The following is a 139,955-nucleotide window of genomic DNA, read 5'->3' on the forward strand; positions in this document are numbered from 1 at the left end:
ATTAAAAGTCTTGCAAATAATAAGAAATACCATCATCTCAACATAATCATAATTCAAACTCAACATCGATTAAACAAGGGCAAAACATCAACAAAAATCTAGACATGCATGGAGACTCCTGAAAGGTACAAGGAGAATAGAACCAGGTGTTCCAGAAGAGTAAGCGTTCTCTGCTTCATCGACGACACTCGCCATACAAATGTAGGTAAAATCCGGGTAAAATACCCAAGTAAGTTTAACCGCACCATACACTTAGGACTCCTCAGTGGTGCTAAATTTGATTGACATGTTAAACTTCAATTATACCGAAATCCGATGTTGTAATTTTTATAATAAGTACTATGTAAATTACAGATCCATATATTTCACATGCATCACTTGCAAACGACAATTTCAAACTACAACACGACCGCACAGTAGCAAAAAATGGGAGTCTGACTTACTCATGTCTTTTCACCCAGACAAATGTAATGTACATCACACCCAAACATAACAAGATAACCCACCAATACACACTTTACAATCCCATTCTACAGTCAGTTGACTCCAGCAGATATCTAGGCATTACACTGCAAAACACAAGCCTATCAATAACATTACATGTAACGCGAACAGGTCACTAGGTTTTCTTAAACGCAACTGAAACATAAATTCAGCACACATAGATAAACATGCATTCAAAGCCATAGAAAGACCCAAACTGGAGTACTGTGCCTCCATCTGGGACCCACGCACTAAATTGAAACACAACAAATGGAAACAAGAGGCCCACAGGGCCTGTATCGCTCACCTGGATATTTCAGTAAATATTGGAAAGATCTGCTACAATAGTACTGCTGTATATTATTATAGGTTAAGTGACCCCTTTTGACCCCGCGCTTCAGACCACTCAGGGAGGTCAGCCCCACCATTTGTACAATTATGAATTGCCAACCCATAAGGATGCTACCAGCCAAATATGAGTCAGATCCATTACTTACTTTCACAGAGGAAGTCGTTTATATCATTATAGACAAATTGATCCCTTTAGGCTCCGCCCATCAGGCCCCGGGGGGTAGCCCCACCATTTGTACAATTTTGAATTCCTATCTCATATGGATGTTTCCAGTCAAATTTGGTTAGATTATGATCAGCGGTTATGAAGAAGAAGTCATTTGAAGAAATTGTTGACGGACGGCCGGACCAGGTGAGCTAAAACACAACGCGGAGCAGCATGATACGTACAAATCAGATACCACAACACTAGTTTAGTCTCTGACATTTTACATACACTACAGTACCCAGCACTACAAGCAAGACGCATGCAAACCTGTCTCATACTACTCTACAGAATTGTACTCCACACTAATACCAACTAACCCAGGAACCAGACTCACACACTCACTCACACTCAAACCTATCACTTCAAACAAAGGACACATATAAATGTTCATTCTTTCATTCAATAATACAATGGAACCTCCTGCCACAAGCAGCAGTAAAATGCACACAACGTGAGGGTTACTATGCACATCTCTCTATATTAACCCATGAAACCCTCACATCCACAAAGTTAAAAAACATTTTAAAAAAAAACCTCTTTTAACTTTCCCACATCCTGCGACTAAAGAGATGTGGGAATCGGTTGCAGCAGGGTTTTTGTCAGCTAATTTGGGAAAGAGCCCCTGAGAAAAAAGTTTGACATTTCATTAGTTAATAACTCGTATTTACAAAAGCCTGAACTGTTAATGTCAACAATCCGTGGCCAATGCTTAGTTTCTAGTCATGACAAGTAATTCTTAAAATTATATCAATTTTGTGAACTTCTTGGAGATTTTTATTTAAAACAGCCCTCATGGCATTTTTTCCAGTTATCATTAAATTATACTAAGCACTAGGCTTTCATTACCTTTACTTGTGCATCCATATTTCTGAATTCTGTAGTTGTCTTTGATTATAGATTTTAGAACGGGTATTGAGAAGGCTTGTTGTAAACATCTTGCTGAGTAAATATACTGCTTTATCAGGGGTAAAATAAAATTATCAGTTTTAAAATACACATTTTTGTTGTTTCTCATACCAAAGATGAAAGTTTCTTTATTGATAGTAAATGGTATAAATAAAGAATCTAACAAAAACACAAACTCCTCAAAAAAAGTCTGCACTTCCTTACACTCCCACAGTAAATGCACTATTGTTTCTTGTTCTGTTTTGCAAAAGAAACATTGCGGATGATCAGATAATCCAATTTTGAATAAATATGAGTTGGTAGTTAATATATGCTGGTTTATTCTATATTGAAGCCAGTGTTATTTTGAACTTTTAGTGACAATAAAAGGAGTCAGATAAATAATTTTCCAAGTTTGCTCATCAAATTGAAATATGTTATTCCATTTTCTTTTCCCAGTAGAAACACAGTTATTTAAAGAAAGTCTATTATAGAAATCTTTTGAGTCTCTTGTTATACAAAATTTCAAGGTTAGGGGGTATTATCGAATAAGATGGAAGTTTGTTATCTAATTCCTTATGTGCAATGTAATTTTTCACAGAACTTATTATACCATGGAATATAAGAAAGTTGGTATTGATGTCATATTTTTTCTTTAAATTCTTGAAATTGGTAATATAAACAGGTCATTAATTAAACTTGCGCCCTTACTGTACCAGTTCCTGTAAAATACCGTTTTCTATTTACTTTTATATTTTCATTAAACCAAATAGGAGTTTTCAGTATGGAAGCATTCTTACTAGTTAAAAGGTTTTCGTGATCTTTAAGATATCTCCAAGCTTTGCATACATCTTTCCAAAAACTATTTTTACACTTCCTTTAACATTCTTTGATGTATTCTGGACCCCAGTTAGCCAAAAGTCCTGTATCAATGGTATTTTATCAATGGTATTTCTTAGTGAACACCGAAAAAGGCGATCTAAAGCATCAAGTCGATGTTCGTGATATCGACGTAATTTAGTTTTCACGACAAGTCGCAACACATTTCAACATTTTAATTTGTTTATACGACTTAAATACGACGGTAAGTTGTGTTGTTACGAAAAAGTCGACTTTCATATATCGACATCATAACTAAATCGACTTGATGCATCTTGATATTTTTGTTTCGCGACTTAAATATTACGACAAATTGTGATGTTATTTTAACATGTCGACATCTCAATGACGACATGTCTTGTTAGAAGTGAACAAATCGACATAAATTATGTCGAGAAAGTGACATATATCACAACAAGTAGAGGCCCTAAAACGTTTCCATAGAAATAAGACTCCAGGTTGTCACCTTTTGCCCAGTTGCAGAAATTTACATGTAGCAACCAACGCCAATGTTCGAATTCGCCGGACAGGGATATTGCGCATAACGTGCCTACATTTATATATATATATCAGACAATGAAAACCTTTGATCGTGTTTTAGAAACAACGAACTGCTGATATTTGGTAACCATAAACTGGATGTCCTGCACATATGGATAGATCTCCAACATTTTAGACCGATACCATGTAATGCAGTTGTGTTTCCCTTACAGTTATTTTGAACAAACACTTTTTTTCTTCTTTTTTTTTTTTTTTTTTTGGCAAAAAGTATTACCATTTGTTCATTTCTGTATGTAATTTTTGTTGCGAGATATCCTAAATTTTTCGACCGCATTCTTTGAAACTTTGTTATGGTGGCATATTTCTGTCATCGAGTTGCCGACTTACGACTTAAATAGGTCGACATATTTCTAACTAGATGTCGACATCATAAAAAATATGCCGTCATAAACCGAAAAATATGTCGACTTAATAGTTTACTTACCGAGATAATATTGCCGTGATAATTATCTAGGAAGTCAATGGCAGAAATATGCCACCGTGCAATATGAAGCCGAGTTTCAGACTTCCTAGATAATTATCATTGCGTTTATATCTCGGCAATTAAGCTAATAAGTCGGCATATTTTTCGGTTTATGTCGACGTAATTGTTTATGATGCTGACATCTTCTCAGAAATATGTCGACATATTTATGTCGTAAGTCGGCAACCCGAGGACAGAAATGTGCAACCATACTTTGTGTTCCTTATACTGAATATACTATAAAGTTGTAATCCCTGAACAGCAATTTACGATTTTTGAGTTTTACCGCCATTAAAGGTTGCACCTTAATCTCTGACTATCTTACATGTTATTTAACAAGATCATAACGAGTCATCCAGCATAACAATACTTTAATATCGCTTATTTCCTATCTATTTAGACTGCGACTTCAAGCCTATTATATTAGGGAAGTCGACTTGGTAAAGCCGTAGACACTGAGTCCGAAGTCCGGTCAGGACACAATTCGAAATTGTCCCATTAATGGTTTTGCTTTTGGCTCTTTATTACAGTGCGAAACTCCTAATTTGTTAATATCTTGTCTTGTGTACAATCTATCAGGGTCGACGATGATAGACACTGCTTGTATTTCATTTAAACACGTATTAATTCATTTATATAGTGGCACAGCTCAGAATATACACATAAGCTTGATTTTTTTTTTTAATCTTTCTTTGATCGTGTAAGGTGGGGCCGCGGTGGCCTAGTGGTTAAAGTGTCCCGGCACTTTATTACTAGCCCTCAATCTCCGGGTTGCGAGTTCGAAACCTACGTGGGGCAGTTGCCAGGTACTGAGGTTTTTACTCCACCTCCAAAACCTTGCACGTCCTTAAATTACCATGGCTGTTAGGACGTTAAACAAAAACAAACAAACAAATTGATCATGAGCCCCACAAAATAAAGCCACGAAACGTGAGTACTCACTGCACTGCTGGGTTTTGGGATACGGGAGCACTAAACAAATACAGACTTTGATTGAGGGCAATCCATGGTTTTACGAACCTGACCTGAAACCGCGGAAGCCGAGGGGGGTAAAGTTCAGGCAGGATCGTAAAACCATGGATCGCCCGAAACTAAAGTCTGCATTTACTTTATTAAATGATTTATATTATTTTTGAACCAAAACAAACAAAAAACGAAGAAAGTTCCTTTAAAATACTTCATCACATCACCGGCAGGTTAATACGTGTTGTAATATGGCTGGAGCGTTTGCTTAATTTTCATTGGCCTATTTTCGGTTTTCCTCACAAAGACCTATCACTGAGTAGACCTGTTCGTGCTAAAAATAACTCAGATTAGGAATTCCTAGGTACTGCTATTTTTAGCACGAAAAGGTCGGCAATCTTTGCTTTCAATCACGCCACGTGTTTCTTTGGAAAACGATTGTTCGGCATCACTTTGTTTACAATGTGATAGACGAGATACCCCAACAACGTTTCGCTACAATAAACGAAAACGAAAGATATTTTCAAGAAAAAAGACCTTTTTGAACACCCGGAAAAATATTTCAGATGCAACAAAATTGTTGCGGTCATATTTAAGTTTCAAAATTCAGTCTGCTTGCCGACTTTGAAAACTTAATTAAGTTAACATACTTTGGACAGAAGCGTTGGGATTTTGAATATATTTATTTAAGTTAGTCATATTAGAAAACAGTTATTGCCTTTTGTGGGGGTGTACACGAGACTGTACTAACCTGGTTAATAGTTTGTTCATCTCGGCCTGCGGTTTTGATAAACAAACTCTTGATCAGGCTGGTATAGTATCGTGTACACATCCACAAAAGTCAATAATTGTATACTATTAACCTCTAATAAAAATACATCTTATCACAGATAACATCATTTCTGTTTTTAACATGAGTCAATATAAGATTCAACGGACCTGACAAAAAATTATATATACCGTTGTGACGTCATGAGGTATTTCCAAGAAAATAATTGATTCATTAGGACCAATGCGCGATAGTGTTACATACCAATCATATAATTACATCTATAAATAGAACCTTCTTATACAAACAGCTGATTTATCCTGTCCTTGCCAATAACCTCTATTGTACTATCATATGTATTATAAAGAAAAAAATGTGACTATTCCTTTGGCCGTTGATCGGATGATCAAAAAAATATACCCTTTAGATTAGCTGAAATTACTGACATTCTCAAATCCTTACAAACAAATAAAGCAGTTGGCAATGATAAAATAAGTCATCATATGTTAAAGAACACCGTTGTGTAACAGACTCTCGAGAAGAAAAATTAAATTATTTTATAAAATTAAAAATCACCTGGTTCCAAAGTACTTATCGTCACTATTACCTCTTCCTGTTTCAGAAAACTCTCAATACAATCTGCGTGATTCACACAACTTTTCTCTTCCAAACTTCCGTTTACAATTAACTAACTCCTCTTTCTTCCCATCCTCCATTCGACAGTGGAACCAACTTGATCTTGAAATCAGAAATAGTGTCTTATCCATCCTTTAAAAAATCTCTCACAAACAGTTCTGTGGTTCCAAATTATTATTCTTTCGGTGATAGAAAATTAAATATATTGCATGCTAGACTAAGAAACAAATCCAGCACACTTAACAATGACCTATATAGAGTAAATTTGATTAATTACCATCAGTGCCAATGTGGACATCCAATTGAAGATGCATATCACTTTTTCTTTGCGTGTAATAATTATGTGAACCAGATAATAGCATTGTTTCGTGATCTGAATGACTATATTCCACTAGATCTGCAGTTACTTTTACACGGAAGAAATGATTTATTGCAAGATGAAAATTTAAGAATTTGTCAAGTCACTCAGATATACATCGCTAACTCAAATAGATTCTGATTTCTCTCCTACACCCATTTTAGACTTATATTTCATGTATATATTTACATATGGTATGTTATGTTTTTGTGTATGTATACATAAGTATGTGTGTATATATATATTATCAATTGATTATACTTATTCTTTTCCGTTGCCGACAACAAAAGAGAAACGGATATTCAAGGAAGTAAGGAGTGAAAGGAGAACGAAACATTGGCATGGGAAGTGATGAACATTAGTACCAGCAGCAAGCTTTGGAAAGCGTTTTGTGTATACTTCTGTTGTCGGCATCGGATTAGCTCTTGTCTAAATTACTTGGGTGGATATATATAGATATATATCTCTCTCTCTCTCTCTCTCTCTCTCTCTCTCTCTCTCAATTTAAATATGTAAATATGTAAATATGCCATCTTGTTGTAATGATTATGTATAATTATATCGGGAAAGGGCTTTATATAAGTTGTATAACTTGTGCCCAATTCCTTTGTAAAGTTCAGTTACAAATAAAAATATGTTTAAATCAAAAAATAAATCAAAAAAATATATCGAGTTACCCCCCTTTATACCTGTTACAGATTTCTTCAAGTCATGACGTTTTTAAATCGTATAGATATGAATATCTCTTCACGCGCGTAGCTGTCTTTACGCAATTACGCAGTTACAATGTAGGTACCCATCTCTTTTTAACGATGGTCGATATCGGGCGGGCAAAATATTGTTACTATAGAAGTACGTTTTTCCAGCGAAAAATGTACGTACATATTGTGTGTCAAAATATTTACTGCTAGTAGTAGAAACATTTGTACACAAAAAGTGTACGTACAAATCCTGCGACAAAAACCTGTTTCACATTTTTGACACAAAAGTTGTACGTACATATTTTATGTAAAAAATTATCTACTACTTCTAAATATCCATTAACATCCGTTCCTTTCTTGGTTGATCGCCTTGTGGTCGTATGTTGACTGCATCAGATAAAAATATTTTTATTTTTCTAGTGATACCAAACTTAACATTTATTATGAGCCAATTTTTTCGGCATTGGTCAATGTAGCGGTAGATGCAAAATGCAGATATGCAGTTAAAAACGAAACAAAGTTAAGATTGAATGCAAGCTAAATAAGTGCATGCATATTTTCAAATGACACATTAATAAAATTATATTCCTGATTCAAATGCAGTCTTATTATCACCAAAAATGATTCAAAACTGATATATTTACCATTGCATGGCACTGCCACTATATAACCCTACCAATTCAGTTGCGAGTTCACTAGCTTATGAACTGCCAACTGAAATTTGAATTTGAAAATTTCAAAAAAAAAAATCGCACGACAAATAAAAAATCGCAGATGGTAAATATAAGCATTGAACGGCTTTCAGTTGGCATTCATAGTCAATAATGCGCTTCATGTTGAATTTGCCTCTGTCCAGTTGGCATTCATATTGACTATGAATGCCAACTGAAAGCTGTTCAATGCTTAAATAATGTTTTTTTCATGGTAAATACTTAAATGTGATTGGTCGAAAAATTCTTTTCATTCTTCTATGAAAGAAATTCCGAGAACGGCGCGAAAAATGTGACGTCACAATACGAAAATTGACGTTACGTATTGATTTGAGAAAAAGAATCCCATTTAAAACCAGTAAAATTGTACATAAAACATATTTTAAATTAGAAAATCATTTTCAAAAATCAATTATAAGCGTTGATGTCAATTTTTTTTAGTTTCATCGGGGTATGAAACAAATTTTGTTTGCAAACTTCTGTAAGATCCGCTACGCTACGCTACAGAAGTTTGCAAACAAAATTTGTTTCATACCCCGATGAAACTAAAAAAAAATGACATCAATGCTTAAATAATTTTGTTATCCGTGCTAAAACGCATTAGTTTGTTGATTTATTTCACCAGTAGTTTTATATTTTAACTACTAGCATTAAAACTATGCCGTTTATCTCTTTTAAAGATATTTCTTGTTTAAAGTTACCATCAGCGGGAGTAGGTGTAATGCTTGAGAGATGCTAGATAGGATTTAGATACCATGGGTCACCTGTGTTCGCACTTTTTCTCAGAAAATCAAGTTTAACCACCTGGCGTGTAGAGATTTATTTATAACATGTTAATTGGTTGCCGGGTGGCACAGTGGTAACACACTTGCATTTCACCTAGGCGGCCGGGGTACGATTTCCCGATCGGACGTGAAAAGGTATGGGGTCACCTGCCCGACCACGTGGGTTTTCCCCGGGTACTCCGGTTTCCTCCCACAGTAAGACCCCTCGCGAGCGGCCAACAAGCGTGATTAATATAAGTTAATATAGCTTGTTTCGCACTTGCTGTAAAATAAATAAAGTTTACAATTGGTTGTTGTCGGGGGTAAGTGTATGGGTCACTGAATATTCAGCAACACAGCCTCAATGTTTTAACTGTCCGTCCCTGATGGTACGTCACCCTTATATTACAAATGCCCTTTAGACCGAAGGCCCAATAGTCCGAAGGTCCGACAGTCCGAAAATAGGTTAATAGGTTGATATTGATACAGATTGTATAGTAATGTTGATACATAGTTTTATGTCAGCATAACTCGAAAATGTGTGGGTTTTTTTTTGTTTTTTGGGGGTTTTTTTTTTTTGCCTTATTTTTAAATATCAGAAATTAGTTTATTACATATTCAAATGGTTCATAGGAAACTTTCATAGTTAAAGACTTGGCGCGAAAAATCAATCCATTCCGGGAAATACTGATGGCCATAGTTTTATAATACACCTGATCGGCCGTTAATTTAACAATATCATGTTAATAACTGCTTCTGTAGCTCGACAACGCGAAAACGCGACATTCACATCACTCCTTAATTCAACGCGCCTCAAAAATGGCCCTAATCAAGATACAAGTTAAAAGAATGACAACTCTGTGTAGAGATGGGCTATCTTTTATCGAAGCGATGATAGAAAATGTGGTTGTTTTGCTTTAAAACAATACACGTTTAGACCTTAAGTCGAAAACGCGAGAATGCGAAAATGCGACGGCGAGGGAGCAAAAACGCGAGAATGCGAAAGAGCGAAAACGCGAGATTGCGAAAACTCGAACGAGCGAGGGCGGCCGTTAAGGTCTAATCTCGCGTTCTCGCACTCTCGACCTTAGGTCGAAAACGCGAGAATGCGAAAACTCGACGTCGAGAAAGCGAAATCGTGACGGCGAGAGTGCGAGATTAATCTCGCCTTTTCGCCGTCGCGTTTTCGCTCCCTCGCCGTCGCGTCTTCGCATTCTCGCATTTCGACCTAAGGTCGAGAGTGCGAGAACGCGAGATTTCATACTTGGCCCTAACGAGCCACCATACGTCAACTTTATGATTACAAGTGTTTGTAGCATACAATACAGGTTCTTTACTGCATGATAGCCTGCCGCTATGTATGCAACCTGTAAGGAACATCATAGGTGTAAGTAGCCTGCAAGTTGTGCGTCAATAAACCTTAAAGGTCTAAAGAGTATCGAAATTACCAATGACACGGCAGTGTTAATTCACACATCCTATATTGCCTGATAACCGCCTTTTACCAACACCTAGGTCTGTTTTAATTGGTGGAAGACATCTCTGTCAGCCAAAAGGACAATGGATGGTTCATTGATATCGGCGTTTCAGCTGCATTGGCAAATAGCTAGCTTTTGTGGCTGTGCGGTTGAGTGTCGTGTCTGTATACCAAAGTTAAGCAACGTCGAGCGTGGTCAGCTCTTGGATGGGTGACCGCTTCGTTGTTTCCCCGGTGCAACATGAATTATATTCTGCTGAAATGATTTAAAACCGTTGATATTGAAATTTTTAAACACGGTTTAGAGATCACTCGCCACCATTGTTAATGATATGCAGCTTTTTGGTCTATAAAGCGTATGTTACCTTCAATCTCATTGGCTGGAATTCCGGTAGAAAAACGTGACGGAGCAAATCAGTCAATCTCTATTGAAATTCTTATTAAGTGTAGCGTGTAGTGTAGTGAGAATCGGATGCTTCGTGGAATCAACTTTATATACGCAATATTCAGGTTTAAACATTTTTAAGATTAAGAAAAAAAATAGCACAATTTGTCGGATAGAAATGTTTGATACAATTTACAGCTATGGGGATGCTATTGGGTTGCACACGCTAACATATCAATCATGTACCGAATATAGTTCAATACCACTTCTAATACGTTATCACTTGTGTGTTTTAAGAAATATACGGTTAAAATTTGACGCAAAATATTGTCACCATATAATTTTTTTCGGCAATTTCTGTGTGAGACTTATGCATAACACTTTCTAAAGATGTAAGTATCTTGTTTCTGTTTTTATATAACCATGCTCTGTTGTCTTCGTTCTTGTCTCCGAATTTCAATGTGTTTGTCGTATTTTCACTATCTGCAGAACAACATTTTTTTATCTTGTTTAGCATTGCGTTAATATGCAAAATTCTGTATACGGTATATACTGATATATAGATTTTCTTGTTGAAATCTACTCTCGATAGGGTGCTGAATTTGTACATGTATTAATGTATTATCGGTTTCTTTGTGTTTTACACAGGAATGGTCCACTTTCAAATCCAAGGCTTTCCAGCCTTACACAGGAATGGTCCACTTTCAAATCCAAGGGTTTCCAGCCTTAACGCAGGAATGGTCCACTTTCAAATCCAAGGGTTTCCAGCCTTACACAGGAATGGTCTACTTTCAAATCCAATGGTTTCCAGCCTTAACGCAGGAATGGTCCACTTTAAAATCCAAGGGTTTCCAGCCTTAACGCAGGAATGGTTCACTTTCAAATCCAAGGGTTTCCAGCCTTAACGCAGGAATGGTCCACTTTCAAATCCAAGGGTTTCCAGCCTTACACAGGAACGGTCTACTTTCAAATCCAAGGGTTTCCAGCCTTAACGCAGGAATGGTCCACTTTCAAATCCAAGGGTTTCCAGCCTTACACAGGAACGGTCTACTTTCAAATCCAAGGGTTTCCAGCCTTAACGCAGGAATGGTCTACTGTCAAATCAGAGGGTTTCCAGCCTAACACATGAACGATCTTCTTTCAAATCAAAGGGTTTCAGCCTTTATTTTTGCTTCAGTTTCGTGTTCAGCATACACATATTATATATATATATATATATACATTCACAGTTATGCAGATCACCCATTCCATTAATGGAATGACCCTTTTCAGCTCTATACAATGTCCATGTTGCTGCCTGTACATCTATTAAACTATAATACTAAGCTAGCACTAATCTTCTTAATTATCCGTGCCTTCCTTTATCGTGTTCGTACCACTTGTACCGGCTCGATTCTGTTGTACTCATAATGGGACGCGCTGTACTGGCAGAACCGAACCGATTCTCGTGGATTGTTTTTTTAAACGAACTTTGATTTTTGTTAAAAACGAGATGGCAACTCTTTATTTGCGATGATACTTTGTGTATAATATATGTCAATGTTTGTTAGAACAATTTAGGTATTTTATTTTACATATGTTACGTTTTTAAAACAGGACTTTTTTTTATGTTTGAAGCGAGCGACGGCCGCCATTTTGGATTCTCACTAGAGATTCAATTGCATTCCATTTAACAATATTATGCATATTTGGTACAACTGGTACGACTCCGATAAAGGAACACACGCTATCATTCACCGGTAATATCGGCGTCAAATATTACTTGATAATCGACACAGAAGTCTTTATAAATTCTAAGTAATACATTGCAGAGATCCCGATCAAAACTTATCATCAACGTACTTTAAGTCATTTGAAAAAACTTAAAGATAAGCCAATAAAATCGGCAAGAGCGCATTGGTTAATTTAAATTCTTGACTAATATAAAAAAAAATCCATTTGGACATTTGGTGTTTTTCAAGAAGAACTAATATTGTAGAATAAATAAAGGAGCAATAACCTGATAGGTTTAAATGATTTGTGTATAAGTGTCTAGATTGTAACAACGAGGTTTTAAAACGGATAGGTAAATTGGCTATAACGCTGACTTTAAAAATAAAAAAAAATAAAATTACAAGTAACATTTTAAATGATAAATGCGATTTATTGAATAAAAATATATTCTGCAGAAAATTTTGCTGTATTATCTTTATCGGGTGACAAAACAAGGTCAGACCTACAGAACTACAGTAACGTAAGATGACAGGTGCGCACTATACCACAATTAATGTACAGTATATCATACTGCGGACTTGGTGGTCGTTGAAATCATTTCTGACAAAAATAGATCATATCCCGAAAAACAATTTACACGTTACTTTATAGATAATCTTAGAATGTAAAATAAAAGAATAAATAGATAAATAAAATGTTACAATTCCAACATTGGCTAAAGATTCCCGCTCAGCCTTTTAAACTCAACAGACACTATCTAACTGCCCAACGACGCATATTAATTCATATTCCCCTGAATCAAGTTAAAATCCGTCTCCAAGTTGCACATGCGCACATCACATCATGCTCTGTTCTGTCTCGTTTGTATGTGTAGGTCTCGTGTTTCTGCGTGATTTATGCAGTTTGCCGTTGAGTTGAAGAGTTTCCCGCCCATTCAGCATCACAGTACTTCCCCGGTTGATGGCACTGTCGTCGGAATACTCTCCAAGCTCACTCTCTTTTTCAGATCGGCGACAGGCACAAACGCGAAACAGCAGTCTGAACTCTCTCTTGAACTTCTCCTGTGAACACAAAAAATAAAAGTACGCTTTACACCTGGAATTGTCCTGTTAACCAAAACAAAACAGTAGACTTTACACGTGAACTTCTATAAACAACTTTTTCTTCTTTCCTCTTCGGCATAGCCGTATAATTTTCTTTTGGCCCCGGATATGACGCGACAGGTGGCGTTACTGGTCAAGATGAAGTATGTGATTGGTCAATGTAGCGGTAAATGCAACATGCAGGTACATGTATGCAATTAAAAACGAAACAAAGTTAAGATTAAATTCAAGCTGAATACGTGGATGCATATTTTCAAAAGACACATTAATAAAATCATATTCCTGATTCAAATGCAGTCTTATTATCACCAAATATGATTCAAACCGATATAATTCTGTTATCCGTACTGAAACGTATTAGTTGGTTAATTTAGTTCACCAGCAGATTTACATTATAATCACCAGCATTAAAACTATGCCGTTTATCTTTTTTAAAGATATTTCTTGCTTGTTTTTGCTTGTTTGTTTGTTGTTGTTTTTTTTTTTTTTTTTGTTTTTTTTTGTTTGTTTTTTTGTTTTTTTTTGTGCAATATATTCTTATCTCTAATTTGACTGGGTATTATTTATTCTGATGCTGATTTGTAATTTGACTGGCTGAAAGATATTCTAATTTGTTACTTGCTTGTGTGTTAAATAACTTGACCCGGATGTGATACATTATTGTATATCCTAGTTTGTAATTTGATTGATTGCAATGTATCCTAGTTTGTAATTTGATTAATTGCAATGTATCCTAGTTTGTAATTTGATTGGCTGAAATACATTCTCATTTGTAATTTGACTGGGTGTTACCTGTTTTATTTTGTTATTCCATTGGGTGTTATCTACTTTATAACCTGATTGGTATTATCTTTTCCATGCAAAATTTGTTACCTATACTGCATGATTGATCCTTAAAACTAGAATCCCACTGGAATGTCAATATGCTGGTGTCATTAGCATCAACATTCCTCAATTCTCATTTCACATAGCTGTGCCAGTTAAAAGGAAATTGACGCGGATGAAATGAACATTAATAAATTGACACACGTCTTACTACATATCTACCCTGTACCATCAAAGTAGTCATCAATGGGGTTTTCCTTTTAGTATGTACCAAATGGTGCCGCCCTGAGCCCCATTAGGAAATCGACACCAGGAAACGATATACTTATCGCAATTGATTCTTGTCCGTTACAAAAAAGAAATCTATTACAAATCCAGATTTCGTATTATCTAATAGATTACCAGTACATTCAAACTGCATCAATGGCGGGAAGACAATGAAATTGATTCATCACCTTCAATACGTCATGCCCCACTCTCTTGTCTAGGTCAAACAAATCCATTTTACGATTGCTTGTGAGCGTGACACATTTTCCATTTCATCGTCTCTTACTCTCACAGCTGTCAATTTCAGCAGAATTTAATCAATGGAAGCTTCTGAAAGACTCAGTGGGGATAGTAAGCCTGAACACGTGTGGGGTCGGGGACGTTTAAAAGCATTTCTTTCTCTGTACGTTATCATCATTTCTGCAATTACTGACACCGTTGTGATGTTATGATATGTAAGTTTAACGAGTAAACATAACGGAAACAGCGTCACCAGGCTTCTGTGGGGTTTGACTATATAAATCAGTGCTTTATCTCTACAAATGGAGTCTTTAAAATTCACCAAACGTAAAATTCATTTTTCTGTTAACGGTTTTTTGGGGTTTTTTTTCTTTTTTTTTTAGACTACATATTAATACCACCTCGAATGGCGTTTCCATTAAAATGTTAAGCAACTTACAACAATTATTCTCGAGGTATACATTATCTTTCAATCATTTCCATTTTAAACGGGATGAAATGTTGTCATTAGTAGAACGATTTGCAGTTTGAAATATCATCGCAGTATCTTATTTAAAAATCCGATTTCACTTCTCAAAACTGTTTTTAACTTTGATTACGATGAAGCATTTTCTTCAACTCCATGCATATCATAAGTCCACGAAATCAAATAGAAAGTTCTAAGAGGAAAAGAACATGTTACAAAAACCACGAAATTCGAGCCTCACCAAAATATTTGATTTTACAGTAAGTACATGTAGTAAAAATTGTATGCATACTCATAACTTTAACCATATACCGGTAGTTTTCTTAAAGACGACTGGCACAATCTATTTGAAATTCATCAACGAATTTACCTCCGGATTGAGTTATCCATTCCGACAATCTTTTTTCAAGTTTCCTGTCAAAAGTTTGAATGGCGTTTCGCAATTATTGCTTCTGTACCAATATCTTGGATTGTATTTCTTGGTCATCGTGAATTGTGGTCAAGGGAAGGGGTGAGTGCCGGTGTCCGGCAATGATTGACGTATTCAATTACCGATACTACCGGTCAATATCTCATAAACGGACATGTCAGATTTGAAGGCCAAACACGATAGAAAACGGCCGAGGTTGCTATCAATTTTCTTTGCCATCTTGTCGGAAGACATACTGTCACACAGGAGTTAAACAAGTTGTAAAGCGAGGTTAACATTTACATGTCAACCATATATTTGGCGAGTGGTGGATCTCCCTAGCTAACGTCTTGCACGTGCGGCTGTTCTAAAGAGCCATTGGAAGGAGTATGGAGTCGTTAAATCGTGTTATTAGCACATATGTAACGCCATGTGCACCAACTGCAATGATTGAGAGACGAAGTGTTTACTCATGCGGCAGACGACAGTCAACAGGGTGTTTATCTAGGCTTCGTTTTTGTAATCTGTTTCATACGAAAATAAAAACACAACATCGTCAAGGTTCGGCCATCCGGTTCATGTCACCGTTCTAAATCACCATAAAAGTGACACAGGTTTAGAACAAAGACAAGAATGAATGCTTTATAAAAGGGTTGGACTAAATGCAAACTGAGAGTTAGATAGCATTTGGAATATGTTCTGTTTTGAGAAAAATAAAAAAAATATATATGAATATATAAAGGGTTCCGCTATATTTTTTGTCGTTATTATTATATCTCAAAACAGAATAATTATTACAACTTAAGACGGAATGTAGTTATTTTCATAAATATTAATAAATATAAACCTCGCCTCAATGACTTCCGTAAGTTTACGCTCAAAAGAATTACTATTTTAATTTGGTTACCTAATTTAGAAAACTCAAGAGTGCAGCGGACACTAATTGCTAAAAACAAGTAATTTACCCAGATTTGTATAATCTTAGGAAGGTTCTTCGGTGCTTTTTTGCGAATCATTTTGAATTACTTTTAAACCCTCAAATCCCATTTTCGTCAAATTCGACTATTCCCGTAGTCTTAATGTTCGCCAATGATACCATCCTAAGTCTAAATGTTCAATTTAGAGTCTGATTTCTGCGAGGAGAAATCACAGAAGGCGCGCTCACACAGGAATTAGAATACCGCAAAGATCAGATGTACCATTGTATTAGTCTTAAGTTGTTGTTCACAGAGGAAGATCCAACACTTGTGATGTTGAGGCCCAAAAGATTAAATTTCAAAATTGTGTTGTTGTTTTTTTTTTTTTTTTTTTTCTGTTTTGAGTTTGTTTTTGTTTTGTTGTTGTTGTTGTTTTAAATGCTTTACATTGGTTTTACAAATGGGACCTTGGAATGGTAAATAACAAAAATTGCCCAATATTTAATTAATGCTTCAGAAAAATAAGACAGAGGATGATCAAATACGCTATTGGTGACCTTTTTGTACTTTTAACATCGCATTTTACGTACAAAATATAAAGGAGTAAGTTTTTATGTATGAATTCAATTATTAATTTATTAATTCATCTATTAAATCTGTGTAATTATTTTTCTTTATAATTTGTATTGTTTGTCACAACCAGAGAGAGAATTATTCTACAAATTCAATTTGCCGTATCAAACATAGCGATAAAGATGGAACCCACACTCAACCCAGAACAATTCTCGCACTAAACACAAAACAACTCCAGGAATACCAACGCTATCTACTCATAACTACGACTATGTTACTTAGGATTATTTATATGTCTCGCCCGACTAAATATTTAACTTATTGTTATTACTAATGAGTACACTCATTTAACCCCTCATTTGAAGTGCAAGTGATATGTAATGCATATCAAATTAACATTTAAAGTTTTCACTACCCGAGCAACGCTGTTATTGCATAGGTTTAATAGCATTTAAATGCTCACCAGTACCCTAAAGACAGTATTTCCTATATTTACAGTTGATCTCACTTGGGAAATTCCCGCCTTTTTTACACCTGACATACTACGTCATTATTATTTTCCCCCCTTTTTTTAGGAAATTGTTTATCTTATTTTCAAATCTCAAGACCCTACTCTTTGGTATATAGCAGTTGCCCATTCCATACGTTATTTTCTCAGGAGAATAGCTACGAATGTTTGAATCGCATTTTCTTTTTGATGTTTGCTGAGTCACATGCAGTTTTGTGTGACCTGATATACATACTTACATTAAGGAGGCCGTAGATGAATGGGTTGTAGCAGGAATTGGACATAGCTAACCAGTTGGAACAAAACCATATAATGTTGATGTACTTGTATCTGGAAAAGAAATATAAACAATGAAATATCTCCAAAAGTATCGAATAGATTTAGAACTTGATTTCACCATGCAATCGCGTGATGTCTGTGTTTGTGCTGTGAATGTACATTTTTTGGCGTAATAAAATTTTAGCGCAAAACCGAATTAAAACAGGGCAATTAAATTATAAATTAGCGCGCCGACATTGCTTTACATAGCAAACAACGTATAGAAACTTTCATTCGAAAAATAATAATTTAACGGAATGAACCCAACTCGAAAATGGCTAAAATAAGATTTCCGCTAAAACATGTAAGTTTGCAGTATTAACATTTCTTTTTGCTTTAGTAATAAAATTTAATGCAAATCTTTCATGTTTAATGTAAAATGTTGTTGCTGGATGGATCCCTTTATTTTACCATGTATTGTGTTGGTAAATGTTTTCGGGTTCTTTTTAACAAATAATTGTGCTTTTTCTGTTAACATTGTGAAAAACCCTGCAACAAATGGTTAATAAACTACTGCTACTGCATATGATTTGGAAGAAGAAGAAGAAGAAGAAGAAGAAGAAGAAGACCGAATGCTTGCTATGATTTCTTCCGCTGAATCATGTATTACAGTTTGTAGGTAATTTATATATATATATATATTACATTCGTTTCCCTATAACCAAGCCTCTTGCGAGTTCAAATGTAAACTTTATGACAATTCTATAAATTTTCAGACTCCGGGACCACCCAAAACTCGGAACAATGAAAACAAAACCTATCAGGTCAACAAATCCTCACTTTCACGGTACACAACTTTGTAGTATCACATTCTAGATTTGACAATGATTATTGCTTACTTGTATTTAACACAATAAAGATTTCAGATATGTCGTTTTATATACACAAGAGGTTTAAATAAAAACCGAAGAAAATGTAATAAATCTTAACCGTATGCATTACTTCCCGACAAGTTATTGCACTTTCTGATACATGTACATCTTGTAGTGATAAATGATGGATTGACGGAATGGCAAATCGACGAATCTGTACTTTACGTTCCGTACACCACAGGCGATGGTTAGACAGGACAGCCGAATGCATCAATCAATCCATACTCAAAGCGCATGGAATGGGCAAACTTGTGACCAGGAGACACGTGATTAAGTGTGAAAAAACCGTACCATCAATTCACAAGGGAGAACCCTCGTTGTGCTTTTGACAATCAATGGTCATTAGTCAGGAAAACATCTTTCCGACATCGTTAGAATTCCCAGTCGTTACCGCTAAGAACAGACCCGCAGAATAAAGTATGAAGGTGTAATTGCTTGCATAGATAGCTAGATCTTTTGTAGACTTTTTCAGATATGTCATTTTAGTTTGCGGCGAAAAGGGGGGCTTTTTATGTTCTTTATGTATATCATTGGATATTATCTTCATTAGAAACTGATCATAATAAAGCTGTAAATGAAATAAATTCCATCTCAATCACATTATGTATAGTATCACCAGGATATTAAATCTCTCTTTCTCGTCTTTTATTTCGCTGGATGTTCAAAAGCAATCAGCGATTTTTATCATTGTCGATTTTATCTCGTAAATCACTGTAATACGATATCTCGGCTTTATCGCCTTCACAGGAACTCAATTTCAATAACCATTCCGTAGATTTACTTGAAGCCCAACGTCTATTTCTGATTTCAATGACAACATTAAAAGTCCAGTATTAATAATTAAAAAAAAAAATGTTTTAAAAGCCGGGAGTATCGGCATGGTCTCCGGTTGTGTATGTATTCCCTGAGGTCAAAGGTCACAGATAAATATTTCATAACGGGCGACATTCTATTTTTCTGTCACCCAAATTATATTCATATCGACTGTATACTACCATTTGACGGGCGACATGAAATATTTATCCGTCACCCAAATTGTATTCATATCGACCGTATACTACCATTTGGTAACAGTTCAATGCTTAAGTATACTTGTTTCTGTTTTAAGCAATTGAAATAGAATAAATCGGAGAGAAACATTTAATTTTCTCAATAGTGTTGAAATCAGTGTGCATACCGCCAGCTCAATCTTAACCTTTGACTTGCACAGCTCTACAGCACTTTAACAAATTAACTAGCGATGATCCAGAACTAACTAACCAGACAAGACACACGTTACAGAAAGCCATTAGCAGTGCTACAAGAGAACGTCAGAGAATCCGGATTTGAAATATCTGGTAGTAAGGTTCCTTCATTATAGCTATTTTGTTTCGTGTAAGCGTGGCATAAAACAAGTAGAAAACGTCTCAGTTGTCCCTGTAGCGTTGTTTCAGCCTTTACCTCCCAGATACCTTTTTCTTAACAGTGAGAGATGGCCACCTAAGGGATAGCTGGCATCCAGAATCTGCTTATAAAATTCCCCATAATCCTAACACTGAAGTATTTGACATTAACCAGGATGGCAAATGGCCATCAAAGCAACATCTTCGTCGGCGAAAGTATCAACACAAACATACGGGAACGATGAGCTATCAGAATATTCAGACACAAAACAGGAGACGTTCTGGTGCACTTGAACCCTTCCACTGGGACACAAGAGGTTTCTGAGGTTTCTGGGTAGTCTCATCTGTTTGTGTATTTAATACATATATATACAAGACAAATAGACTGTGCTTTTTTTGACGCTTTGAAATAATATCAAGGGGTCATTTACGAATTCGTATAGCACATGCGATATCGCCTTTCATATCATAGACCTTTCACCATGAAATGGTTATCTTTTTTTTTTGTTCTGTCATTTTACAAGAAGCGTCAATTTTAGTATAAATTGAGAGTTAAAGTAGAGCCAAACAAAATCAAACTGCTTTATATAACTGTTTTGAAATTGTAGGCCTCGACCGTTATGCTAGGGGCCTAAAGTGTTAATAAAAACCTATGTTTGAAGGATTATTGATTGCCAATTTGTCGTGAAGTGAGAAACCTTAGTTTTTAAGATCTGAGACCACTCCAAAGAAAGTAAAACCCAGACTCAAACATTTCCTAAGTCTTTTCGGCTAGCTGTTCAAACGACAACAGTAGCAGCTGGCAGACTAATATCCATGTTTGGAGACACTGATGATTTCAGCTCTGACCTCAGTAATCGCAATGGCTAATAGAGGGCATTTAAGCTGATTTAAATACCGCGAGGGACCGATCTATATATTGATTCATATGTAGTCGTTAGAGGATCGTAACCTACATATGTACGTTAACATTACCGATGGCACAGTTTCGAATGATTTATAAATTATTTGCCTACCGAACTTGTATCAAATACTGATGACTTATTATCCTTAACCCCTTCAAGGCATTAACGGTATGCATATTTTAACTGGCTTTCTACTTCATGCTTCAGCCTATTTATTTTAGATGAATAGACATCAGTCTTTTTTATTTGGGGTTGTCTGACATTGGTTGAGAAAGTTGTGAAAACAGTCTTATGATTATATATAGCTAGACAACGGCCATTTTATTTTGGGTGGGCCGACAATAATGGCGAAAGTTGTGAAAACAGCTAAGTCAAATTGAGCACTGCAAGAACTCACTATTGTATTTACTCAATATAGAATTATTAATAATTAAAATATAAAATAGTTTTACAGAAATGCATTATTGTGCTAAGAAAAAAATGAATTGGCTGAAAACATTTAAAAATAACAAAGGCCATTTGAATCTCTTCCTGAATTTCTAAGTATGAAGATGCTGTTGTTATTTTTTACAATAGGCAACACGTTGTTAATTCTTTTTATCTAATACAAGGCCCACTTCAACAATATTCAGTGTTATATGTATGACGAATAAGTATGTTGATTACACTCTAGAAATGTTATGCCATATTTATGTAATTGTGATATACCTTTACTTATATATATATATTGTTTCATGCTTTATACCTTTGTAATAGTTCGACTAGAGAAAAGGCTTGATTGCCCGTGATGTCACTATTATGCCTAATCTGACATCTTTCATCTTGAAGTAAGACAACATTTCTTGATTAAGTAGACTATTGTAATAATCGTCAAGTCTCAAACTTAGTTTTAAATGATATATTTTATTTTTCAAGTTATTTGTTACAAAAATACTTTTTTACAGACTATTGACACCAATTAAGGTACTGTCACAAATGCTTAGTTATGCCTTGATAATCATAACATATGAGAACCATGGTTTATAAAGAAGGCAATACAAACATCAAATTTTGGTTTGTATGATAATGTCTGCCGGGATGGATAGCATCCCTTTTTGAAATTCCAACACTAATCGTTATTATTATCAGGGCTGGCCGTCCAACTTATAAGACACTATTGAGTGGTCTATAATAGGATTCAATAGAGAACATCGCTGGTAAATCCTTCAAATCCTTCAAATCCTTCAAATTATCAGACATGTTAAAACTGATATGATTGTGGCATGTATGTGTAGTGTTGTCTTGTACAAGATAGGAACTCTCCTGTGTGAGTTATGACTTCGGCATGCCACCAATCAAATTGTACAGAGGTGCTCTCACAGCGCTTCAATCGAGTTTCTATTTTTTTTATAAGCGTAACTTCTGTTTCAAAAATAATAATGATAGACATACACAAAAGATATTTCAATCCAACAGGGAGATCTTTGATCTAATTTAAAATCGACGTAAGGCTATCAACTAAAAGATTTTCAATCGAACGTCTGACGTTTGAGTTCAGTTCGTAAAGGTTATCTCTCGTGTGAGCGCTAATACATATGCTTATGTATTTAGGGGCCATGTTGATCTGTGACAATAGGAAAATGACAGAACAAAGTGATGGAATGAAAAGGAGAAATACAATTTCTTTACGTGATAAAAAGAAGAAAAAACAACAATTTGTGTTGTATTATTTAATCTTCAAAATAGGTTGGGTTTTTTTGTTCCTCCAAAATCTAATGTTAATCGTGTTGGATCACTGAAAGAAAGGATGTATGATTTCCTTTATGGCGAAATTGTTAATTAGGAAAAGCATAGTAATTTCCCGCAAAAATGGCAGTTGGCGGTGCAAAGATCACTGGTGTCAGTTTCTATGCCGATCATTTCATTATTTCCTGACCGTGATGGGAGAGTTAACATATGAGAAATACTAAGATGTATGAGACAGGTGTGAGGAGACATGTGAGATCAACGATCTGCCCAACAGGTGTGGAGACGTATTGCAGATCCTCTACCTAACAGGTGTGAGAGACGTGTGACAGATCATCTACCTTATAGGTGTGAGGAGACGTGATACAGATCCTCTACCTTACAGGTGTGAGGAGACGTCAGACAGATCAACCTTACATGTGTGAGGAGACGTGAGATAGATCATCTACCTTACAGGTGTGAGGAGACGTGAGATAGATCACCTACCTTACAAGTGTGAGGAGACGTGAGACAGATCATCTACCTTACATGTGTGAGGAGACGTGAGATAGATCATCTACCTTACATGTGTGAGGAGATGTGAGACAGATCATCTACCTTACAGGTGTGAGGAGACGTGTAACAGATCATCTACCTTACAGGTGTGAGGAGACGTGAGACAGATCATCTAACTTACAGGTGTGAGGAGACGTATGACAGATCATCTACCTTACAGGTGTGAGGAGATGTGAGACAGACCATCTACCTTACAGGTGTGAGGAGACGTGAGACAAATCATCTACCTTATAGGTGTGAGGAGGTGTGAGACAGATCATCTGCCTAATAGGTGTGAGGAGATGTGAGACAGATCATCTACCTTACAGGTGTGAGGAGACGTGAGATAGATCATCTACCTTACAGGTGTGAGGAGACGTGAGATAGATCATCTACCTTACATGTGTGAGGAGTCGTGAGACAGATCATTTACCTTACAGGTGTGAGGAGACATGAGACGAATCATCTACCTTACAGGTGTGAGGAGACATGAGACGGATCATCTACCATATAGGTGTGAGGAGACAATTGAGATAGACGCGATCCTCTACCATGTTCATTTCAGAAGTTGTCGCTTACAAACAGACGCAGATGACAAACACTGATAAACACTTGTAGGGTTTCGCTCCGGTAGCGAGATGTCTCTAATGTGAGTATCAACACATCCCTCCTTTTTACCCGTATAACTGCACTGGAGATCAACCCGAGCTTAACTCTATCTGCCTCCACCCTAAATCTAATTCTCGCTTGCAAGCGTCTCTAATTTCCATTCTCCATTAAATCATCCCTACCTGCATCTTTGGCTCCCCACACTCCCCCTGATGTTCACATAATTATTTACTTTGGTATTTTGTTCTGGAAAAAACGTTCTGGAAAAAACATGATAGAGGAAATACGACATAATTGCAATGTAAATATAGCAGGGACGTATGTACACGTCAACTATAATCGTATGTTTACTGAAAGATAAAGAAACGCAACATCTTTATTGTGTAAAATAGTTTGTATTCAATATACATAGTCATATAAAAAGTAAGGGAATAGTATGTAGCTTTACCTAATACCCAATTAAATATTTAAAATCAGTCATCCGTGTCAAAATAAAAAAAATACCAATATACCGTGATTGTACAACTGTATGCGCTCTTTTTCATTTAAACTACTGTCAATTTATAACTATCACCAGGACGCATGATTCAATTCAATTTAAATTTAAAGTTGTTTTTATAAATATGCCACAGCTATCCAGAGTTGATAGAGGACGATCTCTCGAAATGGGCGGCAGTACTTAACAACAGGTTGCTTCTCAGTTTAGAGTTCCCCAATCGAATTGGTTAGATATATATGTCTCAATACCACAAAAGAGTTGGTGACTGACTGAGATCCCGACGTCCACTTGTAACGTTGTGACGTCAAGATAGGTCCATTACTTTTGTTCATATGCGTGAGCGCAGATTAACTGCATCCGAAAGGTACGAGAGATCATTGGTAATGCAACCTGTCGGATTCACCCCAAAACCTTTGAGAAATATACTACAAGAGTCATATAAACACTTCTATTGCCAGCACATTGATGGTTTGCCACTGATATCTCAACGCCGAGTGCGTCGTTTGCAAATTTTTGGGGCCTAGACGTTTCCGATGAGACGTTGGAGGTCTATGCTCTTCACATATGAGTCTCGATTCACGTCATTTAGATCAGATGACCACCAACGTTAACGTGTGTACCAGTATCGAGGGGAGTGTTTTGCAGACGCTTTTGACCTTGAACGCGACAGATTTGTGGATAGATTGGTCATGGTTTTGGGAGGAATTTCTCATGGAATTTAACAGCTGAACGCTATCGAGATGAACTCCTAAGGTTGTGACATTATTAGGAGGCACCATTTGATCTTTCAGCAGGATAACGCTAGACCACACATTGACAGAGTTTGTAGGGATTCACTTGCAACCCAAAATTGTATCCCTATTGAATGGCCTCCATGTAGCCCCGATTTATCCCCAATTAAATACTTGTAGGGTGAATTTGACAGCAGAGTTCGGAATCGGTCTAACATCCCAATTAACCTCTCCCAAATGCCTAACACTCTTACTGAGGCATGGGATAACATTCCTCTACAGACAGACAATGGCCTTTTGAACTCCATGCCCCGCAGATATCAGAGACGCTAAAGCTGTTTAGGGAGGACACACATGATGTTAGGGATCGGTCTGACAACAGCCGTTATGTTACCATTGCGTATAGAAGAGTACCTTTATTCAACACGGCCTAATGAAGTCCGCAACCCTTTTGGACGGCTTCGCAGTGCCGTGGGCTCATTGAAATTGTTGCTGTTGAGCAAATGTTCAAATCAGATGTGTTCCTCTATCTGGGGAAAGATCGTTACATTTTCTTCTCCTTAAAAGAATGTAAACCTGAGGTTTATTGGAGAAATTTCTATTACTTCTTAAGGGAATGATTATGAGCTTGATAGGAACAGATTGACTCTGAAGTATCTCTTTTAAGCGTTTATTGAATGTTTTATAGCTGTGTTTAGACAGGTGAGCATAAAAATCAGTCGCAGAGAGACATTTCTTTGAGTTTTTTGTTTAAATATAAAAAAAGATGTACATACGACGCTACTTCGATTCGTACCTATATAACTCACAATGTAGCCTATGATAATAGTGTCACCAACTGAGGGATGGAAGGGTCAAAAACCAATTCTACGTTTATGGTCTTTCATCGGCAATGGTAAAATGCCACCGAAATAAGAATGGGTTATTTAAACATTAAACTGCCGTCTTTGGAAAATTGATGGTACAATAGTTCTCACGGGATTACAGATAAATTGAATAATGCTCGTTAATTTGTCGGTAATCCTGTGAGAGTTTTTGGACCATAACTTTCCAAAGAAGGCAGATTTATACTTTTATTTCCGTTTAAAATCTCATTTTTTTTGTATGTGTATATATATATATACAGTCTGTAATAGTGGTTTTATATTCCAACGTCAAATTTCGCGCTCTGTCAATTAGAGCTATTCTTGTGACGTCATGACAAAAGGCGACTGTTCACGGTCAAAATGATAATATAGTTCGTTGACATTAACACAAACTCGTCGATTTTATTGCATTGGTTTAATCAGTATATCCCACCATGAAGATAGTCACCTTTTATACAACATAACTACATTTATACTTGCATGTTAATTAATCAATTGGTTTTTAACTCTGAAAGCACGATTTTTTTTTAAATTTTGCAGTGAATATATAAGATTTTCGTCTTTGACCAATCAAAGCGAACATTTGTCACCACATTAAAAATTGTCAAATTTTCCAATGGAAGCGAATATATATTAATTGGTTATTTTGCCGTATTTCTGAATGTTCAGACCAGTTTTTGACAGAATACTCACTTGATGTTAGTTATTCATGCACATCTTCTCCGATCACAGCAGAAGACACCGTCAAGTTGACGTAGTGTAACGTCACAAAGAGTTGACGTCATGAATTATGTTACTGATACAATGTACCCGCACTTTTTGACACTATTATTTTTTTCGAAATTTTCAATTTTGCTTGTAAGTATATAAAATGCAATAAAATTGAAAATTGAACGGTTTTCCCGTTAATTTAACATATATTTCACGAGTATGCACGAATATTTCGATATTTTTCGTTCGTGCGAATATCGATATTCTGTCATACTCGTGAAATATATGTTATATTAAACGGTAAATCATTCAATATCCTGTCTCTCTAGATCTCTTTAGCTGTGTCGAGAAAATATCTGAACTTGATGTTTAAAAATATATACATTTCATTCACAAAACAACTTTATTACATCCCTATCTCGATTCTTGCCCCCAACGTTCATGTATATCAATCAATTATGCGAAATGTGCTGTTGTTTTTTTTTTTTTTTTTTATCTCCCTTTAAAAAACCACAAACATATTGCGTATGTCTTCCATGCTTCTTAAAAGCCTTCGAAATGAGGTGACATGAGCTCGAGATATAAAACAAAATATGGAATACAAGCTACAAATTAATTTCTTCGCGACCTCTGATACTTGTGGCATCCTTGAAAAGCGTCCCTTCAATACTCGTAATATGTATGTGATGAGCTAATCTGATATGGTATGCCGGTGTTCCATCGTCAAAATCCTTATTGATGTTGACTATACCCTACGCATAGCTGAAAACTGACTCAGCTTTTCGTCTTCGAGCTCTTTACATATTATATTAACCATCGCAAAACCACGTCATCCACGCCATGGGTCAACGGCAACACTGAAACAATGCCAATCTCAACTGACTTAACCGACAAATGGTTGTGTTTCAAAGATCATGTAATTCATACCCTGTCCTAGCGATGGTTTTACATGTTGGCGTTTACTCCCTTGACTGAACTCTTTACACTTAAACAAAATTGTCCCTGTTACACGGAAATAGAAAAGGTAACACTTTACACTATATTTTCCATTTGAAAAAGGATAACGGAAAACAATTGCTAATGCTTATTGTCAAAACATGACTGTTAAAAACCTGATAATTAAAAAGATATAAAATATCTGTGCTGTTTTAGAAAATAAGCGGCTGATGAATTTCACTCCCCGAGAATAGATGAATTGATAGACATTGATTTGGCTGTTGTGTTCTGTTAGGCCCATAAGCAGATAAGTAAGTCGGCTGATTTGTACCATTTTGTCCTTTCGTCTTTTCGCCCAGAAGATGGAGACAAAATCTTGGTTCATAGCTAAGAGTGTTGGGATTTTTACTAATTTGCCTGGAATTTTTTTTTTTTTTTTTTTTTTTTTGCAGTTTTGAAATCTTTTTTAATCATCCTTTTACATATAGTATACATACAGGTACATTATATTACATGGTATAATAATACAGACATATCAAATTTGCCTGGAATTTTAGCCATCAATAAATCCTTAAAAAGTCATTAATTAGCGAAATCATCATATTTGATTAGTTATGTAATGTGATTCATTCAATTAATGATCAATTTATTAATTAGTTCGGCTTATTATATATCATTTCGTAGATAGATACTAGAGCATTTTGTCTATGTATTGTCTCGTCATTGTGATTATAAAAAATCAAATTAACGCAAAAATCGTTCAGAAATGCCAGACAAATTAATGACGCCATTGTCATATTAAACCTCGGTCATTTCTCAAGGCATGTCTGCCTTTAAATGCTCTAAGTACTTTGATTTCAACTCTATCCTGGAGATAAAACAATTTTTTTATACAAATCTGTTTTTTTATATAAATGTCGCCTTCTCATCTGTCGAGCAATGCGTGGTACCATGGTAAGGATCACAAGTAAATAAATTTCGTCTGACACGAAATGTTTCCCAAGATATCAGCCGTACACAAGCCTTGGAATGCCAGCATTTGTCGTGCCAGTACCAATAAAATGTTGGAACAAAAACACTCAACATCGGTAAAAAAAATCTTTGTAATCAACTTACGATTAAATTCAATAAAGAATTATGTCGAACAAAAAGAAAACTCATTAGACCTGACACAACTCCGGAAACACCTACGACAGCTGCGTAACTTATCTCACAGGGACTTGTTTTCACCCCACATGCCATAATTCATTTATATTGCGCCAAGATCCTATATTTACATTTGCAAAGTTTTGTCACTATATAACAATACCAGACCGATTTGTTTACCATTCTTGCATGGAAACATTGACCTTTGAACTTGCGTATGAAAATATGACAGGGTACGGGAACTACTTTCGCCAAGCACATGGCTTTGTTTACATTTACAATTTAAGTTACAAAGGGCTATTTTTTTATTTGAAATCTAACATGTTTGACAATATTAAACATGATAATCTATCAAAATGTTTTGATTAGTTATGTTAATATCATAATAAAAAACAGAACTATTTTTTACCGCGGAAAAAAAGTCTCAATTTGTTGTGAAGCGTCACCCTTGGCTGTTCTAATAATTGACTCCTCCCACTGTGTACGACTTTTATATGATTTTTTTTATTTACAAAGAAAAAATATTGTAATCACAAAGACTTATAGAAACAACATCCGTAAGTGTAAATATAGGGATTGGATTTCACTTCTATGTTAACCATGCTTTTATGGAGCAATTCCTCTAAGAATATATTCTAAATGGGGCGCTAGTGAAATCCAATCCCTATATAACTGAAAGCATCAGTTGTTGGACCTAGAAATAGGCTAAGACTATACGTTATATATTTAAGCAATTTCTGATAAATGCTCAAAAAAGAAGTAGAAGAACAAGAGGAAGAAGAAGAAATTAATAAAAGAAAGTTGTGAAATACATTTTCAATGCAAATATTCATTAGTATCACAAAAAAATTAAATCCTCAAAATGTTGACCCAGGTATGTGAGGATGATGACCTGGGAAGATGAGGATGATTACCCTTGTAAGTGAGGACAATGACCCGTGTAGATGAGGATGGTATGTGATAACGAGAATTATTAATGATACATTTTTGGCCAAAAAGGATGTTGTTTTGCCGATACCACGCAACGAAACCAAACCCCGTTTAGCCCTCAAAACATGTTGAGTAATACATCGGGAAATACCTTTTTTACGGAAGAAGTCAATAATGTTAATGTTGATCTTACTTGTTAACTTCCACGTAAAGTTCAGACAGGACTTGATACACCTGTAGCGGCATCCAGCACAGGACGAACAGACAGACAACGATGATCAGCATTTTCACTACCTGTAAAATGAAAATGAACAGTGAATACATTTCGTGGCCATTGATCAAAAATATAATAAGCTAGTTTATTATCAACCAAACAAAAAACATATGCAATGTCTCCACCAGCAATGTAGCTTGTCCTGTTTTATTTCAGCATTATATTATATATGTTAGGCTATGTACCACTTTTGCTATTTATGGTAACAAAATATGTTTAGACTAAACCGCTTGTCATAAGGTGCTTCATATCAGAAGCGATTCACCTGTATATTTCATCAATAATAAGGCCAGTGATTTTTTTTTCTTCATCTTCTTTTCCTCCTTATACAGTTATAAGTTTTTTTTAAAAAGATTTAATCAAAAGCGACATACATCGTTCAACAATAACTTTCACCTTTTCTTCAATTCCGTGTAGCCATTCACATTAAGCGGCGTTTTACGGGGGAGTTTGTTTTATTTCAGAAATCAAATTGACGGTAATCTTGTTCTTAATTAACGTTCATCAAAATCCCTGTTTCAATTTAAGATAAAACACTAAAAATGAATTAGAAAGAAATTTTAGTGGTTAAGCTGACCAGACTTTAACACAAATGCATTGTTAGCTTGTCATTAATTCAAAATTATCTCTTAGAGTCTCTTAACAACACAACTTCAGCAGCGTTCAGCGCCCTCTACTGAGCACGCAGCAACACAACTTCAACAGCGTTCAGCGCCCTCTACTGAGCACGCAGCAACACAACTTCAACAGCAATCAGCGCCCTCTACTGAGCAGTCATCTGCCTTCATCTGATTCCGTACCTCTCGACTCTAATGTAGATTTCGTCCCGTTTTACTATCTACTGCGACGCAGCTCGTAATAATGGCGAAATGATTGGTCTCGTTGTAATCAGCGCTTCTTCTAAACTATTGTCCCCTCATTACAGCCTTGAGAAATAACCAACCTACTGATGGATATCCACTTTACAGTGATGAAGACAAATGACCACTGGTCAGGGTTAAGGTCATAATACTCTACGATAGGAGGTCTTACTAAAATACTCCATTGAGAAAATATCCTGAAAGCTGGAAACTTAAAAGACGTGGCCTATATTCGTTATGATAATAATGCTATGATTCATATATTGGCTTATTTGCAATGTTTTTCGCTGCAGGTCGAGAGTGGCGCATTTAAGAAAATTTGTTTTCACAATAGAGTGATCTGTTTTACAACTAAATAAATATTCGGTTTTCTAATATAACGGGATTTTTTTTCCAGCGCTTCAAATATCAATTCATGACACACAAGTTATTACCTATAATCACAATATTATGGTATTTTTTAACGCCGTGGTTTGGTAAAACTTGAATTTATTCAGTTTTACATTTTCTTAATGTCAAGATACGTTTTTATTTGAGGTTTATTCTTGTTTTGTTTTGTTTTGTTTTCTTTGTTTGTTTGTTTATAATTTTTTTTTTTGGTTTTGGTTTTTTGTTTGTTTGTTTTTTGTTTTTGTTGTTGTTTTTTTAGGCGGACATTTAAGTTATTCATTTGAACATGTTCACCTGATTCTTTGATAAAGTCATCTTAAACGTTTACTGGTAAATGGAATTTGGCGCCATTATATTCTTGTGCAGTTTATTTTACCACGTTTTGCTGTTCATTTACCGTCCTGTTTCATGCATTTTTACCCAAAAGATAAAAAAAAAAAACATTAAAATACTTTTCCGGTGTTACACGCTAAAGATTTCTGTCAAATAACATGTTCATACTCTATATTAGTCTATTTTCTATAAATCACTTTAGACTGACTAATTATATAACCAGACCACAATCTATGAATACGTCTTGTGTATTCCAACCTATAGGTATTCAATCATCCCATCAATTCAGACCGATTTATACACTGTACAGTAGATATATAGAAATTGCAAAAGATCAATGTTTTCCGACATCTTGCTGCATAGTTGTGGACCAATTTTGTTGAACCTGATTAAACCTACGGCGTCATGTATTCAGAAAAAATACCTAAATCTAAATTATACCAATACTTCTTCCCTTCTTAAGAAATTATTCCCAACGCACCATTATTGACCAGCGCCCTTAACTAATCATTTGTTCTGTATCAAAATGTATTATCATAATGCCAGGAAAGGGTCAAAAGGCTAGTGATCAAAAGATGACTAGATCACAACACGTGTAATATCTCAATTTCATGTACATGCATGTCAAAATTCCGCCTACTGAGTCGGTTTCCAAAAAAAATCTATCAAAGATTTTGTTTTCTATTGTTTTTAATCACGCATTTGACTATTTGTTCGCATGGAATATAACAAAAACGTAGGAAATATAACAAAAAATATCAATATTATTTCAATGATGTAGATATAAGTTACATGCTTATATAAGTAACATGCTTATACCGCTGTGCCACATCGGCCTACAGCTGTACACGATGTAGGTATTTCTGGATAGGCGATTGTGTGCCGTATATCGTGAGTTCGAGGCCCGGTCAGGGCACTTGTCATAAAGTTGTCTTCCTTCGTCATTTGTGTTACCATGTTATACAGTATATCTAATAATTTAGCACAATGTATCATATGCACAATGTGTCGTTGATCCGAAGGTAAAGGTTTAAATTTCCTATCGTATTTGTACTGTGATGAATATATTTATATAATTAGTGATGTCGTAATTTAGACAGTACAGACAAGTAAATTGTCGAATTTTCGAGGCAATCCGTGACTGTTTTATGTTCTAAGTCTGTTTGTAAACGTTTGTTATTTACCTGTATCTTGATAAAGGGGCAAATTACCTCGAAAATTCGACAATTTACTTATCTGTATTGTACAGACAATTATGTATATATACTATAGATTGAAATAGCTCACTAGAGGTATGCATACATTACATATACACCTACATCATAATCGTCACAGTTTTCTCATCGCCCTACACATTATGTTTGATTGATGCCCAATGACTCTTAATCTGACGTCGTAAACCACCGGAAGTAGAGTTATATTACCACAGTCCTGATGACACCTCGCTATTAATATTGGATTGATGGTTTTTCATAGCAGAAGTTTCGCCGTAAAGATACACCCAGACACTGATTGGTTGTACTTGTCTGATATCCAGGTCAGAAGATAACCAGACCTACCAATGTATTATCGAATTCCGCTGCACATCGACTTCCGCCCAATCACCATTACGCGATATTCATACGCCATAAGTATTATCGCCATATCAGATGTCTGCACCTTCACCCCTTCACGTCGAAAGTACTTTGTGGTCAACTTTGTGGTTCGAACGATGATTAACTTAATCATTTGACTAGAGAATATCACATTTTTCCTTTCTTAAACATCTGTGTATGTATATTTCTAAAAATTGCCAGATAGGGAGAGACTAAAAAGAGCTACAGTTTTCGAAAAAGTCAGTCAAGTTTGTTTTACCAGAAATGATTTTTTTCAGGATTTTAAAATTGTTGTTTTGAACTGTGATTGGCCTAATAACTGTATGAACAATTCGGCCCTGGATGTATGACCTTTAAGATCGCCTTTTTTCGTCTCTATTACAGAGAAGTCTTTAAATCGCAAAAAGCTGTACGCACTTTTGCAGATAAATAAATCATTTGTAAACCATGAAGCATGGAACATCAATTACGAAGTACAGCGAATTGTGTTTTACAAGCCCACGAAGAAATTGGAAAATGAAAAAATACCCATAGAAAATGCTTTAACTTCCAATAAAAACACTAAATGTGCAATTGGCTTTAGAAATTGAAATATGCCTAATCCTAAGGCGCTACAAATGCTTTTAAATTTCTTTAACATCAAACACCAAATGCTCGGGTTAGTAACCTCTTTAATCAGGTTTGGTAAGATATAGATGGCTGTTATCATTTGAGATGCTTTGTCTGACAAAAAAATTACATTTCAACTGGAATATCTATTACACAGAGGACGTACATATAGGTATGTATCCCCGAGATGATTCCTGTTACAGTAGTCTCTGTCATCATGCAGACGTATATTGATTCAAAGTCAGCTCGCTTATTCATCAAACATCATAAAATACGTCTAATATGTAGTAAATGCTCTGTATTGACTTTTATTTCTTGTGAAATACTATCTGTCATCTTCAGATTTAACAAATATCAACGTGTTACATTAAAAATGAAAATGTCCAACTTCAAAAAAAATGCAAACCGCAAACAGGATTGAGCTTTAAACAAACAAAACCTTGAAATGAACTACAGCAGGTTGTACGAACGCGCTCGACCATCAAAGCTTAGCTTTATGAAATGGTAACATCGTTCATCATTCTTAAAAACGAAATCTCTAAACAGAAATCGGGGGTATTCCTGATGTCTGGGTGGGGATATGGTAGTGTAGATAATGAAAATTGGGATTATTTAAATAAACGATTAAAGGAGCGGACGTTCTTGATTTGTCAAAATGCTTTTTGGAAATGTTTGTTCTAAATATGGAATTTAGAATCTTATTGCGGCTGCATCGTTGACTTATAGTAATACTATTGGTAATAGGGGATTTGAATATACATTGTATCTTAGCATTGTGACTGTTGACAATTAATGATATATACATGTAGATGTATAATAGCTGTACCTTATTCTAATTCTGCATTCGTATTGCACATTAATTAAATGTTTTTCATAGCGCTAAATATAACGGATCATCCTAGTTACTTACCATAAGCAACATAAATGTAAGTGTATTCAGATATTGTTTTCAATTCCAATAGTGGTCTGCCCGTTGGCAGTGTAATGCGACCTGGTGAGGTGTCATACTAGTGTCTCTAGATGTGACATTTCAGTGTGATTGTACTATAAAAACGTCCGTCAGTTGCCCAATTCTTCGTGTACACCGATCATCAATTACTTTATTGTGTTAAACCAATTACAAACGAACAATTCCTTCACTCCAAGGTCAACAGCACCGCACGCACACAGATGACCTTCTCATTCACACGCGAACGGGCTATGTGAACAAGCAATTTCATTATATTTGCACGCACTAGTATTGCCTTAGCACGCACTAGTTTTTTCATATACCCTGCCGATGTCCTTTTCCAGCTTCTACAGCAGTTTGTCGCAATAAAACATATGTTTTGAAGTCTTGATTAGGCTAGGTTGAATCAGGTCTCATGTATCTTTGGAAAGCTGTTTATTTTCCTAGTTCGATCCTAAACTAAAAGTATTCTCAAAAAAGGGAAAAGATGTTATGCTTCACAGAGATTGTGTTGAAATATTTGTGTGGAATATTTCAGCAACGTTGTTGATAACTTAGTCATCCTCATCCTCATCTGATAACGTCCAGCGTGAACCTCCGAAATTGGAAACATTTGATAGTGTTTGATATAACAATGGACTTCATTATATTTGACCACCGAACTCAAGTGTCTAATAGTGTGGATTATTAAGTAATTGTTAAGATTTTTTTTTTCTGTTATAATCCAGAACCATGAACTACACTTCTTAATAAATCAATAATTCTGATCAATTATATTGCAAAAATACTTTATCATCATAAGCGTCTTAACGATGATCTTGCAAATTACCTGTTAGAAAACAGTGATAGACAAAAACAACCACATTCATCATCTGGAATCCCGCAGTTCTCCCGTCACATCCGATATATAGGGATCGATACGGACAACATGAATAATGTGTCCATTCTTTGGATTCTCTACTAATGGCTGATTCGATCTTGGAAAGTTCCAGATCAATGCCGGATGTCAATTTGAAATTCTTGTTTTGATTCCCGATATAGTACAGGACAGTCCGGATATTTCTCACAGATTGTCTTGTTTGTTAGATCTACTGACATCTAAAATATGGTGTTTTACCTATCTCCTGAACTGGTGAATTCGGTAGACCAAAACCACCTACCACTTCATCTCAATAATGCCATGTCCGCTAGTGTGTCCATCCCTCAGTGACATATGTTCTTGTTTATATTCATTGTTTAAGGGTAAACAAACTTCATTGTTATCTGCTGGTTGGTATATATCCTTGATTATAATTGCCTTTTTTTAGGTTGCTGTGAATTACCACTGGTTGATTTTTATCCAAAGAGTAGGAGTGATATAACTTCATCGACTTTTTCTCAATTGATTGATTGATTGATGGAATGATTTATCGATTGATTGATTGATTTGTCCTTCCTTCCTTCCTTCCTTCCTTCCTTCCTTCCTTCCTTCCTTCCTTCCTTCCTTCCTTCCTTCCTCGCTGGTTCGTTCGTTCGTTCTTTCGTTAGTTCGTTCGTTGATTCATTCATTCAGTGGTTCCTTCCTTCCTTCCTTCCTTCCTTCCTTCCTTCCTTCCTTCCTTCCTTCCTTCGCTCGTTCGTTCATTCGTTCGTTGATAGATTGATTGATTCTCATTCCGACACTAGTAAATAAAAAGGACGCCAAAAGCAGCCCGCATAAGCTGTCACGTCCATCACCGCTGTCATTAAATATTACATTAACATCAATATTGCTGTTTCGTCTTGTTCATAACACGTGTAGCCATGTCATTAGAAAGTCGGCTCCCTGTAATACGGGGTCGTCGGGTCCAATATATGTCACACAGGACTAATTCAATACAACGTGTCATTTCCACTAGGCTTCCTGATCCATACCCTATTCGGTTTCCCACTGGAAATGAGATCGGTAATGAGGTTTGCTACTACACTTAACTGTGTATACGTGACACAAGGACTCAAGCATTATACACAATCCACATCGTTATAGGAATACTATTCATTATTCTAAATATGGATATGTATATATATTATACAAATATAGCATGGGTGTCTGTGCAATAGTCCAGAATATTTGACACGAGGTACTTGTAATCGACCAATGTTCTATTGCATGAGGCTGAAGGCCGATTGCCAGTACCGAGGGTCAAATATTCTGGACTATTGCACAGACACCCATGATATACTAGTTTTATAACATAATCACTAAACACATTCAGAATCACTGAAATCCCGACTTTTCTGTAAGTCTAGAAGACACCATGGCTGTCAGTCAATGGCAGTGTTGACATCTGAGTGACATAGACGCTTGAAAGGGTAGGACGAAATTCCGAAACGTCACCGTGTTCAATAGTTCACACGTGACCGTGCAGTAGTCATTATAGCCGTGAAATAGTTCAAAATAATGTTTTGTTTATAGTTTAGGAAAATCAAACGCATTATGTAATAAATAAAGATATCACAAACATGTATAAGCTGTATCCTTTGTCTACTATAAGAATGGGATAGTATTGAAAATATCAAAAATCCAAAAACAATATATTCCTTTTTTTTTTTTTTTTTTTTGTTACACCAAGTTTGAGTAAGACGATCCAATTAAAAGAATGGAAAACTAGTAACAGCCTGTAAATTATTACAAAATTGTTACAGAGGACGAATTACAGGGTCTGCGCCTAGACTTTTGTCCAATTGCTTTACATGTACATGTATCATCATTTGACAGTCAACTGACAGTTCCTGGCAGACGTTCTGTAAGTGTACGGCGCTCTCTATATTGTCAGTATTCACCTGAGAAAGACAGAATACATTTTCTTCCTTCCGGGCGATTTACGACACAAACACATTTCATCATGGGACCTCTGTTTTATAACGAGGGTGGATCGGAAACAGATGTTGTCGGAATGCAAAAGTAGTCTCACATTCAGAAGAAGACAAATTGCGTACTTTAAATACATTTTACTCGCTTGTCGAAATGTTTTCTGTTCGATTCAGTTACATAATCCAAGCACGACGCATAGCAATATAAATTCTAAACAGTTTAGATTGTCTCTGCGTCATTGGAACAAGGATGCCCGCGAGGAATTCTGGGACATGTTTACGTCCTTGACGAAGATTGCATTTCCCTCATTTCTAAAGCTCTGCCGGCTATTGTTTTAAAAAGCAATTTCACAGTGTTCTAGAAAATGATGGATATACTCATCAATATTTGATGGTAAATTGCAAATGATACAAAAAGCAATTGAGAATTGAGGGGCTGACAGTCGTTTGCTAAGATTTATGGTTTTTGGAGAATCTTTAATTCCGTTTTCAAACTGATGCAACCCGCATTTATTCATGGAGATGTGAAATGTTAACGTGTCAGAAGTTTAACTGTTTCTGCTTAAGTTCGAAATATGTCGAATATTGTACTTTAGTTACAATGTCACAGATATGACAATTTAACGAACATACCCTAGAACTATTAATCCTAAATCACATGATCCATACAATGTCGGTCGAGGACGTCATTTATAGATCACTGGAACACCTATATTAATGTGGGAGGTTTGCCTCGAGGATGTGTTCCGAACGCATACGGATTTTTTTCTCCAAATTGAACATTTTGGTTTGCTTGGTTTGGTTTGTTTTTGTTTAACGTCCTATTAACAGCCATGGTCATTTAAGGACGTGCCAGGTTTTGGAGGTGGAGGAAAGCCGGAATACCGGGAGAAAAACCACCGACCTACAGTCAGTAGCCTGGCAACTGCCCCACGCAGGTTTCGAACTCGCTACACAGAGGTGAAGGGCTAGTGATAAAGTGTCGGGACACCTTAACCACTCGACCACCGAACATTTCGTAAGTTCTAAATCTGGATGTGATGTAATTTGTTTTTGACTGGTTGGACATTTTCATGTGTTTGAACAATGTGTATGTAACACTTAACACGAAGAAATTGGATGCAATAGATATATTGCCCAAACCACTGTGAAGCATTGGCTACAAATCTGCTTGTTATTACTTGTCATTCTCCTGATTAGATTTAACTCGTAATAATACAAACTGTTTACTGGACACTTATCTTCACGGTTTTCATGGCTAGAAATGTAGAACGGTTCTAGCCATGCTCGACCTGTCTGCTGTACTCGTAGTCAATGACCATGTCAAACGTCTAGGGTATGTTAATTGGGTGATTGGTGATGAACTCAACCGGATCCAATCCTATTTAAGTAAACGACAAGAGTGTGTTGCTATATGTTTAATGTTTCAGATAAAAAAAAAATTCAGACTTAAGGGTTCATCAGGGAGAGCTCTTCAGATCATATTGTCTTCATTGAAATTTGCTTGGAGATTGCCGTCGCAGTAATCTTAATACGCCTATGGCCTTAAATGACTGTAGATGTTGATAGTGTGTTACACAATACAAAACAAATCAGTCTCCCCCGTTTTAAAATGACCGTAGCTTTTAATATGACCAAAAACAATAATAAACCAATCTATTGTTCACTCGTCCTTAAATGGCCGTATATGTTAAAAGGACGTTAAGCAATACTCAACAATAAAACAATTCAACAATTAAACAAAAGTCTCCCTGTCCTTACTTGACCGTAGCTTTTGATAGGACCAAAAACAATATTAAACCAATCTAGTCTTCCCTCGTCCTTAAATGACCCAACCTGTTGATAGGGCGTTTAACAATACAAAACCAAGGGCCAATGACACACAGACCTACACAGATCCCATAAGTGTCAGCAAACTGACTAACCTATCGCGGCTCCCGGATGCGTTGCAAAACCAGAGGTGTGCGATTTTGCGTTTGAACAAGGAAAGAACAACGAACAGAGTGAATTGCAATGGTAGGAACACTCTGATGAATAATGAAGAAAAATAATAAAATGTACATTCCTTTATAATGATATAAATTCCATGAAAAAATTGGTCGCAAGCACAGGATATTGCTTTTAAATTGGCTATTTTCAAGACATGCATTTTCCGTAATATTATCATCGATCATTAAGCGGACTAATCAGAATGATAATCAATTAAAATCTCTATTTGGATGGCAAGAATCAAGTTAAAACAGACATGTATTTCTAATTGACCAATAATGTGAAGAATGATTCGCTGTGATACTACTAACACTTTAGGGAGGTCTGAGATCAAGTTCAGTCTGAATCAATACAGATGAGATGCCCGCAGATTCATTGACAAGGTGAACCGGCAAGGTCATCTTCTATTGTTGAATTATTCAAAGTTTGGCTTTAAATAACAATAGCAATGAGAGTGGGATTACAAAACAAATCCTTTGTGAATTGCTAAATATTTGCAAACATGCTTCTGTAGCTATGAAATTGTTTACTCATTACTGAAATTGCAAACATTTTGTTGCGTATGAACAAGCATCACAATGAACCACTGTCATTCAGTCGCTCGGGACATTCTAGAATCAGAATATCTACAAGTGTATATTCAGTTGGTTTATTTTGGTTTTTTTTCAAGGTTCAATAAATATTTATTTTCCAATACTTCAACAAATGCAACAATGTCCTCATGAGGGCTAGCGTTCGCCGTACTTCATTCATTCATTCATTCATTCATTCGTTCATTGATTCATTGATTCATTCATTCATTCTTTCATTCATTCATTTTATCTATCTGTTACATGCATTAATTCAATTCATTCACACATTCATTTATTCCCTGCTAATTACTTCTCAAAAGTTTTATCGTTTGTGTCTAAATATATATATAGGCCTACATATATAATTATTTTTCCTCTCGCAGAAGGACATTCCCACATCGTTTTTATAAATATAGACATATGGGCCATATCGATCAACAACGCAGACCTATTATATTTTTGTACATGCATATATGGTGTTGTGCAGGGGAGCTAACTCTAATCAAGTACTCCTTGCCGGATGCAGACTACCCCAAAGTAAGCACGTATACACAACATGCCCTGTCTATAACACATGTCTCTGGTTGTCTCTTGACTTATTCAGTTATTTAGATTTTCAGAAGTTTCTAAATAACTGAATGTACTATCAAGCCTGTCTTACCTGACCTTCAAAGGGAAGCAATGAAAAGGTCACATTTGACAGAAAATGGCATGAAAATGAAAGTTGAATGTATTATAATTAAAACACATTCATAAAACACAGATAAATGTTTCAACGGCATCTCAAACAGACATTCATTAAATTGATTATTACGTAGATAGAGCGTCCTTTTCCCGTGGGATCACTTTCCATTTGCGATATAGGCATGTTTCCATCAGGAAATGACACCTACCCCCAAAAAATAAAACCTGGCGTTGATACCAACCCCCTTAAACCCCCACCCCTACCCCCTACAGAGAGATAATTACCTTTAATAAACTTTTGTTTAATTTGATCAATCTTTGAGGAATAAAGTTATTTAGCACGACCAAATAAAAGGGATTTTAGTATTTGGCAAAGCCTTTTTTTTAATATACCCCAGAAGTATATCCGAGCTTCAAGTTAGAATTATTAGTGAAAAGTTTTGTTAGGTTGATTTTTTTCCCTTTTTATTATGTTTTGTGAATACTTATATAGAAAAAACTATTGTTAGCAATTAAAAATAATAAAAGACTAATAGCAAACTATTCTATTTTAATATTTTCGCTAATACATTGCAATGATGTACAAAAAACATTCATAAGGGGTCTTATCCCTAAGCTAACAATTCGTTTCTGAATTGAATGAAATAGGTTTATACGGTGAGCCGACAGCTTAGATCATGATAGTACGGGGAAAGGAATTTAAACCTCGAATTCTATATCATTTATACCCACATCTGTGAGCTGAGAAAAGTAATTTCCTGAATAGACCTTCTCTCTGCACTTTACAAGTACCTTCGCCAACATATTACTGAATGTTTCAAGATAACCGTCAATTGGAAATAATGACAGTTTATCAAATGAAAAAGTCCATAAATCTACCTCTCTGAAGCTAGGGTAGCGAATGAGAAAAAAGAAGGATTAACATGGATACCATATGAACTCTTTCTAAAGCAGTAAATCCATTCTCTTGCTATTGGTGTTTTCTTTTCCAGGAAAGGCGAACAGCCATGCAAGCTTTTGGCTGTGGAATTCATTAGAGGTAGTGTTTAATTAGACACGGGATTGAGAAGGTAAGATATACCGATGATTCTACCATGTTTGCTATGCAACGCCAGTTTTGATTGGTTTAAAACCATGTATTATTTTCCAATAACCCACGATCGTGCCAATAATACACGCTCGTGCCAATAATACACGGTCGGGAGTCACGGCTGTAATAATTTTATATATCTAATATTCACCCATTTTTATAAAAGGTTACCATAGCCGAGTGGGCTAATGGGTTAGTCTTTCAATACATTTTTATCACGAAGCGAGTTCGAATCCTACGGAGGCCCCCCTTTTTTTCTTTTCTTTTTTATCTTTTTTTTTTAATTTTCAAAATCAATGCCATCTGATAGATGCTCTTGATCGTAGTACTGTATTGCCTGCATATTTCATCAACAAATAATGCAATACTCAAGAAATAAATTACAAGGTTTTCTCGGGGTTTCTTTGCTGTTTTTCTATTAGAAAGAGGTCGATCTTAGAACCAAACAGTACATGGTAGAATAGTGCGGCCTTCGTTATTAATTCAATTGCAAAATATCCTCGTCCTCGTTGTATATCCTGCAATAATACACGAATCATCGTTAATTATTTCTTAATTAAATCATGAGAATTGTTGAATCTTTGTTGGATGATATCATTGTGGAGTTTTGTGTTAGCCGACCTATTTTAGTTTTTTGTACAGTACCACGACTGAATAACATTACCAGAACATATTGCAGCATAGGCTTTAAATCATTTAATTAAGCATTCGAATATTTTTGATAAATAAACAAATGAATATATTAATAACTTCGATCTATTCTTACAAGGTAACAATAGTTTATTTCAGTAATCCTGTGTAGAACACCGGATAAGCATCTGCTATGCATGCACGTGCATACAGTGGACGTAATTCTACAAGAGCTCGTTATTTCTATCAAAACACTGAAATAAAAGAAATAAAAACTTATTCCGGATTTGAATTTTATATGACAAAATTAAAATCATCGAAAGTCTCTTTTGAAAAATAATACAGAATACCTATATATCAATGAAACTAAAAAAACTTGAAAACTAAACTTGTATTTTGAAATTAAATTGATCAAGGAAAAATAAAAGAATTTTCTATTCATTTTTTATGTGTTTGTCGGTATTGGCGCTGATGTTTTGATAGTTTTATGTTTAGTTGAAGTAGTTTGATGTCTGACACAGATTGTCTTTTACAGCCAGACCTGCATCCCGGAAGAACGAGTGAACTTTCGATTTTATTTGAGCTGTACATTGCGTACTATCACTGGAACACGATGCGAAACTTATGCAAAGTGACATTCCGGAAAAAAATAAGTTATGATGATATTTTTTTAATGAAACAACGAGTACGTGCATTTTATTTCCAAAAGGGGAACCATAGACCAATCACAAAATCCGCTCCGTAAAAAACATTTACACAGATGTACTAAATTCTACTCCATAGTTTCTTCATTAGGGTTATAACAAATCTTGCTTCATGCTTAATAAATGGAGATTTCTTACGTCTCTAATTTGTAATTACTTGCCATTTACATATACAACAACTTTACATTAACTACAAACATTTGACAGGTTTACCACGTCATAATCATGTATTAACTGCACAGCATTAGGACAGGCCGGTCTTATTTAATTTTCATAATCATGCATTAACTACATAACAAGCACATACCTGCCTTATGTACATCATAACCATGTATTAACTACATAACTAGCACATATCTGCCTTATTTACATCATAACCATGTATTAACTACATAACTAGCAAATGCCTCCCTTATTTATATCATAACCATGTATTAACTACATAACTAACACATACCTGCCTTATTTACATCATAACCATGTATTAACTATATATAACTAGCACATACCTGCCTTATTTATATCATAACCATGTATTAACTATATATAACTAGCACATACCTGCCTTATTTATATCATAACCATGTATTAACTATATATAACTAGCACATACCTGCCTTATTTACATCATAACCATATATTGACTTCATAACTAGAACAGACATGCCTCCTGTACATCATAACCATATATTTACTACATAACGAGGTTAGATAAAGGTTACACACATAAACCTGTCCTTATTTATCGGCGACCGTGACAGTCTATAATGATCAAGACTAGTAGTAATTTCCTTGTAGCTAGTATTCTGTCAAAAACAATGCGATGACATTCTACCTAACGTAGTAAAAGTGCATTTTAAATTAAATCTCAAGGTCGGTAACAAAATGAAAAAGGGATTTCTAGAACAGGCCAGACAGTGTCGTTTCAATGTGATACCACTTTATCTCGGCTTACCCAAAGTCTGTAATAATTCTTTTAAGTGAACACGAAATCACAAACAAAATGCAATTAGTCTATTGTAGAAGCTCGAGCCATGACAATGATGGAATCGACAGACAAAAACCGTAAGGCAATAACAGATCACGTGATCATCTGGTGTCAACAGTGATGTTGTTCTTTCGATCTGTTATCATTAGTCGGATATTCAGTGTAATTCAGAGTCCTTTCTGAACTAATTCAAGACATGGAAGAAAACATAAAATGGATTTTCAATTTTTTTCACAAACTCCGAGAGAACTTTTTATTTAAGAATCACATTATAAATCCTACAAAGTGTTCATTATGGGCGAGTCAAAACGTATTAACTGTGAAATCCTTGAGGTGTTATTAATGTGTCGTGTGAGAAAGCAGATGACACGTGCCTCAAAAAACACTACATAAGACCGGAAACGCGTGGGAAATCAGGTGATGTGCATTTGATAGAAACCACAAGGCTATTCGAGGTTAATGAATGCGCCATTGATGTTATGGCAGGATTTTTAAAAAAGGCACGCAAGCTATTGTGATTAGGTAATAGGTACCTTGCATACTACACATAGATAGTCGTCGATGGATTTACAATTTATCTTCTAAAAGGTGATTTATTTCGACAGAAAATTTCAAATGGTTCCGTTTAATGCATTGATTCGTCTCTTTGCACGCGTGAAAATTTCTGTAGAAGATACTTTAGGTGATATGATGAATAAAACGGCTGTCTATATATATATATGTATATCTTTCATAGCAGTATATACTCGGCAATATAATAGCAATATTGGACCATCTACTGATCACGTGATCGTCAATGGTAAAAAGGAAACAACCATACCGGAAGTGACGTTGTTCCAATTGATTGATGTCTTCTGCACCACATGAAGCATTGGCGATATTTTTTGTGGATTAATAAGCCGATTGTTGACGTGATGTTTTGTTATAGAGAAAGATTTGTTGCGCATGAGTTAACTTGTCATAGTGACGTCATTGTCCCGATGTATCATGGAATGACTGAAGAATTTCAAAACATCATATTTTTCAATTTTTGACAAACATACCCTGGAAGAAAAACATGAACATGTTTATGAACACAAATCAAAATAACAAAACAATTTATAGTGATTTCTTAAAACAAAATATTGCTGGACAATATCCCTCAAGGCAAGGATATTTCCTAACCCCATGCACAATAGAACAGTAGAAACATGAAAATAATTCTACCGTATTGGATGCAAATAAGATCAAAGTGAGTTCGTTCTTATTTCATTGATAATATACCGTCCTGTTGTGTAATTCCAATAATATGAAAACTTGGTTTGTGCTATAGTCGTCGGATTCAACTGTTTACATTAGAGTAGAATAATATAAACCAACTTATTTTCGTGGCGATTTAATTTTGAAGTCACAAAAGTTGCACTGTCTGCGATTGAAATTATTACGCGGCGATTAATTTTCGCAAATTTTAATCGCATTGGATTTACGCGAAAATGTTACAGTAACTTATGTTTCACTGTATTATGTGTTGTGATTTAAATTTTGTATTGTTTTTTCCCCCATGTACTGATGAACAAGGTAAACGGTTGATAAATGAACTAAACTGAACTTTTTTTTTTTTTTTTTTTATAAAAACACATTTTATTCATATTACACATAATATATACAATACAATAGGTGTCCTCTAAACTGAACTTAGTACTTTATATATATATAGTTCTTCATCGAAAATTTTAACACTATTTCACGATTTTCTCGAAATACCGTATAGCTGGCTAGTTTCGTGGCGATAATATAATCGCTATTTCGTTATCAACATGGTCGCTTAAATTTTATGAAATAGGACATGGGACATAGGTTACTATTATCCGCTATATAAACTGTAATTAATACTCTTATCATATTGTATATCGCCATTAACCGACGTGGCCAACCCCAACATTCAAGGTTATTTCGGCAGTTATAATTATTCAAAACAGAATATTTGCTACATAACTATGACTAATGATTCGTTACCTGGGATGAAAAAATGAGAATGATTGCGTTTATAAGCATAACTCATTATTTAATCTCATTACACGATACTAAATTTCTTACCGGTTGTCATCAACAATCACGTGTTAAACAGTTTTTAAAGGACAGTGGGATCAATATTCGCAAAAATTAAATATGTTCTTATAGCCAGATCATTTAAAATAAAATCATAATTTTCAACTTCACTTGAAAATAACCGATTGTGAAGTTATTATATTAAGTGGATGTAAGTTAGTGCACTGTAATAAATATCATTTATATGTTGTTTTTTTTCTTCTGTCAGAAATCAAAACGAGGTTTTACACCAGAGCCCCGTTCGATTTGCGCTCTTCTCATTCTAGAATATATCTTCCGGTCACTCGATTTGAAGCTCTTCTGCTTCTGGAAGATCTTCCACTCTTCCGTCACAAAGCTGGAAGATTTATCTTCCAAGATGGCGGCGACCATGTCTTAAGTGTGCGAGTGATGAGTTTCACTAGAGAAGGATATATAACACATACATGCACATGTTTGTGTCATCGTGTTTGAGAAAACTTAAAAACTTGCTTATTTTTTGTTTTATTCTCCCGGTTTACTCGATTTACATATAACGGAATACGATCTTCTTAGAAGGCTTCTCTTCTTAGAAGAGTGCAAATCGAACGGGGCTCTGGGTCACTAGTTCTGGTCTCCCAAAGGCTTTAATTCACAAAAATAAATCTGCCCAATGGTATCTGACAAGGTCATCCACTTGCCCCCTCATTTTCAAAACTATTTTTATATCAGACATAAAAAATAAATGTAATTTTTGAAGTTTGGCCAAAATATTCTGCTATGTTGAAGCTTAAATGACATTCGAAGCTAAAAATGATTGATTCAAACGTTAATGTTTACGCATATCCATTTCCAAGAAGAAAACAATCATGTTGTTTGCACTGATATTGCTTCTGTTAGAAAAACAATAAATTTAAAATGTACATGATATATGTCCAAGTTCCTAAATTGACACCTTGGGATGATTTTAATTTTGAAGTAATTTAGCATAAATATTTTACCTCTATTTGACTGCGCTACAATTCTCACCTAACTGCTGACATTTGACACTTAAACATCTGTTTGGCAATTATAAAAGTGCAGAGCACACACAGAAACGCTCCTGAACAACTAACAGTATTACTCTGTACTTCAGCCTGACACATGCACTTTCTGTACCATCGCCGCCATTGTTTGTAACATACAATTAAATAACAACATAGATTATACGTTTTACAATTGCATTTTCTAATTCCAACTTTCAGTCGTACAAGTGTTCCCAAGACTATAGTACTTTAAGCCCTTTTCATTGTTATCAGTTTGCGTTGGAACAGTCAATAAAAATGTACAGGTGCATGCCATCTCTCACGTGCTTTCATTCTGAAAACGTCATCGTGACTCACAGTAATATGACGTCATCACTTTTCCAGCGTAACCATGCTATAATTTGAGCAACGTCATCACTTTTGCCACACATGCCCTGCGCCATCGATGACGGCGTGGAACTATGACAACTGCGGCATTTGAAAAAAAAAATAACGATCACACCTGCGTACTTCCAACCAAGATAACACAATTATTGTGGTGTAAAGGATCTTACATAAGTTGATATGTCAGATGGAGCATTGAAACGAGTTCATTAATTTGATATGTCACATGAACCTTTCCTGAAATAAATTTGATATGGCAAAGCCACGAGTGCAAGGCTTGTTATCGTAAAACTGATATATATTTTATTGAAGAAAATAATGCGTATTTTATTAGTTTCTTCTATAAAGATGGCATTGTTAACAATACTGTAGAAAATAAATCTGTTCAAATGTGTTCATTGCATCATTCTATGAAGCAATAAAGCTTTTGATTCTGCTCAACAGAAAGGCCATTATAGAAAACTTTGTCTTGAAATGTCATGAATTGAATTTGAACTTTTTTATGATTTTCTTAATTGAGCTGCATGCTACATGTAGGAGGAAGGATTGATACAATGTGTAAACGAGACAGGGATATTTGAATTGTGTTTGAATAAAGCATCATGCGTATTAACTTGAAAAAGATATTATCACATCATTGGCTTATTCTACCATCAATATCGTAAGAAACATATGAAATAACACTATTGAGATGCCATAAATAATTAATAACATTACAGTCAATATGACGTAATGTTTTTCTCCGTAGAGAAGAAGAAAAAAAACATCTAGTTGATATTCGCAAATCTTATATAAAAGTTAATTTGAGATGTTTCACTTTTATTTTCATGATTTGCGATTATTTTGAATATTATCTTAATCGAAGACTTGAAGACAATGTCGTCTTAAAATCTGAAAAAAAACCACCGAAATCAGTACATTTTCGGTGCCTCATACCCTTTTCATAATAGAGTAGTAATCATTCTGAGCTTCTACGATTTAGAAATGTTTTAATTCCTTTACAATGGTGTGGGTTAGCATTAAAACAGTGTTTCCTTACACGACACAGCCTCTAACACCGGAAGTTGTTACACCGGAAGTTGTTGTATATATATATATATATGCTTATCGATCTCTGCCTCGGTCTTCTAGTATTCAAGTTAAGCCGCTTTCACATGTATACACACAAGAAAGACCACGCGGGGATTAAAAGCCTTTTGTCCATGTTCGTGCGGTTGCCACAGGACTCCCCTCCAATATACAAGGACACGCCTGCATTTTTCATGTGTCGGGATGGCGCTGTACTGCTGAGTTTGCTTCTCCGAATGAAGTCGTTGACTTGCCTTACTGACCGCAGGAAGTAATCGGCGGGCTCCGCATGTTTTTAGACAGATCCTCGTGACAAATGGGACAGAGGTCTTCTGGTACCTTAAGATTCATGAAAGCTGTCGTACAGTATATTAATGGGGCGCAATACATTGTCCATAATATCGTAGTGGTATAAAGTGGCGTTTTTTCAAGCACGGGCTGCTCACAGCCTTTTCTACCTGGAGTAACATATGATCGGGGCGGTCGATATAGTTTGCACATTGCGATGCGTCCGTCTTACTCCATACGCGTGGGAAACATGACGGAGACTTGCGTTCACCTTGTGGCTAGCCTTCGTTTTTGACCAGCAGTTTTCTTCCCTCGAATGTTAAAGTTTGCTGACACTTTATCACTAGCCCTCCACCTCTGGGTTGCGAGTTCGAAACCCACATGGGGCAGTTGCCTGGTACTGACCATAGGCCGGTGGTTTTTCTCCTAGTACTCCGATTTTCTTCACCTGCAAAACCTGGCACGTCCTTAAATGACCCTTGCTGTTAATATGACGTTAAACAAAATAATAAAAACAAAAAAAAACTAAAAACCAAATGCCCGGCCGCCACTCGATCGCAGCTCTCATGTTTACTGACAGGCTGTGAACAAAATTCAATATTGTTTTCTAAGTCCATCTAAAGGTCATCTTATGATATCAAAAGTGTATGGTAAACCACCTGGTCTGGAAAATCGTACTGGGCCTGGTGGATGTTTAGCATAGGTGTATGTATGATAAAGTTTGCCTGAACATGTCATGGAATATCAATGCTATATAAAACAAGTAGTTTAATACAAAGACATTTATATTCAAATATCCTTTACTTTTTCAGTGATAGCATGTTCATTCAATGAACAGTGACTGGTGACCTGGTAGAAAATGTTGAGGACAACTGTAGTCAGACAAAACAGACATATACATTACCAGTACATATTCAAAGTATTATCTATTCAGAAACATTTCAAATGAAGTGTTTAATATCATTCTGCAATTTCGAGTTTGACATCCAAAAACCATCCGCAGTATTATAATATTCCAAGAAGCACCCCAATATAGGTAATTGTATCAGTCATCGTAACGATGACAATGCATACTTAAAAGGTAATATTGAAATATCTTTGTTTATTGATTCTAATTTTCAATCAAGGAGAACCGGAAGTAAAGCTATTTTCAATTGACAGTCAATATTTCCGAATAAAACACGTGTACGTCTCACATATTCTCCAAGTCGATATTATTTTATAAATCATCACGTGACCCATTTCTGATTAATGAAAAGCCATTAATAAATTAAGAACAAATTCGAGCGCAAAAACCATTTGTATAAAAGGTCCATTTAATTTTGAAAAATTTTCATCAAGAAATGGATAAAAATCGACATGGGACCTAGACAATCGAGTTCCTGATTGCTTATGCAATTGACTGGATTGTCATAACATGGATGCTTTGTTTGACAAAGGGATTCGATATAATCTTATCTCAGAAATGATATCAGAGAAAAGCGTAAAATGACGTCATAGTGGGATCCATGGCGGCCATGTTTATCATAAATATATTTCAAATGATAATTTTAAATATATTTTCTTGTTTGTGGTAGGTTCAGGTCGTAGAGTTGTAATCTGTATTATATGAGCTTATCTTAATTCCAGGATTGATGTGCGCTTATCTGGAACTATTTTCTAGGATGAATACGTGTCTTATCAGGAACTATATTCCGGAATTTACGTGCATCTGATCGCTTAACAGCAAAACCCATTAAATTAATTGCATGTTGAGATTTAATCAACGGTCAAATGTTGAAATTTTATTCATTGGACAAAAGCAATGCCACGCTATATTGCTATCATCCCTAAGTACATATGTTTTAATTGCGTAGTTCCCTGGTGGAAATGGAAACATCAAACGTTTTTTAGAGTGAAGCATTCAGCTAAAACCTTCCCGCTATTTTGTTTTATTTTAATTTTGATTAATTTTATTGAAAATGGGATGAGTAATGCCAAAACAATAGGACAACAAACGTTGCCTTAATTAAATTTCCTTTTGTACCTGGACTTCCGTCCCCTGGAGCTACGAAGATATGTTTATAAAATTAAAACGTTGGAAAGTACTAAATATATTTGAAAATAAGTATTGAAGATTCGTGTGAATGTTTTCACCATCATCTCGCTATTTAATGCGACAATTGTAATTGCGAAACAAAACATATGGTCGTCTTGAATGCTGGTTAAAGTATACCATTAGTTCGTGTGAACTAATACCAAATAATGGCGAAAGGAAATGATGTAATGCCGGGTCCATGGGTATAGTATTAAGGTAAAGTGACTATTGTATGGGTAAAGTTGACTCAGAGTGTTGATAAAAGCTTAATATGTATCCGTCACTGGCAGCATATGACATGCTTACGTTGTTTTTGTATACAATAATTAGTCATGTCTGAAATATTGCCTACATGAAATGGAGGTTGCTTTGGTTTCAGAGAATTAAGTGAAGCTATAAGTTATACCGAAAGGGTAACAGGATATTTATTATCGCTTAATAATGAATGGAAAGGACACTTTGACGGGTCAATTGTAAAATATTAAGGTAATGCCATTATCTGTGTGGGTCAAGTTGCCTCGGACAGTTGAACAAAAGCTAAAGATGAACTTTATAAAAACGGTTGAAGATGGGAGAAACAAACTAGTCATTGACCATACAATCATATGTTATTAAACAAACATTTGAGGTACAAAATTCTTTCTCTATGTTTTGTTTCTCAAAGACCACAAAATGCAAGAAATCCTTAAGATGTCTAGAAATGGTACGAGGAAAGATATATGTAATGTTCTTGTCTTAGCTCACGTAATCAAACGGTATCAAACAAGTATTTTAGGTATGATAACTTTGTCACTTCCTCTTCGATTTTATGAAAAAAAAAAAGAAGAATTCACGTCCGTGAGAATTCGGTCTACGGCACCCAATCGCCTAGCCAGACATACCCGCAGTTTATACATGTGCCAGTCCAACAAATCCACGTTCTAAGACTTTTCATAAATCATTTACTGATTGATTTGTAATTACCAGATACAATTTCTGTAATTATGTATTTCATAGGGAATGAATATCTTTTAACACCTCTGATTGACATAAAATTTGCAAATATATAACACAAAGATACCTACCACATAATTGCATGTTGCATACAATATCCAACATGCAAATGTAAGTCAATTTGTATATTGAAAGGTATGTATGACGTGTGCAGTGTATTTGGAACACTAAAATCTAAGGTAGTTTGTGTGAAAATGTTTGTGCAATAGCAAAGCAAGTTAAAAAGAGCGAAGGGGCCAAATGACACACGTTGCCGGCAACGTCACCAGCGGATCGCTGCAAATTGCGTTCCGTAAACTCATTATTGCCGTTATTGGAAATCGCTACCAGCAATGAAGCGCTCACTGGAAAGCGGCTCGATGATAATTAATAAATGTGCTAATAAGGTATAAATATGATATTCTACATGTACTGTATCTTGAAGACATACAAATACATTAGCCACGAACCGGAAATGATCAGAACTGTTTTATTTATATCAACTATGATCTTGCTTTAATATCAGATGATTTCAGTGGCGATATTCTCGAAGATATAAATTCATAACGATCAAAAAGATACGAAGTCTGCCAGTGATAACATCAAAACATCTTTATCTATAGTAACGGTGACCTCATTTTAGACCAATGAAAGTTGAAAAATATACTTGACCGTTTAATAAACACATGCATGATGTTTCATAAAAAAAATACTTATTCATATATAGCGACAGGTGCGCTCATTAGGTCGAAATCGGTAATATAATAACAACTCTGCATTTCCAAAAAATATTAGCAAAATAATGTTAGTCATGAACTGAGCGTACCTGCAAAGAAATTAAATTTAAGTCTATGTGTGTGTTGAATCATGATGGTGAAGACAAGGTAAAAAACCAAAGATATTCCATTTAGTTCCGGTTTGTCTCAGATGCATTTCTAACACCGATTATTGGTTAATCGATTAAACTACAAAGTAATCAAATCAGCCAGATTAAGGATATTGTAAATGAATACATGTACACTGTAAAATTTGTAGTTCAGAGATAATTTAATGATTTTTAAATTCGAAACTTAAGAGAGAAAATAAATATGGACAATTCTTTGTTTTCCTGAACCATGAAGAAACATGTAGTTTATTCTATATAGTATATATAAAGAACTATATTCATCGTAATTCCAACAGAATAAAATACGAAACTAAACGATTCCTTACCAACTCGTTTTTTATCAATTCAATGCTCATAAGAACTCGTGCCATTTACATAGTGTTGTAGGCATTATCCTTAAACCTACCAAGCTCTTTTATAAACATTTGACATTTCATGTAAAAGCTTTAATTAGAAAACAATAAAATGCCACCTACAAAAAGCATTTAAAATGGAAATGTATCTGGTGTATCTTCGCAATCACATTTTCTAGATAATTCATCCATAAGCAACGGCGGGGTCTTCCAAACGCTTGTGTTTCCCGATAATTCATCCATAAACAAACGGAAGGTCTTCCAAACGCTTGTATTTTCTATGTATTAAACACCTCGGCGTAATTAAATTTACGGAATCGAATAGATAGCGAGATGTACCGTTGTGCTGGTAGATAAGATATATATATTTTTCCTAGATCGTACATTGTAATTACATTGGTTTCCGACACACGATTTTGTATTTCCTTACATGTAGACATTTGCCCATAAGTTAAACATCACTGGATCACTTACTCCCACATAAACTCTCTGAAAGCAAAGAATGGGCATTGAAATAGATTGGATCTTCTAGCTGTTATTCCCGTGAAATTAATCACCACGCATAATTTAAGGACGAAAATAGAATGATATAGATCAACAGCTTACGTCAATGTAAATCTGGATTTCTTACAGAAGTGTTCGCCATAAATCAGTGATTGTATTAATTCTGCATCCATAATGTATATGTCTGCATGCACGAAGATTAACTTGCGACCGTTTATTCTCAAAACAAGCCACTAACGACTCGGTTGTTTTCTTGAAAATGTAGATTCAGAGTCTCCAGAAAATGATAGAAAATCAAACGTGTTTATCTATTCGTCATGTTTCCTTATACCACAAATAATATATAATTATTGACTTTTAATGTTAACACAAGGAATTGTTAACCTGGGAAAGGTGACATCACCCTAGACATTCCTTGCTACGCAGAGCGAAGCGCAGACCTGGCGGAGAGTAGAGAACTAAGGGAGGGAACCAGTCTAACATTACCCCAAGTCGGGAGGCCTAGGGCAGTACAACCTTTCAAATATTGGTACATCTTATCAAGTACATGTATATTCAACTGTACCAACAGCAAGAAAAACAGCAATTACTGAAACGAAACTGTTACTCAATCTGTAAAAGGACAAACTATGATCAAATTATACGTTATATGGAGAACTTTGAAAAAGAAAAAGGCGATTACGACCACGTGATACTAGATACTAAAGTTTTGTGTTTCTTCGATGACATCTGCCTTGAAAATTTGAAAGAAATCCAGCAATGGCATGTCCTCAAAATAAAAACCAGGACGATAGATACGGAACTATCAGGAATATTTTATATCTATGAATGTCGAATGAGTTCATATCACCCATCAAACTGAAAATATATTGTACTTAATCTTAGGGTACTTCTTAAAGCCAAGTCACTTCAGATACATTAACTACATGTTACTGTGAACATTTTTAAGCATTGATATATCTCTGGATAATTAATTATAAACAACATCTAAACTCAAATGATTAAGTAGTCAATACTCCCATTACATTGTTATCTGGAAGTGAAAATTTGGATGAACTCCTTAAAAATTAAACATAGTAATTCAGAGAGATATACAAAAAACTGTATCATACAGATGTTTCATCTTTCTTGAGACTCGTCAGTGAAGATGGGAACCAAAAGAGTAATAATCCGGGAGAAAAAGTTTTAAACAAACCAAAAGGGGATGAAATACACATACAGGGGCAGAAAATATAAACTTGATCTCTTTTATAATAATTGCGAAACAAGTTATATTAATCAATATCAATCACTGTTGTAGGCCCGGATAGAATCACGCGAGGGTCTTAATATAGGAGGAAACCGGAGTACTAGGAGGAAACCCACGTGGTCGGGCAGGTGACCCCTTATTATATATATATTACCTTTTTCACGTCCGATCGGGGAATCGAACTCCGGTCGCCTAGGTGACCGGCAACCGTGTTATCAATGTGCCATACGACCACCACAGCTGTAGTAACCCGATAAGCTGAATTTATACACTGATATTTCGCGGATATTATATGTATCATACTTGCTGCTTACTGTAAAACATTTAAATGTATTTATTTCTGAAAACATCTACATTGTATGCTGTTTGATAACATCACCAAGGTAATTCAATAAAACGGAGCAACTGCATATAGCTAAAATAGCATTAAAACTATTCGTTTTTGCTTTTTGGGTTGATCAAAGAAAAGCATACGTAAATGCTGAACCGGGATCCCCAACTTAAAGAATTTTTAATGTGGCATGCAGGATAACGGCAGATCCCGGGGACATATAAATTACCAGCAGAGCTGTCTACCAACTTATCTCAAAGCATTGCATTAAAAAGACATCAAAACTAGTTATTGGTGCTAGGGGCGAATAGAAACTCGGTGATTCCATCTATAGGACGCCTTTCACTGTTATGAATCGTTCCTCTATGATTTAATAACCATGTTTGTTTCTAACATGAAACAAAGTGTATGTTCTCAATGACGTGTTGTTTAGACGGTATCTTAACTCTCCTAATGTGTTCTATGATATTTAATGTGTGTTTCTGATTTAATGAACGACGTTCACCCTTCGTTTTATTGTTGTTTCAATAAGTTTAAGTGACAAACGCTTGTGTAGTTCCTCTACACTAACATCAGTTTGTGTTTTCGCTTTGAAGATCTTGGTTGATAAGGAGAAAATAAAAAGATACCCAATCTCTCACTAATAAAGTATCCGAAAAATCATAAAACAAGCAAACTATTAAGATTTAAATTACAATTGCCTTAGGAGTAAGAAGGGAACATATTTATATGTATATTTAGTAATATTTCATAATTGTGACAAAGATAATGCTATTTTCCACAAATGATTTTTTGACCAAAGTCACTATTAAAGGGACAGAAGCTAGCAGAGTACTGATTGACATCGACCCGATTGATATCTACACATACGCCACAGGTTGTAGTGTTGCTTTCAAATCCTTATAGGATCTTAGTTGACGCACAAAATAATAGGTTTTATTCTGCATGAATTTTCCATGAGTATTTTTTTCCGGATATAAGAGTGATTTTAAAATGTAGCCTGTGATTGCTGTCAAATAAATAATGATGATTTAGCTGCGAATGTTGCCGTTTGTTATCAGCTAGTTCTTGGTTTTTAGTTTTAAAAGCCGTAAATTGTTTTAAACATTTTTAAATCTGTGTTCTCGGCTTGTATATCTGACAAATTCAAGGCCGCGTGTATTTACTTGGTGTAAACAAAGCCATTCGGAATGCTTCGGAAGTGTTAACCGGAACAGTGATTTACTATTGTGTGACATTTTCCTTTGATATATCGACAGAAAGGGAAACACAGCATAGCTCTCGATTTAACTTATACTTCAAAATAAATCAATAGTAGACATAAGAACTGGTAAAGCTAATTTGTTACTTTGGCAATTTCTTTTACATCTGAATATTTTGTAGATTTTCAATTCCAATTTTCTCGAAGCTTACTTGTTAAATTTCCAATTTCATATGCAAACAATTCCAGCAGCACTCTCTTGGTCCGTCCCTATAGGTCAACTTTGCGGGGCAGTCTCAATACCACGTGAATGATACCACCACCTTCACGAAGGCATGTAAGGAGTTAAACAAATTTACTTGACACCCTTAACGAACGCGGCGATCGAGTGGAATAGTCGTTTGTTGGATATCTTTATTGAAAACATGTCAGACGGACGTTTTTATCTTGCCCAATATCCTTGAACAAGACATGGGGTCAATCGTGTGTATGTGATTATCCCTAAGCAAATTACACGTCTGATACACGCATTTGCCATGTCTCCTATGTATACATTGTCACCCGGATCTGGCTTTAAACGTAAATGATTTATCGAAGAATCCCGAAGTTTTGTCGGCTTTTTTTTGTCATTGAGCTCCATCGGTGAGGATTTCAATTACGCTGTAGATATATTGAGGTGACTCTGATCATTTTCACTGTGTGTTAAATCGCTTTATTCTGACATGTCGTCATGGATTTGACAGGAAACAATTATGAATGCTACATTTGGTAATAACGAGATGAGTTTGGAATGGGCCGTAGCCTGTTTTATTTCTTTTAGTTGAACTTCATTATGCATATACATGTACGTTTTAAGATTGAACAATAGGCAATAAGATGGTTAAACAAATGGGACACGAAACTAAAAACTCAGATAGATTGATTCATACGAAATGTAGCGTGTGTACATTTGCATACATACCTTACTACGATAATGACAATACTTTATTGAACTCTTTATAGCATTCCATTACTCATCCAGGCTGATATATCTCACTCGTCATGTTACCCCATTGAAGGATGATGCCAACATTTAACAATACCAGTTTTGACGTGTGGAGTGATGACGTCATATTTTCATTTAGCTCACTTGATTTACAGCCAATGTGTCGTCAAAAACAAGTTTGACTGCTTTATGCCAAAAACACATGAGAAAATTCGATCGCAAAAGGCGGCAAGAAAATACTCGACAGATGATGAATTCTCACATCTAGCACCTGACTGTGTAGTTTCTAGAGTATCTTTCTCGGTGAAGGTCCGATGTCTGGTTTGACGTTCCTCTCCGTCAGTTTCTCGGGAAGCTGAGAAATGGGCCAGTCTGTGATGTCGTGGTTATGTCCTTGGGGGAGACACTTTACTCTAATTGCTCCGGATGGCATGCGACGGGCCTCCCATTTGTTGTTCAGTGTGATGGTCATCACCTGACTCGGGCTGTTCACGGGACGATAAACACAACAAATAAACAAACAGACAAACAATCCTTTGGTATTGCTAATTGGTAGGCTCTGCTTCCTCGAGGTAGGACGTTACCATGCATGGTACGTCTGACTTCTGATGAATAGCGACGCAGATACAGATAATTAGTTTAATAAATTATTGATACAAAGAGACCATGCCTCTTTCCTCCGTTTAACGTCTGCTGAGACCCATTTTGATATTCCTTACTCATCTTCTGAGTTTCCAAACGTTTTGTCCCTCGCATCGTTGACGCTTTTCCGAAGACAAAACAGCTGTTCAAATTATTATTATAATTATTGATTTTTTGTATTTTTTGTATTTTTTGTTTTTCATTTTGCCTGATCTGTACCTTTTATAAGGGCCTGAGTTGCTGCTCTTTTTTTAACTTTTATATAATCCCCGATACGTAAAGAAGGATTTGCTACACCTCATGCCGTCATTTGTGTACTAATACTGGACTATTTGAGCCAAATATAATCATCATATTTAACAAAACGTTATATTTATCAACCAGAGAATGTGCTTCAGATCATCAACAACTAATTAACGAAAACATATGGACCTTAACGGTTAATCACCAAGATGCTCTCCGTGGAAACACTTGCCCAAATTCAGCGAGTGTTTCTTTAATAGAATCGGTACACTTCTTTCATAAACTGATGCTGTGGGCTAAATTTCAGACTGTGATACTCAGTTTAACTGATGTCATGTCTTGGATTACTGGTACCTTGCTAACATCAAGCAAGAGCAAGATATAGGTGAAGACAAAGGTTCTATTGTGTTCAAGGAAGACTAATAATAAACAATTGTTAAATAAGCCTGGAATGGACAGGTAGGACATTGTTCTTTCCGTACTTTGTGTTTTTATTCCAGATTCCGCACCGGAAGTAGTTAATAGGCTCGCCCCAAGAAGTTTTACAAAATTTAGGACTACATGTTCATTTTTGGTGTTGTGATTTTCATATAGAAGCATAAAGGTTAGTGATATCTTCGTTCATTATTGAGAGATATTAAACTAACAAGATGACACATTGAACTGTCATAGACAATGACATCTAAAATGAAATCGTAGCATGCTGTTTACATTAACAATCTATGGAGGAAATATCACTATAAGTCTAACGAAAATAAAACGTAACCTGTACAACCAAAATATTTTCCATATCCGTTAACACCTTTTATATGTTATAGTTTTGGATAATTTTATTGGTAGGTTGCTTTTTCAACAAATCAACGGGCAAGAGGAGCACACGTTTTTACAGTCAAGTGTCAATGTTCCAATTCCAATCCATGATGAAATGAATAATAATCAATATGCAGTAACATGCCAAAAGTATACTTATTAGGTCACAGGTCACATAATATGCCTAGAATTTCGAAGATCAGTCCTTTTCCTGTCACTATCGCATGTCAATTTTTCGCAACGATTCGGTGAATAAAAGCTGAGCTCTCGGTAACAAAGGTGAGTGTTTCGTACTCACAGAAGAATATGTCATTAAACATCAATACATACATACTTAACAACAATAAGTGCTCATTTTCGACACCTTTTAAGTACTTTTCGGCTATTACGGTACTTTTCGACACTTTTCGGCTTTTACCCAAACCCCAAGAATCCTACATTTCCTCTTTTATAGAAATCTGAATTCAGCCCATCACACTGGACACTCCACTGATAGCCTATACCATGTGTCCGTAGGGACGTAGCTGTCGGTATGGATAAATAGTGTAGATAGAGTAGTTGATTCACCGCATCACTTATATAATCTGTTTCGTGAGTTTGGTTTATTGGTTGATTTTGTTTAACATCCTATTAACAGCCAGGGTCATTTAAGGACGTGCCAGGTTTTGGAGATGGAGGAAAGCCGGAGTACCCGGAGAAAAACCACCGGCCTACGGTCAGTACCTGGCAAATGCCCCACGTAGGTTTCGAACTCGCAACCCAGAGGTGGAGGGCTAGTGTTAAAGTGTCGGGACACCTTAACCACTCGGCCACCGCGGCCCCTAAGATCACTATAATGAGGTGACTGTTGAGGCACTATGTGGGGTCCGGTCCTACAGTGTTGGCTTGTCATCACTGTTCTAGGCGACAATCTGAGTCTTTATCGTTTCTCACATGTTGTTGCAGCAAATCATCAAATCATTACAAAAAAAAATTAATGTTGAGATAAACCAGAAAGAGCATTTTTGTATGGACTCATTTTATATCTAGCAGCGTGTGTGTGATTGTCTTGGGAAAATACTGTAAACGTTTAAAACAATAGGGCTCGTATTCGTGAAATAGGGCATGGACATTTTTTCATGAATACATGCCCTGGATATCCTATAGCTGTATTTATATCGTAATAGAAAAAGCTGTGTGTAACATGGTTATCTAGCATTGGGCTGTACATGTACTCTACTCTTGACTGGTTATTTACAATATAATAGTAAATTCAAGAGTACCGAGTAAGAATTTTTGGATACGTACGCCTTGGCGATCTATCCAGGAATTCGCCCTAGTGGTGGCAAGAAGCTAAAAGCAGATCAGTGGAAATTGAACAAACGCATGTTGCCTCAATAACATTAAATAGTGTAAGGAAATTTTGGATTACCAATCATTTATGCAAGAAATGAGAAATATCTACAGCAAAGCGTCCGCAAAAGAGAGAATTGTGTACATGTAAATATTTGTAAGTGAGAGAGATCCCTATCAACTTGGCGAGAGAGCAACTCAATAATTTTGTACACATGTAGGAGTGTAGTTAGTTCATCTATAATTTAGATGACTCTGGCCGAGAGATTCCAAATGTCATTTACATTCGATAATTACCTTCTTGTTTTGTACCGATAACGATCGGCGTTTTACCATTGTTAGAGACAATGATATGCAAAAGGTCACTGTGGATCTTAAGAAATCAGCATAATAGTTCACTCAGCCATGGTCAGTATAGACCACTGACCAGTAAGTGACCTTTCCGACCTCTTCATCTTGACTGGGTTAACCGTCTGTCATTTTGAATAATTTAAAATCTCGTTTTAACTGCATAATTGGTAATTTTAAGAATTATGGCAAAATATCACCATGTTCTAAAAAAAAAACACTCTTGCACAATAATATGATTTAGGATACATATACGTTTTCTGCTTTGTTTCGTTCTCTGTTTTGTTTTGTTTCGTTTTTTTGTTTTTTGTCTTTTTTAATTCATTTATTTATTTATTTATTTATTTTTGTAATGTGTGTTTTTGTTGATGTTTTTAGGGTTTTTTTGTGTGTGTGTGTGTGTGTGTGTGTGTGTGTGTGTTTTGTTTGTTTTTGTTTTTATTTTTAAACAGCATTATCACACTACAGGATAATCTGGATATAGACAATACTATTGCTTTCTCTCGAAGAGTTTTTCTTTTGAAACTTTCGCTTCTATGAAGCCTTTGCTGTAGACCTTTTCAGCTCCTACAGCAATGGAGGTAGTGATTGAGTAAGCGATTATATCTAAAACACACATTGAGTTACAATTACTGAGTATGTTGTTTGTCTCCTATAAGATAAAACAAAATTCACAGATATAAATAACATTAAATTTCAGCGCCAAATCTGAAATTTTAACATGAGGACAGACACCGCTCACATAAGAAGGCTTGTGCATTATCAGAACTTTTTTTTTATATCTTTACATAATAAACGAGTATAATGTGATTTTAAACAACCTCTACAAAAGGCAATTTTGTTGAAATGTAAACAACAGCTAGATAACTTATAATGTCAAAGTGTTTAATTTAGCATTTCCGGTTTCCCGAATGACGGATTTGGTTTAAAATATTACGTGATACATCAATAGGAATGGTGTATCGTGCTCCCTCTCTGGGGCAGAACAAATGCAGTTAATTCTGGGCTTAAGAAACAAATATATATATATTTATATTTATATAGACAATATAAAGTTACACGTCATTTCTTCGTCACCAATAGATCTAGAGGATGGCTGCTCCCGCGGGTTATCCATAAAATGTTATTATGTCTGGACGCAAGCTTACAGGTAGGTTGGGGTTTGAGTCTCGGAACCGCAAGTAGCTTTTTTTACTTATGAAATGTGTATACAAAACAGCTTTCCTATTCACTATGAAGTATGGTATGAAAACACTTTAATCATGGGAGAAAGTTGCTTACATTTTCCACCATTCCTTTCGTTTTTATTCCTTTCTTTACATTTCCCACAATTCCTTTCGTTTTTATTTCTATGTTTACATTTCCCACCATTCCTTTCCTTTTTATTTCTTTGTTTACATTTCCCACAATTCCTTTCGTTTTTATTTCTTTGTTTATATTTTAAAGCATTTCTTTTGTTGAATTTTCTTCTTTTTGTTTTGTAAAAGGCTTACTAACCACAGTGTATAATTCTTCTTTGCTAGAGATACAGATTAGAGTACCCTTTCCCTTAACAAGGAAACTGGGAATGACACTTCATTGACAACGCACAGCTTAAGTATTGATAATGGTTGTTTGAACATAATATAATTCCAATTATAAAATTTATTTTGCAGATTGAAAATAAGATTAATTACATGTATAACGGACATAAATATAAATTCGTGAGTGTATATATAATATCTTATATATATATCGGTGATAACATTGTCGCGGTAAACTTTGTAGATACCGCTTGATGACGTATACACTCTTGGTGATGTATATTTGATTTAAAAATATTTTATTGTATCTTAATATATACATGGGAATTGGGCACAAGTTATCAAACTTATATTAAGCCCTTTCCCTATATAATTTTACATACATATAATACATTTATTTTTACAAGATGACATATATTTACATATTTGAGAGAGAGAGAGAGAGAGAGAGAGAGAGAGAGAGAGAGAGAGAGAGAGAGAGAGAGAGAGAGAGTTAAATGAATATAAATGAAGATATAATTAAAAAAAAAAATTCATTTTGACTATAGATTATCAAACGAATAAACAATTCAAGTAAACTATTCCGATGCCGAAAGCAGAAGTTCACACTATTCACTTTTCAAAACACTCTGCTCTTGTGATGTATAGGTGGTAGTTGATTGCATAGCGAACCTCGCCGATTATTTGCTTATGGAGTTCTGACTATCAGCCATTTGACTGTGGAAAACATCAACGGGTTTATTGAAAACTTGGAAGTGCATAGGCCATGTTCTGTCTCGCTTATTAAGACGTTGCTGTCACCTCTTTTTTGTTAAAAGTGGTTTCAGACATTGTCGTCAAAATGGGTAATCAATTCAAATCACGCCATACCGACACAAGACACGGGAGTTGCGTAGAATGTGAAAATTTGCTCATTTATTACCAGATTTTTTTTCTTTATCCGAATCTTTAACCATCCGACAAGCAAATTTACAAAATGATTGAATTTCGTGATTTACGAGTGAGCTAAACAATATACGGAAACGACTGGTTTCGTGGGAGTAAATGACTTGTTCGTTATTGTGAAACAATATGGAAAGGTGAAACAATTTTGAGCTGTGAAACAATATGGTGTTGTGAAACAGCATAGTGTTCTGAAATAATATGCTGTTCTGAAATCACATTGTGTTTAAAATGGCAGATATAGTGGTTTTGAAAACAGAAATCTAAAACTTCCTTTGTGATGATAAAAACAGTGTGTTTTTTTCCTCCGATAATTAGACAGCCTTGAATGAAATTTCATCGCTGCCTCACGTTTTGGCCTTCGAGCTTGCCTTTATGGGGAAGTCTATGGGTTCAGTCCCCGTACCACACAGCACTGAACTGGATCAAAACGAAATATAGCTAGCCAATCAGATTGTCGGTACCATTCACCAGAACAGATGTTATGTCCTGTGTCTGCGACATTACATGTCAGTGAGGATACCCTTTATGTCGGCCAGGTAGGGACCCTCCTTAGATGACGTCATTACGTTGATAGGACGTTAAGGGGACATTCCTTCGTTCGGAAGGTAGAAACATGAAAAATTTCTATTGATGAAATATATGTCCGAACAAGGATTATATGAGTGTTTGTGCATACTAGTAATGAAATTTACGCCGAAATGTATTGCAAATTGGCGAATCGAACTCAAAAACCGTCTGTCTTTGCGGAAATTAGTGATATTTCGGGGCGAATAAAGATTTCTTAGGACCTAATACTTGAGGAAATTCGGTTTACCTTACGAGTAAACTTGCCGCATTGATGTCAAGATTATAAATTTTACTACTCGGGGAAAATACATCTCTTCAATTGAGTTCCATTTTGATGACTTAAACTGTATTCAAACAAAGGAATGTCCCTTTCAAAATAACAAATCTAATTACACGAATGCACAATGACAAAGGGTACTCTTCCAAAACATACCCTTTCGAGAAAACGTGACGAGATGACAATTCATCTGTCGAAAACATTTATGTTCCATAGGGCGAACTTGTAATATCTAACGCCTATGTTTGGGCTATCACAGACACCTTGATACAGCCTATGTAAAATTGAACATGCATTTATATGAGATCGGCATTCACTCCTTTCTTTGATCTACAAAGGTTTTGTATACGTAATTGTATTTACCCATCCCGAAACTGACAAATACGCTTAGACTAAGGAAATTTAGGGTCCCTGTTGGGGTTAGGCTTGCTAGAAGAGTCTAACATGCTATGCATATTCGATTTAGATTCGACAACGGTCGTGATTCGAATGGGGGCATTTTACAAAAGGTTTGCGTTTCCGTTCGATGATGTATCATGCATCTTTATTCATTGGTACCAAAGCCCTAAGTTTACGTTTAATTTTACATTTATAGTAGTAATATGAAATGTTATATGCTTTATTTTCGTTTCCGATCTCACTTAAAAGATCAGATTAATTAATTTTATACAGTATGATATAGCTTTACATATCATCAAGTTTTGATGCAAATAAGATTGACGGGTCACATGATAATTGCGAATCAGGTCACGCGTTCATGGGATATATGTTACAGCTAAATGGGTTTACGTGTGAATGACAAGCATTTATTCTCAACAAAATTTATTTGATTGAAACGTATGAGGTATCCTCTCATTGTTATGAAATATATGCATGTTTATCAATATACGTCATAGGTCATAGAAGGAACGAAATCATCTGTAACGATAGTCCCTAGTATCATGACGAGTATAGAAGCCGACATAGCTGCTATGAGGTCCCATACGCTCACTGAATGAGTAAATAGAGGTCGAAACCAGTACAGCTGTATGATGTCCCTTACATCACTGAAGAGTCGTAGAAAGACAATACAGCTATATGATGTCCCTTACATCATTGAAGAGTCGTAGAAAGACAGTACAGCTGTATGATGTCCCTTACATCATTAGAAAGTCGTAGAAAGACAATACAGCTATATGATGTCCCTTACATCATTGAAGAGCCGTAGAAAGACAGTACAGCTGTATGATGTCCCTTACATCATTAGAAAGTCGTAGAAAGACAATACAGCTATATGATGTCCCTTACATCATCAAAGAGTCGTAGAAAGACAGTACAGCTATATGATGTCCGTTATATCATCAAAGAGTCGTAGAAAGACAGTACAGCTGTATGATGTCCCTTACATCATCAAAGAGTCGTAGAAAGACAGTACAGCTGTATGATGTCCCTTACATCATCAAAGAGTCGTAGAAAGACAGTACAGCTGTATGATGTCCCTTACATCATCAAAGAGTCGTAGAAAGACAGCACAGATGTAGTATACACTTTAATATTCACCATTAGAAAAAAACTGACGCTATAACTACATTCAAAAGTGCCTTTAACATTTGCGTCGTTTGTACAATTCTTAAAGATTGTGCATGGCTTTTAAGCCCTGCTGGTGGACTTTAGTCCCCAAGGATGGTCATTACCCTTTATGCCGTGGTTAAACTCTGATAAACGGTGGTATCGGTTCAGATTACTCGTACCTACGTATTGTGTGTTCTATGAAAATTATCCAAGATCAAGTTAAATACAAAATTGATTTAATATCGGGAAAACATGAGCATTTCAATCTATAATTCAGAGTTTTAGGTCCAGTTAGATGCCTAAATTCCTATATAATGGTGATATTTACTTGAGAAACATTTGTTCATCACTAAAATAATAAAAACTTACATCAAAGCGGTTGTAATATATACAGCATGTCCCTATCACTTCCTTATCTCAATGAATGTTGTTTTTTTTTTTTTTTTTTAAACTACTCATAGATATGAAACCAGATACCATGTCCATTATAACAGATACCTGATTAATTGTTCATATATCTGTTAATATATAATTTTGTCACTGAGTCACTTGGTTTTTAGTACTTCCTGGTTTTTGTCGCACAGTAAGATACTAAAGGAAAACTGGATCTGTGTGTCGATGACGCTGTAGTAATCACAAAAAGGATACAAGAGAATAAAAGGAAAAGGTTGCATTCAAAAATGTCATCGTGATAATTCCAACTAAGCACAAATGTTATCGTGATCATTCTAACTTAGTAAAAATGTCATCGTGATAATTCTAACTAAGCACAAATGTTTAACTTACCAAACATCTTAATATGATAAATCTAACGTATTAGGAATATCATCGTGATAATGCTCCCTGATTAGAAATATTATCGTGATAGTTCTAACTTACCGGAAATGTTATCTTGATTAATCTAACTAATTTGATTTCTTGTGTTGAAATTCAATTGTTTTGTTTACACATGGAGTATATACAGTAAGAGGACGGGTTTTGAGAAAACCCCGTCAGAAAAAAAAGCAAATACGTGTAAAATCACAGTAAGACAACTCTGGTGACATGCTGTGTGATACGTTTGTCCCTCACCAACAGGACATTTTTTATCAAAATAATGATGACAGGCTAGAAAAAATGAGAATGCATCAGGTCAAAGAGTCAACATCTTTTGAAGAAGTGACAGGGCATAGACTACTATCTTGCTTACTTGTATTTCCATCAACGTATAAAATGAAGTTGTCATAACTTAAAAGTTTTTTAGTTGTTTTCATTGATACAATATGTTACAAAGGACAATCCCTTTACTGACCAGCCGACTCCATACACACACGAAGGTCAAGGGGTCGGTAAGTACATAAGTAAATCAATACACTTTGGCCAGGTAAACACAAGGATTAGGCAGATTATATATTAATCAATTTTACTTATTACACTTCTATATCACACCTTTATAGACAGATTTTTGTTATATATAAATTGCCTCTATAGACACCTTTTTGTTATATATAGGTGGCCTCTATCGACAGGTTTTTGTTATACGTAAGTGGTCTATATAGACATGTTTTTGTTATATATAACTGATATATATAAACAGGTTTTTGTTTTATATAAAAGTGGCCTCTTTAGACAGGTTTTTATATATAAGTGGCCTCTATTGACAGTTTTTGTTATAAATAATTGACATCTATAGACAGAATTTTGTTATTCATAAGTGGTCTCTATAGACAGGTTTTTATATATAAATGCCCTCTATAGACAGGTTTTTGTTGTATATAAGTGGCCGCTATAGACAAGTATTCTGATATGAAGAGGCCTCTATGGACAGGTCTTCCTGCTATGTTTCTATAGACATATAGGAGACTTGACTGCATTCAATGTCATGAAACTTCAATCTCAATCATAATCAGCATCATCTATACGATAGAGGGCTACAGTTGGACAAAACTTTAGACTCATATTCCAGACTTTTCAGGACAGACATAGTTTCACAAAATTTTATGATTTTATAAACACATATGAACTCCATATTTGACAATTCTAATTTCCTCTTCTTTGGCGTACGTCGACGTTTATGTCTGCCTCTCTATCAAATGTAAGTTAGACAGTAATGCTATCCGAGAATGATGTTAGCTGGTGGAACTCGTAATAATAAAAGAGGCTTTATACCGTAGAAAGCACACACTTAACAGCTATATAGAAACTATAAATCAGTCTTTCACACGTCTGCCTGACACTTTATGACGGAAGTGTGAGGTATGGACGCATTGACGCCGTAACTATATCCCCAGGAACCTTCTACGATGACTTGGTAGCGTCAGGAAATCGAGGTTTCCCGTCCTTTACCGACCACCAATGTTGTTCACGTATCTGGTTGTCATCAAATTAAAATCAAATAATTCAGAAATCAATATTTCGTATGTTTTTGGTTCTTTAAAGCAATGATTAAATGTAGTGGTTTTACTGACTGTTTGACAAGCATGGAATTGATGTCATTAGACAGTGCTCTGATATATCATAAAAATCTATTCGGTCAGGTTATATTTTTTCTTTGTATTTGTATATGATACAAATACAAAGATCTCTGCATTATCTGCATTTCAGGGTTACTGAGGGGCCGCGGTAGCCGAGTGGTTAAGGTGTCCCGACACTTTAACACTAGCCCTCCACCTCTTTGTTGTGAGTTAGAAACCTACGTGAGGCAGTTGCCAGGTACTGACCGTAGGCTGGTGGTTTTTCTCCGGGTACTCCGGCTTTCCTCCACCTCCAAAACCTGGCACGTCCTTAAATGACCCTGGCTGTTAATAGGACGTTAAAAAAATCAGGGTTACTGTCACAAGAGAGCAAAATGTACCCTAATAGTCAAGTTTGAATATCCATGAAAATTGTTTACATTGACAAAGGAACTAAAATATCTGAACGAGGTACGGCTGACATTTTCTCGAAATATCATTGTTCTTTTTGTATGTAGGCGACCATTGTTTTAGTGTTTAGTCTAATATGACAATAATATTGGACGCATCACGTCTGTGAGATTATTTACGTGAATGAGCTGTGTTGGAGTCGCTGTTAGGATGACCAAGGGTCAAACATTCATCAACCAATCGAATTTGCGTGTCAGTTAGAAGACAGTAGAACATTTTTGAATAATTGGGAAAACTCTTTCCATTTTTTTGAAACTGAAACGCTTGTAGTCGTAGGCAAGGTGTTCCGATTGGTTTTTACATGGAATGTTATTAGAAAACACCCGAGAAATGTCGAATTGACGTTGCTAATAACACCAGCATTGTCGTACTATACACAAAACTATGTAGGACTTATGCAGCTAAATACTTTACTGTATATCTCAATGCTAGTTAACCCGTCCCCTCAATCGCTTATTTGAAGTTAATGATGTGAAATTTATATAAAATTAACGTTTGAAATTTTCGCTACCTAAAAAATGAACTTATTGCATAGGTTAGTGTCATATAGGAGCACAGTAAGATGAAAGCAACCCTGATATTTACAGTGGATTGTAAAACCTACACATGAGGAATCCCGCCTTTTTTACCTGTAAACCTGCGCAATTCTATTTTCAGTAGAAGTGTATATTTTTGTTTTTCAAGTCTGAAGCCATTATTCTTTATTCTCGTATATAGGAAGTACCTACTCCATGTTTTCATTACTCAAGAAAAGAGCTCCAATACATTTATGTTAAGTACCTTATCCAATGGGCGGAAACTGCAGCTGATTGGCTGATTTAGTTGTTCGAGTCCCTTAAAGACACCAAAGAAGGTGAAAGTGTATTATCAACACGTTATAACATCTCTATGAACATCAGGAGAATCATAATGGAGGCCAATCAGGTTTAAGGGGGAGTTTAATTTTTCATTTGGATTACATTCGCACCTGTGTTTGAAGTGACAATTATCCTTAATAAAATAACCTACAGATTATATAGAAATTGCACCAGACCTTGCCAGGTACATGTAAAAATGATTTTTTTTCATATTCTATACATACATGTATTTATATCATTGCTACAATAAGTATTTTATTCATTTAAATGGGAAAAAAGTTTGATTAATTTTCGAGCGTTTAAGAGCTACTATTGCTTCCAAATATTAAATAAACTTCAACAACAAATTTATCTTTGAGTTTCATATCACTGTGAATACGGTCTAGGAAAGCCTGAGTTTTTCTATATGCGGTAAACATGTCTTCTCTATATCATGTAACTATCACAGGGGACTGTAGAGTGATATTTGCCCCCTTTATTACACTGCTATCAAACTATTACAATAATAGTCTTATCACGTGGCAATGGGTGTTGTTTTTATCCTTCCGTCCCTTATTGGGTGTTAAAATGAGGTCATAATGATGACGTTTCTCAGACTCTCGGCAGTATCAGCGTTATTGGGACGAAAACATATCTTGACATTTTAACAGCTGACTTAACACGTTCGTCCCGTGGCCGAATAGTAAAACGATCGTCATGGCTTCGTCATTAATTTTGCACTCTTTACTTAGCTCGCAAACACATTTTTCAGTCACCGTTTGTATTTCAAACAAAAATATTTCCAAATATTGAGCTGTTTTTGTTGACATCACCAAATTTAATAAATACCTATTAAAACCATGGTTTTGATTTTAGTGAATTTGCGCTTTAGGCAACGCCTTCGGTTCTGATAACCTTTTTGTGGACCGATACATCAAAATCACCCCTTCCCCTTTTCCTAACACTCGAGAGGCAAACTTTATCGCCCCCCTGACACCTAAACAGCAATGACAACATGACAACATTAACTAATTCTACAACACCGATGACATCTCACGATAACCCATCGTCAGTCGCGGTTCAGTAGTCACAAATATTACATCCCTATGACCATTATTTTTTTTTTATTTTTTTCATTTTTTTAATACTCCTTCCTTTTATCGAAAGTGCGTGCTCCGCCCGAGGACTGCAGACACCGGATGTCACGTGATTATTTCTATTGCATCCTCACAACCGTATTTGTAGCCTTAAGATACAATACAATGTACATGTATAGACAAACTAAGCTAAAACGTCTGAAGTTTAGATGGCGGCAATTACATAATGGATTAGAGGATAGGTATTAAGTATAATAAGTTTGTCATTGCATGTATGTACCTAGCAAGTGCTCAGCGAATCCCTCGGGCAGTGATGTGAAACGGGGACTATTGGCTTTCGATTGTACTTCGAACGCAAATAACAAGCGCATCTCATCATGTTTCAATCGTAATTTTCTCATCCAAGTCATACTACGCTCGTGCGGTCACTGATCAAGCCTTAACAGTCTTGATTGTGTATTGGGTGAATCCTGTTTGCTAGACATTAGAAGCATGAACAGCTTAACGCCTGTATGCATTACGGTGTGTTAAGCTAACATTGCGTCTCTACCAGGATCTAATCAGTAACCGCTCTATCACTATAATACAACTATTGAATGGACTAGCCTTTCAGGCGCTTTCCGATAATGGCATGATTACGTCCGAAATGACGAAAAATTTTCGCAAGAAAATGAACGCGAGTCCATATTGCTTAGTGGACGAATTTCTCATATTTTTACTTTCAGGGGGGGGGATTTTTTATCTTGAAAATGTTAAATCTTCAACCTTAATCAATATTTAAAATGTATTCAAAATGTCTTACATGTATCATACCGTACAGATTTGTGATATATTACAATGTTATCATTAAGCTTAATAATTGTTAAAGGAGTATATAGGTTTCCAGACGAAATGTTTCAGTTATATCAGGGTTAAATTTGACCAGCCAACCAAATGTTTGGCCCCTTAGGAGATTCGCTCAAGAACTATCTAAAGCATGTTAGCAGAATCCAGAAGAATATATATAACGAGTATCGTTGTTAAGTAATAATAAGAAATACAATATTTTAAAACGAGAAAGGGGAACTTAGAATGGATCCTTGCGGTACAACAACTTATTTTGTAACAAGAAATATCTTTAAAAAAGATAAACGGCATAGTTTTAATGCTGGTAGTTATAATGTAAAACTGCTGGTGAAATAAATCAACGAACTAGTGCGTTTCAGCACGGATAACAAATTATATCAGTTTGAATCATGTTTGGTGATAATAAGAGTACAAGTGCATTTGAATCAGGAATATAATTTTATTAATGTGTCATTTGAAAAGATACACCCACTAATTCAGCTTGCATTCAATCTTATTTATTTATTTATCTAAAGGGTTTTACGTCCGCTATTACGGCCTTGCGGCCTTTCAGCTGACGAGAACAGATAGGAAATTGCGTAGAGTGGGTACAGTATGGAGTAAAAGGAAAGAGCATTCAATCTTAACTTTGTTTCGTTTTTAACTGCATATCTGCATTTTGCATCTACTGCTACATTGACCAATCACATACTTCATCTTGACCAGTAACGTCACCTGTCGCGTCATATCCGGGGCCAAAAGAAAATTATACGGCTATTCCGAAAAAATCTTGGGACTACAGTCTGTATAGTTTGATGACAGAACGGGATGGTCGAGACAGAACTTGTTTACATACTTAAATGCATATGTTTCAAAACGTTACGACATGAAGAATTAAATATATTGAAAGGCGGTTACTTAAAACGAAGGATTCTCGTTATATAGACTAGTAAGATACGTTTCCTTCCACTTAATGTTGAAAGAGAAACATTGAAAAACCTTTTAGTAGAACACAGAGCATATCGAGTGCTCCTTTTAGTAACCAAGGATTTATTCATTTTGATCTTTGTTACTTCAGAGTTACTCCCCTTCGTTTCACCGAGTAGCGTTAGCTTGACAGCCAATGGGGTGTGGGAAAGGGTCTTGACAGCCAATGGGGTGTGTGGAAGGGTTCTTGACAGCCAATGGGGTGTGCGGAAGGGTTCTTGACAGCCAATGGGGTGTGCGGAAGGGTTGATGAGGTCGGACTTATTGCCTTTGAATAGTCTTAGGTAAGTGTAATTCCTTTTAAATCTCAAGATATTATTGCTATTTTAGGAAAGCTAAGATTGTGAATCAATATTGCAATAATGAAATATTCAACTATGAACAAAAGTAACAATTTCATTTAATATCGATATCTCAATCACACATTGTTTCTCTCCACTAGCATGTTGTGATGCAGTTTTGTCTTGAAGATCTGTTTTCCACCGTGCCATTGTATTAAGTGGACCTTGGCTTAGGTTACATTTTAGAGCTAATATGCGAATTATGACGATTGAAGTCAACATTAAAATCACCAAAAACTGCCTATTCAGCTAACTTTAATTTTGAATATGCATTTAACGTGAAGTAAAACCATGTGTGCTATAGAAATCATTACGTTAGCCGGGTTTTGCATGCCCGCACCGAAATTGGATCTTATATGACCGTCTGTGGTGATCTCGTGCGCACGTGAGTTACGTCTTATTTGTAATCATTGATGTTGACGTGGATATACTTTAGTTACCAGACTGAATTACCTATCTGTAGACAAACCCCTATTGATAACAGACGTCTGTATTTCATAGTGGTATATTAACGATGAATATTTCATAGAGTTTTGGAAGGTGGGACAAACATTCTCTAAAAGGTTATGGTTATGGTGAGCCATGATCTGAACAGAACAAATATGTCCATTCTGCTGGTTTTTTTATTTATAAATATCTATTCTTTTCAATCTTTTCTTATATATATTGGGCTGTAGAAATTATAAGATCAAATGCTACAGACAAGTTTAAATGGTTATTTCGTGATTTGATAATAGTGTGACGAGCTAAAATTTTGCAAAAAAAAAAACTCAGTTTTGTTTACCAAATATTTTTTCGTGGTGGTTTCATTGACGCTGTTTTCGTGGGTAATTTAGCGTAACCAATATAATGCGCAAACTGAAATTTAGTAATGGAACGACCAATAAAAAGGTATCTTGTTATTACGAGAATAAACACCATCAAAATACAGGACAATCACATCACATGCAATATCTTTTATATTTTCCGCTTGGTATCAAAGATAATCTAGAAGAATAACGATTATATTAACTGTTCAGAGAATTGATATGCTTCCATAAGATGGCGCCAATATTTAATGTCTAGTCCAGCATGTAGGAGAGGTATGAACGCTTAATGATCGTCGGCAATAGCTGTATACAAATTGTTGGTTAAATGACAAAGAGGAACATATTTCTGTTTTAACTATTGGCATCTAGGCTAATTATCTTGTAATCACAACTACCTACAATATAGAAAGTTAAAGTACATATGGATGCAAATTCCACTTAAACTGACGGAATTTTGTAAACATTACTTATGATAGTATCCGTGAAGATATATATATACATTTTGTGTATTCATATCCTCCAAGAAATTACTGGGTAGATATGAATAAAGATAAGCAGAGGATACTGACGATTAAGCGAGGTGAAATATAAACTGTTTTTTAACATGTGTGTATGTTTGTATGTCAGTCAGTTTATATTCACGTGATGATGATGATGATGATACAAATCTAGGTAACGACGACACCAGCGATACAAATCTGGGTCACGACGACACCAGCGATACAAATCTGGGTCACGACGACACCAGCGATACAAATCTAGGTCACGACGACACCAGCGATACAAATCTAGGTTACGACGACACCCGCGATATAAATCTGGGTCACGACGACACCAGCGATACAAATCTGGGTCACGACGACACCACCGATACAAATCTAGGTCACGACGACACCAGCGATACAAATCTAGGTCACGACGACACCAACGATACAAATCTAGGTTACGACGACACCCGCAATATAAATCTAGGTCAAATACGATGATGAGGATTAGTGGATGACAAACCATCGAAATAGTTTGTTCTCAACAGTACAACGAGGTTGACTTGTAACGAACAAATCTTTTATTAATCTTTACATTTGAAATGATGTACCAAAACAATATTGTTATCACGACAGCGCCTGTCGCTGCTATTTTAGTCTTTACCAGTCACATAAATATGAGATATCTTCATAATATCACTCTCACATTGGGACGGAGAGGATTGACATGGAACATCACACAAGCGATTTCTTTCAGTAAACAAACACCTCACATGCCTATCAATTTAATATGGAATTCATTTCATCTATTTGACAAATGTTCGTTACATATCATCTTCTATACGAGTGTAATCCATATTAACCATATTACACTGAGTTGAGTGTAATATTTCATAGCTTTCCTAACTCATAGCTTTGAGTAAATGAGCAAAATGTCTCAAATTAATGTCCCTATTTTATTAGACTAGGACGGTACGGTTTTCGCTTCAAAGACAATTAGGTGACATCTGATCTTTTGTGCTTAATAGAGATAAAGAGGTCTGTGTACTGTAAATCACTTATATTTCGCGAGTCCTTGATTTCGCGCAATCACCTCATTCGACTTATTCGCGAATACATAATTTCGCGAATTCTGATCTCAAAATGACTTTATATTCGCGAATGACGTTAACAGGTCGGCGATATTTCCCTGTGGAGAGTAAAGTGAGTTGTTTTCAATGTAAATAAAGCTTTCACGCCCGTTCATATATAGTGTTTTGTGATATGAAATTACATTCTGATATAAGTATATAATTTATCATTCTATTATTACTTTAACTGCAATATCTGTTCACCATCTAAAGATTACGGTATATTCAAAATTGCCTGGATGCCACTTATTCTTGTCATTCTGATATAAATATTCGCGGGGGATTTGAATTCGCGTTTGACTCTCCTCGCGAATTATATATTCCTTGTGATATACAAGTTTTTATTTCATCCAAATGCAAAACAAGCATATAGGGAACAGTACAAACATTTTCATAATTATCATGACATAGACAAGCATAAGATGGCGGAGGACAATATTACCATCAATACTACTGTAATGAGATGTACAAGACATGTTGTAACTACATTGTGTTATCAATATACACTGTAAACTCACCAGTTTCAACTTATTGAATTAATATGACAAAACCGTGACGTCATACATAGTAACGACACGTCATAACGGATGACGTCATACTATATAAAAAGCTACAGAAGCAACAGTGACACTGATGAAAAATGATGAATCAATAATAGCAACAAACTAAGATCAATTTAATTACTTGCAAGCAGGGCTTTTCTTTTCGCTGTAGCACGAAACAAATACTTACCCAACATATTCAAAATTTTAACACTTTTACTCGAGAATAATTCAATATACTTATGCACACTTGGTCGACAATAAAAATACTTTTTGATGTATGTCGCCCTTAATTCGGAATATGCCGGACAGAGAAGTACAAAATGCACTTCATCCTCTACGTCATTTCTATCACAGACAGTACAAATCCTCTGATTTCTAGGGATGTTGTTATAACGCCCAGACTCGATATTGAGACTGTGACACTGCATACGAAATTGGCTTAATAACTTCTTAAATATATGATTGATAGGTTTAATTAGATAGAACTGAGTACAGAAGGAATCCACAATATGTTTATACAAATAACATTTGGGGGATACATCAAAAGCATTATACAATTCTTGAACAAAAACATCATGAATACGTTGGTTGTATATTTGCAAAAAATGATTTTCATTTAAAACACATTGATTTTTCCAAACATATCCAAATCCTAAACTACAAAGTTCATACTTAATATGATAGACCCAATTAGTTTTACAATTAGGTTTTCTGCAATTCAATTCGACTAGAGCATCATAGCATGATTTCAAAATACAATTTTTTGATTTCAATATTTTAAACCAATATTTCATAACAGATGTTTTACGTTGCACATACAATGAATATCTACCGGTTTCAAAAAATACCATAGAGGTATTGACTGTTTTTCTAACGTTAAGTAAACCCTTAAGAAAAAGGAGGTGAATTTTTTCTACTTGTGGCGAAACATCTTGCCCCCAAACTTCACACCCATAATTCAAAATACATGTAACATATGTATCAAATAAGGAGAGTTTTGTTTCCGTGTTAAGGTTAAAGTGTTTCATTTTTCATTTTAATTGAAAATATGCTTTCCTGCCTTGAGAAGCTAAAGTATCTTGCGCTACAGAAAATCTGCCGTTAAAATTAAAAACCAAACCCAGGTAGCAAAACTTATCCACAATTTCTATAGGTTTACTATAGAACGTCCAGCTTTCACCAGGTAATATTCTTTTCTTTTTTCTAAAAATAACAATTTTTGTTTTGTCTGTGTTAACTTTTAAATTCCACTTAGTAGTGTAAGTCGGTAAACAGTAAAGCATACGTTGGAGGTCAGTAACGTCCTCGGAGAACAAAACTGTATCATCTGCATACATTAACATAAACAGGTTAATCAACTGTAAGGAGTAACTTTGACAATCAGACTTTATAAATTCACTTTCCATATCATTTACAAATAAAGAATATAGCATGGGAGACAAAGATTCCCCTTGTAATAAACCGACATGCAAATCGAACATGGCGGATAATTTACCATTAAGTTTCACGCACGAACGTACATTATCATAAATTGATGAAATAACATTAAGTAATCGCCCTCTAATACCACTTTTCCAAAGTTTATGCCATAAATATCGATGATTAATACTATCAAAAGCCTTACTGTAATCAATAAAAACACAATATAGTCGTTTGTTCTGTTCTATAGAATTAATAATTAAGCTTTGTAATGCAAAAATTGCATCTCTAGTACCAAACCCAGGCTTGAAACCAAACTGTGCATCGGTAACAATATCTTCTCGAGCGCTCCACTTCAACAAGCGCTTATTTAACATAGACGTAAAAAGTTTAGCTAAATGACTAATTAATGTTATGCCTCTGTAATTGTTAACATTATCAATATCCCCCTTTTTGTGCAGGGGAATTATAACACCTTGAGCCCATGACTCTGGAAAATAACCAATTTGTAGCATGGTATTGAATAACTTTAATAAAACTGGTAGGAATATATTTTTATATTCAATAAAATATTCATTAAGTACAATATCAATACCAGCAGCTTTGCCCCTGGGCAGATCCTTAATTACTTCCAATATTTCATCATTACTAAAATCTACATCTAACTCGGGATATACGCACTCAGTATCATTACTACTTGTAATAACACTATTGTCTGTTTCACCCGCTAGATCTTTGAAATAGTTGAAAAAATCTGTTAATGATACAATGCCAGTCTTAGAGGTCTTATGATTTGAAAAATGACGATAAAACTCCCCAGGGTTATTACGTTTCAATACATCCAGCATATTGCCTTCCATACTATTATATTTACGTTTCATCTTTCTCTCATAGACTTTATATTGTTTTTTGGCATGGGAGAGAGTAGTTCGGTTAGTTGAGGACCGCTCACTATTAAACTCAGATAAAGCCCTTTTATATCTTTTATACAAATTCCTACAACTGTTGTCAAACCATGGCTTATCCGTTTCCATTTTAACCGAAGTACCAATATGACAGGAACATGAACAATCAATAACTTTACTGTTGGAGATACAAAATTTATCAAACAATTTGCGTGTACATGAAACAAAATCATTGAGACATATATCGACACTTTCTTTCGAGCAATCAAGTGATTCAACACAGCTATGTATTAAAAGTCTGGCGTTAAATATATCACTCGTAACGCTGCTACTGGCCTCATTTGACCATCTTACATTTGTTATAGTGGTATACGTATCATTACTTTGGCAACAGTTACATTGAAATGTATCTGATAAACAATCTAAAACAAGAAATATTGGTGCATGATCGGAGTATTCCGTAAAGCCACCTACTTCAAAACTTTTAATAGACGACATTGAACCATTATCCGTCAATGCGTAATCTATAACAGAACAGCCATTCGAATTAACAAATGTTAATTTACCATCCAGATCGCCAGAGGTACGACCATTTATAATTTGAACACCCGTTGTTTTACAAAGATGTAGTAAATAACGACCAAAGGTATTAACTTGTTGGTCCTCTGATGTACGTGTAGCTGTACATGGATCCTGAGGGTAACTAATGAACCCCTCAAGCTGACGATGAACGCTATCATGCAGTAAGTCGATAGGTATAAAGTCCGGATCTATGCCGGTCCTACTGTTAAGATCGCCCATTACAAAAACCTTCCCTAATGAACTATAAGAGGCAATGCTGTTCTCAAGTACCAAGAAATATCCTCTTCGTACGAACGATAAAATACAGAACCCTCGGGAGGTAGATATACAAGCGCTAGATAAATACTTTTTTGGTCAGGAAATAGTTTACTATCAATTTTTACCCATACAATGCTGTCTAAAAGTACAGACTCAAGAGAAATGTAATTGTGTAACCATGGTTTGTATAAACATACTAATCCACCACCTTTACATTTTGATCTAACAACAGGTTTAAAGCCTTTAAAACCTTTTACATTTAACTCATCCTTATCATCTAGCCAACATTCTGTTAGGCAAACAATGTCTGCCTCACTGAAGGTGGTACAAAAATCAGTGTTTTCGACTTTATTTATTAACCCTCTCTGAACGTTCCAACAACAAAGCCGTATAGAAGTATTGGCCTCCGCCAACCGCTAATCGGCTGGTTTGACGTGAGTCTCATCTGATGTCTGTTCAGAAATAGGCACACCCGTTGTCTGACATCTCGTAGTACCCGTTTGGTTACGTCCGTCCTTGCCTGACTTAACACTATTGTCTTGACGACCCGTGCTTGCTGGGGAACCTGCAGGGGAAAGCGGCGTTGAAGATTGTCGACGTCGCTTTGCATCACGCCTATCACTGTAGTGTGTGCGAGTACTCATAGGTTGGTCAGCAGTAGAAAACCCCTGGGTGGTCTCTACAGACTCTTCACCAGTGTATAATACTCCATCAACGTACATTTTGTCCCTCACAAACTTAACCTTGTGATTGAGTCTACGAAGACGCTTGGCAACGGGATATAGTTTCTTACGAATCTCTTCCACGGCGGACGGAAACTGTTCGTTCACGCCATATCGTGTGCCTCTAAGAAGGTAGGAACGTGAAAGAACTAAACTATGCTGGCTCTGATAAAGAAATCTGGCCACGATAGGTCGGGGCCTGTCCTGTTTCCGTTTCCCGAATCGGTGCACATTACCAAACTCAACGTCTTGGATGTCTAATTCGTTGTATAGGAACGACCTAACTAATGCCTCGGTGTCCTCTCTGACGTTCTCACTTAATCCATTAAAAACGAGGTTGGCCTTCATGGACCGGCACTGAAGGTCAGTTACTATTGACCTCAGTTCATGTCGTTCTTCATATGCCTTTTCTAATTCTACTGACAAAGCGACTGAATCCGATCTATTGGCTTGGCTTTTTAACACACTGATATCAGATTCATGCCTATCAGTCTGAGCCTTCACCGAATCAAACATTTGACCAATCGCTTCAGCGCTGTGCTCCAGATCACGCGTTTGGCAACTCAATGCCCCAAATTTGTCCTCGATATCACGCACGCGCGACGATAAAAGAGTGAGATCATGTTGAACTTTATCTATTTTATTGACTTGTTCCTCAATGTGTTTGAGTCTGTTTTCTATACGTGTCATAAAGTGAACCATGTCTGAATTACTCACTTCCGAAGTCCCTGTGCCCATGGCGTCGTCATATAGCACTGCACGCGACGCCCCTAGTACAGATGACGTAGTTGGTTCCGACCCTGCACTCATAGTGCTGATCAACTGGTGTGCGGGTACAGGAATAAAGCCATACACATTGATTATATAAGCACAATGGAGAAGAATGCACGTGTCTTACACTTCTCTCTCCTATAGAGCCTCACGCCTCGAGTCCGTCACGGTTGATTAGGCATACAGGTGAGCGCAACCGGTGAACAGGTGATCATCAAATACATATACAATGGACAGTCAATTGTTTGAAATAAAATGACGCTTAAATGCTCAGTACTCCAATATATCACCTTCGAACGTGACCGAAATCGAAGTATCAATCATAGTTCAAAAGTTGAGCCAGAAATTAAAGAAACCACACTGGCCAAAACCATATTATATCACAAAAACTTACGGAGTCCCGACACACGTCTAAACACACCTGCCGCCATCTTGTCGTGATATAGTACCGCGAATTAACGCGAATTAACGCGAAAATAAATCCCACGCGAAATATCAGTGATTTACAGTATATAACAGTAACGCTTGAGGCAAATAAGGGTCGATCTATCACAGAAACAAGAAGTCTTTTTCGTTATTGTGTATGCATAGATATTTGTTTACTTGTTGCTATCTATTGATGTACTTTTGTTTATTTGTTTATTTCTTGGATTTTTTTTAAAAGTTATTTATACTTAAATATGGAAGTCAATGAACTGATGTTTCGCTATATCAATATTAAACTGTTTATATTATTTAAATACCTAGCCATATGCTCAGGAATACCATCTGTCAAAACAACATACATTTCAAGTACATTAACAATTACGATATTCGATATACTAAAATATCTACATCAATATTTCATTAAAAGCACCTGTCAACCACATATTCTCGATCGAGTGTTCCTAAAACAGCATTGTCATCAAAAAACAATTATCATCAAAGAACTGGACATGATATTTTCAGATAGAGTATGACCCTTTATCGGCCATCTCATGGATAATATAAACACGATTTGATAATAGGATGTGTTGATGATTGTGCGATATCTAAGACCAGCTGTTTCCGTTAAGAGTTTATTTTAATATTGATAGAATTTATATTTGGATGTATCCAGCACAGTTTCATGTTTAAATGTATTATTTTAGGTATAAATAGGCAGTTTTGTTAATCTTAAACTTTCTAAACAAGTTTTGGTCACATAGCGTTCCATCATAGAGCATGGCTCTGTACCGACGCCTTCGGCCCACGCCAGCCGAAGGGTTCATGGTTGTTATTTCAACTACTACCAAAAATACTAGTCTTACTTATCTTATTGTATTTTCTAGTACTGTTTATATACATGTATCATGTAATTGTATTTGTATTCTTGTGTCTTGATAAAGGGAAGGATTGTCTCGAAAATTGACATTCTATTTTTCATTGTCCACACAGCTAGAATTACTTCTTTGCCCCATATATATATTTGTACATGTATATATCTTTAAAGCAATTATGTACCAAAATTAACCAGGGGAATTTATTTCGCTCTTAACTTAATTCTTCAATCTATAACAAATATACGTAAAACCTTTTTTTTTCTTTTTTCTTTTTTTCTCTTCTATCTTGCTTACACAGACCACCCAACTCCATCAATGGCTGCTCACGTTCTGTTTTTATTCGGAACACTCGTATAACAACATACACAAGTTAGATAAAAAAAAAAAGGTGTTCCGAGAGGTACTAAAAACATTAAAGGTGCTGACCTCACTATATGTAGCTAGACTGAATTCATTAGTTATTTTCTTATAAAAACAACATACAACTTTTTCGTCATATTTCTCAACATTTATTATCCATTCAACATACATGTATACAAAATGTATTATATTACTACTTTTAAGAATACACATTGTTTTGGGGAAAAAAATTGAAAGTTTTTTAATGATTTTATAATATTGTCCGGCCGTCTGGCTAAGCTGAGGCATAGCCAAGGTCACATTGATTTCCTTATGCAGAGTTCTGAATCAATTATGGATTCTTTACCTTAATAGACATCTAATAAGGCCAATACATCACTAATGGCCGGCGGCTTAACCCCCCTATTGTTCTTATCCCGAACCGCATTACTTACGATCGGCTTCCTTAATGATGGCTGTTCCAGTGACGATACGGCCAGTTTGGAATCAAGTCGACAGCCACATGATGGCTTCGCTCACAGGAAATGTATAAATAGGTGTTCTTGAATTCCATTCGACTCTACATGATATCCATGAGACTAGTCTAGATCTTGTTCTTGAATTCCGTTCGATTCCACATGCTATGCATGCGTCTAGATCTGTATTGCGTATAACTGGCAAAGTTCAAATAAATTATTCATAATTTAAGTAAGGTAATATGATTTTTGTAAGTAAAACAATTTTGCAGTAGATCAGTGAAATCTCCACGTTATAGAAAGGTTAATTATAAAGTGTTGCTCCCAATGCATAGGTGTTATTGTAATGTTAAATGCCAATGCTGGAAATGACATTTTAATTGTCTGAGTGTGGATTTAATTGAAAGATAATTACTTTTGCTGCCTATTTCAGGAATCATCCCGATGATATAAAAATAAGTGAATAAAAGAAAGCATTGATAATATAAGTAAAGTATTTTGGTAAAGATAAATGTGCAGCTTCCATTAAACAAAAAGTACATACAATTGTATAAAGCTTGAGGATTTAAACTAATTTTGTAATTAGTCTCAATATTATAGTCTATTTGTATCATCATCTAATTGTTTTTATTACATAATGCGTTTGATTTTCCTTAACTATTCGCATAAGGTATATTATGAACTATTGCACGGCTAAAATGACTATTGCACAGTCACGTGCAAACTGTTGAACACCAATGACGTTTCGGAATTAAGTCCTACCCTTTCAAGTGTCTAAGTCACTCAGATGTCAACAATGCCAGCCGACTTCTAAGCCTACCGGAATATGATTCTAGGTGTTTCAGTGATTATGTACACTGTAATAAAACAAGTATATCACGGGTGTAGGTGCAATAGTCCAGAATGTTTGACCTTCAGTACTGGTAATCGACCGCTGTTCTATTGCACGAGGCCGAATGTATTGTGCAAATAATGACTAGTAAATTAACTCAATGCATTGCTACAATTATATTTATCTTATATGTTGTATTAACTTTGTTCCATTTGTACACTCAGTTATATTTTTTGGAACTTTTATATTATAATATGAAAACTCAAGTTATTCGTTAGGGTGGGGAAAAAACGAAAACCATTTTATTATCTTCCCTTAAAAAGATTTATACAAATATCGAAATTCTAAGAAAGCCGAACAAAGACTTGAGTTGACAGTTTCACTACTATGATATTTGACAGAAAATGAAATAGTAAAAAATCGTAACTTCCGCATCTAAATGGCAATTTCTTTTTGGGAGTAAAAGTATTATAATCTCACCGGAGTGGCTGTTTAATGAGGATTGCCCTTCACAATTAGTTTTCTCTGTCCTACGCTACGATTCTCATATGTAAAACTCCCCATACTCTTTGATCACTGAATATCCTAGGATGGATTGGAGCTCGATTTATTATCTTTTAATTAGAATGTCACATCCGTTATTTACTGTAGGTGTAGATATGTTCGCGGAGATTTATTTTAGCGTCTTTGTCGCTTCACGCAAAGTGCTTATTTAATATGTGTTAAGAGAAAATGCCATCACAATACTCAGTCAGCGAAAGTTGACCAGCTACACATTTTGGTAAGTAAGTTTGATGTTACGGGTGAAAACTTTTTTAAAAAATATTCAGAAAAAAGATGTTAATAAAACAAAACAAAAATGTCACGTTCTCAAAATGAAAACTGTGGGAATAAACCAATCGGTCATACTTTCGAGCATCGAACAGGTCAAACTTTATACCACAGAAGGAAACGGAATTAAACAGAAAATCTCATTATTATATAAGACATTGTTACCAAGAATTCCCGGCCAAATTTTACGATTGAGTCAAGAATTTCTGTGTCTAACACTGTAATTTTATAAACAACATCCGATGATAGACAAATTGACGGAGAAGGTTTGACGAAGGAGAAGAGACACAGTCCAGCGGCGGACAGAATGTCTGCGAGTTACCGCCGTGGTTGAGGATAAGGAAGTTGGTAAGGTCTGCACGTGCCATATTAATTATGCTCGTTGGGCGTTTCGGATTAGAAGGCAGTAATTTTATTTTTCTGTTAGCAATTGACATCTATCACGGCATTCCTGATATGGGAAACAAGCGCTTAAATCCGCTCATTACTTCTACAGGCCGGTATTATTGGCTTCTATTTTCTTTAATTGCGTCCATATTTCATTGTGTTTATACATAATATCCTATTGATGTCAAGCATTTCCATCCAATAGCATGATAATCCAGGTTGATTTGAGACCAAATGCACAATAGCTAAGAAAGTTCACCTAGAGGCGAAGAAAACGTGAAAGTGAACATCTTATACACATTATCAACAATGGTGTCATCAATTAACAAGCGGGGGGCGTCTCGACGTGAAATTCCAGTTATATAGGTTCGTTTCTTTGCAATATTCAAAATACTTTCATAGTAGTCACAAGCAGTCTGCACGAGTATTAATGTACAGATTTATACTACAAATCATGTCCTTGTTTTGTGCGTTAAATTAACAGTTTCTGTGATATTTAAAAAAAAAATCAGTAATGTATTTTAAGGTTTCCATGGAACACTTGAAGTGGTAAAATGATAATAAAACCAAGTGTTTAAGAGGTGTAAACGTTTTCTGCTTCATTGCGATGGCCGAGTGGTTAAGGTATCCCGACACTTTAACACTAGCCCTCAACCTCTGGGTTGCGAGTTCTAAACCTCTGTAGGGCAGTTACCAGGTACTGACCGTAGGCCGGTGTTTTTTTCTCCAGGTACTCCAGCTTTCCTCCAATTCAAAAACCTGGCACGTCCTTAAATGACACTAGCTGTTAATAGGAGGTAAAACATAACAAACCAAACCAAACCATTCATCGACGACACCCGTCATTCAAAACTAGAGTGAAGTCATATACTCAAAACGGGTACTAGGGTGGTTGCAACGGAACAATCGGGTATATCAATAAACAGCAAATACTGCCTAATTCCCAATAAGCTCACTTTGTCAACAATAAAACTGTCCTTTGTTCATTAAACATCGAACTTCATCTTTCAAAACCTTGTATTGCACGTTTTACCCTCAGATATGATATTTGTCACGGACAAAAAATGATAATAGGAACAACCCATTGAACATGTGGGCACAGAAAGCAGGGATGTTGCTATCCAGAAATGGAAGTAAATGTAACAAGAAAGAACAGGATATCTGCATTTTATTTGTGTCACAGCAACAGTTACGTTTCAGTTTGTTTTTCTGATGTTAACAAACAAACAATATTTTACATGACAATAACAACCATTGTTTGTTGACTGTGGCCTATTGCCAACACACTGGCTCTCCGACACAGATAATTACGATCCACGATTAAATGGACTGGTTATATTCATTTTAAATTGAAGTTAACATTATCATTGTGTAGTTTCTATATTTCAGTATTACATAACCGATGTCTGTTGTGGTGGTGTTGGAGAGGGTGGGGGGTATTTTCAGGCCCGATTAAAGATTTTATCATAACGCCAATTACGCCGACTCATAGATCACTGTGAGGATGATTGAACCCTGTCTAATTACTAACTACAGATATTGTAAGGCAATATATCAATTTTAAAACTATTTTAAATTTTGTAAATTCTGATGCTCTACAACACATAGAGTAATAACTGTGTTTATATGTTCCATTTAATGATGGTATCAATTTTTAAAATATTTCTGCGTGGCTATTGATGAACAATAACGACTGCTTGTGAACGCCTTGATTACCTGTTAAACGCTGTTCGGTAAAGACGTCCCAATTATTTCATTACAGCATTCGTTACAAATTGAGATGTTATGTCAAATTTGCACGCAACAATGGCGCCGTTTTGATTGCGTCCCTCTGTTAATCGCACGAAACATACAGTGTAATAAAATTCTTCTCGTCTTTTAACAAGGAATTTTGTGTTCAAATGTTCCGGATGGGTGTAGATACCAGTTAACAGGGTTTTAATGAATGTAGATACCAGTTAACAGGGTTTTAATGAATGTAGATACCAGTTAGCAGGGTTTTAATGAATGTAGATACCAGTTAGCAGGGTTTTAATCCCAATGTACGTAACTGTGACACACGAAGTGACATTTGCATGTCGAAGGACTATACAAACGACACAAGATATTAGCACCTTTCAAAGCAAACTAAGAGCGAGATATGTTGCAATTACACACCTATACTGAATATGTATACAGCGTGGATTATCACCAGGCGGCGTGCAAATAACTAACTAGTGTTAGACCATATATGGTAAATTGACATCCCTTTTTGTGTACAAGTACACCCAGTAGCATTACCAAGTCCATCAATCTGTGGAACCTGTCGGGTGTCTGAGGATGCAAGCTTAGTCATGTTTCGGGCATTTTAGAAATCACTTCACTAGAAACAACGTCTCGTAGATTTCGGTTCAGTAGAGATCTCATTCATAATTAAGATGTTTCACAGCGAAGGCGTGTTTACGTTTGTCAATTTCATCAAGACATGTATTTTTCGGCATAGCCATATAACATTCTTTTGGTCCCGGATATGACGCGACAGGTGGCGTTACTTGTCAAGTATGTGATTGGTCCATGTAACGGTAAATGCAAAATGCAGATATCCAGTTAAAAACGAAACAAAGTTAAGATTGAATGCAAGCTGAATAAGTAGATTATCTTTTTCAATGACACATTAATAAAATCATATTCCTGATTCAAATGCAGTATTTACTACCAAAAATGATTCAAACTGATGTAATTTTGTTATTCGTGCTAAAACATTATAACCATCAGCATTAAAACTATGTTTATCTTTTTTAAAGATATTTCTTGTTAAAGATATTTCTTGTTAAAAGTGGTTTCTCTTGAATTTTCTGTTTCCTTGTCATGATATGGCAGGTAGTTCAGATGTCAATGATACTATTGTAATTCATCGTAATTAATTATCATGATAGAGACATACCAGAAATATACCAGAAATATACCACCAAGCTGAGACCTAAGTACTATCAGAATCTGACCCAGATTTGCAAGAGAGATGCCGTCGATGTGGCCCTATACGACATATCGAGATGACAATAGAAAAGTTGACAATAGAAGCTATTGTTAGTATATAGCTATGGTCGTTAGATTGTCAAAAGCCAGAATGGAGAGTGTAAAGTCCCGCGTGCGCTTTTCTATTCTACGTTTAGTTTGACATTTTCTATCTAAAACATGTTTTTGTTATTTCTCTACAGAACCATTTGTAGAACGATCGATTTTCTACATCATAATATCGGAACTGTTTCTGACAGTGGTAGTCGCTTTAAACTAGGAGGTGTGATCCCCCTGTGTTCCAGAAACAAAATGATAAATAAAAGAGGTTTCATTTACAAATGATTACATTTTTACCAGAATTGGCACTCAATGATTCTGTTAGAACTGAATTGTCCTCTTGGCGTGGATTTTAGTGCGGTTGCCCCAAATTTGCCTGCGACGAAGAATGAGTCGCCAGGTACGTATGACGTGGAGTCGTACTTTATAAATTGCTGCTTTAAACGCCCTTTATACATTTATGTATGTAGCAAATCGTTAATTCATCCCTGCTGTTAAACTACACTGATGACATCGCTACAGGCTATCAGGTAGGTTTTTAATAGTGGTACATGTTATTGAAAAAAATAAATCTTTAACCTTCCTTTGCGGTAGTTAATTTGTTGGCGCGATTTTTTATTTTTCAGATTTTAATAACACGCAGTTGATACCGCATATTTTCCGAGGTCAAGCCCATACCGAAGACATAGCACACTTGACTTATTGTGGACGTACATTTCACAGTATAATTCTGAAGCTGCATTAGTTCTAGCAGCCGAATTGACAACACTATATTAACTTTTGTCGATAATAAACCAAAGTGTATATACTTTACTTTAAAGTGATTCGGCCAGCGTTTTAATACAAGAGGCTTGCAGTGTAAACAAACAGGGCCGACAGCCACTTTCTTTAACAAGAATTTAAGGGGTTATCATCTTTTGCCGAAAACGTAGTTGGCCACTTTTAAAGCGCCATTCAACATGAGGAATCGCATCAACAAATAATGTTTAAGAACATCCTCTAGTGACGCTGATCTGACGACCCAGACAGGGAATCTGACTCTTTTGGATCATAGGTACCTACTTGCAGGTCGACATTCATAACTGGAAAGAAATTCTTCTGAAGATGACACAATCACAGCGATGGAAACATAAAGTCCCAGGTAATACTGAAGTCAGTCTGTCTGGCCGCTTCACTTATTCTTATATCAATGCGCAGTAAACAAAATATTCCCATAAAGAGACATATTTCAAGCAAAAAACATCATTATTTACATTTTTGTGACCAATACACATTTGAAAATAAAAGTTATTTGTCCTCAAATTATTTTATGTTGATGTTATTAATCAAGGACAAAAGGAAATACATTATCAGTACTTAACTGTCGTCAAGTTCTAGTATACAGTCTATATGGATATGATTTGGATCGTTCAGCGTGTGGTATTCGATTTATCTGTCATCTATATTGCTTTCATAATGGAAGTGACCAGAAGTGTCGGATAGCAAGACCGATATCAGACCGGGTTACAACTGGATGTGACCGGAAGTAAGGGATCTCAAGACCGATATCAGACCGGGTTACAACAGGATGTGACCGGAAGTAAGGGATCTCAAGACCGATATCAGACCGGGTTACAACTGGATGTGACCGGAAGTGAGGAATTTCAAGACCGATATCAGACCGGGTTACAACTGGATGTGACCGGAAGTGAGGGATCTCAAGACCGATATCAGACCGGGTTGCAACTGGAGGTGACTGGAAGTAAGGAATTTCAAGACCGAGATCAGAACGGGTTACAACTGGGGGTGGCTGGAAGTGAGGAATTTCAAGACCGATATCAGACCGGGTTACAACAGGATGTGACCGGAAGTAAAGGATATCAAGACCGATATCAGACCGGGTTACAACTGGATGTGACCGGAAGTAAGGGATCTCAAGACCGATATCAGACCGGGTTACAACTGGAGGTGACTGGAAGTAAGGAATTTCAAGACCGAGATCAGAACGGGTTACAACTGGATGTGACCGGAAGTAAGGGATCTCAAGACCGATATCAGAACGGGTTACAACTGGATGTGACCGGAAGTAAGGGATCTCAAGACCGATATCAGACCGGGTTACAACTGGGGGTGGCTGGAAGTAAGGAATTTCAAGACCGAGATCAGAACGGGTTACAACTGGGGGTGGCTGGAAGTGAGGAATTTCAAGACCGAGATCAGAACGGGTTACAACTGGGGGTGGCTGGAAGTGAGGGAGCTCAACTTTGATACCAGGACGGTTTATAACTGGAAACGGGTGGAAGTAAGGGATCTAACGGCTGATATCAAAGAGGGTCCAACTTAAATTAGCTGGATGTAAAGACACCAGATTTGTCAGTAAAGTAGCGGAGGCAGGCCTTGATAAGTTACAATATCAGGATTTCAACATACAAAATTTAACAAAATTTTATTTGAGGATCATCTTCGCCAATTTCGCGGTTAATAGCAAGTGGTCTTATGTTTTATTTTCTGCAACATCTCTTGGATTTTATTGTAAGGTGATACATGAACGTGGAAACGCAAAAAAAAAAAAGAAGATATTTCCTGTCTGAGACAAAAACAAAAAATCTGATTATTGAAATGAGTTTTGTTCCAGACTGGAAGTATCTAATAACTGAATGCATTGTCATTGACAATCTGATCACGCATGCGCAGACCAGAAGGTAAACATGTTCCTGTCTGGTGCGGATGGAAAAAGTGCCATCGATGTATGAATCAGGAATATATAATATACATGTATATTGTTTACAAATGTCACATTGTTCTTCATTAATGTCAGATTGCACGCTCAGACATGTTTTTTGTGATTATTCAAATTAATGTTTTGATAAACAGGTCTAAGCAATATCAACAATCGATATGGTCTCCTTGACCACATTTAATTCACAGATATCAATAAAAAAAATTGAGGAGAAAATGAGTATGACGATTATATGCGGCATAATGAATTATTTTTTTAAAGCTGACAGAAAAATAGCTAAAATCTTTCATACTTTATTTTAGAAATAGACCCCCCCCCCCCCAATTTTAAGCATTTTATCGATTAATTGCATAGTAACAGTGTATAATCAAGTATGCATATTCGTGTGGCTTTAAACATGATGATTGTGACGTCATAATTATGAACGTTTAAACGCCTTTCATCATCTTCTTTGACAGGAGCTGTCCCAAAGGGGTGAGCTGCTGAAGCGCTGTATATGTTTGTGAAAAACCGAAGACGACAAATTGCTGCATAACAACCGTTCCTACATGAATTTTGATAGAAGGAGCCGATGTCTTGTTTGGGAAAAAAGTCTTTTCTGAAAATGATTCCTTTGTTTTAGCTCAAACTCTAGCCTCAAATTTAATCAAAAACTTGTTGTTGTTTTTTTTTTGGGGGGGGGGGGGGGGGTTGTATTTTTTTTTTTTTTTTTTTTAGCTGGTTACATGCTGTTCATGATCTAGCGCTATAGGCGAGTAACGAGATTTAGGCGAGGCGTCGAGTGTAGCACTTAAATGTTTTATTGATACGGGGGCCAGACCCGCGTGTGTATCTGTGATGATGAAGAAGGCGTCCTTTTTTTACCTGATAATTACACGCCAGGACGTCTGGTATAAAGTGATTTAGTTAATGTACTATATCACGACAAATCTTCAGCTATACACCGTCATACGAATCTGTGTTTTTACGGGCCCAATGTTACCCTCATATTCCCCATCAAATGTTCATAATCAGATTTCATCCGCAATGCGACTCTCTACGATGTGTATACATGTAGTTACGAAACAAGCCTGGTAGAATTAGATATTTGGCATTGTCAATCTAACTAGACACTCAAGTTTATATAAAGTGATTTCCTATCTTAATAAAATATATCAATTAGGTTTGATATATAATACAGGAATTATTTCTATTTGAAACATGATTTCCTAAATATATTAATCCAACGATAATTTCTGATCATATCTACCAAGCAGCCATAGATGGATAAAATTCGTAAAAGTAATAAACTGCGGCAGTTTTGGACGAAAAGCAGTAGTATAAGACTAAAGTTTATTGTGTTTAAATAATATGCCGATGCTGACGGAAGACATCCGAAAGGGTACCACTTGTGGTAGCAGGAAACATACTGATGGGTGCCACATGTGGTTACAAGAAGCAAACTGATGGGCGCCGTATGTGGTTACAAGAAGTAAACTGATGGACGCCGTATGTGGTTGCAGGAAACAAACTGACGGATACCACATGTGGTTGCAGGAAACATACTGACGGATACCACATGTGGTTGCAGGAAACATACTGACGGGTACCACATGTGGTTACAGGAAACATACTGACGAGTACCACATGTGGTTGCAGGAAACATACTGAAGGGTACCACATGTGGTTACAGGAAACATACTGACGGGTACCACATGTGGTTGCAGGAAAGATACTGAAGGGTACCACATGTGGTTGTAGGAACCATACTGAGTGGTGCCATTATTGTTACAAGAAATAACGTTTAACCGAAGTTTCCTTTCACGGTTCCCATGTACAGTAAGTATATCGCTCACATGGACGTAACACAGTTCTCCAGTACATTCGATTAACATTGTAAATACAAGGGGTATTGAGTACATATAATCTTAAAGTACGTATATAACGATTATAGACAGGTCATTTCGTACTTTTAATTGAGGTTTAACTACAAAAATAGATATTTCCCGAGTCTCTAATCATGCATTTAATTCATTTCTTCCTATAAAAAAGAATTGTGTTTGATCGAACACTTAGAAGTAATATAGAATTAATGATTCTCGCTACGGCCCAACGGATCTGCTCATAAAGTTAAAGTTTACGTGCATAACAAGGCAGTGTTCGTCTCCGAATACAGATCTTCATCTAGATACAGAGGTAAAATTCCCTTATATGATTAAACGCACTGACTTTCAGATGAGGCTTCATCTATTCACAATGAGGAATCCAGTACCTGAACACGTTGGCCAATATTTTCGATAATTTGTCGTTCCGGTTACATTATAAGACCCTGTAAACAACGTCACTAAGAGATAATATGTTATAATACATAGCTCGATAGAGTATTTAGCTGACTTGATGGAATATCGACACGATGCCGTGATATACATGTATTATATATATCCTTAACGCCTCCGCCTCCATCAATATGGCGCGTGAAACACAGTGTTAGTGTCAATTTCCGGATGTCAATTTCAAATACAAAAAGCTGCTGCTAAAATTGAAAAACGACAGTTTTACAAGTAAAAAAAGTACATCAAATCTGAGAGTGTCATCCAGACAATGTTTTCGGGAACATATTATCACCATGGAATGAAATTTGCAAGATTATGTATTACGTATGTACAATGTATCAACGAGGTGGAATTGAAGCTGGTCATGTGATTACCTAGAGCGCGTATGATCTATACGACGAATGATGAAACAGATTAGTTTGAGGAACTTGTTATATATATTTACATGCATGTATAAATAATTTCAGTGGAGAGGAAAAGAAAACTTAGTATACTGTCTATGTTTGATGAATCGAATGAATTGAAAACAGAAGGTAAACCTTGTGATTAGGAAATGCGAAATGAAAAGTTGAATTTCCGAACTGTAGGACAGAATTTATCATTTCCTTCCCTGGAGGGTAGGGTTTAACCAGAGGAACGTTAGTTTTTCCCTACATGAAGTACAAATGTGTTAGTTCCCTACCTTTAGTAAAGAGATTTACCTGTAGAATACTTCCCTACCTGCAGTAAAGATATTTACCTGTAGAATAGTTCCCTAACTGTAGTACAGATATTAACCTGTAGAATAGTTAATTCTCTACCAGTAGGACAGAAATTTACCTGTAGAATAGTTTCCTACCTGTAGTATATAAATTTACCTGTAGAATAGTTCCCTACCTGTAGTACAGAGACATAGATAGACCCCCTACCTGTAGTACATAGAGTTGCCTGTAGAATAGTTCCCTACCTGTAGTACAGATATTTACCTGTAGAATAGACCCCTACCTGTAGTACAGATATTTACCTGTAGAATAGACTCCCTACCTGTAGTACAGAGAGTTGCCTGTAGAATAGTTCCCTACCTGTAGTACAGATATTTACCTGTAGAATAGACCCCTACCTGTAGTACAGATATTTAACTGTAGAATAATTCCCTACCTGTAGTACAGATATTTACCTGTAGAATAGTTCCCTACCTGTAGTACAGATATTTACCTGTAGAATAGACCCCCTATCTGTAGTACAGATATTTACCTGTAGAATAGACCCCCTACCTGTAGTACAGATATTTACCTGTAGAATAGACCCCTACCTGTAGTACAGATATTTAACTGTAAAATAGTTCCCTACCTGTAGTACAGATATTTACCTGTAGAATAGACCCCCTATCTGTAGTACAGATATTTACCTGTAGAATAGACCCCCTACCTGTAGTACAGATATTTACCTGTAGAATAGACCCCTACCTGTAGTACAGATATTTAACTGTAGAATAGTTCCCTACCTGTAGTACAGATATTTACCTGTAGAATAGACCCCTACCTGTAGTACAGATATTTACCTGTAGAATAGACTCCCTACCTGTAGTACAGAGAGTTGCCTGTAGAATAGTTCCCTACCTGTAGTACAGATATTTACCTGTAGAATAGACCCCTACCTGTAGTACAGATATTTAACTGTAGAATAGTTCCCTACCTGTAGTACAGATATTTACCTGTAGAATAGACTCCCTACCTGTAGTACAGAGAGTTGCCTGTAGAATAGACCCCTACCTGTAGTACAGATATTTACCTGTAGAATAGACCCCTACCTGTAGTACAGATATTTAACTGTAGAATAGTTCCCTACCTGTAGTACAGATATTTACCTGTAGAATAGACCCCTACCTGTAGTACAGATATTTAACTGTAGAATAATTCCCTACCTGTAGTACAGATATTTACCTTTAGAATAGACCCCCTACCTGGAGTACAGATATTTACCTGTAGAATAGACCCCCCTACCTGTAGTTGAGATTTACCTGTAGAATAGTTCCTACCTTGGAGAGGGGTGGATTAAGCAATATGTCATTCCATGCATGGAATATTTCCCACAGGTGAAAGTATCGATAACAATAGACAAGTGTATCTAATATTCACCGGTGTATTGAGTACACGGAGTACACTTTATCCACTAACCATGATTTTATTTTACACGTTCTCAATTTGATTTTTTTTCTCAGGGAAATAACTACGCGTCTGTATCATCCAATCTAAAACAATGTTACAAACAGCGTTGTCATTTTTATGATATGAGATGATACGCTTATTATAGCATTTTTTTAATGTTTGTTTTAAAAAGGATAAATTCATAATAATTGTTTAACCACCCATACAAACAAAGCAAAAATGAAAAATATTTTTAAAAATATACATAAGCACAAAACAAAAATCAAACAGAAATAGAAGAAGAAAGGGAGGGGGGACGCAAAAAAATCCCTCTTTAGCTTACAACTTGTTAGCTTCGGGTGATAAGTTGTCTACATAACTTCTCTGGTGTTGTTTAAGCTCGATTAGGAGTTTTCAATTGTTCCTGAATCGACCAATTTGAGTGACCGGAAGTTCTAATCGTCAGTTTTTCTGACAAAAAAAAAAAAGAGTGCTTCATGATTTAAAATCTTTGGTGTGTAAATTATGTCTCGTGCTATGGGCACGTGCACTCGATCCTCCAGTGAAGTCAAAAATTAATAAGCTTTATCCCCGTTTTTATCAAAACCTCGAAGTACACGTCATTAAAAACAACGATAGTGTTATTTTGTAAAGAATTACAACTTAATGCGCATCTCTACCGTAAGCAATACAATTTTATAACACATTTCAAAGCTCAATTCAATTACGACCCTGTTTGCTCCAGAAATTGAACATCTTATCTTGAGCGATGAAATATAAGTCATTTTTCGATTAAGGAACCTTTTTTGGAATTGCCCGACAAACAAGGCGGAATGAAATTTTGAGAATGACCGAATTTGTTATTAACAACATCTTGAGTTCTGTGACATAATTTTGGCAGACTTCTTTACATTGGACTAAATGATCTGTGTGATACCAGTTGTCTTTAAATAAGAAACTATCTATTGAGAAATCATCCTTTTAAACATGAAATGTGATTTGGTTTCGAAATTTATTTGGTGAGAATTAATTACCCCTTCCACCTTCATTGCACGATTCGTCAAAGTCGATAATAAATTTGCGGTTTTTTGTTTTTTGTTTTTTTTTTTAGATATTTCCTCCTTCTAACTATATCTGTTAGACAAAACCTCCGGTCCTTATTTAATCATGAGCGCTCACCCATGTGGAGAAGATTAATGTCCTAACAGCAACATCCAAAGTCATTAACAATGGCACTAGCTGCTCTGGTAGGAATCAAGGAAGACAATCGGCCACTTCATGGATGGATATTTATTTGATCAACCCCCCTTAATATCATGATCACCAAAACGTTTAATGCAAAATGATGTCAGAATGACGTCACAACACTGCCATGCGACATTGAATGTATTTAGAGTTCTATAACTTCCATCATTAGTTAGTGTATTGTGCAATTATCACTTTATGCAAGTAAACTTTATCGGAACTCGTTTTCTGATTTCCTTTGACGTCAGAGTTTATGACGTCACATATTTACCTATTATTTTCCAAATACCAACTGTGCTCCCACGTCATCTGAAATGTCACGTATTTACTACATTGTAACATTCCCCTATCGTAACACATTTAAAATGTTTTTAAAAAACGTAAATGTCATAAGTTAAATCAGGATAATGCCCTTCAAGTTAGAATTTGAGGTATTCTTTACAGCATGTTCTTCAATTTCACAGAACATTTATCTTCCCTTTAACCTTTATCACGATTTAACGATGTACTACTTCATATTTTGAGTGACCTTGAACAGATATGGCGGTCACGTTTTTTTAAGTTTTTTTTTTTGTTTTTTTTGTTTTTTTTTTTTTGTAATTTAATTTTTATATTTTATTCAATTATTTTTATTTATTTATTTTTTTTAATTATTAAGCTTTTTAAACACATTACATTATCAAAGATTTTCTATTACGATATAAATATGTTTCTTGTTATTTGATTTCGCACGCTCTGTAATGACCCGGAATACGGCGAAATTTACTTCCGGCTAATATAATTTTACAACTTTACTGCAATTGTTTTATTCTAAATAAGAAAGGATGGTCGGATGGCGAAGTGGTAACACATTCGCATTTCACTTAGGTGGGCGGGGTTTGATTCCCCGATCGGACGTGAAAAGGTACGCAGTCACCTGCCTGACCACGTGGGTTTCATTCGGGGGAACTCCAGTTACCTTCCACAGTAAGACACCTCAAGTGGTTCCATCCGGACCAACAGGAGTGATCAAATGACTTAAAGTAGTTTGTTTTGCAATTATTATAAGACAATCAGAATTTACATATCCTTATATATGATACCAGTACGGTCTTGAATGTCTCTCACGTACATGTACATTTCATTGTCTCGACTTTCGGGCTAAGTTAAAATATGTCTTAATAGCGTTCGTCACAATAAGTGATTCGCTGTTTACTCGGATATACAAAATGGCGACCTACCTTTTTCTTGTTTCTTGTCCTGACATTGTCTCGCCGGTCAATATCCTGTCCGGGCGCCTTCGTGCCCCAAATCTTAAAAGCAATTCGGAAGTAGGAGAAATTGATGATGATAAGCGGAATTAGATATTGTACTACCAACAAATACATGTAATAGTACCTCCCGAAACGTTTCGGCCATTTTGGATTGCAAAATGGGACCTTGTCTCCTTTTGGGGTCAATGTTAATCCAACCCGGAAGTGGATAACCATCGGTAAACTAGACGATATTCCAACCACCCAAATAACAGCCAGTACCACAGCGGCGACTTGCTTCTTAAAACCTGCCTTTAACGGGTAGATGACAGCGATGTAACGGTCGATGGCGATGACCGTGAGAGTAAAAACACTAACGTTGACGCTTATATTTGTGACGAAAGGGGCCAGTCTGCACATAAAGTAAGGCAGAACCCAACGTTGTAAAAGGGCCGCCTGGAACTGGAAGGGGATCGAAAAAAGACCTATGATGACGTCAGCAAGAGCGAGATTGGCGATGAAGATGTTAGTGACAGTTTGCATCTTCCTATTCGCCATGATGACGTAGATGACGATGCCATTGCCGATGACTGCAAACAATGAAATGGAACCGTAAAGGAAAGCAAGCAGGACAATTAGTCCGACCGGAACGTAGTACAGCTCTACCTGTCCTGTTGAATTCCAGGATTTATTCGCAGCATCCGGATAATAATGGTAGGAATCATTCCATACGGAAATATTATAGCTGTCGTACGACGCATAGTCAAAATGTCCAAGCACATCCATATCACTTGATCGTCAGATTTCTCTTTCGAGTTTCCTGATTTTCTACACCGAAAATAAATTAATCAGAGTGAGCATTGCTGTGCAGACTAAATGCGGGTTTCGGTCGAAGTATGTTGACTTGATTCGTCTTGATAAGGTTAAGCAAAGTCTGTATCAGAAATCACTGCAGCACTGATTCTAAAATCCGTCTGTCACACTGCAATTATTTGGAATTAAATGTATCACTGACTATGAACACAAGCTGTTTGCACTGACGTATGAATACCTGACAGCAATCAGCTATAAATCACTTACATACCAAAGTGCTCCGTTATGAAAAAAAAAGTTGATGTACTTTGGCAAATCCTTACACTGTAATCCATTAATGTACAAATCCGAAATGACATGTTCCAAAAATACTATTTAAAAAATAATTCCATCTAGTACGAAATCATGTCCACTTTCTGAAGTATCAGAGACAACCTCCGAACGGAGCTTAACGTGTGTTCCGCGACATTCAAACAAACGTTGTTGGTTATACAGCTGCCGCTGCGTGGATTCGCGCCGATTCGGCTGCTGATGCTGGGAGTAGCTGAGATATCACTCAGAATCACTGCTGATACAGAATCGATCTCAGAGTCTGTTATAACTCCGTCAATCAGGCTTAATACTGTATACTAGATAGGTATGTCAGACACGTAACACTGTATACTTGATAGGTATGTCAGACATACAACACTGTATACTAGATAGGTATGTCAGACATGTAACACTGTATACTAGATAGGTATGTCAGACATACAACACTGTATACTAGATAGGTATGTCAGACACGTAACACTGTATACTAGATAGGTATGTCAGACATACAACACTATATACTAGATAGGTATGTCAGACATATAACACTGTATACTAGATAGGTATGTCAGCCGTGTAACACTGTATACTAGATAGGTATGTCAGACACGTATCACTGTATACTAGATATGTATGTCAGACATACAACACTGTATACTAGATAGGTATGTCAGACATACAACACTGTATACTAGATAGGTATGTCAGACACGTAACACTGTATACTAGATAGGTATGTCAGACACGTAACACTGTATACTAGATAGGTATGTCAGACATACAACACTGTATACTAGATAGGTATGTCAGACATACAACACTGTATACTAGATAGGTATGTAAGACATACAACACTGTATACTAGATAGGTATGTCAGACATACAACACTGTATACTAGATAGGTATGTCAGACACGTAACACTGTATACTAGATAGGTATGTCAGACATACAACACTGTATACTAGATAGGTATGTCAGACATACAACACTGTATACTAGATAGGTATGTCAGACACGTGACACTGTATACTAGATAGGTATGTCAGACACGTAACACTGTATACTAGATAGGTATGTCAGACACGTAACACTGTATACTAGATAGGTATGTCAGACACGTATCACTGTATACTAGATAGGTATGTCAGACACGTAACACTGTATACTAGATAGGTATGTCAGACATACAACATTGTATACTAGATAGGTATGTCAGACACGTATCACTGTATACTAGATAGGTATGTCAGACATACAACACTGTATACTAGATAGGTATGTCAGACATACAACACTGTATACTAGATAGATATGTCAGACATACAACACTGTTTACTAGATAGGTATGTCAGACACGTAACACTGTATACTAGATAGGTATGTCAGACACGTAACACTGTATACTAGATAGGTATGTCAGACACGTAACACTGTATACTAGATAGGTATGTCAGACATGTAACACTGTATACTAGATAGGTATGTTAGACATACAACACTGTATACTAGATAGGTATGTCAGACACGTGACACTGTGTACTAGTAGGTATGTCAGACATACAACACTGTATACTAGATAGGTATGTCAGACACGTGACACTGTATACTATATATGTATGTCAGACATACAACACTGTATACTAGATAGGTATGTCAGACACGTAACACTGTATACTAGATAGGTATGTCAGACACGTAACACTGTATACTAGATAGGTATGTCAGACATACAACACTGTATACTAGATAGGTATGTCAGACATACAACACTGTATACTAGATAGGTATGTCAGACACGTAACACTGTATACTAGATAGGTATATCTTACATACAACACTGTATACTAGATAGGTATGTCAGACATGTAACACTGTATACTAGATAGGTATATCTTACATACAACACTGTATACTAGATAGGTATGTCAGATATGTAACACTGTATACTAGATAGGTATATCTTACATACAACACTGTATACTAGATAGGTATGTCAGACATGTAACACTGTATACTAGATAGGTATATCTTACATACAACACTGTATACTAGATAGGTATGTCAGACACGTAACACTGTATACTAGATAGGTATATCTTACATACAACACTGTATACTAGATAGATATGTCAGACACGTAACACTGTATACTAGATAGGTATGTCAGACACGTTACACTGTATACTAGATAGGTATGTCAGACACGTAACACTGTATACTAGATAGGTATGTCAGACATGTAACACTGTATACTAGATAGGTATGTCAGACACGTAACACTGTATACTAGATAGGTATGTCAGACACGTATCACTGTATACTAGATAAGTATGTCAGACATACAAGACTGTGTACTAGAAAGGTATGTCAGACATACAACACTGTATACTAGAAAGGTATGTCAGACATACAACACTGTATACTAGATAGGTATGTGAGACATACAACACTGTATACTAGATAGGTATGTCAGACACGTAACACTGTATACTAGATAGGTATGTCAGACACGTTACACTGTATACTAGATAGGTATGTCAGACATACAACACTGTATACTAGATAGGTATGTCAGACACGTAACACTCTATACTAGATAGGTATGTCAGACATGTAACACTGTATACTAGATAGGTATGTCAGACACGTTACACTGTATACCAGATAGTATGTCAGAAACGTAACACTGTATACTAGATAGGTATGTCAGACACGTTACACTGTATACTAGATAGGTATGTCAGACACGTGACACTGTATACTAGATAGGTATGTCAGACACGTAACACTGTATACTAGATAGGTATGTCAGACATGTAACACTGTATACTAGATAGGTATGTCAGACACGTAACACTGTATACTAGATAGGTATGTCAGACATGTAACACTGTATATTAGATAGGTATGTCAGACACGTAACACTGTATACTAGATAGGTATGTCAGACATACAACACTGTATACTAGATAGGTATGTCAGCCATGTAACCCTGTATACTAGATAGGTATGTCAGACATGTAACACTGTATACTAGATAGGTATGTCAGCCATGTAACACTGTATACTAGAAAGGTATGTCAGACATACAACACTGTATACTAGATAGGTATGTCAGACATATAACACTGTATACTAGATAGGTATGTCAGACAAACAACACTGTATACTAGATAGGTATGTCAGACATGTAACACTGTATACTAGATAGGTATGTCAGACATACAACACTGTATACTAGATAGGTATGTCAGACATACAACACTGTATACTAGTAGGTATGTCAGCCATGTAACACTGTATACTAGATAGGTATGTCAGACACGTAACACTGTATACTAGATAGGTATGTCAGACATGTAACACTGTATACTAGATAGGTATGTCAGACATACAACACTGTTTATTAGATAGGTATGTCAGACATGTAACACTGTATACTAGATAGGTATGTCAGACATACAACACTGTATACTAGATAGGTATGTCAGACATGTAACACTGTATACTAGATAGGTATGTCAGATACATAACACTGTATACTAGATAGGTATGTCAGACACGTAACACTGTATACTAGATAGGTATGTCAGACACATGACACTGTATACTAGATAGGTATGTCAGACACGTAACACTGTATACTAGATAGGTATGTCAGACACGTAACACTGTATACTAGATAGGTATGTCAGACACGTAACACTGTATACTAGATAGGTATGTCAGACACGTAACACTGTATACTAGATAGGTATGTCAGACACGTAACACTGTATACTAGATAGGTATGTCAGACACGTAACACTGTATACTAGATAGGTATGTCAGACACGTATCACTGTATACTAGATAGGTATGTCAGACATTCAACACTGTATACTAGATAGGTATGTCAGACACGTAACACTGTATACTAGATAGGTATGTCAGCCACGTAACACTGTATACTAGATAGGTATGTCAGAAATGTAACACTGTATACTAGATAGGTATGTCAGACATGTAACACTGTATACTAGATAGGTATGTCAGACACGTAACACTGTATACTAGATAGGTATGTCAGACATGTAACACTGTATATTAGATAGGTATGTCAGACATACAACACTGTATAATAGATAGGTATGTCGGACACGTAACACTGTATACTAGATAGGTATGTCAGACACGTTACACTGTATACTAGATAGGTATGTCAGACACGTATCACTGTATACTAGATAGGTATGTCAAACATACAACACTGTATATTAGATAGGTATGTCAGACATACAACACTGTATACTAGATAGGTATGTCGGACACGTAACCCTGTATACTAGATAGGTATGTCAGACACGTAACACTGTATACTAGATAGGTATGTCGGACACGTAACACTGTATACTAGATAGGTATGTCAGCCGTGTAACACTGTATACTAGTTAGGTATGTCAGACACGTAACACTGTATACTAGATAGGTATGTCGGACACGTAACACTGTATACTAGATAGGTATGTCAGACACGTAACACTGTATACTAGATAGGTATGTCAGACATGTAACACTGTATACTAGATAGGTATGTCAGACACGTAACACTGTATACTAGATAGGTATGTCAGACACGTAACACTGTATACTAGATAGGTATGTCAGACATGTAACACTGTATACTAGATAGGTATGTCAGACATACAACACTGTATACTAGATAGGTATGTCAGACATACAACACTGTATACTAGATAGGTATGTCAGACATACAACACTGTATACTAGATAGGTATGTCAGACATACAACACTGTATACTAGATAGGTATGTCAGACACGTAACACTGTATACTAGATAGGTATGTCAGACACGTAACACTGTATACTAGATAGGTATGTCAGACATGTAACACTGTATACTAGATAGGTATGTCAGACATACAACACTGTATACTAGATAGGTATGTCAGACATACAACACTGTATACTAGATAGGTATGTCAGACACGTAACACTGTATACTTGATAGGTATGTCAGACACGTAACACTGTATACTAGATAGGTATGTCAGACATGTAACACTGTATACTAGATAGGTATGTCAGACACGTAACACTGTATACTAGATAGGTATGTCAGACACGTAACACTGTATACTAGATATGTATGTCAGACATACAACACTGTATACTAGATAGGTATGTCAGACACGTATCACTGTATACTAGATAGGTATGTCAGACATGTAACACTGTATACTAGATAGGTATGTCAGCCACGTAACACTGTATACTAGATAGGTATGTCAGACATACAACACTGTATACTAGATAGGTATGTCAGACATACAACACTGTATACTAGATAGGTATGTCAGACATACAACACTGTATACTAGATAAGTATGTCAGACACGTAACACTATATACTAGATAGGTATGTCAGACATACAACACTGTATACTAGATAGGTATGTCAGACATACAACACTGTATACTAGATAGGTATGTCAGACATGTAACACTGTATACTAGATAGGTGTGTCAGACATACAACACTGTATACTAGATAGGTATGTCAGACACGTAACACTGTATACTAGATAGGTATGTCAGACATACAACACTGTATACTAGATAGGTATGTCGGACACGTAACACTGTATACTAGATAGGTATGTCAGACATACAACACTGTATACTAGATAGGTATGTCAGACACGTAACACTGTATACTAGATAGGTATGTCAGACATACAACACTGTATACTAGATAGGTATGTCGGACACGTAACACTGTATACTAGATAGGTATGTCAGCCACGTAACACTGTATACTAGATAGGTATGTCAGACATACAACACTGTATACTAGATAGGTATGTCAGACACGTAACACTGTATACTAGATAGGTATGTCAGACACGTAACACTGTATACTAGATAGGTATGTCAGCCACGTAACACTGTATACTAGATAGGTATGTCAGACACGTATCACTGTATACTAGATAGGTATGTCAGACACGTAACACTGTATACTAGATAGGTATGTCAGACACGTAACACTGTATACTAGATAGGTATGTCAGACATACAACACTGTATACTAGATATGTATGTCAGACACGTAACACTGTATACTAGATAGGTATGTCAGACACGTAACACTGTATACTAGATAGGTATGTCAGACATACAACACTGTATACTAGATAGGTATGTCAGACACGTAACACTGTATACTAGATAGGTATATCTTACATACAACACTGTATACTAGATAGGTATGTCAGACATGTAACACTGTATACTAGATAGGTATGTCAGACACGTAACACTGTATACTAGATAGGTATGTCAGACATACAACACTGTATACTAGATAGGTATGTCAGCCATGTAACCCTGTATACTAGATAGGTATGTCAGACATGTAACACTGTATACTAGATAGGTATGTCAGCCATGTAACCCTGTATACTAGATAGGTATGTCAGACATGTAACACTGTATACTAGATAGGTATGTCAGACACGTAACACTGTATACTAGATAGGTATGTCAGACATACAACACTGTATACTAGATAGGTATGTCAGACATACAACACTGTATACTAGTAGGTATGTCAGCCATGTAACACTGTATACTAGATAGGTATTTCAGACATGTAACACTGTATACTAGATAGGTATGTCAGACATACAACACTGTATACTAGATAGGTATGTCTGACACGTAACCCTATACTAGATAGGTATGTCAGACATACAACACTGTATACTAGATAGGTATGTCAGACATACAACACTGTATACTAGATAGGTATGTCAAACACGTAACACTGCATCCTAGATAGGTTTGTCAGCCATGTAACGCTGTATACTAGATAGGTATGTCAGAGGTGTAACACTGTATACTAGATAGGTATGTCAGCCGTGTAACACTGTATACTAGATAGGTATGTCAGCCGTGTAACACTGTATACTAGATAGGTATGTCAGACACGTAACACTGTATACTAGATAGGTATGTCAGACACGTAACACTGTATACTAGATAGGTATGTCAGACATACAACACTGTATACTAGATAGGTATGTCAGACATACAACACTGTATACTAGATAGGTATGTCAGACATACAACACTGTATACTAGATAGGTATGTCAGACAGGTAACACTGTATACTAGATAGGTATGCCAGACATACAACACTGTATACTAGATAGGTATGTCAGAAACGTAACACTGTATACTAGATAGGTATGTCAGCCATGTAACACTGTATACTAGATAGGTATGTCAGACATACAATACTGTATACTAGATAGGTATGTCAGACACGTAACACTGTATACGAGATAGGTATGTTAGAAACGTAACACTGTATACTAGATAGGTATGTCAGACACGTGACACTGTATACTAGATAGGTATGTCAGACACGTAACACTGTATACTAGATAGGTATGTCAGACACGTAACACTGTATACTAGATAGGTATGTCAGACATACAACACTGTATACTAGATAGGTATGTCAGACACGTAACACTGTATACTAGATAGGTATGTCAGACATACAACACTGTATACTAGATAGGTATGTCAGACATACAACACTGTATACTAGATAGATATGTCAGTCATACAACACTGTATACTAGATAGGTATGTCAGGCACGTGACACTGTATACTAGATAGGTATGTCAGACACGTGACACTGTATACTAGATAGGTATGTCAGACACGTGACACTGTATACTAGATAGGTATGTTAGACATACAACACTGTATACTAGACAGGTATGTCAGACACGTGACACTGTATACTAGATAGGTATGTCAGCCATGTAACACTGTATACTAGATAGGTATGTCAGACATACAACACTGTATACTAGATAGGTATGTCAGACTTGTAACACTGTATACTAGATAGGTATATCAGACACGTAACACTGTACACTTGACTTTACCCAACGAACTCAGTGAGAAGATTTTAGATTTTTTTTAATTTCCTCTAATGAATTAGATAGTAGAGGAATACCATTATGTACTGATGAATGCGTCATCAATCACCGCCCAACATTGAGCAAGAAAAAGCCAAGTCGAGATTGTCAGAATTTAACAATCTCATTTATCATAATAGACTCCTATGTACTTTTTCTTCAATTAGCTTCGAGAATTATTAACCCTTTATTGTAAATATCGTTTATTTCAACCTAACGTACAGACACTCAAGCTGAATCACCATTAGTTCGTTCTTTATACCATTGTGATATTGAACAACAAGATTTAACGTACGGATCGACCTACGCAGAATTTGTGATATTTAATCATCTGAAGCATCATGTTAGCGATACTTTCTTACAATTATATCGGTGTATGCTGTATTTCCAGTAGCTCTGACGGTTTTCGGGATATCATCCGAATGTAAGGTTGTCCATAAATATTTTTAACCTTAAACTCGAGCAGAAATAAGGCTCAGCGGCCATTTCTTTATAAAACAATTGTCAGCCGTTTAAGTTTTATTTTCAAAGAATAATTAAACCACTAAGAAATAGACAGTATTCGCAGTACACAGTGAAATATTAAGATACTTTTTAGCATTTCGCGTTCGCCGCTCAAGGAAATGAAGTTAGTATTTATTTTATTTTTTTTTTTTTTATTTTTTTTTTACGATTTCGGATGGTCAACCCCCTAAAGAGTCAGGTTTACGTATCTAAGAACTGAGCATGCGTGAAAAACAAGAATTTTATTCATCGCTCTAACACAATGTCAATATCGTTTTAAGCAAACTCGGAAATTCTATAAAAGAACAAATGTTTTCCGCAAACCCTAACCAATACCACGCCAGAGGTGGAGGGCTAGTGATAAAGTGTCGGTACACCTTAACCACACGGCCACCGCGGTCCCTCGTTAATGACTCTGGTGATACATGTACATGCACCTAAGAGGTGTCGGGGGAAATTCACAATAGGTCGAAAGAAATGTCAAAGTCTTATTTGAGAAGTCCAATTATCCCGCAAATTCAATAAATTTCACGATTTTTTTATCGGATTTCAAAAGATGGTCAAGCACATGTCCTGAACCGTGCCACCATCAAAATGAATCAAAATATGGCAGACGCGCGCCATTCCGATCATTTAAGGCATCGGAAATATGATGAATGTACAAAAGTAATAACCGAGGACGGAGCCGCCATCTATCAGAGATAGGATATCAAGATTCGTCACCAGTGAAAACGGCTACAAGATCCCCACGCGATATTTAACTATAACATTGCGTCCAAGCTCTCGTGAATTGCCTTACACTCGTCTGTCTGCGGAGGCAATATTTCAAAAACTCTCACAACATAGACAAAGCGTTCAAACGACTCTGAATGATCAAATGACATGGTAGAAGTCAATGCCAGACGCAATCGGACAATTCGGGCCTTTCCGGCAAGCTCGGAAAAGAATATCCGAGGAGTTCCGATTGTGCCAGACGAAGTTGGTTCACACGTGTTTGAAGAGATAATCCCGGCGAAAGTTCTAGTTCAACATCAACGCAGCAAAATCAGTAGTAAGAATCTGAAGCTTGAGCGACACAAAGGTCGCCAACACTAGAGATAGGTCACGTGACAATATCATCCGGAACCTTTCGGGTACTGATGAGATCACAAAGTACAGTGTATGTGCAATACATGTACGTCGTTTCGGCAATTTTCTTGACGAATAGATGATAATGGAACTTGATATAAACTTTCAAAAATCCACAACTGTAATTTGATGTCTTAATTAATATAGATATAAATAAATAATCTCCACATGTCGTCATAAACTACCGCACCTTGTCGCAAAGATCATCTCAAAACGTCGTGTTACGGTAAGTCGACCTGAATACGAGGTAGTTCTAATGTTTTTTGGCATAGCCGTATAATATTCTTTTGGCCCCGGATATGACGCGACAGGTGGCGTTACTGGTCAAGATGAAGTATGTCATTGGTCAATGTAGCGGTAAATGCAAAATTCAGATATGCTGTTAAAAACGAAACAAAGTTAAGATTGAATGTAAGCTGAATAAGTGGATGTATCTTTTCAAATGATACATTAATTAAATTATATTCCTGATTCAAATGCAGTTTTATTATCACCAAAATTGATTCAAACTAATCTAATTTTTGTTATCAGTGCTGAAACGCATTAGTTCGTTGATTTATTTCACCAGTAGTTTTACATTATAACCACCAGCATTAAATATATGCCGTTTATCTTTTTTATAGATATTTCTTGTTAGCCTTGATTTCTTAAAAAAAAAAACAGCAAGCTATTTCCCTTACCCACAGTAAATGTCATGAACCATGATAATGAATGTATGGCTTTTTATATTATGTCATCTTTTTTTAAGCGTGCAAAATAAGGTAAAATCAACACAAATTATCATTCATAATGCTGTACAAGACTCAAACAGGACATTTTAACTACCCGGAAATCGTTAAATGACGGGCCTAAAGTGTCCATACACTTAACTGTATACCAAAATCTCAAAACTCACAAGACTATTTTATTTAACCCTCCTACAATTCCCTTTTACAGTACGGATTTGGGAAAAAAAATGTCACTAGTACATGTATTTGCTTTGTTGTAGTTATACTAACATGTAGATACCATCTAAGGTAAAGGTAGATTTCAATTTATTCCACGAAGAAAAGGGATTTCTGACAATCACCACACACATGTCAGACAATCTTAACTAATATATTCATATCCGTGTTAAATTGGAACTATATAGCATTGTTAGAACAGGATAATTTGACCTGCGGCGTTATACATTATACAGACAATGAACGAACCAGTTGTCCACTCCCGAAGAAACAACTATTTATAAAGACTCTGGTATGTCTCGGCCAAGGGACAGAACCCAAAGCCTTCCTCAGAGGCGAACGCTCAACTATTGGCACAAAATGCGAGGCAGTGTCAAGGGAGACATTAGGAAGAAGAAAATTAGATATTGTTTTAGCAAAATAAGGTAGGTGAGTCACAAACAAAAAAAACTATTTATTATATTTATTTATTATATCAAGTTTTCAATTGTCCATTGGTCTGTCAGTTTGCTAGCTTGGAAATTTTGAGAAAGATGAGAAGACACAGGATCGTGCACTGAGATTTGTGGGGAGTGATTATGTCTCAGCTTTTAAAATCTACAAATACTACACTTTTACATGTTAAAAAGGCTAAAATGTATAGGCTGTGAAGCTTTTTTAAATACTACACATGATTCCTCCCTAACTTAACTTAGTAAAACTTAAGAATCTGTTTATGGTTTCAGAAGAGACCTCACAATCAGCATCCCATCTGTACAAACTACTAGTGTAGGCAGATATCATTCTCGGTAGAGGCGGCCCAGGTGTTGAGCAGTCTCCCAAATGAATTACGGAGATGTGAAAACTTCGCAGTATTCCTGAGGTTGGGATGGTCCTATATATATATATATACAATCTGTGCAAAGATGAAAAATTGATTTTCCAATGTTTACGCTTTAGTGCTCCATAATTGCAGGCTGGAGGATTTGGTCTGTAGGAAGACCAACCACTTGTTATTTGAGCTTTTAATTTCTACCTATGCTTTTGTCTGTTCTGAGGTTTTTGAGGGGTTTTGTAGGTAAAATGAACAAGTTTTCTAAATCTATTTTTTCATCAATTTAATCTTCCATGTGTATTGAGTGTTATAGGTATTACTCAAAGTTTATTTTCCTTTCAATATTTTTCATCTATGACCATTCAACTGAAGCATGTTTGCTGTATCTTTTAGTTGTTATGTACTAGTTCATGTGCATCGTACAAATGATTATAAAATCAACAATTCTTAATATGCTATGTTGACATTTTGCATGTTGCTTTCACTATGGAATTTGAAATTGATTTGAATAACAATTCATTTCACAGGGGTTCAATTCCATATGGGGTCGAAACCGTGGTTCACAAAGTCAAGATTGAGGTTGTTCACCATTTGCGTCAATGCAAGCATAAGCACGACGTCTCATGGGGCAAACTAACGTGCCGAAGAAGTGTTTGGCAAGATTGTTCCACACTCTGATCAACTCTTGATTTGAGTTGAGTTGAGTTAAGGTCAATGGCTGATTAGGCAGTTGACGTTGACAGCGTTTCATCTCATCCCACACATGCTTGATTGGTGTCAAATCTGGCGAAACGGCCGGCCACGGAAGAACATTGATGTTCTGTTGGTTTAAGTAGTCCGTAACAACACGTGCAGCATGCGGACCGGTGTTGTCTTGCTGTAACGTCACTTGACGTTGTTTGTTGGGCACGAATGAAGGACACAATATGTTTTGTAATGATTACATCTCTGTATTAAATTCAAGTTAAATTACTTTTTACTAACACAAGGGCGTTATTGCCATGGACAGTGATCTCTTCCCAAACCATGACACTGCCACAACCGGGAGAACGTTGTTCTCCGACGCAGGCATCTCGGAATCTTTCTTCCACACGACGATACACTCTGCTAAGGCCGTCACTGCTATCTTAGAGAAATCTTGTCCCATCTGTAAATAAGACACCACGCTAATCGTGCTTTGGGACAATGTTGAAGCAATACAGGACATTTGACGGGGCACCGCGGGCGGATTCCGTGTACTGTCAACCTGTAACGGACAATTCTTGGGTGGATATTTCTTAGTCCAGGAATGTTTCTGTATGTGATTGTCCTGTTGACGTGACGTCACACGCGGACGTCCTGAACGCGGTCTATCCCGAGTTGTGCCATATTGCCGATAACGTCTTACCAAAGAGTTATGGTATTCCTATGCACATGGAAACGTTGTGTGGAGTCAAGTTGGGTAATTCTTGTCTCAAGCATGCGTTTCCTCAAAAATTATACAGTTTGTTCGAGATACTCGAGCGTTTCCTCGGAAATGATACAGTCTGCTTTAGAGACTCGAATAATTCCTCGAAAATCAACCATATTGCCCGAGAGACTCGACCGGAAAGGATTATATTTTTCATCTGGATTTATGTTATTATTCAGGAGAAAATCCCCCAGAATGTCTAGATGAATGTCCCGCTGTCTGCAGATGACAGCGATTCTAATAACATTAGGCTTCAACCTGATTCCAAACCTGAGCTGTCAGATCATTGTCGCTAGCAGACGACATTGACAAACTTGATAATTTCGTTTCGGGTATCACGCTTTTGACAATGAATTGACAACGTCATAATTTTATAGATCCGTAAAGCAGTTTATTTCTTTCTTATAAGCTAATAATATCCATATATTGTACCAACTCAGACTTGGGTGATTTACTCCGGGTTTTGATAGATGATTCTGCCAAATTGTATTCCTACATTGACCGAATCACTGCAAATTATGACAATGCCAAATTTTACAACATGTTACGTATAATTTTTAATATGTTTCCAATTAGAAGATATTGTGGACCGAGCTGTAACTTCACCGGTGTATTTTATATATGATAAAAGCATATTGAGAATTCAATTATTTTGATCAATATTCTTTGTCGATTCAATTTGAAGCGGAAGGAAATATACTCGGGATAACTGAACTGAGCGGGTGAGCCTTCAATGGACCAGGGGAGGTCACTCGTACATACCTGTTTTTACTAAGACATTTTCTAATAGATACTGCAGGAGCAGTTATGCCCATATAACCCCCGTGTCATCGTGGTGCGTCCTGCCGTATTCCGCCACATCCGATTCAATGTAAACACTAAACAACTTTATTCTTTAACAGATTTTGGTCAAATTACATCAAAAGGTAAAGTGAATTGAGGTTCTAAGGTCAAGACCAAGGTCAAACTTGCTATCTGTTGTAATTGAAACATTTAACTTCATTCCTTCATGGATTTTATCTATTTTGAAACATAAAACAAAATGCTCCAGTCCCTGATCGATCAGAATATTTTTTTTTTTATTTCCCAATTTGTTATGTTTTAACAACTGTTCGTGTGCATATTTTTCGACTGAATGCAAACAGCAAACTACTGTACCCTTTTTTTTTGGGGGGGGGGGGGGGGGGGGGGGGGTTGCAACTATCGAGCAGAAATATGGGTTAGTAAAAGTTTAAATATAAACCTGACACATAATTTTATATAATTAAATGTTTATCAAATAAACGTTCTTTCTACCAAGCTGATATTTTACTCTCTTTTTTTTAATTTTCATATATTTATTTATACAACCACTTGATGTGTAACCTTTATATATACCAGATTGTATCCTGGCCATCTCACCTGGCCCGAAGAGCCGGACAGATTATTATAGCCTGGCGTGGCGTCCGTCGTCCGTCTATTCCTTTTCCTACAAATTTCTTCTTGTCATTAACGACGTGGCAGATTTTTATCAAATTTGGTCTGAAGCATACTTTTGAAAATATAGCGCATTTTTCTCTCTCTTCCGTATTTTTTTTTTCTTTTAATCCTTCTTCTTCTGACTTGGTCTGAAGCATGTTTGGTGAAGTGGAACCATTTTTTATAAACGCTGGCTCTGATAACCACGGACCTGAGGGGAGAGGTCCATATGGGGAAATTCAGCAATTACATTGTATTCTTCTGCTGTAGGAAGGAAAGGATTTGATTAATACTTGGTCTGAAGCATCTTTGGGTGAAAAGTAACCAATGTCGTGTAAACAGTGGGCCTGGCCCCAAAGGGGCCTGGGTGGCGGGGTCCAAAAGGGGAAATAAAGCAAATCATTTAAATTCATTCTTCCGTAGGAATTTCATTCCGAATGAAATGCTTTGATTCACATTGGATGAACCAGCCTTGGGGGAAGGTGATCCAATCTTGTATAAATACCGGGTCTTGGTCACCAGAAACCTGAGGGGCTAGGTCCAATATGAGAAATATAACATTTTTTTTCCATCTTTCTTTTGGTCCATATTTGGTCTGAAGCATCTTTGGGTGAATGGTTACTAGTTTTGTATAAACGATGGGTATGGCACTCCCCGGACCTGAGGGGCCAAAAAGGGGGAAATCAGGTAAATCTTTTAAATCGCTACTAGTACTAAACGTCTATATGGATATGATGCTGTTTGGTCCGCAGCATCACTGGGCAAAGGGAATCTAATGTATAAACGGATTGTGTGGCTCTCCTGGGGCTGGGGGTAACCGTGTTGCTTTCAAACAGTAGGAAAGCCGGTACATTTTGTATTTTTTAAACAATTCTTAATTCCAAATTCGACAAGGATTCACAAATGACACATACAGCGCATGTATAATTAAAACGCAAGTTGCAGAGAGGCAGTTCAGCATTTACACGTTGTAGAGAACGGGAACGAGAACGAAAACGAAAACGAATCCCTTGCAATAAATATATATGGCGGGCCAAATAGGAAAAATATAGCAAAAAGAAAAAGCTTTTGTAACAGAGCGCAGGATTATCTAAATCTAAATCATTCCCTCCGCTAGGGATCGAACCCGGCACCTCTGGCGTACAAGTCTTATGCTCAACCGATCGAGCTAAAGAGAAGATCTCCCTAGCCGAGCGGTATATTGCGGCCAGTATTTACAAGGGTTACACTTTTAAATCCCTTTTCTTCTTGAAGAATGATAGGATTTGGTCCACATTAGTTTACAACTATTGTTGGGAGAGACATAAAAAAAGTAGAATAATATTTGTAATATGATATTAGAGTATTTTGCCATGATTTGTTTAAATATCCAGATGAGCAATACAGGCACTCTGGGCCTCTTTTTTCGGAATAGCCGTATAATAGTCTTTTGGCCCCGGATATGACGCCACGGGTGGCGTTACTGGTCAAGATGAAGTATGTGATTGGTCAATGTAGCGGTAAATGCAAAATGCAGATATGCAGTTAAAAACAAAACAAAGTTAAGATTGAATGTAAGCTGAATAAGTGGATGTATCTTTTCAAATGACACATTAATAAAATTATATTCCTGATACACATGCATCCTATTATCATTTCACCAGCAGTTTTATATTATAACCACCAGCATTAAAACTATGCCGTTGATCTTTTTTAAATATATTTCTTGTTTTCAAAATGGTATCTATCAGTTGTCTCCCTTCGAATACACGAAAAACGAGACCCATATACGAGGATTGAAAATATACGTGTATCAACATCTTTATCTATTAATAAAAATAAGTCAATATATGATAAATAAGATAAAGTATTTATTTGTTTTATTATGAGATCTTTATAGTAAAATAATATCCTCACGACATTTCGCTACTTTACTACGGAGTATATGTTGTATGATATCTATCAATGGAAAGATTTTGGTTTAATTGTCATAGGAAGAAAATCTACACATTTCATAGGTGTGGAAATTAGATATAACAAAATTTATAAGCTATAAAGTATTAAGGCTAAAATGTGACAGCGAATAAGGGTCACTATAAGTTGTTATCCTGTTTGTACAAGATAAATTGTTTTTCAGGGTAGCCTTGATAAGCTGTCGTACTAAACACCTCTAGCGATACATGTATATAGAGGATATCTAACAGTGTCTTCAGTAATACCAAATATATTTCACGTGTGGGGCTAATATTTTGATATTTTTCACGAGTGCGCAGCACGAGTGAAAAAAATCTAAATATTAGCCACACGAGTGAAATATATTTGGTATTACTGAAGACACTGTTAGATATTCTATTTATTACATTTTTTATCAACGAAAAACCTACTTCGTATGCTAACTAGGCCTACAACGATAATTTGTAAACAAAAAATGTACTTCCCCTTGTCCAGGTGCTGAGATATATGTCGGGCTTTCTGATTGGTCAATTATTTTGGTATTTTCTAATCATTAATTTGATTGGTCAAATCAGCAAAAGTGATATTTTTCACTAGTGATAAATATGATATCACTTTTATAGAATGAATAATTTTTGATATTTCACTGGTAAAAATGTAATAAATATATATATTTCTATCACCACAAGCGCTATATTTTTCTTTTTTTTTTGTGTGTGTGTGTGTGTTTTGGATTTTTTTGTTGCTGTTTTTTTGGGGGTTTTTTGGGGTTTTTTTTGGTTTTTTTTTTTTTATTATTTAGCATTCACTTAACCTTTTTAATCGGAATCAATGTCATCGTGTAAAACATCAATTCAAACATCTTAAATGTTCCTGGTTAGTTTAAACAGTATTTTATTCAAAATATGGCAGTGACAAAATAATACAAAAATCAACAAAAAGGATTCGAAAACAAGTACATAAGTACTTATATCAATTTGTCTCCTTATTAATAAATCTGGCGGTAGGAAGGCACTGTTACATATATTTTGATAGTATAATAGACAAAAAAGAAGAAGAAGAAATCAGGGGGGGGGGGGGGGGGGGCAGAAGGGGTCATCAGGAAACGAAAGAAAGTGGTTGCGAAGACAATAACAAAAAGAACTGCATTACTTGATTGAATCTGGTTGGAATGTGATTCATGAAAAGGTAACCCTAATAAGCTCTATATAAGGATGCATTAAATACATTGGAAACCTCTAAATTACCTTATGTTGATTCCAATCAAAAAGTATACTGATATCCTGTAAAATGCAAGAGTGTTGAAGTCTATATTAATTTCAGTATAAACAAGACTCATCAAGTCTAAATGCCACAAGTGTTGTCGAACAACATAGGTTTCAAAGTTAATGTACATTGTTTACATCGTTTCGACTTACAGATAAATTGTTGGACAGAGTCAAAAATATCTAACTTATATTGATCTGGCATATCAGGATTTCCATACAGCAGCAGATTTAAATTATTCCCAGGTGGAAGATTAGTAAAGTTAGGACGAAAGAGGAGAAAGTGTTCAGTAGTTTCATCAGAACGGTTACAAGAACACATGGGACTTTCAGCTAAGTTACGTAAAAACAAGTGGCTATTAAGGGAACTACAGTTCATCCTCAGCCGAGCGTGGTGAATTTTGCCAAATCTACTTTTGCAGTAATAGTAATAGGATGGAACAAGATTACTGTGATTATAGTTGACATACATAGACTTCTTAAGGTTAGTAAGTGATGGGTTATGCTTAACGTCGTCCGGAAGAGCGTTCCATAAGTCAACAGAGGAAGGTAGAAAAGAGTCTTTATAGAGTTTAGTACGACATCTTATTTGACAGAATTTATTTGCGTTTCTAGTATCGTGAGAGTGAATGTCAGAATGACGAGCTGGGAGTATGTTAGTTAAATAGGAGGGCACTGACCATGAACAATCTTATGAAGTTGTGTTATTTTATGTTTTCGTCTTCTTTCAATAAGAGGGTTCCAACCAGTTTCTAAATACAATCTCTCATGACTAGTTAATTTAGTAGCCCCAGTTACAATCCTGGCTGCTTCGAGTTGAATGTTTTCTAACAGATGGCTTTGGCCTGTCGTTATATTGTCCCATACCACGTCCCCATATTCTAACAAAGGTCGAATAAAAGTAAAGTAAATAGTTTGAAGCGTTTTTCTGTCAATGGAAAATTTCAGTTTTCTTAAAATGCCTATTTTTTTTATTTTTTATTTTTTTTTGAAGCTTTGTTTATTATATATTGAACATGATCAGTCCAACCTCCATTAGACGAGATAAAGACACCTAGGTGTTTGTGGCATGTTACCTCTGTTAGTGGGTTGTTGTTCATAGACAAAGGGAATGAAGTGGTTTGTCATTTTTTTCTACTTACTGTCATTGACACTGTCTTACTAGGATTGAAATCGACAAGCCATGTTTTTGACCATTCATAAGTTTTGTTTAGATTATCGTTCAAGAGGTTAACGCTCAAATCCGGCAAATCCACTATAACGTATAGAGACGTATCGTCAGCAAACAACTTTATGATACAATTAATATCTTGGACGATGTCATTTATAAAAATTAGAAATAATAATGGACCTAGAATTGACCCCTGAGGCACTCCAGCAGAAATGTAAGTTAAGTTTGGTTGTTTACCATTGATGACAACATGTTGGCAGCGATTACGTAAATAGCTCGAGAACCAATCAAATAATTTACCTGTGATGCTAAAGTTTTGGAGTTAGAAAGAAGGCCACGGTGCCATACTCGGTCGAAAGCCTTACCTATATCGCAGAAGACCATTCTAATTTCTTTACCATTATCTAAAGCGGAAAATATATCATTAGAAATAGATACAAGTTGATTTATAGTGGAATCACCGGATCTGAAACCCGACTGACAAGATGAGAGTAAGGACTGTCAGTTAAATAGTTATAAACATATTTATATATACACCTTTCCATCATTTTACCTATTATAGACAAAAGAGAGATGGGACGGTAATTTCCGAGAACAGAAGGATCGTCTTTTTTGTGCACGGGAGTAACATTCGCCCTCTTCCATTGCGACGGGAACATATAAGTAGTAAGAGAGTGATTGAATAATGTTTGAAGTGGATAGCTAAGACCTTCGGCTGCTTCTTTGATTAGGCGTGGGTTTATGAGGTCAGGACCAACAGTTTTTTTGCAGTCAAGAGAATGTATTACGTCAAGGACATCTTGTCGTGAAATGACAATGTCAGAAAGAGTATGATTGTGGGATTTTTGTAGATCAGGAGGGTCAACATTAGTGTCGTTTATATTAGAATGTGAGCTGAAGAAAGTGTTAAAGGCATTGGCTTTGTCTAAGTCGTTGTGTATAAAGTTACCGTTATAGGAAATAGGAGGAATATGGGTTTTTTTGCTTGAGTTAGACATAAAACGATTAACAATTTTCCACCATGCTTTGCTGCTGGTATTAGTATGGTTAAGCTTTGTACATAATTTGTTAAAATAATCACGTTTATATTTGCGAATGGCATTTACACACATATTACGAGCTTTCCTAAAATTCGACCAGTCGTCAGCATTCTGTGACTGTTTGGCTTTGCGGTGTATATACTTACGTCTACGAGTCAATTTTCTAATTGCACCATTCATCCAAACAGCATCATTCGCTCTTACAATTATATCTTTATTAGGTATACACTCATTTACAATTGTAAGTAAACAACGTGTAAATTGTTCTGTACTTATGTCTATGTCATTACTGTCGAGAGTGCTGTCCCAATCAACGTTAGAAAGTCTGTCACGATATTCGTCGTAGTTGCCTACGTCGTATAGCCAGACTTTACGTTTAAAACTGGATTTTAGGGGTTTAGAAATGTTAAGAGTGCCGTACACGGGACAATGATATCTAATAGGCTGATCGAGGAAATTTTCACCGACATGACACATGTTTACCAAAAATGAATCACTTGCGCAAATTATATCTAACAGGGAGGAAGACGATTCAGTGAATAAAGTAGGACTGGCAACGCTTTGGGTAAGATTTAAAGTAGATAGTAAATTACGTAGGTGTAGACAGTGGTTAGTATCACTTAGTAAATTTGCATTGAAGTCACCAGTTACAATTATATTAGTGATTCCGGTACTGAAAGCGAGATCTATAGAATGGGCAATGTGATCCCAGGAAGAAACTGGTGCATCGGGGGGCCTATAGAAAGTCCCATATAAAATGGACCTTCCAGAAATATTTAGCTGCAACCATACACACTCGACTGAGGTTAACTCTAGGTCGGGTCGACGTTTAGAGGAAATTTCATTGCTTACATATACTGACACTCCTCCTTGCCTATTGGGTCTCCAGTAACAAAAAGGGGATGCAAAACCAGGAAAGTCTAAATCAGAAGTTATCTCGTCAGGACTAAGCCACGTTTCGGTAAAGGACAGGATAGCTATATTATGTAATTCATTGAAAAGAATATCAAGTTTTTGTTTCAAACTTTGGACATTTAGGTGCACAAAAGAATAATTGGCGTCATTAAATAAAGTTGTAAAATTAGAAGAGCATGATGAAACCGAGGGAAGATCTGATTCAGACTCACTTGGCCCAGGGTTGCTCTCAACATCACCAGAGAGAAGGAGCAAAAGTCTAATTATTAACAAGGTGATACATATCGAAGTAGAGAGAGATACAACACTCTTAACTTCATTAGGTACATTCTTATCAGTAAAATGTATTTGTAACTTAATCGGAGTAAGTAAGACATTCACCAATAGCGGTAATACATGTAGTACAAATACCACAAATAAGATGTCTGCAAGCATAGCTCCAGACATACATGCGTGGTTGCAAAATACAGAATAACAACGATTAGTATACCTCACTTTTGTTAGAATTCTTTTCATTGGACGAAAACATATCACCTGACATTTTATAAATCGAATATCCCCCGACAAATGCCGTCGCCGGGGTATAACCCGTCGAATAACCATGTAACCGTGGCAGCAGAGTATTATACCCCGGTGTATAACCCCTCCGCCCGATGAATAACCCTTCGTCATCGAACGCGCCTGCATCGGAAGTCGGGCAGTGGAATTCTTTTGCGTTTGTTGTCGTCTGGTTCCAAAAACACAAACAACAACACAGGCTTTTGAAATGGCAGTGTCATCACGATTTGGACGATCAACAGAAGTAGAAATAACAGCGATATTGGACAGCAAGGATGCTTTAAACACCAAAAAGGCCACAAAATATGCTCTTCAAGCTTTACAAGCATATTGTATCGAAACAGATCGTGAGATCGATCTTTTCAACAGCAGCCTAGAATCTTACGCCCTCGGGAAAATAACCCTTCCCAGGGCCATAATTGTATATTGTAAAATTGGCCTATCCGGATACAATACAAACTAGGGCAAATCGGCATTTAAGTTACAGAGGATAATCTTTGGAGAAACATGATAAATCTCATCCGGATAGGGTACATACTGAACCATTTCGTACTAAGACCAACAGAGATTTGGGTAGGAAAGTATAATGCAGTGTAGTATTTGAGGAAGAGTATATTTATAAGAGGCTGAACGTTGTGAAGGGAAAGGGTCGTGCAAAAAAATGGAAAGTAAAGTAGTCAAAAGGTTGGAGAGCATGATGAACAGTAGATGGATCGGGAGGATAGAAAAATCAACTTGGCATGAGAAAATGGAGGAATACGCTAGGAGAATATATATATATATATATATATATGGAAAAATTTAAAAAAATGACTCAGACAACATCTAACGTTTTCGTCCCGTCTAGGGGACTCTTCAGACTGTTTATTTTCAATTGCACCATGACGTCATAATAACAGTTACGTCATACAATACCAACAACTTACAACAATAACAACTTACATGTACATACAAATGAAAACTGTTTACGCACTATTCAGACTTGGTTTTAATAGCTTAATAAACTCTGACTCCTTTGATTCTCGTTTTATTGTATCAGAAGTATCCATCTTATATAAAGGGAAAATTTTAAAATCACCATTACTACAATTATGAATATGCTTACTAACATTTAAAAATCTGAGATTATCCGAACGTATTTGTTGACGATGGACTGTCATTCTGGTTCTCAATTCATTACCAGTTTGTCCAATATAAAAATCACTACATTGAGAACAAATCATAGCATAAATAACATTACGGCTTTTACAATCTATATTTCTTTTAACATTGAAAGTGAAGCCATTTTTGAAATTGAAAGTGCTACCTTCCACAATAAGTTTACATGTACCGCAACGCGGTGTATTACATTTAGAAACCTTTGTGCATTTTAAATTATCATTGAACTTAGAACTTGTCAAAATATGACGTAGGTTTTTAGGTTGTCTTTTACTATTTATTAAAGTATACTTGTTTAAAACCTTACCCATTCTGTCATTACTTTGCTTAAGTTCTTCACATCTATTGCGAATAATAAGAAATATATCAAAATTACGAGTATTGAAAGTAGATACAAAAGGCAATACTGATTTATTGTCGTCAACAGAATGACGGGATGTAAAAGGTCCCTTATCGATTGCTAATTGTTTACCTTTTTCTATCATTTCTTTAGGATAGCCTTGTGATTTTAAGAATACTGTAAGTTCATTTAGTCTTGTATTTACTGTTTCTTTTTCACTAACGATAGATACTATGCGTGACGCTAAATTGAAAGGAATATTATTTTTGATATGTTTAGGATGATTAGAATAAAAATTTAAGTAATTATGCGAATCTGTAGGCTTTCTATATAAATCTGTTGAAATAGTATCACCTTTTATTGCAACCAACACATCTAGAAAAGGAAGTGAAGAATCACTCGCCTCCGTTGTATAATTAATCGACGGGTGTAAACTATTGAGGTCTTTGTTTAGTTCTTCTATAGAAATATTAGGTGGACATATAACAAAACAATCGTCTAAAAAACGGAAAAAGTTATTTTCAAGGAAATCACGATATTCCCTACCGTATTTATGTTCAGATATAGCGTACAATTGTTCTTCTAGGTAACCAAGGACTAGAGTGGCATAAGGAAATTATTCTAGACAGAAATGTGTTCTTTTTTAATGATATATATTACCATCAAAAGATGGGTACGGCTATGGGTACCAAAGTGGCACCTACTTATGCCACTCTAGTCCCCCCCCCCCCCCCCCCCCCCCCCCCCCCCCCCTCGATATGTACATTTCGTCCCGCAAAACTCGGCCCAAACAGCGGGTTGCAGTGACAATATCGGGTGGCCAATCCCATATTAAAATTAGTTCGTTTAAATGAAATGGAACAAGTATTAAAAACATATAGATGTAATTGTGTAGAAAGGTAAAATTTAGACATAAGAAACCAAACAAAAAGGTGGTCGAAAGATCCTATTATCGTGACGAAAACCGAATGTCAGGACGACTCGTCACAAACCGACAACATGTACTCGCCCAACTTATTCAGCCAATCAGCTGCTGTTTCATGTAAACCAAGTCCCTAAGGAAAGTGTGTTTGTGGAGCCTGTAGGGGTTGGTCTGATTAATTAAACTATGGAGTGGGTACTTCCTATAAGCGAGAATAGAAATTATAGGAATAAGGTTTGAAGAACAAACATATACATCCCTACTAAAAATAGGATGGCGTAGGACTACAGGTGGAAAAAAGGCGGGAATTCCCCAGATGGGGGTTTCCCCGTCCGTTGTAAGGTCCTTTGATAACACATGTGCTCCTATAATATGCTATGAACCTGTGCACAATATTTGTTGTGTGTGGCGAGAATAGATATTTATTCCATCGTTTTAACTCCAAGTGAATGATAGAGGCGAATAAATCTGCAGTTTTGACATATAGTGAGGAGTTTCTAGTGTGAGAGTCCCTCAACTACGTAACATGTGGAGGATTATCTCTCATTCATGCCGAGTGGGTAGCCGGTTTGTAGTTGGTTGATCCAATGTCGTTCCCTATTCAGGTCATTCCAACCCCTGCAGTGGTCAATGGGGACAACCTGCATGTCGTGCCATGTGTGGCTCGGCATGTTGAAATGTCTCGCTACTGGCAAGTCCTGGCGTTTCTGTTTGATAGAACAACGGTGGTTATTTATCCTCAGATTCAGTGGTGTTTTGGTCTCCCCTACATACTGCATGCTACACTTGGCACACGTAATAAGGTATATTACATTGGCCGATGTGCAGGAGACTGACTGAAGAATGCGGTATTTCTGTCCATTAGTCTCAAAATTGAATGAATTGGTGTTGTGAGTGTACGGACAGAGTTTACACCTCTTACTGCTACACGTCTCGAAACAGCCATTGGCTGAAGCATTAGATGTTGAAGGTAGATTACCACTGACTACCAAATCTTTGATGTTTTTTGGTCTGCGGTAAGCTAGTATGGGGGGTTCCCGGAAAATACCCTGGAGTTTGCTGGACGATAACACGATGTGCCAGTGTTTCTGGAAGATTGTTGACAATGCGGGCATGCCCGGATGAAAGGTTACCACACAAGGTACTCTTCCAGTTTTCGGCCTGTCTTTGTATTCCAGTGTACTCGCCCTGTCCAATTCTTTCACCCTATCAATTTCACGATCTATTAGGGCTGCGCCATATCCTCTATTGAGAAGATGGGATCTAAGCTCTACACAACGACGTCGGAAGTCATCGTCGTCGGAGACGATACGCCTGATTCTCAAAATCTGGGAGTATGGAATGCTCCTTGTAGTGTGGGGTGGGTGACAACTGGACGGGTGAAGGTACTGGTGAGTGTCCGTGGGTTTACTGTATAAATCCGTGTGTATTTCTCCGTTGACGAGTGTGGAACAGGTGTCCAAAAAAGTATTTTTCTCTTCGGAGATGTCGGCAGTAAACTTAATGGTCCGATGGAACTCGTTCGCGAAACGAACGAATTCCTCGAGGGACTCTCTACCGGATGTCCACTTGATCTCGATGTCGTCAATGAATCTAAACCGGCTGAGTGGTTTCGATGGGGCCGCTATTAGTAGCCTTGTCTCGAAATGGCCCATAAACACATTCGCGTAAGATAGTGCCATTTTGGTGCCCATTGCCGTACCACTAACTTGAAGATAGTGCTCTCCGTTGAATGTAAAGTTGTTCAGCGTGAGTACTAACTTAAGAAGTTCCACTAAACTATCTGTTGAAGGGTGCTTATTCCCCCGAGTGTCCCAAGCAGAACGGCAGGCTATGATTCCGTCCTCATGTGGGATGTTGGGTGTAGAGGGAAAGCACATCCATGGTGACCAGGAGTGTGTCATCAGGTAGATTACTACATGGCGTCTTTTTAAGGTAGTCCGTGGTGTCTTTCAAGTAAGATGGCAAGCTCTCGACATGGGATCTCAAGTGGAAGTCGATGAATTTTGAGATTTTTTCTGTGGGGTGGCCAATCGAATTGATGATGGGTCGACCTGGGTTACCAGCCTTGTGGATTTTTGGAAGGAGATAGAAATTCCCTGCTCGTGGGGAATCGCAGTGCAAGAATTCAGCTGTATCCTTGTCAATATCTCCTTTAAGTTGTATCCTGCTGATGGCGGCATTGACCTTATTAGCATGCTCCACCGTTAGATCCTTATCGACTTTACGGTAGAACGTCTCATTCGACAATTGGCGATTGGCCTCCTGGATGTAGTCCTCTCTGTTCTCTCTACTGCAGAGCCTTTATCGGCTGGTTTGATGACAATGTCAGTGTTGCGTTTCAGAGCCTGAAGTGCCTTGCGCTCACCCATCCCTGGGTTGTCTCTTTGGGTGTGAGTCATGGTGGTGTGATCGGATATCTCCTGTTTTACAGCATCTATGAATGCCTCGAGTGCTGGGACTTTACTGGGTGGAGGGTTCCATGTGCTTTTTTTCTTAAATGGATTAACAGGGGGAGCCTCTGTGTCAGGGTCATCCGAGTCTTCATCTTTGGCGAAATGAACGCGAAGACGGAGTCGTCTGTAGAAGCTCTCCATATCCTGCACCAACTCTGCATTGTTGGGATTCCGTGGGATGGGGCAGAAATTCAACCCTTTAGAGAGAACTGAATTTTCTTGGGCACTCAGGGTGTGGTCCGAGAGATTGACTACTGTGTTGACCGTTTGCGTGGTTCCCTTATGTTTGGGGCGTAGTCTTCTCTTTCAGGGTTTGTGGCTTGTTACTGGTGGAGTGATGTTCATCTCAGGTGGTTGGCCCAAACCGTCACGTTGGAATTTGTTAATTTGTTTTTGACGGAGGGAGGTACGTCTTAAGCTCTCAAAATGGTGTATTTTTTGGACAAGCGGGTTCGTATCATAACCCGGTGCAAGATTCTGGGCCAGCCGTTTGTGTGCAATGGTCAGTTTTTTGCTACAAACTCCCTGTAAGTGTTGCAATAGTTACATTTGGCAAACATGTAGGATCCTATCGGAACGTGCTATGGCTGAATTGGACATAGTGCCAATGTTTAGTGTGCACTTGAATCGTAGGCCTTTAGGAACGATGTCTGCCTGTAGGTACGAGTTGTAATTAATAAGGTGGCGTTGTAAATTAACTACCCGTAGGGCCTCTTTCTTAGTTGTTTTATACATGACTAAAGGTCCATTGTTGTCGTAACAGTGGCTAAATGTAAACAGGTCTAAACTAGACAAATTACGGTGATATTGGGACAATACGGGTACACAGACAGACAACAGAATATTACGGTGATATTGGGACAATACGGGTACACAGACAGACAACAGAATATTACGGTGATATAGGAACAATACGGGTACACAGACAGACAACAGAATATTACGGTGATATATGGACAATACGGGTACACAGACAGACAACAGAATATTACGGTGATATAGGAACAATACGGGTACACAGACAGACAACAGAATATTACGGTGATATAGGGACAATACGGGTACACAGACAGACAACAGAATATTACGGTGATATAGGAACAATACGGGTACACAGACAGACAACAGAATATTACGGTGATATAGGGACAATACGGGTACACAGACAGACAACAGAATATTACGGTGATATAGGGACAATACGGGTACACAGACAGACAACAGAATATTACGGTGATATAGGGACAATACGGGTACACAGACAGACAACAGAATATTACGGTGATATAGGGACAATACGAGTAACAAAATATACTTAAATAAAAGTAACGGATTGGATACACCCGATACAATATAGGTAGCCTAGATTATGATGCGTATTACTTCGTGTGGTAGATAGGGTCTAGTAAGTAATAACGACGGCATAATCCAATATAGGTACTGGATCCTAACGAACAAATGTTGGATGCGTATTACTAGAAATAGATATATGTCAAGTAGTAATAACGACAGTACAGACAAGTAAATTGTCAAATTTTGTCAAATCTGCCCCTTTAACAAGACACAGGTAAATTACATACGATCACATATAGACATATAACATGGAACAGTTACACAAATATAGTAGGTATAAACGACAAAAAGTATCATAATGTTGTAAAAATGACCCCCCCCCCCTCGGCCGATACTTAATTCGCCGAGGGCCTATTATGATTAATAAGGAAACATCTTTGGTGGTGTACAGATGCTAAAAGTAAATGAATGAATGAATGAATGAATGAATGAACAAATAAATAAATAAATAATATAACTTAAAGGTTTAACAGAAAAGCATCGCGGGTCGATTCGATGTGATATATATATATATATATATATCCATACATATATGAGTCTAGAATAAGGACATATAGAGCAGTATAATTAAAAACGTGATGTTTACCTCAATATAATAAGGTTTAAAAAGATATAGATTCGCACAAAAGAAAAGACGTGTCAAGACAGTTAATTTCCGCAAAGGAGATCCGCGAAACAGGACATCACTCTCACGCATTAGCTAGTCTGGGCTATTGCAAATCTAAAGGAGCGTTGACAGAAAATGAAGCCAAGAGACCCGAACTGGAGGGATCGGCAATAGCAATAAATGTACAGAGCAGTGACGCGGCAGGGCATAGGTAAAATGGGGAAAAAATCGAACTGTTTCGCAGATCTCCCCTGAGATAGGGTCCAGTTCACTCGACATTTTAAAGGACATACATACATACATACATACATACATACATACATACATACAATGTACATACAATGTACATACATATCATAATGCATGCATACATACATACAAAACATAATTTATGCATACATAGTATAGATACCTAGTTTACATAACGTAAATACATCAATATGGTAACGAAAGTTCAATGAATCAGAATAAGACGTTTTTTGTTTCTAATTGTATTTCATAACTATGAAGGTAATTTCATAAGTCGTAGCAACACAATCACTGCATGAAGATAATAAATGACTGTAGTATAAATGGAAACTGAACTGTAGCGATGTACACTTATGTCCGTGTGTACTGCAGACCAGAAGCGCCTGCTCGCTACATTAATATGACATATTCATGTCATAGTCAATAGTCAAGTGTGCATATCTTGGCCGAATGCAGTGAGTTCTCGTTCCGTTATTATTAGATGGACGCGCTCGTTACGATCTTTAATCAAGATTTTTCCGTTGGTAGTCCAGGTCTGAGAGGCATGGCCATTTTTAACAGCCTGTCAAGCGAGATAGGCGAGTTGGCTGCGGAGCTGTGTAAGATCCAAATTTACAGATATATTTTTAAAGTTTTCATTTTTTCTAAAGTTTTTGGCAGATTTCAGCAGGAGGAATTTGGTGTCAACCGAGCGGAGACGCGCGATGATTTGTCGTGGCTTCGATTGGTTGGGGCGGGGTTTTCCTACACGATGAGACCTTTCAACGTCGTCCGGACCCAAACTTATCCCACATGCGGCAGCAGCCTGGAGAACGGTATCGGTAGTTTTTTCTCGATCATTTTCAAGGGAAACCTGAAAATCTTACTAATGATCGCCGGCCATATTGCTCAACGTCGTCAATTTGGTGTCGGAGTTTTTCATATTTTTCTGAATATTTTCAAGTTAGGGTTTTTGTTGTTGTTTTTTTTATTTATTGTTGTTGTTGGGGTTTTTTTGTGTGTGTTTTGGAATTTTTTGTTGTTGTTGTTTTTTGGGGTTTTTTTTTGTTTTTTTTTTTTGTTTTGTTTTTTTTGTTTTGTTTTGTTTTTTTATTATTATTATTTAGCATTCACTTAACCTTTTTGATTGGAATCAATGTCATCGTGTAAAACATCAATTCAAACATCTTAAATGTTCCTGGTTAATTGTTTGAAACCTATTTCAAATTCAGGCTTTGTAAAATCTTACGAAAAAGGAAGCAACGTAACCAATATGGCTTCCTTGTTTAATTTCACACACGGGTATAAATGAACCTTGTCTTGACTGTGATCCCGTCGCAATTTTCTTAGGTATTCCAAAATGTTTATATATAAACAAGGAAAGTAAAATATATCAACAACTTCCCGACTTTTGGCCTAATTTAGATATCGAACAACTGTCTTCAATACAGGTGCACATGCACATCGCATACTAGGTAAGTGATTGTATATCTATTATCTATTAAGTTATTTCTCTCGGTACAACTACGACAGGAAGCTCAAATCTATATTTTCGGATCACCAACACATAATGTATATGATACATTGTTCTAATCAATAGATATATAACATCGTAACACAAATGACGAAGGAAGACAACGCCAATGTGGCGCAGCGGTATAGGCTGCGGGTATTTCTGGCTAGGCGATTGAGTGCCATAGATCGTGAGTTCGAGGCTCGGTCAGGGCACGAGTCAAAAAGTTGTCTTCCTTTTTCATTTGTGTTACTATGTTATAGATTATCTATTAAGTTATATATTTGTGGATCTGGCATGATTAATACTTTTCGGATATGAGGGTGCTGATTACTTTATGACTCATTAGTTATTCTAATATCATTGCGTATGACATAGTTCTATCATCTCCAAGTGATGATTGATAAGCTGTCATACATTTTAAATCATTTTCGATATAGCGCGGCCAAGTTATGCCTAGTTATACACAACGCCATCTTTAAAAATATCTTGGTTTGCTGTATCACGACCAAGGGGTTTTACATACAGATAGGTAGGTAGGTTATGCTGAACTTTTTTATTTTTCAGTTCTGAAAACAGATTTTCAACCTTCAATACATAAACAAACCAGAATATAAACTGTTTGGAAATGATTATTTATTTTGTAATATTAAACAAAAGAAACACACACCAAACTTATTTGGGTTTGCGAGACATATTTTCAAACTTGGAAAGCAGCTTCCGGACATAAATATCCGGAACGGTCAAGTCATTAAATACAGTTTTATTTTTCACAATAGAATTATCTGAGTAGGCGCAATTTTTCTTCGTCAGGCGTGTTACTATATTTTTATTTTGACCTTAACTCGCACGTCAAACGTCAAAATGGTTAAAGGAGCAAAAGCTAGGTTTGGCAAAAAGATAAACATCGTCAACGATAGTCGTTATGTTTATATGAGGGCCGTGGTGACCGAGTAGTTAAGGTGTCCCGACACTTTATCACTAGCTTTCCATCTCTGGGTTGCGAGTTCGAAACCTACGTGGGGCAGTTGCTATGTACTGACTGTAGGTCGGTAATTTTTCTTCGGGATTTCCTCCACCTACAAACCAAGGAACGTCCTTGAATGACTCTGGCTGTCAATAGGATGCCAAACAAAATAAACCAAAGCCGTGTTTATTCATAACTAATTCAGAAAATGCGGCGTTCTCAAAATAAGAAGCGGGGTAGTGAAAATTTGCGTGTAAAACAATGCAGCCTGTGCATTAGCCCGGACGAAATATGACTGCTGTATCCCCACTCCCTGGTTATCGTAGGCGACTAAAATGTACCTACTGAAGAATTGGGAAATTCCTTCCATGTATTCTATTTAGGGACATTGAAGGGATTAAAATAGATTGTGTGTCCCATTGCAACATCTTGTACCTTAAATATTTCCTTTGTTTTCCCACTGTTTTGTCTTTCTGTGCTTTTTGTGATTTCTGCCTCCTTAACACCCGTCCTCATATGACCCTGGCTGATGGCGTAGGGCCACGGTGGCTGAGGGGTTAAGGTGTCCCGACACTTTATCACTAGCCCTCCACTTCTGGGTCGCGAGTTCGAAACCTACGTCGGGCAGTTGCCAGGTACTGACCGTAGGCCGGTGGTTTTTCTCTGGGTACTCTGGCTTTCCTCCACCTCCAAAACCTGGCACGTCCTTAAATGACCATGGCTGTTAATACGACGTTAAACAAAATAAACCAAACCAAACTGATGGCGTAAAAACATACATACAAGTATACACATATTACGTTGTTGTACGAAAAATATTCGTTTTAAAATTAAAAAAATATACAAACACGATATACTCTTCACCATACGGCGGTTTAGTCCTTCTAGGACACGTCAGTCATGCAGGGACAGGGACATTGAAATCCTGAGTATAGATGAAAAGCAATAAAATATATTAACTTCCCAAGGTAAAATTAAGTAGGGGGCTTATCAACTTGAACTTTTCAATTTTAAGAATAAGATTACTAGATAGATCTTATGAGCCACATGTTTATATTATGTATTTTGGCACATGCCCCATTAATTTAAACCAGGAAGCTTGGTTTTGAATTTCAAATGGATAACATTTTTTCTTTTTCTTTTTTTTTTCATTCCTCACACAGAGAAAATTATAATTCGATAACTTTAACATACCATGTTCAGTGTTAAATTGATGTGATTTTATTAGATTTCGTGTCGCAAATGATTATACTGATGTGTGGCTGTGTGGAAGCATGGATGGTAATTAAAACTTAAATTATTCAGACATTATATTACAGTGCCCTGTGGTAAAATAGCTACTGCATGTACTATATACTGTAAACGTACATATTTTAGCGGTAATTCTATTTTAGCGCTTTTCGCGCTGGATGCCTTGCGCTAAATTATGATTGCGCTAATTACTTTTTGTACGTTCTATTTCTTAGAAAGTTCTGTGGATGCGCTAATTCATCATTGCGCTAATTAGCTAAATTCTGCAAATGCGCTAAAATTTGATTGCGCTAAAATAAGTACGTTTACAGTAGTAAGAAAGTACTATGCTGCGGTTTCTTATAGTTAATTTGATCACACATCGGTTCTCTTTTTGAGAACATGGCATCACCGTTTATCAACAAAGCAGCTGTCGTGAACGAATCAGAGGGCGTTGATTCTCTCGGAACGCCTGGTTTTGCACTTTACCAACTATTTGCTACATTAATATGTGATAAAGATTCAGATGTTGTTTTTTCACGTTCTTCATTCACAGTTGTACAAGACTGTTCCTAGTATTACAAGTTTACACCAGGGAGGATCATTGAAAAAGAAAATGGAGATTCAGTCAGTTAAGACAACGTTAATGGAGTTGTTGCATCGCTTAACATCGGCGGAAAATGATATAACCAACATGAAACAAATTGTAGAAACATTAGTTGAGAAGCTTCAAGAATACAAAAGTGACGAGACTTTACGAGATGTTAAAGGACGTAAGTATGCATTTGTCATAACTCTATTTACTGAGAAATATCGTATACATTTTTTACATTTTTTTATTTAATTTTTTTAATGCAAACTCATCTTTACTTAATCAACAATCGTAAAATCTCCAAGCTTAAAAAATTATAAAGTCGGGATTTTTGATTTGTTGATGCATATGTCTGACATGTAAATATTTTAACACAGTTTAAATTTATAACATATTCCAGACAACAGTAACAAATTGTTTAAACAAGTTAGTTCTATAAACTGTTATTAGGGAAGGATGCTGGGACCAACCAAGTCCAGTCTATATAAATATTGAGGTAGTTAACTGCAAACTTCGTCCAAATTAATATATTCAGAATTGTCGGACTCAATCGCAATGCTACATGCACTTCGTTAAAAGCAACTTAGTTTTAAGAAATATATTAGGAAATAGCTACTGTTTTATTTGAAGTAGTGTGATCAGTAATTGGAATAAATGTCTTTAAAAGGAATCTGTCTATTGATTGATTGATAAATCGGCTAGATGGAACCTCGTTTTGAGTCTAGTACTTCTGATGCTAAAATGTACGCTGTCAAGTGGGGACCTTGACAAGCTTGTAATATGCTATTTTTCATATCAATTTTACTATATAGGAAAGATTCCTGAATGTTTTGTAATTGTCAGAAGACATGTGAAAAAATGGTATAGAAGTAGATGCATGATTCTTAACATTTAAATGTAAATGTCCATACTAATATCAACTTACAGCTGAAAAAAAGTTGATAATCCACTTAAATGAAAAATTGGACAATTGTTGTTTGCGAACTTCGAATTTAACTTAAGTATCAATTTCTCTCATCAATTTTTTTATTATTATTATTATTTTGTTCTCATTTCACGAAAAAAAATATCTGCACTAACTTTAGAAAGTTTTATCGCTACAAGTTTTAAGTACGTTGATCTCCGTGCTAATAGGATTAATATTTCCTCTTCAATTCACATAATGGTTTTGATGATTGCAGGCATCAGATCAATTGATAGTGGTCTGGGAAGGTCCGTGGACTCAAACATGATGACTGGAAACACCAGATCGAGAGATAGTGACCTGGGAATGTCCGTGAACTCAACTATAATGGTTGCGGGCACCGTGCCGACAGATAATGGCTTAGGAAGGTCTGTGGACTCACCTATAATGGTTGCGGGCTCAGGACCGACAGATAATGACTTAGAAAGGTCTGTGGACTCAACTATAATGGTTGCGGGCACCGGACCGACAGATAATGACTTAGAAAGGTCTGTGGACTCAACTATAATGGTTGCGGGCACCGGACCGACAGATAATGACTTAGAAAGGTCTGTGGACTCAACTATAATGGTTGCGGGCTCAGGACCGAAAGATAATGACTTAGAAAGGTCTGTGGACTCAACTATAATGGTTGCGGGCACCGTGCCGACAGATAATGACTTAGAAAGGTCTGTGGACTCACCTATAATGGTTGCGGGCACCGGACCGACAGACAATGACTTAGAAAGTTCTATGAACCCAACTATGAGACTGAGAAGAGATTGTCAAATTGACGTGATTACGTCATCCTTGGATGACATTTACGCATTGCCGGGGTTCATACGTCCAACGAGGGGAGGTAACTCTAGACAACGCCAGATGGTGGCTGATCTCGAAGCAGAGTTTGAGAGACGACGTTCCGGCACGGAGCATGTCGACGTTACTAGTAGAAAGGAATCTGATGAAGAGAGCAGTATATAAAAAATATATACACAAACGTAACCAGTGGACTGTACAAACAATTATTGGGTTACGGTTGAGTGATATAATACACTTACATTGTAAATGGTTGTACATTTACATAATTTGTTTTATTTTGCTTAACGTCCTATAAACATCCAGGGTCATTTAAGGACGTGCCTGGTTTTGGAGGTACAGAAAAACTGGAGTACCCGGAAACAAACACCGGCCTACAGTCAGTATTCCTGGCAACTGCCCCACGTAGGTTTCGAACTCGCAACCCACAGGTGGAGGGCTAGTGATAAAGTGTCGGGGCACCTTAACCACTCGGCCACAGCGGCCCCCTGGTTGACCATAAAACAGCCGGTACTTTACAGTGCAATACTGTACAGCTAGAATTTGTTTTGGTGATTGCGTTTTCTTTTGAACTGATAAAGACTGTTCCCCTGGAAAAAAAATGTAATCAAGAAATATATGATTTTGTTCCTCACTTTAATAGCATCTTTATAATGGAAGACAAATATAGTTTACTGCTGCACCAGTAAATTCAGACTTGAATGACGTAAAAGTGTGATTACGCATTAATTCAAATTACGTAATCTCCGCTGTACGGAATTCCAGCATCACCTGCGAGGATTCTAACTGAGAATACGCGTCTAATTTAGAACACGGACAATTATATTCCGGAAATAAAGTGTGGCTAGGAATATGCGTAGAGAAAGGAGTTTGGTAGATACTATAATTTAACAGATAAATGTGAAAACTTTATTGCCTTTTTTTATTTCTACACGTCTATGAGCAAAAGACTAGTATAACGAGGTCCTCTCGATATTGTCAGAGGAAGAGGACTTTAGCCATTTAAAGAACACTTTTCATAGTTACATGTTCTGTCCGATGACCCTTCCGGGATATTTGGTCGCTGCTGACCCTTCCGGGATACCTGGTCTCTGCTGACCCTTCCGGGATACTTGGTCGCTGCTGACCCTTCCGGGATACCTGGTCTCTGCTGACCCTTCCGGGATGTTTGGTCGATGCTGACCCTTCCGGGATACCTGGTCTCTGCTGACCCTTCCGGGATACTTGGTCGCTGCTGACCCTTCCGGGATATTTGGTCGCTGCTGACCCTTCCGGGATACCTGGTCTCTGCTGACCCTTCCGGGGCATCTGTCTTCTTCTTGCACTTTTTCAAATTCCTCTATACAAATCTACTGTATAATGTTTTCGTGTCAACGACCTTGTTTTATCGGTTTTGGGTCAAAATCCCGACTGGGCTGCAAAAATGTGCATTTGTGAAGATGTTTTTCAAGTACGTATGTTTAGATTGGAACAAAGCTAAATTGTTAAATCAAGTTTTAAAAATAAGAGCCAATTCTAAAAGCGTCCATCTTGCATAACAAATTCACAACCGGTCTGTTTTCTATTGTAAGTGAAATAAAACGGATTTGTTTAAGTGGATAATCTTAATTTAAAAGACATCACAAAATGTAGCTTTTACAAATTTACACAATTACATAACATTTAAATTATTTTCTTCAAATTCGTGTATTTTTTAGTGTTATCGTGATATATATTTCTCAGTATGGTATGCCCAATGAAGTACATTTTAATACACCATTCTTATGAATGCATACTGTATCTACACAAATGGTTATATTTTTTTTAGAATTAAAAGGACAATAAATATATTGTTTTTAAATTATATTGTATAAGAATTAAACTATTGTCACCGAATAAAACCTCTAACATTTTTTTTTTTTTTTTTTATTTATTTATTTTATTTCATTTTAATTACAACAACAAAAAATGTAATTGTTTCAAGACAGGAATAATTAACACATTTTAATAACTAATACATGTCTCCTCATATCATGATTAATTAAAAATTCATTCTACAGGAAGTCTTAACAATTAAACACATGCTATGGGATTACAGTACAGGATTTTTAAACAACACTTTTTACGTTTTTGTTTTTCGTTCTTATCGATAAACAATGTGTTAATAGTTATACTTATATTTTCGTTTTAAAATGCAAATTATATATATATGTACGAATGTGAAGAGAGATTGGTGTAATATGTAATTTTCGTTTCTGTTCCTGTATCTTTTTTCTGGGTGGGAATGTATTTGTATTTTTGAAAATGATATAAATATGAAAAAAGACATTATTTTCAGCTTCTTCTACTTCTACTTTCTTCTTCTTTAAAACAAATAAATTAAACTGAATACTGTGATAGAAAATGTTATACCTTTAAATAAATAATAAAAAACGTTTGTTTGTTTGCATTGTTATTCTTGAAGCTGAAGCAGGTCGACATGCAGTAGAGTGTTTACGGGACTGTGCGGAAAAGTACGGAAGTATACGAGGTATTTCACGCCATCCGCATTATCTAATTTGGAAAAATCTGGATTGTGTGTAGAATAACGTTAATTAATATGTCCGCAGAAAAACTAATTTACTGGAGATTGAGTTTATATACTTATCAGGCCATCTTTAAAAATATCTTGGTTTGCTGTTACCAGACCAGGGGGTTTTACATATGGGTAGGTACATTGTAGGTAGTGCTGAACTCCGTTTTTAATCCAGTTCTGGAAACAGATTTTCAAACTTCAATACAAAAGCAAACCAGGATATAAACTGGTTCGGAAATTATTATGTATTTTGTGATGTTAAACAATAGAAACACATACCAACCTTATTTGGGTTTGCGAGACGTATTTTCAAACTTGGAAAGCAACTTCCTGACTTAAATTTCCGGAACGGTCAAGTCATTTAAAGAAAAGAAAAGCAAAAAAAAAACTTTTGTTTTTCACAATAACATTTTCTGAGTAGGCGCATTTTTCTGGGTCGGACGGGTTACGACAAACCAACTATATTTTTTATTTTGGCCTCATTATGTATTTGAACCACCGACGCCTGGGCAAACCCCGCAGTTGTTTAAAGGTACATATTTTACCCGGTCAACTCATGACCACACAGGTAAAACACACAGATAAGTTAGGATGTGACCGAAACATATAATGCTGAGAGAATCTATTTCTTTCTATATACAGTTTATATACCATTTGCTTTTTTTAACGTCATACTAACAGCCAGGGCCATTTAAGGACGTGTCTGGTTTTGGAGGTGGAGGAAAGCCGGAGTACTCGAAGAAAAACCACCGGCCTACGGTCAGTACCGGCAACTGCCCTACATGGGCTTCGAACTCGCAACCCAGAGGTGGAAGGCTAGTGATAAAGTGTCGGGACACCTTAACCACTCGGCCACCGCGGCCCCAAAAAGAGCATTGAATATGTAGGCCAACAAGAAGTGAATCCATCTGTCTCACTCGGGTTGCATCTTCTCATTCTGATCATTATCTCCCTTTGCTTTGTCTACTCCCCATTCTCAACAGCTAGCTCCCTGACTCTCAGACTATAAAAGACAGAATTCCAACACGTTCATTCATTCCAGATAACCATCTAAACCTAAAACAATGTATTGACCAGGTAACCTCTCCCGACACTGCCCCAACACGGTCCCGACACAGACGTATCTCATTGTCCTCTCCTTGACCGACTCTCCACCGCTCAAAGGTTTCACTTTTTCCCCACACAGGTCAGGTACCACACGATTGATATATTGGTAAAATACCACAAGTAACCCAAGCAGGTAAAGCACACCAAGGTCCTTAAGGAACCACAGGTAACCGGCTCAGGTAAACTAGAAAAATGACAGGTCAGCAGGAGCCCCGTCCACAGGGGCTTGGCGCGATTTTATGAATGATAGTCCAAATAAACACTATAATATGTATATATATGGACTATCATTTATAAAATCATGTCAAGCCCCTGTGGCCCCGTCTTGTGGTAATCCCCCATGGTCATCAAAAATACATCAGCCCATATAGACGTACAAGTGTAGCTGAAATTGACGTTTGGGTATCCATACATTTCACATTTGCTATGATGTGACTCTTGCTTCCTTCCACCTCCATATTTCCATTTTTTAAGTGTAAATACGGGTGCAATATTCAATGTTATAGTATGGTTTGTGGACGAACAGACAGATTGATTATTATAGGGCATCCGTACTTAGAACAGTTAGCCGTCACAGGTTTCAAGTTTTATTTGATTAAAATACGATTGGTTGGTTTATATTTTTGGTTAACGTCCTATTAACAGCCAGGGTCATGTAAGGAGGTGCCAGGTTTTGAAGGTGGAGGAAAGCTGGAGTACCCAGAGAAAAACCACCGGCCTACGGTCAGTACCTGGCAACTGCCCGACGTAGGTTTCGAACTCGCAACCCTAGTCAGAGTCATTTAAGGACGTGTTAGGTTTTAGCCCGAGTTTTCTCTGGCCCTGTTACCATGTCTGGTGTAGGGCCAGAGCGCACTACTATATGAAAACATGGAATTATCCGACACCGTTTGGTGTCGCTAAGAATTTGGTGAAATACAATAAAATCGGGTGTGACATAACACCTACCTAACATACCACTATATGGATAAATGAGATATTTATTTACCCTGGAACACCCATTTAGTCCAATCTAGGTGGTTTATTCCGCCCGTATAGACCCTCGCTTTACGCTAGTCAAAATTTCGTACTGCTGACCCGCCATTTTGTAAGTGACAGTACGACTAACCACCCGAATCGGAACGCAATGGACCGAAAAGACCACGTATCATTTATTGTATTTTTCGTCTTACATTGTTTAAAATAAGAAAACTAAGCTTATTATTTCCCAAAACCTGTTATATCCAATTTAAAAATTCATTATTTATGAATTGTAAGCGGTAAAATATATAAAAATAAATGTTGTATTTTTTTTCTTTTCGCTCCATCGCGCACTGATTAGGGTAATTAGGCCGACCGCGACCTACATGGTTAGCAATATAGCGCCGAGTCAAGTATGAAATTTTGGCTAGTGTACAACGAGGGTCTATACAGACGAAATAAAACACCTAAGTGGGACTAAAGGGGTGTTTGGGGGTAAATAGATATCTCATTTATCCATATATGTAAGGTAGGTGTTATGTCACACCCGATTTTATTGTATTTCACCAAATTCTTAGCGACACCAAACGGTGTCGGATAATTCCATGTTTTCATATAGTAGTGCGCTCTGGCCCTACACCAGACATGGTAACACGGCCAGAGAAAACTCGGGCTAGTTAGGTTTTAGAGGTTGAGGAAAGCCGGAGAACCGGGGAAAAACCAACGGCCTACAGTCAGTACCTGGCAACTGCCCCACGTAGGTTTCGAACTCGTAACCCTAGTCAGAGTCATTTAAGGACGTGTTAGGTTTTAGAGGTGGAAGAAAGCCGGAGTACCATGAGAAAAACCACCGGCCTACGGTCAGTACCTGGCAACTGCCCCACGTAGGTTTCGAACTCGCAACCCAGAGGTGGAGGGCTAGTGATAATGTGTCGGGACACCTTAACCACTCGGCCACCATGGACCCTAAACGCGTTAGAAAATGACAGCAGGTCAAATTACTAAAGGGTGTTATTTAAGTTTAATTGAAACATGACACGATTTGTTAAAACTTATAAACTATTGGTATATTCGAATGTCGTGGTGGCCAGACTCTTATTTGATCAATACATTTTGATGTGAACTTGTATCGTGTGTAATAATTATACACGTCCCTGTGTACCTGTCATTTGGTTGTTATTGTGACGTAAGAGAGAGGAGTAGAAGTATTTAAGAGACCCATCGACCGTGTATGCTTTACTGCCACAGAGCACAGGGGCATGTCTAATCATTTATTAAAAAATAGCCAGAAGTACGACTCTATATATATATATTTCTGGCTATTTTTCGGCATAGCCGTATAATATTCTTTTGGCCCCGGATATGACGCGACAGGCGGCGTTACTGGTCAAGATGAAGTATGTGATTGGTCAATGTAGCGGTAAATGCAAAATGCAGATATGCAGTTAAAAACGAAACAAAGTTAAGATTGAATGCAAGCTGAATAAGTGGGTGTATCTATTCAAATGACACATTAATTAAATCATATTCCTGATTCAAATGCAGTCTTATTATCACCAAAAATGATTCAAACTGATATGATTTTGTTATCCTTTATATACAACGAAACACACAAGAACAGTTTACCTGTTTATTTACTACAGTAATATATAAATATATACAAGACATAACATTTGGCGTATCATGGGCTACTCACTCAATACCAAAACCTTAACAAATTGACTCTGAGGAGTCCCTGCAGAGCAGCTACAAGATCGAGACTCAAAGGATACAGAGAAACAACTAGACCCTGGACGCTTCCAGAGAAGCTGCTAGACTCTGAAAACGAATCTGGAGATGCTGAATGAGAATAGAATATACAATAATAACTAGTTATACACTCAACGATATGAGAGAAGCTGTATATGCTAGCTAGACCCTCAACGATATGAGAGAAGCTGGAGCATACCGTCATAGAATATATTCTATTATAATATTGGGGGCAAAATTCCCCATGAATTAGAAGCCATGAATTAAAAACTTAAACATATAAAACTATTTCCCAATTATGAGTGAGTAACCCAAACTACAACCCAAGGTAGGAGGACATATGTTTACTGGAGCTCTTATACACGAGACTTCAGCTTGAAATAGCTGAAAAAACTATAAGGTATACATAGAATTATAATACTCAATAGTGAACATAGATATACAAAAAGAAGGTGCTGCAGGGGATGGCGGGTGGGAACGCAGAACACTTCCTTGCTGCAAGGCACAGAAAACTATACTGGGGGGTGCAAAATCCCCAACCGGGTGACCCCCCAAAGTGGACGCTGATTGGTCAATCAACCACATCCTTCTTATCTCATTTACATATCAAAATGTACCGATACACATACACATACACATGGCAAAAACAAAACATGTATACACACAATAAAAACTATAGGGTAATAAGTAATTTATAAGGCATGAAGCAAATTCGTTGTATATAAACTATAATTTAATCTTAAATATCAAATTATCATGTGCTGAAACGAATTAGTTCGTTACTTTATTTCACCAGCA

At 36.4% G+C, this 139,955-nt stretch overlaps 2 protein-coding genes across 2 annotated transcripts; one reads left to right on the forward strand and one right to left on the reverse strand.

Annotated features, from left to right (window-relative positions):
* Nucleotides 1-11,751: 11,751 nt before the first annotated feature.
* On the reverse strand, nt 11,752-98,658 carry LOC117339050 (RYamide receptor-like). The gene is made up of 4 exons (XM_033900419.1): nt 97,342-98,658; nt 29,972-30,072; nt 17,854-17,944; nt 11,752-13,367 (listed from the first exon to the last, which is right to left on the reverse strand). The coding sequence occupies exons 1-4, from the start codon at nt 98,137-98,139 to the stop codon at nt 13,143-13,145; spliced, it is 1,215 nt and encodes a 404-aa protein (XP_033756310.1). The 5' UTR covers nt 98,140-98,658; the 3' UTR covers nt 11,752-13,142.
* A 32,341-nt stretch (nt 98,659-130,999) lies between these two features.
* Nucleotides 131,000-133,130, forward strand: LOC117328718. Its single transcript, XM_033886253.1, has 2 exons — nt 131,000-131,209; nt 132,210-133,130. The coding sequence occupies exons 1-2, from the start codon at nt 131,053-131,055 to the stop codon at nt 132,950-132,952; spliced, it is 900 nt and encodes a 299-aa protein (XP_033742144.1). The 5' UTR covers nt 131,000-131,052; the 3' UTR covers nt 132,953-133,130.
* The last annotated feature ends 6,825 nt before the right edge of the window (nt 133,131-139,955 follow it).

The sequence above is a fragment of the Pecten maximus genome, chromosome 1 (genome assembly GCF_902652985.1).
Source record: "Pecten maximus chromosome 1, xPecMax1.1, whole genome shotgun sequence".
Taxonomy (NCBI): Eukaryota; Metazoa; Mollusca; class Bivalvia; order Pectinida; family Pectinidae; genus Pecten; species Pecten maximus.

What these genes read in the sequence shown, in the direction of transcription:
- LOC117328718 (XM_033886253.1), top strand. Translation starts at nt 131,053, where the DNA reads ATGGAGATTCAGTCAGTTAAGACAACGTTAATGGAGTTGTTGCATCGC. An exon ending in TTTACGAGATGTTAAAGGAC is followed by an intron (nt 131,210 to 132,209) that starts GTAAGTATGCAT and finishes TGATGATTGCAG; the next exon opens with GCATCAGATCAATTGATAGT.
- LOC117339050 (XM_033900419.1), bottom strand. Translation starts at nt 98,139, where the DNA reads ATGGATGTGCTTGGACATTTTGACTATGCGTCGTACGACAGCTATAAT. An exon ending in GGACAAGAAACAAGAAAAAG is followed by an intron (nt 30,073 to 97,341) that starts GTAGGTCGCCAT and finishes TTCATTTTACAG; the next exon opens with GTAGTGAAAATGCTGATCAT. An exon ending in CTTTACGTGGAAGTTAACAA is followed by an intron (nt 17,945 to 29,971) that starts GTAAGATCAACA and finishes TTTCTTTTCCAG; the next exon opens with ATACAAGTACATCAACATTA.